Source organism: Oncorhynchus clarkii, chromosome 12 (assembly GCF_045791955.1).
Source record: "Oncorhynchus clarkii lewisi isolate Uvic-CL-2024 chromosome 12, UVic_Ocla_1.0, whole genome shotgun sequence".
Classification (NCBI taxonomy): Eukaryota; Metazoa; Chordata; class Actinopteri; order Salmoniformes; family Salmonidae; genus Oncorhynchus; species Oncorhynchus clarkii.
Genome location: NC_092158.1, coordinates 57,679,033 through 57,800,928, shown reverse-complemented (window position 1 = coordinate 57,800,928; position 121,896 = coordinate 57,679,033). Strand labels below are relative to the sequence as shown.

The following is a 121,896-nucleotide window of genomic DNA, read 5'->3' as shown; positions in this document are numbered from 1 at the left end:
TTTTGTGTGATTTTGTTGTCAGCACATTCAACTATGTAAAGAAAAAAGTGTTCTTCATCCTACCCCCTCCTTTTTCGAACATTCTGTTAAAAATCGCGCAACATTTCAGCGTCCTGCTACTCATGCCAGGAATATAGTATATGCATATGATTAGTATGTGTGGATAGAAAACACTCTGAAGTTTCTAAAACTGGTTAAATCACGGCTGTGACTATAACAGAGCGTGTGTTTCATCGAAAAGCGCAAGAAAAACTGGTCACTGAAAGCTGAAAAAAGTATCCATGCGCCCCTTTCATGGATTGTTTAAAGGAAACCAAATTCAATATCGACACGGATACAATTCCTACAGCTTCCACACGATGTCGCCAAAAACGTCATTTTCATTGACAAAATTCATTTGAGACATTACCAATAGATCCGTCATTCCATCCAGCCTACCTCAATCGATTTTGGAAGATTGAAAAATGGACATTGTTTTCTTGAGTAGCTGCTATTGAATACAGATCGCCCAGTGATCAATTTGATCGCTTATTAACGTTTACAAATACCTAAAGTTGGGTTACAAAAGTAGGTTGAAGTGTTTTGTCAAAGAATATAGGGAACTTATATCATTTTTAAAAATGACGTTGCGTGTTGGAAGAGAGCTTTTTTCCTGAAGCAGACAGGCTATACAAATGGATATTTTGGGCATTCATGGACGGATTTAATCGGGAAAAAGACCAATTTTTGATGTTTATGGGACATATAGGAGTGCCAACAAAGAATATCATCAAAGGTAATGAATGTTTTATATTTTATTTCTGCGTTTTTGTGTAGCGCCGGCTACGCTAATTATTTTGTTTACGTCGCCTTCAGGCATTTTGGGGTGTTGCATGCTATCAGATAATATCTTCTCATGCTTTCGCCGAAAAGCATTTTAAAAATCTGACTTGTTGGCTAGATTCACAACGAGTGTAGCTTTAATTCAATACCCTGCATGTGTATTTTAATGAACGTTTGAGTTTTAACGAGTACATTTAGCATTTAGCGTAGTGCATTTGCATTTCCAGGTGCCTACTTGAGACGTCTGCGTCTCAAGTAGGATCAAGAATTAATAAGAATATTTCATTCATTCAGATCTAGGATGTGTTGTTTTAGTGTTCCCTTTATTTTTTTGGAGCAGTGTACTTTGTTTTGACGCTATAAACTGATGGATCTATTGACTGATTTGGCAGTCTGGAGTGTAGGTAACTGTTTTAAAAGCATTATGAAATGTGATAGTGTGTTATCCCCTATCTCCAGTGACGTGAACCATGTAGTTATAATGCGTTCCATAGCCGTTTTTTCATTGTCTTTCGTATCGGCGGATTCTGACCTGCTATAGTTGTGATGTTGAGGTACCCGGAAGAGGAGTTTGTGCGTCTCTCGAGATACCTGTCCCCATCCACCTCAGCCCACAAGGCTACATGAAGTATTCATGCACCTGAGGAAGATGAGCTGCAAGTCCTTACGCACCTCTCTCATCTAAGGTACGGCTACAAATCCTGCTCCAGGGCTCCTCATCAGCTGGGAGTTTCTGAGCGACAACGAGGAGCTGCTCTATGAGCGGGAGTCCAGAAGGATGTACTCTAGAACCCTCCCAGCCTGAGTCACCATTGCGGCAGCACCTGTACCACCGCTACTCTACTAAGCACCACTGCAATTACTCCCCGAGTCAGCTACTTTACTCCCCCGAGTGACACTACTCCAAGCCCCTCCCGCCTGAGCTTTCACCACCGCCACGGGACAGTTGGGACCTCTACTACACGTCAAGGCAGCCCTGCCACTCCCCTAATCGTTGCCTTCAACCATGAAGTTTCCAGCGGTGGAGCCACAGCCTGCAGCCTCTGCGAATGTCCAGTGCAGCCAGAATGTTGGGGCCTCTCCAGCCCCACCTGGTACCATGGTAGAATCAGAGTTCCCGTCCTTCCTGGTAGGGTCAGAGTTCCCTTCCTTCCTGGTAGGGTCAGAGTTCCCTTCCTTCCTGGTAGGGTCAGAGTTCCCTTCCTTCCTTCCTGAGGGTCAGAATTCCCTTTCTTCCTGTTATGGTAAGAGTTCCATTCCTTCCCGGTAGGGTCAGAGTTTCCATGTCCTGCCCACCTGTAAGGTGTAGTGTCCAGGCTTTGAGTGTCCTGCCCCTCAAGTAGGTCTAGTGTATCCTGCCCCTGTGGTAGGTATAGACTGCCCTGCCTTCCTGGTAAGTCCTGTCTATCCTGCCCCCCACCCTCTCCCACCAGGAGGCTCTCAGTTTCCGTCAATACCCGGCCTTCAGTCTCTGGCACTAGTTGCAGGTTGACTTAGGTTCCTTTCCTAGAATCCTGACTTAGTAGTAGGCCCCCAGTCCTCTGCCATTCTAGGTCCACTGTTCTCTGCACTAGTAGTCCTAGGTTTGATGCTCTGCCAGGCCCCAAGTATCCTACCCAGCTAGGATCCACATTTGCTTTACTGGCAGGTCTGCAGTCTCCTGCCCTGCTCGGATTGCAGCCCCTGGCTTTTTGGGTATGCAGCTCCCTATCCTGCCAGGCTCAGAACCCCATGCAATGCTAAGCCCTAAGTTAGCTGCCCTTCTTCCAGGTCTGCAGTTTCCTGCCGTGCACAGATCCAAGGCAGAGGGCTGAGTTGGTAGGCACTAAGCTCACTGTCCAGACAATCAGCCCACAGCTCCCTAGCCCACCAGGCCTTCAGCCTCCTACCCCACAAGTTACCTGTGCTAGGTTCTCAGTACTGAGCCCTCAGTCTCTAGCACTAGGTCCTGGGTCTGCTGTCTCTAGCCCTAGTCTGCCCTCTATACCTAGCCACAGTGGGTCATCAGCCAGTCTCCCCAGGAGGCCCAGAGCTTTCAGGCACAGAGTCAGTTTCTCAATCAGGCCCAGAGTAAGTATTCCTGTCCGGCCCAGAGTCAGAGTCAACCTCTCCCTGACCCCGTTTTTTAATACCTACATCTTTCAAGCAGACCACCATAGTCCCTGTGCACAAGAACACCAAGGTAACGTGTCTAAATGACTATCGCCCTGTAGCATTAACATCTGTAGCCATGAAATGCTTTGACAGGCCGGTCATGGTTCACATCAACATCCCAGACACCTTGGACACACACCAAATTGCATACAGCCCCCAAAAGTTACAAATATGATGTTGAATAGAAGATCTTACAACATATTTTGCACTTGTAAAGACTAGATGCACTTTCAGTTGAAGTGTGTGTGAATAAAAATAGCAATGCAATACCTTGCTCTTCAGTGAAGCAGTTCAGCCCTACATGTACTGTACGCACTGTCGTCTCTCGTTCTTTGTAGAAACAATTTTAGATTTGTTTTACTTTGCTATTGTTGAGCTGTCTGTAGTTTAAGGGCAAAAAAAATCTAATTAAAATAAATTGCCTGAACCTTCTCATTTAACTGAGAATTGACAGGGTAGAAACTATGTTCAAATTAGTTCAAATTGGCAGAGTTGTGAAGGGTGATTGACAGGTGTTTGGTGTGAGAGGGAAACTAGCGTCACGTTAGGTTGAGGGTTGGGCCTTTTTAACAATGGTTGACAAAATCCAAAATGTTTCTGAAGTTATACAGTGTATGCCACTGGGATGATCAAATTAACGTAATTAATTGATCTTTGTTTTAGTTGCTGTCATGTCTTGTCATGTTATGTCTTGTTCCTGTTCTTTCTCTTCACTCTGTCTCCCTCTGCTGGTCGTATTAGGTTACCTTCTCTTTCTCTCCTCCTCCAGCTGTTCCTCATCTCCTCTAACTACCTCGTTCACCCTCTTCCCACCTGTTCCCTTTTTCCCTCTGATTAGGTCTCTATTTCTCTCTCTGTTCCTGCTTCTTTCTTTGTCAGATTCTCGTTTGAGTTTCTCATGCCAGAAACAAACTATCGTCTCGTTTGCTTCACCCTTGTCCTGTCCCGTCCTGTCGGAATCCGCCTGGCAAGTGCATCCTGTACTCAGCTAACTGTCTTGTCGTTTGTACTGTGTCCAGTTCATCTGATGCTACGTGAGATCAGGTACCACCTGTCGCCGCTAACCCAGCTATTCTCCTCTGCTGCTAAGAAGGGGGCTCTTTTGTAATTATCAGAAGGACTTTTTGTTTCATTTGTCGCCCTCTCTGCGGGTTGTCTATTTTTCCATTATCTACATCTGAAGAGGATCTATGTCTTCCCTGTGTTTACATTAAAGGACTCTATTTTTGTTAAACCGCTTTTGGGTCCTCACTCACCTGCACGACAGTTGCAGTTTGGGCCAAGTGTTTGGAGACAGTGTTGTGTTGGGAGGTCCAAGCATCTGAGTGAAACCAGCCTCCATCCAGTTGTGTATTTACGTTGTTGCTTTATCTGAACCCACAACCTTGGTGTTGCTAATGCCACACTCTTACCAACTGATCCATACAAGACCCGTATCATTTTTCTAAAATGTCAAATAGTAAGACCATCACCTGTCATTAATGTTATGGGTTTTATAAATGTAAATTGTCATAATTGTCGTGTGTCTTTGTAGGTTTCTGACATTTCTTAATACTGTTTGTAAATTGTTCAGTCTAATATTGTTGATATAGTACAATTTTTGCCTAATATATATAGATAGATCTCCATTTGTCTAGCAGAGAGAATGTTGTCGGCCCCAATCAAACTCTCTATCCTCGAGGAGGATCTAACCTTCCCCATCTGCCATGACATCTTCAGGGACTCTGTTGTGCTCTACTGCAGATCCTGCCTGGAGGAGACCTGGAGGCCAGGAGGGTCCTGGGGTTACCCCATCTGCAGACAGAGGTCCTCCTGGGCCCAGCCCCCTGCCAACCTGGCTCTGAGGAATGCAGCTGAGACAATGCTGAGGGAGAGTGCAGTATGAGTGCAGCTGTTGTACCCCTGGAAGGGGAGTTATCACATTCAGATAAATGATTGCCATATTGCTTGCTGATACACATGATGCTGTACTATTGTATTTCTTCATGATACTAAGGCACATTTAATTGTATCACACAGGGAGACCCACGGGCCAGTAGAGGGCACCAGAGAGCAGCAGACTACAGAGGGGCCGGGCTCTTGATGCACCAACGCACTGATGCCGGTTCCATGGCTCCAAGGCCACATGGTCAGGGTGTGTAGCCTCCACTCTCAGAGTATGGGGAACTTCTGCCTGGAGGCCCAGACTATACCTTCTGCTCTCTGGCAAAAGTTGCAGGTTAGAGGAGAAAGGAGCTCATAGGAACCTCACTAGAGGAGCTACGAAATCAGATGGTGTCCTTCAACAGAGGCAAAATGAGCTGTGAATGTGAACCAACACTGACTTACCAGGGCACCGGCCCAGACAACAGGGGGACAGGTCAGAGGTGTTTGAGGAGCTGTACCGTTTCCTCCGAGAGGAGGCCAGGCTGGTTGTAGGAAGAAAGGGAGAAGATGACAAGGATGGAGGAGAGCGTGATGGAGATGAGTGAAGTGGTTATATGTCAGACCAGATCAGAGAGTTGGAGGAGAAGCTAGCAGTGGTGATGATTTGGCGTTTGTACAGGACTGCGAAGGAGAACCCCAAACTTACCTCCCTTACTGGATTCAGAGCTGACCTTGGGACCAGGAGCACTGATCGATGTGGCCAAACACATGAGCAACAGTTCAATGTTTTGGAAGAAGGTGCTAAAATGACCTGTGATTCTGGACCCAAACACCACTGCTCCCACTTCATCGGTCTCAGGACCTGACGTGTCAAGTTGATCAACAGCAGAACCTCCCCTACAACCTACAGGTTTGGTAAATACCATGCTGTCCTGGGTCCACTGGGTTTCTACTCAGGGAATCACTACTGGGAGGTGGAGGTGGGAAAAGTGAGGACTGGAGGGTAAGGGTGGCCAAAGAATCTTTGCCCAGAAAATGAGAGAAATTAGAAACTGTGGTTTGATGGTCCACAGACAGTCAAGCCAAAATTCAAGCAAGTGGACCATAGACAGTCGAGCCAAAACCCAAGCTAGTGGACCACAGACAGTCAAGCCAAAACCCAAGCGAGTGGACCACATACAGTCGAGCCAAAACCCAAGCGAGTTAGGGTGCTGTCCTTCTTCAATCATATCCCAGGCGCTTTCCACCATATCCGCACCTTTTGATCACATCACGTTTACAGAGAAGTTGTATCCATTTTTCTCTTGGTCCAAGCCTCAACCACTGCAGATCCTACCAAGACTGTTTTTTGTTCAAGTGGTGTGATCAATGGGTTAATTCATAAAGTTACAGTTGATGCCGACTTTAGCACAGGCTATTCAACAAGTGCGACAGTCTGAGGATGTTGCTATGCAGATTAGCTTGCAGACAGGGGAACCGCAGCACAAACTAATACAGTATGTAGCTAGCCGCAGCTCCTCTAAGACCAGTGACCTACTGGGAGAAAAAGGGTGAGAGTCAAGGTAATGGTGGCGCTAAAACAAGCCACATTGCAAGGACAAGTGTAAGTTCGAACAATGCCAGCTTCGCTTCCTGGGGCACATCATTGCCGGAAACGGTGTCAGGCCAGACCCTGAAAAATTAACTGGGATAAGCAACTCCCCCAGCTCCAGAATGTCAGCGAGCTAAAGTGTTTTCTCAGGATGGTACAGTATCTGGGGAAATACATTCCGGAGCTCTCCACTGTGGGGCAGCCGCTCCACAAGCTCCTCAAAACAAAAGGTAGAGTGGGTCTAGGGACACACACAGGATGCAGCATTTCAGAGACTTAAACATTCACTAACCACTGCTCCAGTGTTAACGTATTATAATTCCAGGAAGCCTACAACAGTGTCAGCTGATGCCAGCAGCTACGGAGTAGGATGCGTCCTACTTCAACAGCATGGTAAGGACTGGAAACCAGTCTCCTACTTCACCAGGCATCCGAGTGATGCAGAGACAAGGTATGCTCAGATTGAAAAAGAGTGTTTAGCGAGTGTGTGGACTTGTGAATGCTTTGAGAAGTACCTCTACGGATTAGACAGCTTTGGGCTGGTCACCGACCACAAACCCCTTGTGCCCCTCATTAACAGCAAGGACTTGGACAATGTTCCTATCAGGTGTCAAAGACTGTTGAGATTGATGCGTTACAGTGGAGTTGCAGAGTAAGTACCAGGAAAGACATTCTCCATAGCTGAGCTCTGTCCAGAGATCCACTGAGAAACCACAAGGGTGCAACAGACTCCCACAGCGACGTGACCTCGTATGTCGCATCAGTTGTAAGTAATCTACCTGCTTCCCCACAGAGCATGGAGGACATCAGACTGAACACAGAATCCGACCCACAGCTGTAGTCTGTGCTGTGGTTCATCAGAAATGGGTGGCCTGAGTACTTAGAGAAAATCCCTGAATCGATAAGAGACTTTTATCAGATGAAAGGGGAACTATCAGAGACACATGGACTACTGATCAGGGGAAACCGCATAGTCATTCCCACATGCATGAGGAAAGAAATCTTACATAGGATTCATGATGGACACCAAGGTCAGATTAAGTGCAGGGAGAGCGCTAACTAGTCAGTGTGGTAGCTTACATCTCCCAGGAGATAATCACAGAGGTGCAAATGTGTACATTTTGCTGTGAAACCAGGAGCACACAGAGAAAAGAGCCATTCATGTCTAGTGAGCTTCCCTCCAGACAATGGCAGAAAATAGCAATAGATCTGTGTGAGTACAAAAAGCAAAACTATCTAGTAGTGTCAGAGATTCCTAGAAATCCTCCACCTTCCAAACACAATCAGTAGCCAGGTCATAGCTAAGCACAAATCAACCTTTACTAGGTTTGGAGTCCCTGAGATCCTGGTTAGCGATAATGTACCCCAGTTGGTAAGTACAGAGCTAAAAGAACTCAGTAAGAGTATGACTTCATACATGTGACAAGCAGCCCCCACTTCCCACAGAGTAATGGACATGTGGAGAGGGCTGTACAGACAGCAAAGTGGATACTCAAGCAGACAGACCCTCTGTTAACTCTGATGACGTACAGAACCACTCCCTCAACATCCGCAGGTTTCAGCCCGGCTGAGCTACTGATGGGGAGAAGGTTCAGGACAACCCTTCCTTCCTTAGAAGAGAATCTGAAACCAAACTGGACCGACCAGGAGAAGGTCAGACAGGTAGACGCTGCTGCAACACTGAAGCAGGCGTTTTACTACAACCACAGTGTCATGTCTTGGAGAGTCATGACAACAGGAATGGAGTCAGAAACACTGGACGACACCAGCTGTTGTTCAAAACCCCAGCTCCACCCCACGGTCATACCGGGTCGAAACTGCCCAAGGGGGGCAAAAGGAACAGGCATCATCTACATCTAGTGCCAAGCACAATAACACCAGACCAGGGGCCTCATTTATAAACTTTGCAGAGGCACAAAAGAAGACGGCACTTTCTAAGAAAACTTTGGGATTTTTTTTCTAAAACGTGACATGAGAATGTGCGGTCCTCCATGGACACTTTGACCCATATGTACACACACAAACTGAAAAATGAAAAACTGCGACTCCGATGGCAGAAGGTTGAAACCTGAGAAACGCTTTGAAATTGATACCATTTGTATTTGTATTGGTTTTTATTATGGATCCCAATTAGCTGCTGCCAAAGCAGCATCTACTTTTCCTGGGGTCCAGCAAAAATTAAGGCAGTTTATACAATTTTAAAACATCACAATACATTCCCAGATTTCACAACACACTGTGTGCCCTCAGGCCCCTACTCTACCACTACCACATATCTACAGTACTAAATCCATGTGTCTGTGCCAATGTTTGTGTTGCTTCACAGTCCCGCTGTTCCATAAGGTGTTTTTTTAATCTGTTTTTTAAATCTAATTGTACTGCTTGTGTCAGTTACTTGATGTGGAATAGAGTTCGCTGTAGTCATGGCTCTATGTAGTACAATTTTGCAGATTAACACTGGAGTGATAAATGATCAGATGGTCATGTACAGGTAGAGATACTGGTGTGCAAAAGAGCAGAAAAATAAATAAATATAAACAGTATGGGGATGAGGTAGGTAAAATTGGGTGGGCTATTTACCGATAGACTATGTACAGCTGCAGCGATCGGTTAGCTGCTCAGATAGCAGATGTTTAAAGTTGGTGAGGGAGATAAAAGTCTCCAACTTCAGCGATTTTTGCAATTCATTCCAGTCACAGGCAGCAGAGAACTGGAACGAAAGGCGGCCAAATGAGGTGTTGGCTTTAGGGATGATCAGTGAGATACACCTGCTGGAGCGCGTGCTACGGGTGGGTGTTGCCATCGTGACCAGTGAACTGAGATAAGGCGGAGCTAGCATGGACTTGTAGATGACCTGGAGCCAGTGGGTCTGGCGACGAATATGTAGCGAGGGCCAGCCGACTAGAGCATACAGGTAGCAGTGGTGGGTGGTATAAGGTGCTTTAGAAACAAAACAGATGGCACTGTGATAAACTGCATCCAGTTTGCTGAGTAGAATATTGGAAGCTATTTTGTAGATGACATCGCCGAAGTCGAGGATCGGTAGGATAGTCAGTTTTACTAGGGTAAGTTTGGCGGCGTGAGTGAAGGAGGCTTTGTTGCGGAATACAAAGCCGACTCTAGATTTGATTTTAGATTAGAGATGTTTGATATGAGTCTGGAAGGAGAGTTTACAGTCTAGCCAGACACCTAGGTACAGTACTTATAGATGTCCACATATTCTAGGTCGGACCCATCCAGGGTGGTGATGCTAGTCGGGCGTGCGGGTGCAGGCAGTGAACGGTTGAAAAGCATGCATTTGGTTTTACTAGCGTTTAAGAGCAGTTGGAGGCCCCGGAAGGAGTGTTGTATGGCATTGAAGCTTGTTTGGAGGTTAGATAGCACAGTGTCCAAGGAAGGGCCGGAAGTATACAGAATGGTGTCGTCTGCGTAGAGGTGGATCAGGGAATCGCCCGCAGCAAGAGCAACATCATTGATATATACAGAGAAAAGAGTCGGCCCGAGAATTGAACCCTGTGGCACCCCCATAGAGACTGCCAGAGGACCGGACAACATGCCCTCCGATTTGACACACTGAACTCTGTCTGCAAAGTAGTTGGTGAACCAGGCAAGGCAGTCATTAGAAAAACCGAGGCTACTGAGTCTGCCGATAAGAATATGGTGATTGACAGAGTCGAAAGCCTTGGCCAGGTCGATGAAGACGGCTGCACAGTACTGTCTTTTATCGATGGCGGTTATGATATCGTTTAGTGGCTGAGGTGCACCCGTGACCGGCTCGGAAACCAGATTGCACAGCGGAGAAGGTACGATGGGATTCGAGATGGTCAGTGACCTGTTTGTTGACTTGGCTTTCGAAGACCTTAGATAGGCAGGGCAGGATGGATATGGACAATTTTTTTCCAGAAGTTTACTAAGAGTTGGTCGGCTATTTGAGCCAGTAACGGGGGATTTACTATTCTTGGGTAGGGGAAGGACTTTAGCTTCCCTCCAGGCGTGAGTGCACACGCTCTCTAGTAGGCTTAAATTGAAGATGTGGCAAATAGGAGTGGCAATATCATCTGCTATTATCCTCAGTAAATTTGGCTTTCAATTCAGCAGCGATAAATTCATGAACTTCTTTAAGGAAAAGATCATGATCATTAAAAAGCAAATTACGGACTCTTTAAATCTGCCTATTCCTCCAAAGCTCAGTTGTCCCGAGTCTGCACAACTCTGCCAAGACCTAGGATCAAGGGAGAGACTCAAGTTTTTTAATACTGTATCTCTTGACACATTGATGTAAATAATCATGGCCTCTAAACCTTCAAGCTGCATACTGGACCCTATTCCAACTAAACTTCTGAAAGAGCTGGTTCCTGAGCTTGGCCCTCCTATGTGTAACATAATAAACAGCATTCTTTCCACCGGATGTGTACCAAACTCACTAAAAGTGGCAGTAATAAAGCCTTTCTTGAAAAAGCCAAACCTTGAACAAGAAAATATACATTTTTAAATGAATCGGCCTATATCGAGTCACCCATTCCTCTCAAAAATATTAGAAAAAGCTGTTGCGCAGCACCTCACTGCCTTCCTGAAGACAGACAATGTATACGAAACGCTTCAGTCTGGTTTTAGACCCAATCATAACACTGAGACTGCACTTGTGAAGGTGTTAAATTACCTTTTAATGGCGTCAGGCCGAGGCTCTGCATCTGTCCTCGTGCTCCTAGACTTTAGTGCTGCTTTTGATACCATCGATCACCACATTCTTTTGGAGAGATTGGAAACCAAATTGGTCCACACGTACAAGTTCTGGCCTGGTTTAGATCTTATCTGTCGGAAAGATATCAGTTTGCGTCTGTTGATGGTTTGTCCTCTGACAAATCAACTGTAAATTTTGGTGCTCCGTTTTAGGACCACTATATATTTTACCTCTTGGTGATGTCATTTGGAAACATGTTAACTTTCACTGCTATGCGGATGACACACAGCTGTACATTTCGAGGTAACATGGTGAAGCCCCAAAATTGTCCTCCCTGAAAGCCTGTGGATGGAAGACAAAACAGAGATGCTAGTTCTAGGTCCCAAGAAACAAAAATATCTTCTGTGGAATCTGACAATTAATCTTGATGGATGGACAGTCGTCTCATATAAAACTGAAGGATCTGGTTACTCTGGACCCTGATCTCTCTTTTGACGAACATATCAAGAATGTTTCAAGGACAGCTTTTTTACGTAACAAAAATCAGAAACTTTCTGTCAAAAAAATGTATCCATGCTTTTGTCACTTCTAGGTTAGACTACTGCAATGCTCTACTTTTCGGGTACCCGGATAAAGCACTAAATAAACTTCAGTTAGTGCTAAACACGGCTTCTAGAATCTTGACTAGAACCAAAAAATTTGGTCATATTACTCCAGTGCTAGCCTCTCTACACTGGCTTACTGTTAAGGCAAGGGCTGATTTCAAGGTTTTACTGCTAACCTACAAAGCATTACATGGGCTTGCTCCTACCTACAGTGCCTTGCGAAAGTATTCGGCCCCCTTGAACTTTGCGACCTTTTGCCACATTTCAGGCTTCAAACATAAAGATATAAAACTGTATTTTTTTGTGAAGAATCAACAACAAGTGGGACACAATCATGAAGTGGAACGACATTTATTGGATTTCAAACTTTTTTAACAAATCAAAAACTGAAAAATTGGGCGTGCAAAATTATTCAGCCCCCTTAAGTTAATACTTTGTAGCGTCCCCTTTTGCTGCGATTACAGCTGTAAGTCGCTTGGGGTATGTCTCTATCAGTTTTGCACATCGAGAGACTGACATTTTTTCCCCATTCCTCCTTGCAAAACAGCTCGAGCACAGTGAGGTTGGATGGAGAGCATTTGTGAACAGCAGTTTTCAGTTCTTTCCACAGATTCTCGATTGGATTCAGGTCTGGACTTTGACTTGGCCATTCTAACACCTGGATATGTTTATTTTTGAACCATTCCATTGTAGATTTTGCTTTTTGTTTTGGATCATTGTCTTGTTGGAAGACAAATCTCCGTCCCAGTCTCAGGTCTTTTGCAGACTCCATCAGGTTCTCTTCCAGAATGGTCCTGTATTTGGCTCCATCCATCTTCCCATCAATTTTAACCATCTTCCCTGTCCCTGCTGAAGAAAAGCAGGCCCAAACCATGATGCTGCCACCACCATGTTTGACAGTGGGGATGGTGTGTTCAGCTGTGTTGCTTTTACGCCAAACATAACGTTTTGCATTGTTGCCAAAAAGTTCAATTTTGGTTTCATCTGACCAGAGCACCTTCTTCCACATGTTTGGTGTGTCTCCCAGGTGGCTTGTGGCAAACTTTAAACGACACTTTTTATGGATATCTTTAAGAAATGTCTTTCTTCTTGCCACTCTTCCATAAAGGCCAGATTTGTGCAATATACAACTGATTGTTGTCCTATGGACAGTCTCCCACCTCAGCTGTAGATCTCTGCAGTTCATCCAGAGTGATCATGGGCCCCTTGGCTGCATCTCTGATCAGTCTTCTCCTTGTATGAGCTGAAAGTTTAGAGGGACGGCCAGGACTTGGTAGATTTGCAGTGGTGTGATACTCCTTCCATTTCAATATTATCGCTTGCACAGTATTCCTTGGGATGTTTAAAGCTTGGGAAATCTTTTTGTATCCAAATCCGGCTTTAAACTTCTTCACAACAGTATCTCGGACCTGCCTGGTGTGTTCCTTGTTCTTCATGATGCGCTCTGCGCTTTTGACGGACCTCTGAGACTATCACAGTGCAGGTGCATTTATACGGAGACTTGATTACACACAGGTGGATTGTATTTATCATCATTAGTCATTTAGGTCAACATTGGATCATTCAGAGATCCTCACTGAACTTCTGGAGAGAGTTTGCTGCACTGAAAGTAAAGGGGCTGAATAATTTTGCACGCCCAATTTTTCAGTTTTTGATTTGTTAAAAAAGTTTGAAATATCCAATAAATGTCGTTCCACTTCATGATTGTGTCCCACTTGTTGTTGATTCTTCACAAAAAAATACAGTTTTATATCTTTATGTTTGAAGCCTGAAATGTGGCAAAAGGTCGCAAAGTTCAAGGGGGCCGAATACTTTCGCAAGGCACTGTATCTTTCCGATATGGTCCTGCTGTACATACCTACACATACACTACGGTCACCAGACGCAGGCCTCCTTACTGTCCCTAGAATTTCTAAGCAAACAGCTGGAGACAGGGCTTTCTCCTATAGAGCGCCAATTTTATGGAATGGTCTGCCTATCCATGTCAGAGACGCAGACTCGGTCTCAACATTTAAGTCTTTACTGAAGACTCATCTCTTCAGTAGGTCCTATGATTGAGTGTAGTCTGGCCCAGGAGCATGAAGGTGAACGGAAAGGCACTGGAGCAACGAACCACTCTTGCTGTCTCTGCCTGGCCGGATCGCCTCTCTCCACTGGGATTCTCTGCCTCAAACCCTATTACATGGGCGGAGTCACTGGCTTACTGGTGCTATTCCATGCGATCCATAGGAGGGGTGCATCACTTGAGTCACTGACGTGATCTTCCTGTCAGGCTTTACGCCCCCCCTTGGGTTCGTGCCGTGGGGGAGATCTTTGTGGGCTATACTCGGCCTTGTCTCAGGATGGTAAGTTGGTGGTTGAAGATATCCCTCTAGTGGTGTGGGGGCTGTGCTTTGGCAAAGTGGGTGGGGTTGTATCCTGCCTGTTTGGCCCTGTCCGGGGGTATCGCTGGACAGGGCCACAGTGTCTCCCGACCCCTCCTGTCTCAGCCTCCAGTATTTATGCTGCAATAGTTTGTGTCCGGGGGCTAGGGTCAGTCTGTTATATCTGGAGTATTTTTCCTGTCTTATCCGGTGTCCTGTGTGAATTTAGGTATGCTCTCTCTAATTCTCTCTCTCTCCCCCTCTCTCTCTGAGGACCTGAGCCCTAGGACCATGCCTCAGGACTACCTGGCCTGATGACTCATTTGCCAGTTCTTGCTGTGAGATGTTACCACACTCTTCCACCAAGGCAACTACAAGTTCCCGGGCATTTCTGGGGGGGAATGGCCCTAGCCCTCACCCTCGATCCAACAGGTCCCAGACGTGCTCAATGGGACTGAGATCTGGGCTCTTCACTGGCCATTGTTCACGCACAGAACAAGCAGTATGGCTGGTGGCATTGTCATGCTGGAGGGTCATGTCAGGATGAGCCTGTAGGAAGGGTACCACATGAGGGAGGAGGATGTCTTCACTGTAACGCACAGTGTTGAGATTGCCTGCAATGACAAGCTCAGTCCGATGGTGCTGTGACACACCGCCCCAGACCTTGACGGACCCTCCACCTCTAAATCGATCCCGCTCCAGAGTACAGGCGTAACGCTCATTCCTTCGACGATAAATGCGATTCCGACCATCACCCATGGTGAGACAAAACCACGACTCATCAGTGAAGAGCACTTTTTGCCAGTCCTGTCTGGTCCAGCGATGGTGGGTTTGTGCCCATAGGCAACATTGTTGCCAGTGACGTCTGGCGAGGACGTGCCTTACAACCGGCCTACAAGCCCTCAGTCCAGCCTCTCTCAGCCTATTTCGGGCTGTCTGAGCACTGATGGAGGGATTGTAAGTCCTGGTGTAACTCGGGCAGTTGTTGCCATCTTGTACCTGTCCCGCAGGTGTGATGTTCGGACGTACCGATCCTGTGCAGGTGTTACACGGGATCTGCCACTGCGAGGACGATCAGCTGTACATCCTGTCTCCCTGTAGAGCTGTCTTAGGTGTCTCACAGTACAGACATTGCAATTTAATGCCCTGGCCACATCTGCAGTCCTCATGCCTCCTTGCAGCATGCCTAAGGCATGTTCACACAGATGAGCAGAGACCCTGGGCATCTTTCTTTTGGTGTTTTTCAGAGTCAGTAGAAAGGTCTCTTTAGTGTGCTAAGTTTTCATAACTGTAACCTTAATTGCCTACCATCTGTAAGCTGTTAGTGTCTTAACAACCGTTCCACAGGTGCATGTTCATTAATGGTTTATGGTTCATTGAACAAGCATGGGCAACAGTGCTTAAACCCTTTACAATTAAGCTCTGAAGTTATTTGGATTTTTAAGAATTATCTTTGAAAGACAGGATCCTGAAAAAGGGATGTTTCTTTTTTTGCTGTTTATATAAAGAGTTCCCTGGAGTGCACAAAAAAAACATGATTTAGGATAATAAATAAAAACTTTTTTCAAAAGAATCCCTCAAATATGTTGTACAGTTTAATCGGGAATCATATTTAATTGGATCTGTAATTATTAAACAATACTTGCACAATATGAAATGTATTCTCATAAATAATAATGTAAACAGTAGGACAAATTATGTTTAAACTGATGCCGTTTTCAATGCCTCAGCCGGGCAGATACGAGTGCACAGTTTCATATATCGTTATCACGTTCGTTGCGCAGCATTACTTGGACTCGACTCAGACTCAAGTCACAAATATGATGACTTGCAACTCGTCTTTAACACCAATGACTCGTGACTTAACTTGGACTTGAGCCCTTTGACTCGAACTGACTTGATACCCTCCCTATGCCCAAATATGAAACGTTATGCTATTAAAAAAATGTGCAGCGCATCAACTCTTCATTTAACAGATTATTGTTTGAATCGGACAGCAGCCAATCAAATTGTGCCAGCTGAGGAAAAAGTCGCACGTGGCTAGGCAGAGACATGTCGGTGGGTGAATTCAGTCGTAGCCCTCGGAAAGATGATACCCCAAATGATTATTTTCGGATATGAAGACTACGCTGTAGTCAACAAAAAACGGATTGCAACTTGCAAAACATGCGGGATGAATATTACACGGAGGCGCAACAACTTCCAACTTGGTTCGACATTTGAAGCTGCACAAAGAACTGCATGTCGTGGTTAATATAGCCGACAGCTATATATAACTTTGCTTGTGTAACCTGTGCTGTACTGCACCGCTGTAACTCTGTTGTGTGTGGTTGATTGAGACTATAGACGTGGACTTTGGCGATCAGGTTGTTTTAATTAAGAAGAATTCACTCTGCATCCAAAAGAAAATAGAACATTTGTATAGTACATATGTTCTGCGACTCGTCGCCTCTTTCTCTCATAGTGCTTCAAAATGATTTTAGAATACAAAAATTAGTACAGCCTCTCCTTATTTATGCATCAACACAACATATTTTACATAGATAAAACCACATACCTACATACAAAAAGAAAATAAAACATTTGTAGAGCACATATGTTCTGCGAATCATCACCTCTTTCTACAACAGATGCACAATACAAGGGACTGGGATCATTCGAGGAGCTAGCCATCGTTCACACATACAATAGCCTGCTAATACCTTAGCTAGCTATTAACCACATTGTCACGCCCTGACCTTAGAGATTCTTTATTCTCTATTTTGGTTAGGTCGGGGTGTGACTAGGGTGGGCATTCTAGTTTCTTTATTTCTAGGTTGGCCTGGTATGGTTCCCAATCAGAGGCAGCTGTCTATCGTTGTCTCTGATTGGGGATCATACTTAGGCAGCCTTTCCCCACCTGTTTGTTGTGGGATCTTGTTTGTGTATAGTTGCCTTGAGCACGGCATAGCTTCACGTTCGTTTGGTTCTTTATTGTTTTTTGCCAGTTCACGTAATAAAGATGAACCCAAACAACGCTGCATTTTGGTCCAATTCTTACAACAACATTCGTGACACACGTTGAATTCAGAATGTTAATATCATCCTAAAAAGTAGTTACAAGTGCATCTTAACACCATCCACTTATGAGTAACCTCTAAATATACATTTTTTTATTTATTTAATTTGACCCCTTTTGGTATCCAATTGTTTTTATTAGCTACTATCTTGTCTCATCGCTACAACTCCCGTACGGGCTCGGGAGAGACGAAGGTTGAAAGTCATGCGTCCTCCAATACACAACCCAACCAAGCCGCACTTCTTCTTCACACAGCGCGCATCCAACCCGGAAGCCAGCCGCACCAATGTGTCGGAGGAAACACTGTGCACCTGGCAACCTTGGTTAGCGCGCACTGCGCCCGCCCCGCCACAGGAGTCGCTGGGCGCGAACCCAGTCTCTCTGATGGCACAGCTGGCACTGCAGTACAGCACCCTTAACCACTGCACCACCCGGATGGGTCTGAGCACGCATCCTTGTGGGGCCCCTGTGTTGAGGAGCAGCGTAGTTGAGGTGTTGTTTCCTACCTTCACCACCTGTGGGTGGCACATCAGGAAGTCCAGGACGCAGTTGCAAAGGGTGGGGTTCAGACCCAGCTCCCTCAAGCTTAATGATGAGCTTCGAGGGTACTATGGTGGAGGAGGCTTAACTATAGTCAATGAACAGAATTCTTACATAGGTATTCCTCTTGTCCAGATGGGATAGGGCAGTGTGCAGTGCGATGGCATCATCTGTGGATCTATTGGGGTGGTATGCAAATTGAAGTTCCCATTATATGGCATGTTTTTGAGTCCATCTGTGTCAATGAGTCACACACAGGCTTAATTCCACACACTTCAGTCGTGCTCACTGTAGGATAGGTGTGTTGCTACCATCTAATCTGGGGCTCAGGTAGTGACTCATCAACTTTATCCTCCATGTAACCCAATGGAGAAGGTCAGAGGGGAGGGACCTCTGGCTTTCTCACCCAATGGCTTTTGAGGAGAGGACACAAGGAGTATTCAATTTAGATTTTCCCTCAGTCAGCATTATAACCACCTGATATCTGACAGTATCCTGTCATCATTAGCTATTATAATGATTATTTTGTTTTTGTGTAGCCTACTGATGTTTTGGCCTGGCCATCGAAGGTAAATTGATAATGGTAGTCAGTCTTCAGATGGGAAAAATCATACAATATCGCCCTCTGCTGGTAGGCTTCAATTTAGGCACATACAAACATAATAGCCTAAACTTCTACCCTCCAAGATATTGTATTAATAAATAATGATATACTATTAAGTAGATGCTTTTGTCCAAAGCGACTTAGACATGTGTGCAAACAGTTATGTCAAAGGTGGCCCCAGCAGTAATCGACCCCATATCGCTTGGCATTGCAAGCACGATGCTCTACTGATTTGAGAAAGTGTACAGATCTTGTTTGTCCTTCCATCAAATTTAACAAGCAAACCCAACTCATCTGATCCAACATAATTTAAAAAATGAAAGAAAGCAAACCTCTGAATAAATAACAAGATAAATATTTATTTCCATGTCTTTGTCATATATAAAATTGTGTCCACAATTAATATTAACAATGCAATAACGAGAATCCTTTATTTCTGTGTTGCGAGATTCAGGCTCCAGCAACCTGTGAATGTTTACTATTGGTTGACAGGGAGAAAGGTCCAACAGGAGCAGAGCCACCTCTAGATTGGTGACTACCTCACTGATAATACACACATGGGTGCTTATGTTTCTACAGCACACGATGCCAAACATTAGCCTGACAGAAACAGATCTGGGACTGCGGTTTGCCAACTCCTATGGCCGTGGTCAATTGGCAAGACGGCACAAACAGATCTGGGACCAGGCTATCCAAGCGTACCATGGTTAGGACCACCTTCCTAATGGTCTGACCCAAATGGCTAACATGCGGTCTCTGGAGCCTGCAGTCACACCAAGCCCTTCAATGTACACACAACTTCATTATCCAGGATTCATCACTGTTCATCGCACTGTCTAAACCAAACAATTAATTTTGAAATTCTCAACAATAATTCTCAAAACCATATTACCATTAGTGAAATAAATTATTTCATCATTATCATAATTATTTTTCTCATCATAACCATGATTCTTGTTTATTTTACACATTGTAATTTCTTTCCCTAAAGTATGACACAAAACCCCAGCAACCGTGAAAACAAACAGTAACGATGAATAAACAACCTTTTTCTAGTCTACAAAAAAATGTAGATCATTAGATGCCAAAATGTGCTCAAAGAAAATATGTAATGGTTTCTCGCAGTTGGTTCTCTTGCTGTTAAGTAGGTTTCATTGATGCCATGTAAGTTATCAAAAGGTCTAATATACTGTATAGAATATTAATTACAGTAACAAGGTATCCATGCAATCTTTTTTCTTTTTTCCTTTACAGAGTTCAAGGATTCAGTAGTAAATAACAAGGTACTGTACAAACCCACATCACTGCTGGACAGCCTGAGTGCCAGCATGCTATAGGTCGCCATCATGATCTGAGGCTGAGGACCAGCTAGGAAGCACACCGGGGGTCCTGAAGCCTTCTGCCACTGTTAGGCTATAGAACAGGTAGAGAGCTACTGTATTGGCCTGGTAGTAATCTCAGAATCAAAAGTTGTGCTGGTTAGCTAACAAGAGTACCATGGTAGATATTCATTAAAGAGCAATAGAAAGACCAAGATCTCTCCTTTTTGTCAAGGTGTTAGGTCAGTGGTTCGAGATAGCTGGTCGTCCAACGTTTACCTTAAGTGCCAGTCACAACTGTTTGCATATCACAACTACAGTATATGCAGTTCCTTGATGAAAATCAAAGTGGACTTTGGTCATACTGCTTTGGTGCTCTCACCCAAGCAGACTTGGCAGAAGTGGCAGAAGGCTTAACAATCACATAACACTACTAGACCCAATCCCAAAGTCGGCCCCTATGCTCTACACATTTGTGGAGATCTGACTGGATGACAGGTGTAAGCAATATGGTAATAGCTCCACCTTGCCCTCTGATAGGCTAGGTGGAAGTTTCCCCACATTGCTTATATCAATCCAATCCCTCAGATCTGTGCTTAGGGGTCAATTTGTGATTGAGCCCTAGTGTTTCTGCTTCCCTCCAGCTAATCCACTGGCCCCAGCCCGCAGAGCACAATGGCTCCACAGCAAACCCCAAAACAAGAGCTAAAGCAACAATCCAAAATTCATTCATTCAGTCAAATACATTATTATTACTTGTTTTAAAAACAATAGCCAATAGTTAACCTGTAATGCAAAGAGCACTGGCGGTAGCGTGGAGAGCCCAGGGAGCAGCACAACAATAAGGGGAAAGCGCTTGTATTAAGCTTGTCTAACTGGACATGCACTATTGATAGTGATGGTGTGTTATTATTATTATTCAATAAGATCAAAACTAAGTAACAAGGGATGAAATGATCTTACTGCACAGAACTAAAAGGGCTAGAGAGGGTTCACGTGGTAAACCAGGGTTCGTGGGAGTGGCCTGGGAGTAGAGTGGGAAGGTATGGGAAATAGGCTGGCACAAAAATACATTCATTATTTGACCCTACTAGGTCCAAGTCGACATACAGCATGTTGGGAGTGTTAACATCTTGATTTGATTGATATGTGCGCATGTTCTTATGTGTGGGAGAGACAAAATGTCTCCGACTGATGAAGTCTGGCCAATTTAGCTGCCTTGCTTGCTAATTTTCCTCCTCACCCTCCTAAGCATCCTTTCCAAAGTATAAGTATATTTTGTGCATCTACTCTGTGGTAGTAGTACTCCGCAACTACAGTTGTGATTTAGGAACAGAGTTCTTGTGGAATGGAGATGGGTGGAGGGGAGGGATGCCCAACACTGAAGGTTGATTGTGAGGCTGGATGGGTTTATCAGAATAGTCTGGGCAAAGTGGGTGTAGTCATCATTTCACATTTAATCTTGGTTGCCATGTCTCTGGACTGACTCCGGCTCCCCAGTAAGAACTAAAGAAAGCGGCCAAGCAGCAAAAAGCTATTCACACATTCAGGACAGAGGCGCACACGCCTCCGCACACCACACTGCACTGCCCAAGCCCGGATGAGTCAGAACCCAGGGCCAACGCTGCCTACCTGCTTCCTAAACAAAGAATGAAAGAGCGAGAGAGCAAGAAGAGAAAGGTCGATGGGAGAGAGGAGAGCTAAAGAGCAGAAATCAGCTCAATATACAGCAAACAGAGGTCCATGTGGAGAGAAAGGGAAGGAGAGGAACGTGGTGGTATACTGTAGCCAGAGGCGCATGTAGTTGTGATGTGATGGTCTGATGGCCACTACCATGAGCCTGACAGTGGTCCAGACAACTTCCCCAACATTGTGGATCTGGATGACAGAAGCCTTGGCAAGACAGAGGGGTTCCTAGGGGGTGGGATGGACACATGGGTACTGGGAAGCACCTCAGGCCAAGCAATGTGGTTCCTCTAGCTGCCTGTTGCTAGTATCTTCACCTCCAGTTAGCATGCCAGGCTCTTTGTCTGTTGTTGGTACCATCAAGACTATGTAGTCTCTGCCAGGGTATGCCCCTCTCTCTCTATGCTGCACCAGCTCCCTCTCCCTGCAGAAACACAACAATCCCCCAGCTGATTGACCCCTCTCCTCCTAAACCTCTCCCTCTCTCCCCCCACGGTCCACCTATTGCATGCTACTGTACAGAGTCAAAAGCGATGAGCTGAAAGTTTTAAAAAGCAACAGGAGTCCTGGATGTGTTTTGCAGTTTGTCGTCACGCTTTCCTGGGCCTACGTGAACATGGGCATGCATTCGTTCATTGTTTCATATACAAACACACTAACTAGTTCATTCACTCTCACACATGTACACCATCGCATACAAACACATGCGCACACACTCGCACAGATGTACTCTCGGTCTCATGCATGCCCTGCTCATTTTCTAGTGGAGGTTGAGCATGCAGGACTGGGGGGAATGAGGGAATGGAGGAGAGGGGCATTTCTTTAAAAAGGAAAGGTGTGTGTGTGGGGTGGGGTCTTAATATTTCAGCTGCCTCTTCCTGTACTTCTTGTCCTCGTTGTCTATTGGGGAGAAAAACAAAACGTTTTAACATTAAAGTCTACATGCATAGAGCTTAACCATGAGGCATAAAAAGTCATTAATGAGAAGGGTAAACTGAAAAGTCAAAATCTAGCACGTTTTAGCTACAATATGCAGGTTTCAAAGAGGTGCAAGGAGGAGGCAGAGGAGAGATGGGAGAAAAGGAATGAAACAATGAGAAAAACCCAAATTATAAAGTACCTTTTACAGAAGGCGAGAGGAGACAAAGTTTAGGCTGAATAAGGAATGCAGAAAAAGAGAGGAACGTCACTTTTGGGGGGTTTCCAAAGCAAGCTCTAGAAGAAATGCTATCCCTAACCCATTTTCTTACCAAAGTCAATCAGAAATCTCTAGGGAAAACCAAACAGACTCACATGTAGCGCATTCAGAAAGAATTCAGACCCCTTGACTTTTTCCACATTTTGATACGTTACAGGCTTATTCTAAAATGTATTAAAATCGTTTTTTTTTCTCCTCATCAATTTACACACAATACCCCATCGTGACAAAGAAAGAACCAGTATTTATACATTTTAGCAAATTTAAACAAAATACAAAAAACTGAAATATCACATAAGTATTCAGACCCTTTACTCAGAACTTTGTTTGAAGCACCTTTGGCAGCGATTACAGCCTTGAGTCTTCTTGGGTATAACGCTTGGCACACCTGTATTTGGGGAGTTTCTCCCATTCTTCTCTGCAGATCCTCTCAAGCGCTGTTAGGTTGGGTGGGGAGCATCACTGCACAGCTATTTTCAGGTCTCTCCAGAGATGTTTGATCGGGTTCAAGTCCAGGCTCTGGCTGGGCCACTCAAGGACATTCAGTGACTTGTCCCGAAGCCACTCCTGCGTTGCCTTGGCTATGTGCGTAGGGTCATTGTCCTGTTAGAAGGTGAAGCTTCGCCCCAGTCTGAGGTTCTGAACGCTCTGGAGCAGGTTTTTTCATCAAGGATCTCTGTACTTTGCTCCGTTCCGCTTTCCCTTGATCCTGACCAGTCTCCCAGTCCCTGCCACTGAAAAACATCCCCACAACAGGATGCTGCCACCACCATGCTTCACCGTAGGGATGGTGCCAGGTTTCCTCCAGACGTGACACTTGGCATTAAGGCCAAAGAGTTCAATATTGGTTTCATCTGACCAGAGAATCTTGTTTTTTCATGGTTTGAGAGTCTTTAAGTGCCTTTTGGCAAACTCCAAGCGTACTGTCAGGTGCCTTTTACTGAGGAGTGGCTTCCATCTGGCCACAATACCATAAAAGGCCTGATTGGTGGAGTGCCGCAGAGATGGGAGAACCTTCCGGAAGGACAATCATCTCCACAGAAGAACTCTGTCGGAGTGACCATCGGGTTCTTGGTCACCTCCCTGACCAAGGCTCTTCTCCCTCGATTGCTCAGCTTGGCCGGGCGGCCAGCTCTAGGAAATGTCTTGGTGGTTCCAAACTTCTTCCATTTAAGAGTGATGGAGGCCACTGTGTTCTTGGACCTTCAACACTGCAAATAAATGTTGGTACCTTTCGCCAGATCTGTGCCTCGACACAATCCCATCTCAGGCTTCTATGGACAATTCCTTCGACCTCATTGCTTGATTTTTGCTCTGACATGCACTTGTAACGGATGTGAAACGGCTAGCTTAGTTAGCGTGGGCGCTAAATAGCGTTTCAATCAGTGACGTCACTTGCTCTGAGACCTTGAAGTAGTAGTTCCCCTTGCTCTGCAAGGGCCGCGGCTTTTGTGGAGCGATGGGTAACGATGCTTCGTGGGTGACTGTTGTTGATGTGTGCAGAAGGTCCCTGGTTCGCGCCCGGGTATGGGCGAGGGGACGGTCTAAATTTATACTGTTACACACTGTCAACTGTGGAAGCTTATATAGACAGGTGTGTGCCTTTCTAAATCAAGTCCAATCAATTTACCACAGGTGGACTCCAATCAAGTTGTAGAAACATCTCAAGGATTATAAATGGAAACAGGATGCATCTGAGCTCAATTTCAAGTCTCGTTGCAAAGGGTCTGAATATTTTTGTAAATAATGTTTTTTATTTTTTATTTGCTAAAATTTATAAAAACCTGTTTTCGCTTTATCATTATAGGGTAATGTGTGTAGATTGAGGAATTTATTTGATCCATTTTAGAATAAGGCTGTAACGTAACAATGTGGAAAAAGTAAAGGGATCGGAAAACTTTCCGAATGCACTGTATTTCCTGTTTTTGAACAGGAAGCTACTTTTAGAAACTGAGTCATACCGTCTAAGTGATTACGGGAGATGTACTTGAGGGCCTCATCCAATAGGATGACGGGGATGGAGATCTTTAGGACCACAATCCACTGGCACCAGGACAGAGGGGTCACTTGGAAGATCAGCTGGAGAGCAGAGAAAAGAGGTGGACCAGGTCAGAGAGAGGGATACACTAGAAAGCAAACTATTGCTGACGGACAGACAGAACCTATGTATATGCTGTACTCACAGGCAGGGGCTCAACGTAGAGGATGAGGAAGTGGAGGGACAGGGAGAGGACTATGGCCCCCAGCAGCCAGAAGTTCACCCAGGGAGGCATCCTGATCAGGGACTGGTTCTCAGACAGACTAGAGGCAGGAGGAGAAGCCACATTAGAAAAAAATATTCATAGACAAGACAACTACTGGACCCAAAACATGGTCTACAGGGCAATTATTATGGTGCAGATGTACAGTATGAGGCCTGGGCCCGTATCCACAAAGCATCTCAGAGTAGGTGTGCTGATTTAGGATATATTATCGTATTCATTATGATCTGAAAGGTAAAACTGATCGTAGATCAACACTCCAACTCAGAGTCTTTGTGGGTAAAGTCCCTGATTTACAGTAGTCTATACTCAAATGACTGGCCTAATAAAACTAATACAACTCTCAGAATCAGGGTGACATAGCAGAAGGCCAAAACATGAATGGAAAGTATTCAGACCACTGGACTTAATCCAACATTTTGTTACGTTACAGCCTTATTCTAAGTTGTATTTTTTCTCTCAAATCTACACACAATACCCAATAATGACAAAGCGAAAACAGGTTTTTAGAATGTTTTGCACAAAAATAACCTGACTTACATAAGTACTCAGAGACCCTTTGCTATGAGACTCCAAATTGAGCTCAGGTGCATTATGTTTCCATTGACTATCCTTGAGATGTTTCTACAACGTGATAGGAGTCCACCTGTGGTAAATTCAAATGATTGGACATGATTTGGAAAGGCACACACACCTGTCAACACAAGGTCCCACAGTTGACAGTGCATGTCAGAGAAAGAAATCAAGTCATGAAGTTGAAGGAATTGTCCGTAGCGCTACGAGACAGGATTGTGTCCAGGGCACAGATCTGGGGAAGGGTACCAAAATATTTCTGCAGCATTGAAGGTCCAAGAACACAGTGGCCTCAATCACTCTTAAATGGAAGTTTGGAACCACCAAGACATTTCCTAGAGCTGGCCGCCCGGCCAAACTGAGCAATCGAGGGAGAAGGGCCTTGGTCAGGGAAGTGACCAAGAATCCGATGTTCACTCTGACAGAGCTCTGGAGTTCCTGTGTGGAGATGGGAGAAACTTCCAGAAGGACAATCATCTCCGCAGCACTCCACCAATCAGGCCTTTATGGTAGAGTGGCCAGACGGTAGTCACTCCTCAGTAAAAGGCACATGACAGCGTGCTTGGAGTTTGCCAAAAGGTACCTAAAGGACTCTCAGACCATGGGAAACAAGATTCTCTGGTCTGACTGCCAAGCGTCACGTCTGGAGGAAACCTGCCACCATCCCTACGGTGAAGCATGGTGGTGGCAGCATCATGCTGTGGAGATGTTTTTCAGCGGCAGGGACTGGGAGACTAGTCAGGATCGAGGGAAAGATGAACGGACTAAAGTACAGAGAGATCCTTGATGAAAACCTGCTCCAGAGCGCTCAGGACCTCAGACTGGCGTGAAGGTTCACCTTCCAACAGGACGACGACCCTAAGCACACAGCCAAAACAACGCAGGAATGGCTTCGGGACAAGTCTCTGAACATCCTTGTGTGGCCCAGCCAGAGCTCGGACTTGAACCCGATCAAACGTCTCTGCAGAGACCTGAAAATAGCTGTGCAGCGACACTCCCCATCCAACCTGACACAGATGAGAGGATCTACAGAGATAAATGGGAGAAGCTCCCCAAATAGAGGTGTGGCAAGCTTGTAGCGTCATACCCAAGAAGTCTCGAGGCTGTAATCGCTGCCAAAGGTACTAAAACAAAATACTGAGTAAAAGGTCTGAATACTTTCTGAAAATCCCCAAACATGTGTTTTTGCTTTGTCATTATGGGGTATGGTGTATAGATTGATGAGGGGGATTTTTTTTTAATCCATTTTAGAATAAGGCTGTAACGTAACAAAACGTGACATTTTCTAGATTGACTGACATTCATGTCTTAAAGTAATGATGGACTGTCATTTCTCTTTGCTTATTTGAGCTGTTCTTGCCATAATATGGACTCTTTTACCAAATAGGGCTATCTTCTGTATACCACCCTTACCCTAACACAACTGATTGGCTCCAATGCATTAAGGAAAGCAATTCCACAAATTAACTTTTAACAAGGCACAACAGTTAATTGAAATGCATTCCAGGTGACTACCTCATGAAGCTGGTTGAGAGAATGCCAATAGTGTGCAAAGCGGTCATCAAGGCAAAGGGTGAGTACTTTGAAGAATCTCAAATATAACATATATTTAGATTTTTTAAATACTTTTTTGGTTACTACATGATTCCATATGTGTTATTTCATAGTTTTGATGTCTTCACTATTACTCTACAATGTAGAAAATAGTAAAAATAAAGAAAAACCCTTGAATTAGCAAGTGTCCAACCTTTAACTAGTACTAGTAAGAGGACGATATGCTTCTTTTGAGCCTAAAATTTAGAAAATCTGCCCAACATTTTAGGCGTAGACCCTATACCCCCTATATATATATTTATTGTGTATGTGTATATACATACATACATACATACATATCATTTAGCAGATGCTTTTATCCAAAGAGACTTACTGTCATGCGTACATACATTTAACGTACGTGTAGCCCCGGGAATTGAACCAACTATCCTGGCGCTGCAAGTGCCATGCTCTAACAACTGTGCTACAGAGGACCACCAGATATGGACCAAAATATATTCATGTATAATCATATAGTTCTGTTGCCCTCCCAAGTACAACATGCTGCTGACTGACCTGTTGAGGGAGTTGAACATCTCTATGGTGACCAGCACAGAGAGGGCCATGGTGGTAGGGTAGCGGGACTCAAACACCTCGCAGTTGATGCCCTGGAACATGGGGTTGTCCTCCGAGCACTGCATAAAGTGTCTCTGTGAAGAGAGGACAGAAGTTAGGTAAAGCAGGCTTCACAGCATATAACCAACATGGGGTTGACCTGCATACACTGATTGGGTCTCTGTGTAGAGGAGAGTGGTGAGGTAGGCTTTACAACAGACAAAATAGCACCATGGAATGGGCTTTGTGTTGCACTATTCAACTTAAGTATCTTCCATTCCATTTAGATACAGTCATTGCACATTGGAGTATTATTCCAAAGTTTCTTACACGGCATTAGATGAACAAGACTGACTTCAAGCAAGTCAACGACCAGAACACTCGAAGCACTGTGCGCACTTGTGCACAGGAAGTGACCTAACCTTGCGACCTGCTGTGTTGGGTCCCAGATTTGATCTGATACTGCAGCAGCTGCAGGAAACCCTTGACTCAGCTCCTCCTCTGTTCCCCCTTTCCTTCTCTGACATTTTCCCTTCTGGGGACCCTTGGACTCAGTTCACTCTTCCCTCCCTCCTCTGTTCCCGCTCTTTCTCTAACATTCCTATTTCCCTCAGACCACATGTGTCTTATTCTCCACCAGTGAACTCTATATTTTCTCTGAATTCTATTTCTGTCTCTATGTATGACCCCAGAGATTGTTGTCATGGCAAATAGCTGATGGGGGTAACGGGGGTTAACCATAAGAACAACCAAATATAGCCCAGAACTGTACTAAGTGATTAAGCACCATCCTCTGGGGATGGATGCTATTGAAAACACATATAAACAAGAGGTGTTTGAAAAGTTACTGGTTTTCCTGAGAAGAATATCAATTTCTAGAGGCAGCAGAGAAAAGGGGTTGACCTAGGTCCTATTTATTAGGACACACTGTAGCAAAAATGGTTTTTAACTAGCTGGACATATTCAAGCAGTCCCTCCTTGTTTCAGTCGGTTTTCTTCCACCCGGTGGCTAATGAATAGGACCCTAATGAAGTCATTGTAATGGTGTGTTTGTTTCCACTCACCAGCTGGTAGAAGGTCACATTTGGGCCTTCCTCATCAAACAGGTACCACCAGGTGGCAGCACCCACCGTGCCCAGACCAACATACCCTGCAGGAACACACAGAGACAGTCAGGCAGAAGTCAGAATCCAAGCAACCGTGAGAGCCAGGTCGATCACGCTTTAACCCCCCATGTTAGGAATGAAAGTCACATTAGGGTAGTCTCCAACTAGCTAGCATGACACTTTGATTATGACTTGCGAGACTACATGAGAGATAAAAAGAATGAATGAGCAACTCTTGTTGTATTATAACCAGTGTCCAGTAGACCAGACAGTGTCTCACCTCCAATGGCCAGGTATCTGAAGAACAGCCATCCAGAGATGAGGGGCTCCTTGGGGTTGCGGGGTGGTTTGTCCATGATGTCCAGGTCTGGGGGGTTGAAACCCAGGGCAGTCGCAGGGAGACCATCTGTCACCAAGTTGACCCACAGCAACTGTACCGGGATCAGAGCCTCAGGCAGACCCAAGATGGCCGTCAGGAAGATGCTTCAGACAGAGAGAGTAAACACACATCAGAAATACAAAGAAAACAACGACAGTCAGCATTCTTGACATAGGAAAATGTGTGATTTTGTGTGCAGTGCATGCATCACTGCTTACCAGACGACCTCGCCGACGTTTGAGGAGATGAGGTATCGTATGAACTGTTTCATGTTGTTGTAGATGGCCCTGCCCTCCTCCACAGCCGCCACGATGGTAGAGAAGTTATCATCAGACAGAACCATCTCAGAGGCTGACTTAGCCACAGCCGTGCCCGAGCCCATGGCAATGCCAATCTCTGCCTTCTTCAGGGCTGGCGCATCGTTCACCCCATCACCAGTCTGTGGAGGAAAGCAAAAGTATTTCATTATTTAAAAGGGTGTTATACAGACATGCGATGATGGGAAAACTTGATAGTTCACAGAACTCTTCATTGTCAAGCCAAGTCAGAATAGATTGGCCCATAAGTGAGTTATTCAAAGAATTAGATCTAACATTTGATCTATGTATTCATTGATTTATTTGTACACAAATGAAGTAAAGTCAACATCAATCAAGATCTAGTCAAAATTATACTGAAATGAGGCACTGAGCTCCCAGGCAGTTGAATGAGACAAATGGGTGGAGCTGTGCATTAACCCTCTCCTCACCATGGCAGTGATCTCATCAAACGACTGCAGGAAGCCCACGATCTTAGACTTGTGGGCTGGCTCCACACGGGCAAAGCACCGTGCCCGCTTTACAGCTTCTCTCTGGGACTCTATGGGTAGGTCGTCAAACTCCCTGCCGGTGTAGGCCTTGCCCACCACATCCTCATCCTCGCTGAAGATACCGATGCGTCGGCAGATGGCCACAGCCGTGCCCTTGTTGTCCCCGGTGATCATGATGACACGGATGCCCGCCTCGGCGCAGAGCTGGATGGCGCCAATCACCTCCTTCCTGGGCGGGTCCAGCATGCCCACGCAGCCAATGAACGTTAGGCCCGTCTGGAGAGAGCGAGGAGAGGATGCAGAGAAAAGAGGAGAAGAGGGGTAGGAGGCAGGTAGAGGAAGAGGATGAGGGAATGTCGAGGACAGAATGTGAGCACCAGATAGATGAGCAGCACCCAGTCAGGCATCAGAATACAACCTGGATGTAGCTCAAGCTAAAGGATAAAGGGTGTCAGAGTAGGGGGAGCGCACCACATAAATACAATGATAATAATTTGTAAGGTGGATGATCTCTCCTTACATAGGACATGTCTATAAAAACAAAACAAATAACCTCTCCCTGCCCAGTTCTGTCCATGCCCTGTCTCTGACATAGCACACAGAAACCTACAAACACTAAGGTTTTCCATCTCTCTCTTGTACCTCATACTCAGCGAACTTAGTGGCATTCTCCAGATCCATGTCTTCCCGTTTTGGTGGTAAATCCCGTGTGGCCATTCCCAGGCATCTCAGTGTGTCCCTGCCGGTGCCCCAGTCCCTGATCAGGGAGGTCAGCTGCTCTCTCAGGGGCATGGTCAGCGCCACCTTCCCTGTGCCAACACGCAGGTACTGGCAACGCTCCATCACGCTCTCTGGGGCACCCTGTGAGATTGAAGTGGAGAGGTGTGTGTGTGTGTGTGTGTAGGGAGAGGGTAGGGGGGGGGGGGGGGGGGTACAGGGGTCAAAAGGACACACAAGGTTAAAAAAAATGACAGCAAAACAACTTGGACATCCAAGCTCCTAATCACTCTGGCTTACAGAGAAAATGTATTATTAAAGCATGTGAGAGATCTGTTGACTGAGGGGTGTTTGTGTGTGTACCTTGATGAACATCTTGCTCCCAGAGCCTGGTTTGCTAGTGGGGGTACAGTACACAGACATGGACTTGCGGTCGCGAGAGAACTCCAGAGTAAACTCTTTCTTCATCAGCTGCCTGATGACCTGGTGAGAGAGAGAGAGAGAGAGACACCCCAAGAGAGAGAGAGAAGAGAGCAAAAGAGAAAGAGAATGAGAGAGACTGGGTGTTTATTCCAGACAGGCGTGTTTGTGGGCAGCGGTCATCCTCTCAGTACCAGGTGGGGGACCGGGAGGCTTGACTCTGCCTTGGCTGTTGTTGTTGTTGTTTTGATGGAGGGGGCTCTAATGGGCCAGGTGTGGGACTGAGACTGGAAGGCTTCTCTTTGGCTGTGATGCTAACATGATGGATGAGACACTCCAGCATCCTATCTACTCTGGACTGGGACTGGGAGGCTGTGTTGTGTTTGTGATGGAAGGGGCTTTATCAGACTAAGGCCCGTATCCACACAGCCTTTCAGAGTAGACCCGCTGATCTATGATCAGTTTAGCCTTTTAGATCATAATGAATAAGATTATATGGACAGATCCTAGATTTTTGTATTTAACCTTTATTTAGATCAGCACTCCTGATTTGTGGATCTGGGCCCAGATGGGTGACAGAGGTTTGGCTGTGTTTTTGACACTGGATGGATGGTACTCTAACATCCTGTTTGGGCTCAGAGTCAGCCAAAGGCACCAGACACAACTGAGCAAGTCTGTATATGAAGGGCCAGGATCAATCAGGGACAGACAGGACCCTCTGTCTATGTGAGTTCTAGTGCCAAACAGGTGGTCCATGTTGATTTTACAAGGGACACAGACCATTTAGTGGGTGCAACTCAACTTGGCCTTAAGGCATAAACTTGTAATGAAGTGTAAGGTTAACATAGAACGTATACAGCCCTGCGTTCACATCCTTAAAAATCAGCAAAATGTCTGACTAACATGCATCATACTGATCAAGCTGTAAATAATCAGAAATGGTTGGTTAGATTTGCATTGTCATTCATTTGTGGATACTGAGAGACCCATTTCCCTCGCTTTCCATTTCCTAGTGTCTAGTTACGAAGTACCACTAGGAGTCACCCTCGTTCCAGTTCCCATGAGCTTTCCCCCTCTCTCCCCCTCCCAGCTCAGACATCTCTGACGTGGAGACATGATGCCAGGGGCCTCCATAGACACTTCACAGATGTCCTCACAGACAGAGAGCCGCTGAGCCAAAAGACCCCTCTTCCCATCATTAAGCCACTGAGACACTGAGCCCATATTAAGCCAAAATCCCTCTCTTCCTCCCGTCGTAAAACAAAAGACGAGGAACGTGAGCCGAGTCGGTCTAGTGACGGCAGAGGAGGAAGCTAAACATCGTCTTACACACTTCACCGACAACTAGTGCATTAGTAGGAAACGACATCCTATTTATTTTCTGTTCAAAGCCCTAACAGAGGGCTGGAAAGTTTAGCTAACCTCTTCATAAACTCCCTGGCTTGTCTAAATATTATCATCTCTAGCCTCTGAGGACGACTTGTGTCAGTGACAGGGTTTTTTCTTGTCGTGGGACCGTTGGGAATTTTAAAATGGAACTTTATCTGGGGTTCAGTGGAAAAACTTGGAACCGCTGGTCATTGACAAGAGCACAGGGAGTTAGACTCTCTCTCACGCCTACCTGTCACTGGTCATTCACAAAGACAGAGAGAAGAGTCAGATGAGGAAAGGCGTCATTCGCACAGATGGAAGCTCAGAGCCCATCACTGGGAATTCACCACAGGGCAGTTAGGTCAGTTCGTAGCACTTTACAATAACTCCACATAATAAAGAATTTATAGTGGATTAGTTCATTTATTAATAATTCATAAGACGTTTAATACAATTTACTAATCATTAGTTAAGACTGCATCATCTCAAGTGTGGGCTATTTATACTTGTTACTTATACATGTTTTAAGTGACCACTATTTTCTGTGTGCGTGCGCATCTTTGTTATCATTCATGCATTCGGGACATAATGTAAAACCTAGTTTGTATACCTAGCTAAGTCTAAGAAGAAATTTGCAAGCCTGTCTTAATCACACAGCTAAATTTAAATCACGCAACCTTTTAGTTATGGGTTAACCAAGATAATAAACTGGGTGGTTTGAGCCCTGAATGCTGATTGGCTGAATGCCGTGGTATATGACAAAACGTTTATTTTTACTGTTCAAATTACATTTGTAACCAGTTTATAATAGCAATAAGGCACCTCAGCGGTTTGTGGTATATGGCCAATATACCACAGTAAGTGCTGTGTCCAGGCACTCAGTTGTGGTGTGTATAAGAACAGCCCATACCACACCCCCTCGTGCCTTATTGCTTAATTAGACTGTCCTAAGGAGTGACTGCAATCCACACTGGTTTTTGCAGGAAATTCCCTGCCAAGAAATGCTTGTGTTCACAATATTTTCATATACATCCTCTGTAGTGTGTGCTTATTGTTTAACCATTGAAATGTTCTAGGGGCCATTTTGAGACCTTAAGGAACATCAGGTACTGCTGGAATGTCTACTAATGGCACGTCCATCTTTTTGTGAGAAATCACACTGTTCGCTCAAAACATTTATAAAGTATAAATAAAGTATAAATATCCCACACTTTAGAAGAGACCACGCAAAAATACTCAACTAACGATTAGTAAATGGTTTTAAATAACCTATATTAAACATCTTATTAATGATTTTATGAAATCATAATTCAATACGTTAAAAGTGATTGATAAATGTGTGAATAACTAGGTTACTAAATGTACAAATGTGGGAGTAATTATTAATTTATGAATATGCTATTCACTTAGCCATTATAAATGCTTTTTTACTTATTATAAAGTGCTACCCGAGAATCTGTATTCTCACACATTCTCTCTCAGGGTTTACAAACACCTTTAGTGCGGGCCAGCCAGTTACCAATGCAATTCGGACTACAAATGGAGCAATCACTGGTTTCATTAAATAATCAATTTTATGCGAGAAACCCATTTAAGTGCTAAACTAGGAGCTGAGGTGATCTTAGAGATCATTGTCCCATGCGTTGAAAGCCAATAGGTACCTGCTCCCATTACCATACTTTGTTCAAACTTGTTGTCCAAGTTCAGTTGTTTAATCACTGTGTTCATGACAATGTTAGATACATAATTAAATATGTATATGAATATGCGAGCAGTATGAAGACTGCCTAATACACACAACATGCATGGATAGATGTGTTGTACATATTCCATCCACAATCCCTCCCCACTTCCCCCAGTGTTTTCCCTAGCTGCTTACTGCGTTGCACGCTCCGGCGCGCTCCACCTTGCTGAGGCCTGACATGTCAGTCTTGAACACATTCATCTTCTCCACCAGGGTAGTGAGGGCAGTCTCTGTCGCCTCACCCACCTTCTCATACACTCCTTTGGCCTAGGAGGGGAGAGGGGAAAGGATTGGTTAGTCAAAAGCACGGAGAAACACTGTCCGTGTTCGAATACCCTCATTTGCGTTCTAAATTGTAGGCATTTCGGGTATGCGAAAATAGAGAATTGAGTATGCTTTAAATGCCAGGATAAACTAATTTGGGATTTTCATCTAGTAGAATTGGCTGCACCCTATTAAGGAGGAGAATCTTTGAGACCCACATGTGTCTGACAACAGCTGATAAAATCACAAGGCGATGTGCCATACAAAAATGAATGAATGGCTGGAATCAACACAATTGTGCATTAAATGACACATTCTCAGTATGGATGAGTCTAGTATGTTGATATTTGTTGCTTATTGCATTAGGTGTGACTACTCTGTGCGTACTAAATAGTATACTGTATGTGGTACAATTAGTACAAAGTATGTAAGACATCTAGGCAAGACAGATTTCGGACACAGCCACTTGTCACATGTGCCGAATACAACGTGTAGACCTTACAGTGAAATGCTTCAAGAAAGAGTTAATAAAATATTTAGTAAATAAACAAAAGTTTTTAAAAATCGAATCAAATCACAAAGTAACAAGAACTGTACATAACAATAAACGGTGGTATATACAGGGGGTACCGGTACCGAGTCAATGTATGGGAGTACAGGTTAATTGAGGTAATTTGTAAAGTGACTACGCATAGACAATAAACAGCGAGTAGCAGCAGTGTAAAAACAAAAAGCGGGGGTTCGTAAATAGTCCGGGTCGTCATTTGATTAGTTTAGTTGTTCAGCAGTCTTATTATGGCTTGAGGGTAGAAGCTGTTAAGGAGTTTTATGGTCCTATACTTGGTGCTCCGGTACCGCTTGCCATGCGGCAGCAGAGGTAACAATCTATGACTAGGGTGACTGGAGTCGGACAATTTTTGGGGCCTTCCTCTGACACTCCTGGATGTCAGGAAGCTAGGCCCCAGTGAAGTACTGAGCCGTACGCACTACCCTCTGTAGCGCCTTCCAGTCAGATGCTGAGTAGTTGCCATACCAGGCTGTAATGCAACCAGGATGCTCTCGATGGTGTATAACTTTTTGAGGATCTGGGGACCCATATCAAATCTTTTCAGCCTCCTGAGGGGGGAAAGATGTTGTCTTGATGTGTTTGGACCATGATAGTTTGTTGGTGATGTGGACACGAAGGAACTTGAAGCTCTCGACCCGCTCCACTTCAGTCCCGTCGATGTTAATGGGGGCCTGTTCGTCCCTCCTTTTCCTATAGTCCACAATCATCTCCTTTGTCTTGCTCACATTGTTGTCCTGGCACCACACTGCCAGGTCTCTGACCTCCTCCCTATAGGCTGTCTTATCGTTGTCGGTGATCAGGCCTACCACTGTTGGGTCATCAGCAAACCCTCCCCAAGCCCAAATATAAAAAATGATGCTATAAAATTTTTTTTTGAAAAGTGTGCAGCGCATCAACTCTTCATTTAACGGATTACAGTTTGAATCGGTCTTCCATGGAAATATAACGTTTATTTTGAAAGTAATAAATATAGATATTTTTAAAAGCATTCATGATTTGCGTAAATGTAATATACTAACTATTACTCTTGTTTAAAATATGAAATGGTATTACACTTGGTGAAGAGCACATTATGACTTGTTTAGGACTCGAAACCTAAAGTTTAGGACTTGAGACTTGACGGTCTTGACTTGGGACTTGAGTGCTAAGACTTGACTTACTTGTGACTTACTTGTGACTTACTTGTGACTTACTTGTGACTTACTTGTGACTTGTAAAATAATGACTTGGTCCCACCTCTGATAAGCACTGATGTGACGTCTAAAAGTCTGACTAACCAAGGTGTGTGTGTGTGTGTGTGTGTGTGTGTGTGTGTGCGCACGTCAATTAGTGAGTGCATTCTCTCAGTAATTCACATCAACCTTCTCTAGTCCTCATTAGATTACTTGAGTCATAGTGAGTGAGTGGTGTGGTTTCATAGCTGGCTGACCTGACCTGCCAGGTAATGTCCTCTGTAGCTCAGTTGGTAGAGCATGGCGCTTGCAATGCCAAGATAGTCGGTTTGATTCCTTTGACCAACCATACGTAAAATGTATGCAATAGCTTTCATTATTATGACGTGAGTAGGTGGAGCCCACCGTGTTTTAATAGGACACAGCCCTGCCCACACTGTACCTGTCTGCCCCACTGAACACCACATGGTCAATAAACCCCCACTGCCCTCCACCGCCATCAGGGTCCACTAATCTCAAACCACTCTGTCCACACAGGTGCTCTACCTTTATCGTCCCTTCCCTCCTCCCTCCATCCATTATCTCTAGTTGGGAAAGACACACTTCTACAAAATAGCATGCTAAATCAGTTCTACAACGAGTCTTTTTGGGAAACAATCACAATTTCCTCTGTTTGAATAGCTTGTAATTAAACTGCTGTGTCCTTGGCTTCATTTACACACAGCATGGTTACCATGACACCGTGGTGATGACAGAGGTGAGAAAAGCAATCAGAGAACTAGAGAAACAGAATCACACATCAGAGTAAAATTAGATCAGCTACTGTAGGAGGCTTGGATATGTGTGTGTGTGTGTGTGTGTCTTCGTTATCATTCATGCATTTGGCATAATGTAATACCTAATCTGTATACTTAGCTAAGTCTATGAAGAAATTTGCAAGCCTGTCTTATTTTCACAAAACCTCTCTTAGAGTGGAGTCTGCTTTGCATGGCAAACACACTCATTTGTGTATCACGGAGGTTAGTCCAACTCAACATTAATAATGACATCAGTCAAACCTAGGAGAAGGCAGCAACAGATGTGCAGCCATGTCTACGGCTCAGTGTGTGTGCCACAGCTGCTCAGAGCGAAGGCTTCTTACCACTGAGGAAAACAGGGTGAAAGGACAGGAACAGAGAGGGTCAGGCTGCAGAAGAGTGTCTTAATGACTCACAAAAACAGTGTGTGTGTGTCAGCACTGACCTCATTGTAGTCCAGTGAGGAGTCGTTGCACATGGAACACACAGTGGCCAGCTCCAGTAGTCCATCATAGTCTCCGCACTGGACCACCTTGTCCCCTTTCAACCTGGAAAAGAACGCACACATATATTTTTTTTTCTATCCTTGTGGGACCAGACAATTTATTCCCATTCAAAATTATATTTACCTTAACCTTTAACCATTAAACTAACCTTAACCCTAAACCCTAAAATAGCCTTTTTCCTTGTGGGAACTGGCAAAAAAAGTCACAATCATATCATTATTTGTTTTTTTAACTATCCTTCTGAGGGACTTCTAGTCCCCACAAGGATAGTAACCCCCCCCCGACATTTGTTAGATACTAGCACACCTTAATTCACTCTCATAACTAATAATTGAGTACATGTACAATGTGATTTCTGTACACACAAGCTGTATCTAACCCATTCAGTTGTGTAACTGCCAGTGTCTTAAGATCAAGATTTCAAATACACTGAGTGTACAAAACATTAGAAACACCTTCCCAATATTGAGTTGCACCTCTCAGAACAGGCTCAATTTGTCAGGGCATAGACTGTACGAAGTGTGGAAAGCGTTCCACAGGGATGCTGGCCCATGTTGACTCCAATGCTTCCCATAGGTGTGTCAAGTTGGCGGGATGTCCCTTGGGTGGTGGAGCACTATTGATACACATGGGGAAACTGTTGAGCGTGAAAAACCCAGGAGAATTGCAGTTCTTGACACACAAACCGGTGCGCCTGGCACCCACTACCATACCCTGTTCAAAAAGGTGCATACATTTGTCTTGCCCATTCATTCTTTGAATGTCACACATACACAATCCATGTCCACGTCTATCTCCCCTTCATCTACACTGATTGAAGTGGATATGGTGACCACATTTAAAAACACCCAAATGTGGGGCATGATGATTTTGCAGGATATTAACGGGGCAGTGTAGCCTACATTACTTATTTTTTGTTGTTTTTGTGGGGGGTGGCTGGGCTATTGAATCTCATTATAGAATATGCATTAAATGCATCCTCCAATTGCAACATCTACCTATGCCCACATATTGTCTCAATAATATTTTCTATGTTTAATACCCTCAAATACCAAGGTGGGCATTCCTAATTTCAAAATAGGCCACCATCACTGTCAATCGTGAATTATACATCTGTATCACGTTTTACCGGTGAAACGTCCAAACTAACTGCATCTACATGCCAGCCATTTGATCTCAATCAGTTTCATAGGAATATGCATTTAGAGCTTGAATTACTGTTCCATGAACAAATTAGAACAGGTGGTGTTATAACTATAGCCTAGCCTTGCTGTATTTTGTTTCAATCCCAGCACATTCTGCCTAGTGGCACGCAAGGTTGAGTTTGGGCCACAGGAAAAAAAGTGTGACTTCAGTTAACCATCCTAAAATGGAATGAGAAATTAGGTGGTGTTTTTCGATGCAACAGTGACATTACTATATTTCTTACTGTTATGTAGAATACTAATTAATCATTATGTGGTCTTTAAGAAATTGATTCAGCTGCTTTGATCTAACTTCACTAAACAAGCACCATTGTGAGAAGTGGTTGAGCGACACTCCGGTGCACGCCAGCAGCACTAAGCCCCTGCTCCCGCTGCACCAAACGAGCTAATTGAAGCACACCTAGCCTACTCTTTTGCCAAATGCAAAATTTGGTGATGCAGAAACGAGACTGTTTTATGAAAATCTGAGAATATTTGACCAAGGAAACATTTTTGGCTGGTCTAAAACAGTTACGAAGGGAGAGTTAAAACAGGATCGAGTGAAGTAGCAGCAAATATGTTGAATGAGCAACTAATGAGCATGGAGAGCCTCAAGTTTGACGAAATTACCGTAGTTCTTTCAGTCTAATACGGCTATTTATTTTGGCCTACTTCTGTAGCGCATCAGAAGCATGCTTTTTGTAAATAGTTAGGACTAACTGTCCTCTCCTATTTTTTGCTGTAATTTAACCAGAAAGGATTTGAGAAATCTGATTGGTTGACGATAAGGCTTATGAAATTGGCCTACCTCGCGTCTTGCATTGAGCAGAATATCACCAGTGCCACATCGTTATGATATACATCTTGTCATAAGTGCAACATGACCCCAAGAGATAGGTTGGAATGTCTGACTCTTTTTCTAAATTAGTGGTATTTGAATTTGTTGATCAAATACAGTACATGATTGTTTGATTGCGGAACAAATGGCCAAAATGAGGGAATGCCCACAATCTGAGACAGGTAGTCATCCTATTAACAGGTGACATCAATAAGGGATCATTGCATTCACCTGGTCAGTCTTTGTCAAGGAAAGAGCAGGTGTTCTTAATGTTTTGTATACTCAGTGTACGTCGGCAACGACAGTAATATAAATGACACCCATAACATAGAGCTCCTAGTCAGTTTTAGAATGGGTAACTAGCAATAGGCTGGTGCTAATGCTTTACCATGGACGAAGTGTGCAAAGTGTTGAAGGTACCAAACTGTCTGTTCAAGCAGTTGGCACACAATTCGGACACTCATCGGCATAGCACAAGACATGCAACCAGAGGTCTCTTCACAGTTCCCTGGTCAAGAACAGAGGCTGGGAAGCACACAGTATTAAATAGAACCATGACTAAATGTAACTGCCACCCCAGGTAACTCAAGCTAGCAATAAAACCAGAAACAAAAACAAGATTAATAAAAATAAATGGAAACACCTTACGACAAAACGGGGACTGTGGAGAGACATTTTTATATATTTTGTACTGTATCATTTCTTGTATTTCGTAGGTGGGTGGCCTTGTACGGGCAGGAGCTCTCTCGTTTATGAAGAGTGAGTCAGAAGCAGGAAATTATGTAGTAGTGTAGTGTTTTGTATATTATGTTATTATTTTATTTATGTTTTTTTGTTTCCTGTTCGGACCCCAGGAAGAGTGCAACGGCTAATTGAGATCATAATAAATAGTGCGAAATACTACAACACACTTAATTTTCATCATGAGACAAATCTTTTGGTTTTCTACACAAAGTTTCAAAGGAAATGCTGTGATCTATTCAATAAACAAAATAGACTAGAAAAAATGGATAAGAGTGTGGCAGTATAGCAGGAACAGTGGCATTTAGTGGGCAAAACCTAGAGAATATTGCTATTCTCTGAAAAGTGGGAGGGAAAAAACATCACCAGGTTCACAGGGAATACAATACATAGTATGGAGAAGCAATACTCCAAGCCACAGCTTCATTCTACTTGTCAAACATTGAGAACTGATACTGTATACTGGTTGTTGGGGTGGGATTGGCATTGGGTGTGGAGGGTACGTAGGTGGCTTTTGACAATTTGTCGTACTCATTGGTAGGAAGAAGTTTGGTCCAAATCAAATGTTGGGTACTATATTTATTGAATATTATGCTATAAATAAAATTAACAAAATAATGTTTTAGGAATGCCAATCCTGTTTCAGATCAATCTGTAATGACATGGAACAACTCGTGTTAATGTGAGTGTGTTTGTGCGTTGGGAGCAGCAGCAGTTGCTGGTTGGTTGCATGACCACATGGCCCACAGCCCACTAGAGGCAGCAACAGTTGCTAGTAGAGCAACAGCCCACACAACAACCCACGCTGTATGGCACTGTACCGCAAGGCATGCCAGCCTGAGATTTCATAACATCTCAGTAGAGAACAAGTTTCACACCCACAAACCAACCAGAACAGTGATTAGGACACCTTTCTAAAACACAGTATCATCATGTTGCATTATATTGGATATAATCATGAGGTTTTAATCAACTTCAGTAGAGAAATTGTAATGAGTGAACAGTCTGAAGGGGAACATTTGGCATGGCAAGACAAAATGTAAATGTTTGAACCAGAAGAACTACAAAAAGCATATGCATAACAATGGTAGCAATTGAAAGAGAACACTTTGGAGATTATGGGGAAATTATCAGACCAAAGGTGAGGAAACCAGTTCCCCTAACAAGACTGAATCTAAACATTACACGGTTGATTTTCTATTTACTGTACTTCTCAGAGCATTTGTCAATAATGACATCTGAAAACACTCTGGATACTGTACATTCAGTAACATAAGACTATTCACTGAAATGTGCACAATACGAAAAAACTATTACAAGGGTTTGAGTGAGAGGTCTAACTGGTGTCTCAGTGGCCACACACCTCTCCAAACTGTGCGCAGTTCAAGTAATTTCAATACACTTTTATGACTCAAGGAAAGAGCTGTCAACTATAAAGGTGCTTTTATACTCTCTCCTAGCTTTGCCATTGAGGAACATAAGTAAGCACACTAGATTTTAGTTTGGAGCACAGCCCTGAGTCCCCAGCATCACACAATAACTGTTGTTGTTTACGCAATCCAAAAACGTTCCATTATAAATCGCAATCGTTGCCAGGTGGGCATCATTTGAAAGCTTATTCTATTGCCAACATGGCTGACTAAGACACTTCAGACAAACAATTGGAATTTTAGTGAATGGAGTCATGGGTGCATTCAAGTGCGTATTCCGCAGCTAATTTCCTTCACAATACAACTAACATAAGCTCATTTTGTTCAGGGTCGACCCAGGATATAACGCACATCCTCTTTGTAACTGTGGATCAAACATGGCGATCATAAACGTTGATACTGTAAATGACATGAGTTTTCAAATATGGAAATGTGAGGTACACATTTGGACTTCCGGGTATGTGGTTTGCTTGTAAGACATCAAAACTGTATTTATTATAACTCAAGCTCATCTTTCAGAACACAAACCGTTCCCGATGTACAGCATTTCCCTCACACAAACCCTTCCCGATGTACAGCATTTCCCTCACCGAGACTTCAACAAATGTGCAAAAGAATCCCAATTAGTGGGAGGGATGGGGGCATCTTGTCGCGTGAGCTGCGAAGTGGAGAACCTGAGCTCTGACATGTATAGCATGTTACCGTACAGCCACTGTGTTCCAATTTAGGTGCTTATCAATGACAAAACTGCCATTTTCAAACCGTATACAGGATGACAGGGGCTGTGAGTGGAAAGTGTTACCAATAAATACCTCAGCATTTCAAAATCATAACAGAGGTTGATATTGAAGTCGTTATTGTAAAAGAGAATGTGCTCTCAACTTATGACTTATGAGGTATTTCATTTTCTAATGAAAAGCAGAAGGGATGAACACTGAAGAAGATCTAGTTCTGGGCCTTTGCAGGTAGTCATTTGGGGAATTAGACTAGAGTGGGCACTCCAGATAGCGAGAGAGGAGGTCGTCAATCGGGCTATACTGACATTATACAGGAAGGGAAGGACTGAGATCAAGTCTGGAACACTATGACTTTGGCCCAGCTACACCCCAATCTCGCTAGTCAGAGCTATTTGTCATCTATTCCTCTAGGTTTTCTCCACAGTGAGACTATTTTAGTAGTTGTCACAGGTCGGTGTCCTTTCCTCTCTGCGCTATCTGTTCCATCATGGAAAAAGTTCACATGCTTCAGGAAAACATCATTTGCATTCTCCCTAAACTTCCCCAGAGCTGTTAACCATTTGCGACAGAGGAAAACAGAGGAAACCTATGGGGGGCTGGGGGTGGGAATGGGAGTTGGTATGGGGAAGGAAGGAGACTTCAAAAGAAACCCCTTTACATCAAATGGAAAAAAGGAGGTTAGGGGGCTTTTAACAGCAGGCCGGCCAGATGAAAGTGGTCGTGGTGGGACCAAGGCTTTTCCACTACCGCCTGTAAAAATAGGTGTCTGTCTGTCCAAGGACAGGGAAGGTTAACAATGGCCAGCCTTAACTTTCCTCTGGGGCTCAGTGCTTTGACTCTGGACCACACTCAACACACAATTTGCTGGGAAGTGTAGGAGATAAACCTCATAGTGTGTGTATGTTTGTTAGTTTGTGTACGCGTTTCCCACTTTGATGCCACAGTCACCACGAGTTGTAACCTGAAATCACACTTACAGTCATTTGCACTCTGTACACTAATACAAAGAAAGGTAGGAGGGGACACTCACACTTGCCCTTCAGGGGCATAGGTGGAGCCAGTTATAGAGAACTCATGGACAGCACAGCTGGAATCCTCCACCTTGTCCACCACAAACATCTGGAGAGAGAAGAGAGTTGGGATAGATAAAGCAGGTTAATGTAGGCTAGGATATCGTCAAAGAGTATACAGAAACTCTGTGCCAGGGATTCCCAGAGTTCTGTACAGGGCCATGGGAGAGGTGAAGGACATTCCCGCCCCGGGCCGCTGACGCGGAGGGAAACACACTCACGCACGCTCCCACACTCCCATTCAGTTGTAGCGCCACTCAACTAAGGGCTTTCCCACCACATAATGTCACACAGCAGTTTTTGTTTTTTCCTTCTCTATTTTTCCCAGCAGGCATTGGTTCCTGTGCTTACTGACCTTGGGACCAAACTATACCCTAAGTCTGTAATCCTGGCATACATAGCATGGATCACTAACCACACTGTTAGTGGAAGGCTAAGACTTGGGGGGGGGGCAGCGAGCGAGAATGAGAGAGCAAGTTGTTTCCCAGGTCAAATTTTGTTTTGATGTCTTGTCCGTCCTTCCCTGTGATCAGACTACTGTGTTGCCCAGAGTTCTGCTTTGTCTGCACTCATATATTGATTTCCTGTGTAGAGAGCCCAGCCCAGAACAATTAGGGTTTGGCTATGCTGACAGGTCTTTTAGGCTGGCAGCCCAGTGGTGAGGGTGGGGGTTCTACTGTAGCCTTGGATCTGCCCCTTCTCTCCTGTGTGTGTGTTACATGCATGCATTCGATCTGGCCCTCTCCTTTCTCTCTTGTTCTGGCTGCAGCGGTGATAACAGGTGGAATGGATCTGATGAGGTTCATTTATGGGAGTGCATCGATTGGCTTGTCACAGGGGTCTGTTGTTCCATTCACACTGGCTGGGACCACTGAGGAGGTTACAAAACAGACACACAGCCTTTGACTTTCCTCACATCAATATTCTCTCTCTGTAATCACAGACTTGCCATCTGGACCAGACACAACCATAGTAACCATGGAGAGAAGGGAGGAGATTGGCTAGGGCGGTCAGGTCGTGCACACACAATAAGGAAAATACTCCCTCCTGTCCGGGTTTTACTCGACTTTAAAGTCAATTAAATCTGGACGATTAAAGAATGAATGAAGAAAAAAAACGTATTTTCCCTTCACTACATCCGCTGCTACTGCTTCTAGAGGGTGTGTGTCTTCTGTTTATACCGAGAGTAGTTTACAAAACATGTGTGAAATCTACTCCAGCTGAGAAGGTCTTTAACATTACACAGATCAGAGTCATCATGTCTGGAACTGCTCATTTAGACAATGGGAAGTCGTACTCAGGGCGTTTCAAATGAACAGTGACTATCTAATAACACTGGCTATCTATCAATTTAAAGACACTGCAAACAATGTGACCATTAGTCAGTCTAGGGTCTAACCTGACTATGATGGCTAGTTCTATGCGACGCTGGATGCTCAGGTGACATACAGGTTCTCTAGGATAGATCGAGCATCAAGAACAACAACCCTCCTCTGCCACAGAAGCTTTATCTACTGACAATCTACCTACCGTGGGCCTCCTCAGTCCTCATCAAACAGTAACTGAGTAACAAACTGAATAATGTGAATGAGAAAAATGATTAGACTGACAAATAACCGCTGTGATTGGTGCCCCAGTGTGTCTGTGGCCCAGATCATACACTGTTCTTTAGGAGATGAGATAGGAGCTGGATTCTGTGTCTTAAATCTTTTTTTCACTGATCCTGGATATGTCACCTTGGAGCCCAGGAGTTGACTGCAGTAATTATTGGAAAGGGGATACCTAGCCAGTTGCACAACTAAATGCATACCCACTCAAAATGTGTCTTCCACATTTAACCCAACCCCCTCTGAATCTTAGAGGTGCAGGGGGCTGTCTTAATCGACGTCCACGTCATTGGTGCCCAGGGAGCAGTTGTTGTTGGGGTGTAACTTCCTTGCTCAAGGTCATAACGGCAGATTTTTTCCACTTTGCCGGCTCAGCGATTCGATCCAGCAACCTTTCGTTTACTGGCCCAACGCTCTTCACCGCTAGGCTACCTGCTGCCCCTTATTGTGCATAGTCCCTGATAAGTAAGCTAACAACATAAAATACATGTCAAATCAAACTGTGTCATATGCGCCGAAGACCACAAGTGTAGACCTTACCATGAAATGCTTACTTTACAAGCCTTTAACCAACAGTGCAGTTCAAGAAGAAAATAGTCAATGTGCTGGGGTACAGGTTACTGATACAATGTTTTACCACATGGCCTATCAGGACTGCTATTAGCATATTTGTAATAACTGCTATTTCAGTGTTTTGGTCATGTTTGTCACTGCATATTTCTCTCACTATCAGAGATGTGGTTTCCATGGAAACAAGGCACTACACGATTCATATGAACTAATGGTGCCTGTCTGTAGAAGTTGAAACTCTCCTCAATACAATTTGACTTGCCCTTTATTGTGTGTATTGTGCTGTGTTGGCAGCAGTACCAAAGTGAGAGTGTCCCTGATCTGTGTACTGGAAATGAAATGGTATGTCATCATAGAGGGTATTCACTCCTGTGTGTGACCGTGCCCTGGGATATCCCCTCGGCTGGGAAAGCAGGATATGACAGGGCTACGGGACACAGACGTTCTTATCAGAACCATATGGCACAGCTAGACCCAGCTTAAGGTCAAGGACACGCTTGCACACACACAGACAGACAGGCAAGCACGCAGGCAAGCATGCAGGCAGACACACGCACGCAGGCAGACACGCACGCAGGCAGAGGCAAGCCCGCAAACACACGCACGCACACAGGCATAGACACACACGCACGCACACAGGCAGGCATAGGCACGCACACAGACACACGCACGCAGGATAAAGGCACGCAAGCAGACGCACGAAGACAGGCAGACGCACGCAGGCAGGCTCACGCGCACGCAGGCAGACACTCGCACGGACACGCAGGCAGATGCAGCCAGACGCACGCTTGCAGACGCACGCAGAAGCACGCTCGCACGGACACGCAGGCAGACGCACGCTGGCAGACGCACGCTCTCTCGCAGGCAGGGAGACGCACGCAGGCAGACACGCACGCAGACGCAGGCAGGCAGACACGCACGCACGCAGACAGGCAGTTAGATGCACGCAGGAGCACGCTCGCACGGACACGCAGGCAGACGCACGCTCTCTCGCAGGCAGGGAGACGCACGCAGGCAGACACGCACGCACGCAGACAGGCAGTCAGATGCACGCAGGAGCACGCTCGCACGGGCACGCAGGCAGGCTCACGCGCACGCACGCAGGCAGGCAGACGCGCACGCTTGCAGACGCACGCAGGAGCACGCTCGCACGGACACGCAGTCAGACGCGCGCGCTCAGGCACGCGCGCGCGCAGGCACACACGCAGGCACACACGCAGGCACACACACGCAGGCACACACACGCAGGCACACACACGCAGGCACACACACGCAGGCACACACACGCAGGCACACACACGCAGGCACACACACACAGGCACACACACACAGGCACACACACACAGGCACACACACACAGGCACACACACACAGGCACACACACACGCAGGCACACACACACGCAGGCACACACACACGCAGGCACACACACACGCAGGCACACACACACACACGCAGGCACAGATAACTCACAAGCGAGGAAAATGTAGAGTAGGATTTAAAAAATAATAATTTTAAGTCAAGTATATTGCAAATTAAAGCTTTACAAATCCATATCTGATCCTTGCTCCTGGACTGGCATCCTGGAAACCCTGAAATGCCCTTAAGGTTCCATCATCACTCCAAAACAAAATGGAAAAACACCACTGACCCAATGTTAGGACTGAGGAGAGAGTTGCTTTCATTTATTTTTGTTAACCTTGATTTATAGAGGTTAGTCTCAGAGACAAAATCTATAATACAAGAGAGACCTGGGTTCAAAATGACAGCAGTAAGTCAGGGACCATTTCCGCTGCCGTTTCCTATCAGGTAAATTCTATCACTCAAAACTGATGGAAAAACAACGCTGCACCACGGTGAAGACTGAGGAGGGAGAGCAGGTCTGTGTTTCCCTTAATCTCTCAACTGCATTAAGCTAATATACCCTGGGCCCGGAGGGTAAATATTTACCAGAGAGAGCAGAGCAGTTGAGTCCCAAATGGCACCCTTTTCCCTTTATAGAGCACTACTTTTGACCAGAGACCATAGGTTTGGGAGTCAACCCAGGTCTCTTTTCAGCAGCCAGGTTCCTAGGTAGGCAAAGAGTGACCAGGGATAGCGGTTAGCTCAGCTCAGGGAGATTACCCAGTTCTGTTATACTTCCACAGGACAGTAGGGAACTCCCGCTCTCCCTCTCTCTCGAATGCTGCCGATGGTTGGAACAATGTATACACATTTACTGACTGGGGCAAGCGGTCAGTTTCTACTAGCCACATCATCGCAGAGAGGGTAAGGGAGAGAGAGCAAGAGATACAGAGAGAAAGAGCGCAAGAGAGAGCAGCATCCTCTCAAGCAGGAAACAACAGTTGTGCAACCCTCTAGAGCTTCTTATACACACAGATGCACTGCATGCTGAAACAAAACATACAGGAAAGGCAGCAGAGCAGCACGGAAGAGATAGCTCAAACCTCCTGAGAATATCATACAAACACAGTGAAACAGCAGGGACAAACAAATATAAAATGCAATCACAAACACAGAAAAGTTTGGGGTCACTTAGAAATGTCCTTGTTTTTTTGGAAAGAAAAGCACATTTTGTTCCATTTTAAAATAGCATAAAAAATTGATCAGAAATACAGTGTAGACATTGTTAATGTTGTAAATGACTATTGTAGCTTGAAAACAGACATTTTGAGCCTGTAATCGAACCCACAAATGCTGACGCTCCAGATACTCAACTAGTCTAACGAAGGGCAGTTGTATTGCTTCTTTAAATCAGAACAGTTTTCAGCTGTGCTAGCATAATTGCAAAAGGGTTTTCTAATGATCAATTAGCCTTTTAAAATGATCAACTTGGATTAGCTAACACAACGTGCCATGGGAACACAGGAGTGATGGTTGCTGATAATGGGCCTCTGTACGCCTATGTAGATACTCATATATCAGCCGTTTCCAGCTACAATAGTCATTTATAAACATTAACAATGTCTACACTGTATTTTGGACAAAAAATGAGCTTTTCTTTAAAAAAAACAAGGACATTTCTATGTGACCCCAAACCTTTGAACGGTAGTCTATGTGTGAAGGGCTACATCTCAGTCATCAAATTATATATATATACATACACACACACAATGCCCTTTGCACCCTCAGGTCTACACATAAAACACCAACTGGTGACCTGGGTTGAGCTCTTAGTTTTCACATCAATAAGCGAATGACAAGACAAGACAAGACAAGACAAGACCACACACGACAAGACAAGACCACACACGACAAGACAAGACCACACACGACAAGACCACACACACACACGACAAGACCACACACACACACACGACAAGACCACACACACGACAAGACCACACACACACGACAAGACACACACACACACACGACAAGACCACACACACACACACGACAAGACCACACACACACACACGACAAGACCACACACACACACACGACAAGACCACACACACACACACGACAAGACCACACACACGACAAGACCACACACACACACACGACAAGACCACACACACGACAAGACCACACACACACACACACACACACACACACACACACACACACACACACACACACACACACACACACACACACACACACACACACACACACACACACACACACACACACACACACACACACACACACACACACACACACACACACACACACACACACACACACACACACACACACACACACACACACGAGAGAGAGAGAGAGAGCGAGAGAGAGAGAGAGAGAGAGAGCGCGAGCGAGCGAGGGTAGAGAGAGCGAGAGAGCCCAGGAAGCAACACGTCAAGTCCAGATACAACTACACTGCAGTTAAAACAAACACACCACAGACTTTTTTTTATAGACCATGTTCTGGATGGCCTGTATGTAAAAGCACTGCCTGGCACACTGGCTGTACAGTACTGTAACTGAACAAACAGTGCGGCAAACACCCTTTAAGGCAGGTACAGGTGGATGCTAGTTCTCCACTATCGTTTAGTCTTAATGTGCTCAGCTGGTAATACACTTGTGTCCTCCGGCAACCTCTTCCAACATAAATCATCATCCATTCAGGTTGCAAAGGCATCGGTTCCTCCTTAACTAGCTTTAATGGCGTGCCGCCCCCCGCCCAAAAAACGGAAAATATGCTATGCATGCTGTCTTAAAATACCACCATTTTTGAATTTTATGACAACTTCAGGATGTTGCACACCGCATTTAGCCAATCAGGTTGCAACAGTGTTGTTTACCCCTGGCTGAACGCGGGGCACAACATCAGGAAGTAGCATCTAGCATGGCGGTGGGAAATTGTTTTATTATGACAGTTTGCATCTTTTCCCTGTGTTTTCTGCAGCGGCTAGTTAACCCTATCAGTCCCAAGACTCCAGCAAAAATCAGCTTTCCATGTGTCGGACTTTCCTTTATCTGCATGTCCAGCCCTTATATTTAGCCTCGCAATGAAGTATTTTACCATTTCCCTTTCAGGACAACCAGGGCTACAAGTACAACACAAAACAACTTGACAAATAGTTGCATTCGTGAATTATTGACAAATGGCAATAAAATAAAAAAATGGTCCACCAAAGCAAAAACCTGATAAAAATGATTTTATACGAATGATAACCGTTGTTTGCTCAGTGGGAAATGAATATCCAACTAGTCCGTGACAACTGTGTGGAGTGTGTGTCAGCAACTGTGTGAGCTTATCACAGTATTAGACACTATGTCCTGGGATATCCTATGATCTTCTAACGACTCTTGTAGCTTGTGAGCGTCATAGAGCAAAAGAGGTGCATGTTCGTTATCCATGATAAGTCTCAGCTTTTCATGGATAGCTTTTAAATCGTTTGTAGTTCAAAACATTCGGACTCAGTTTTTTTTGTAAAAGACGCGGCCCCGGGCCCCTTCGGGATCCGCCCTTGTCTCACAAACACCGCTCGAGCTCAGCCCCCGTTAATCATGTTTTATGTATGAACCAATCACTGCGGGATACGAGTGTATTACCAGCTGAGCATATTAAGCCTTGAAGATCGTGGAGCTCTAGCACCCACTAGCAGCTGCCTAGGTTACCTTAATGGGAACAGGCTTCATCTCAGTCATCAAATTTGATACAAATATTGACTTAAAGGCAACTTTCATATTCCAAATTGGCAAATAACGACCACTGGCCAGCATGTACAATTTAGAGGTACAACAAATTTGAAATGCAGTTTGATCTTTCTCATATGTGAAAGGTCAGGTGAGGGTAAGAGGAGTTAACTGTGGTTAGGCGGTGTGTGTGTGTGTGTGTGTGTGTGTGTGCACGCTGGGTGGGGTGTGAGCCAGATCCTGCTCCAGAGGCTAAATGGAAGCCAAGACAAACAGTGGCCCTGGCATTTCCTCTGTGGTAGAGCAGAGCAGGCACACACCCACCCACCCAACCAAGGTGTGGAGAGGAATGGGATGGGCTGTGGGATTCCACAAGAGTGACAATATGGGTGTGTGTCTCTGACTCCTGTGCTTGCACTGTGCATGTAGCCTATTTTTCTGTACATGAAGGTCTCTAATGGTTATTTAGCAGCTGCAGGTTTGACATTTGAAAACATATCTGTGCTCTGAGCTTCCTGCCTGTTGGCTGTCTGTGCCAGCCTCTCTCAGGGTCAGTGAGAGGGCCATGTAGTACTGTGGCCTACAGTACAGTGTGCCGTTTGGTCCTGCCAGCCTGCATGCCAGCCCTGTCTAGGCTCGCTACACCAGCTCTCAAATGGCTGGCTGACGGTAAACATTACAACATCGCAAGGATTTTCCATCACTACTAACCTCACCTGTCCCCCATCCAAAACCTGTGTGTGTGTGTGTGCGCACACACGCGCCTGCGTGTCCAAACCCAACACTAACAGTATTTCACTGGAAAGAACACAGATGTGCTTTGAGATTAGGTTGTTTATGAGTTTGGCTAATCTTAACACAGAATATAATCTGATTGACTGAAGGCTTCTCAGCATGAAGGAAGTGTCAATCATTTATAAAGATGAAAGTGGATTACAATGCTTTGGTTTTTCTCTGAACTCGATGAAACTAAATATCCTGGGCCGGTACAATGACAAAACATCCTCTACAACTGCAGGTAGCCTAGTGGTTAGATAAGTGGGCCTGCAACCAAAAGGTTGTTGGGTAGTATCCCAAGACCAAAAAAAGCACTTAACACTTTAAAAACGTGTTTTTCTTCACGTCAAAGCGTTATCACAGCGCATGTGAACAGCTGTCAATCGCACTAATATTACAGTCGCACATCAAACCATTCACACTAATATCACTTGAAAGTGTTCCCAGACTCACCCTGCAGACAGACATCTGGTTAGTGGTGAGGGTGCCAGTCTTGTCAGAGCAGATGACAGAGGTGCAGCCCAGGGTCTCCACAGAGGGCAGGCTGCGGACGATGGCGTTCTTTTTGGCCATGCGTCGGGTCCCCAGCGCCAGGCAGGTGGTGATAACAGCAGGTAGACCTGAGGGGGTAAGAGAGGCAGGATTGGATAGAGTGGAATGGACCGATACAGTACAGTAACATGGACAGTAGTGGTGCACGGGTCAGCTTTTTGTTCACCAGCAGTCGCCCGCAATTGCTAATTACCTCCCAACTATGTGACATAGTACAAATCTGAGACCCGCACCCGACTAACCTGCAAATATAGAAATTGCACTATAGGCTAGTCAGAGATGGTGATTTGTTTGACAGGAGGTTCAGGGTTTTTTGGTGCCTAATTTAGATTTGTTTCTGCTTATCATTTCTGACATTTTGGTAGGATATTAGTTATTCAACTTAATAATTAGATAGGGGAAGCTTCTCTTCTGCCATTTTATGTTGCCCTAGAAGACTAAATAAACCCTTGCTCACCAGAATAATAGCATAAATGATCGAATGAATGCTCCAATCTAGACATCATCTCTGCTTCTGTTTAGGGACCTGGGAGAAAATTCTATAAAATGTCCAAAACGACATCAATTTGACCGGTAGTAAAGGAAATAGAAAGCTGTGAAAACGACCCAACGTGTTTCTGATAATATTTCAGTTTAACCTGGATGCATATTTTATGTGCTTGAAAAGATAGTCTGTAGAGGTCCTAACTGTGCATTCGCATTCTCCCAAGACGCTGAAAGAAATCATTGTTTCTCCACTCCTGTTCCTGAATCAAAATGTACATTCGGTGTATAATTTTACTGCAAGAAATGCTTAATTCTACAGGAGTTATTATTAAGGCAATCTCAGAGGTTATAGACCTGCAGTCAGTGTCCATATTTCAGTTTCAATTTAAACCTAACAGTAGGCTACAGTTCCCTTGACATGCCATAGGCCTATTTGAAGTCACCGTCTTGTGACTGTCGAATTTGTATAGCACCTGACATTCCCACATAACATAGACACTGCAATCATCCTCTGAGCACTTCAAATCTTTCCCAAACATTACTTTTTTGGCCCTCCCTTCTCTCTTTTTTTCTCCCCAACTCTCCATTTCGCAGTTTTTTTACTGAATTAAACTTCAACATTGTCCTTTTTGCCTCCGTCGATCTACACTACATTACCAAAAGTATGGGGAAATCCGCTCTAACATCTTATTCCAAAATCATGGGCATTAATATGGAGTTGGTCCCCCCTTTGCTGATATAATAGCCTCCACTCTACTGGGAAGGTGTTCCACTAGATGTGGAAACATTGCTGCGGGGACTTCAGTTCCATTCAGCCACAAAAGCATTATTAGTGAGGCCTGGCTCGCAGTCGGCGTTCCAATTCATCCTAAAGGTCTTCGATGGGGTTGAGGTCAGGGCTCTGTGCAGGCCAGTCAAGTTCTTTCACACCGATCTTGACAAACCATTTCTGTGTGGTCCTCGCTTTGTGCACGGGGGAATTGTAATGCTGAAACAAGAAAGGGCTTTCCCCAAACTGTTGCCACAAAGTTGGAAGCACAGAATCATCTAGAATGAAAATTTGCGCTGTAGCGTTAACATTTCCCTTCACTGGAACTAAGGGGCCTAGCCCGGACCAACAGCCCCAGACCACTATTGATTTTAGGATTGTGTACGGCTACTCGGCCATATTAATCCATTTCGTGAAGCTCCCAATAAAACAGTTATTGCGCTGACATTGCTTCCAGAGGGAGTTTGGAACTTGGTAGTGAGTTTTCCAACCGAGGACAGATGATTGTTACACACTTCAGCACTCCGCGGTCCCGTTCTGTGAGCTTGTGTGGCCTACCACTTCGAGGCTGAGCTCTAGCAGGGCAGACATTTGACAAACTCTCTTGCTGGAAAGGTGGCATCCTATGACGGTGTCACATTTAAAGTTACTGAGCTCTTCAGTAAGGCCATTCTACAGACAATGTTTGTCTCTGGAGGTTGTGTGCTTAATTTTATACACCTATCAGCAAGGGGTGGGGGTGTCCACATACTTTTGCATATACAGTGCTTTTGGAAAGTTTTCAGGCCTTTACTTTTTCCACATTGTTAGGTTACAGCATTATTCTAAAATGGATTAGTTTTTTTTCCCCCTCATCAATCTACACACACACACACGCACACTACCCCATAACGACAAAGCAAAAATAGTTTACATTTTTGAATATGTATTAAAAAAAATTATACATTTACATTCAGGACCTTTACTCAGTACTTTGTTGAAGCACCTTTGGCAGCGATTACAGCCTCCGGACTTCTTTGGTATGACGCTACCAGCTTGTATTTGGGGAGTTCCTCCCATTCTTGTCTGCAGATCCTCTCAAGCTCTGTCGGGTTGGATGTGGAGAGTCGCTGCACAGCTATTTTCAGGTCTCTCCAGAGATGTATGAGCGGGTGGTCGTGGCTAGGTGCTTAGGGTCATTGTCCTGTTGGAAGGTGAACCCTCGCCCCAGTCCGAGGTCCTGAGCAGGTTTTCATCAAGGAGCTCTGTACTTTGCGCCGGTCATTTTTGCCTCGATCCCCACAGCATGATGCTGCCACCAGCATGCGTCACCGTAGGGATGGTGCCAGGTTTCCTCCAGACGTGACACTTGGCATTCAGGCCAAATTTATCCTTCATCAGACCAGAAACAAATGTTTCTCATGGTCTGAGAATCTTTAGGTGCCTTTTGGCAAACCGAAAGCGGGCTGTCATGTGCCTTTAACGGAGGAGTGGCTTCCATCTGGCCACTCTACCATAAAGGACTGATTGGTGGAGTACTGCAGAGGTGGTTGTCCATAAGAACTCTCGAGCTCTGTCAGAATGACCATCGGGTTCTTGGTCACCTCCCTGACCAACTCCCTTCTCCACCGATTGCTCAGTTTTGCCGGGCGGTCAGCTCTAGAAAGAGTCTTGGTGGTTCCAAACATCTTCCATTTAAGAATGATGAAGGTCCCTGTGTTCTTGGGGACCTTCAATGCTGCAGATATGTTTTGGTACCGTTCCCCAGATCTGTGCCTCAACACAATCCTGTCTCTGAGCTCTACGGACAATTCCTTCGACCTCATGGCTTGGTTTTTGCTCTGACATGCATGGTCAACGGTGGGACCTTATATAGACAGGACCCCCCATGAATTGGGTGTGTGCCTTTCCAAATCATGTCCAATCAATTGAATGTACCACATGTGGACTCCTATCACGTTGTGGAAACATCAAGGATGATCAATGGAAACAGGATGCACCGGAGCTCAATTTCAAGTCTCATAGCAAAGGGCCTTACAGTACCAGTCAAAAGTTTGGACACAACTACTCATTCAAGGGTTTTTATTTTTTTAAATTTCTACACTGTAGAATAATAGCGAAGACATCAAAACCAAGAAATAACACATATGGAATCACGTAGTAACCAAAAACGGTTAAATATATTTGAGATTTGCGATTCTTCAAAGTAGCCACCCATTGACTTGATGACAGCTTTGCACACACTTGCCATTCTCTCAACCAACTTCACCTGGAATTATTTTCCAACAGTCTTGAAGGAGTTCCCACATATGCTGTGAGCACTTGTTTGCTGCTTTTCCTTCACTCTGCAGTTCAACTCATCCCAAACCATCTCAATTGGGTTGAGGTCGGGTGATTGTGGAGGCTAGGTCATCTGATGCAGCACTCCACCACTCTCCTTGAACAAATAGCCCTTAGACAGTCTGGAGTTGTGTTGGGTCATTGTCCTGTTGAAAATCAAAATTATAGTCCCACTAAACCCAAACCAGATGGGATGACGTATCGCTGCAGAATGCTGTGGTAGCAGAGCTGGTTAAGTGTGCCTTGAATTCTAAATCACTGTGTCACCAGCAAAGCACCCCCACACCTTCTCCATGCTACACGGTGGGAACCACACATGCGGAGATCATGCGTTCACCTACTCTGCGTCTCACAAAGACACAGCGGGTGGAACCAATAATCTCAAATTTGGACTCATCAGACCAAAAGGACAGATTTCCACCGGTCTAATGTTCATTGCTCGTGTTTCTCGGCCCAACCAAGTCTCTTCTTATTATTGGTGCCCTTTAGTAGTGGTTTCTTTCCAACAATTCAATCGAAGGCCTGATTCACGCAGTCTCCTTTGAACAGTTGATGTTGAGATGCGTCTGTTACTTGACAACTGTGAAGCATTTATTTGGGCTGCAATTTCTGAGCCTGGTAACTAATGAGCTTATCCTCTGCAGCAGAGGTAACTCTGGGTCTTCCTTTCCTGTGGCGGTCCTCATGAGAGCCAGTTTCATCATAGAGCTTGATGGTTTTTGCAACTGCACTTGAAGAAACTTCCAAAGTTCTTGAAATTTTCCGCATTGACTGACCTTCATGTCTTAAAGTAATGGACTGTCGTTTCGCTTTGCTTATTTGAGCTGAGCTCTTCAGTAAGGCCTGAGTAAAAAAATTTTTTTTAAATTTGTTATTTTGGGGAATTGTGTGTAGATTGCTGAGGAATTGTATTTATTTCATCCATTTTCAAATAAGGCTATAATGTAACAAATAAGGCTATAATGTAACAAAATGTAACATAACTTTTTCTGCCCGTTACCAAAAAGCGTTTGGTGATTGGTGTGTTGGAAATTTGGAGCATGTAAAGTTGGGCACTAAAGCTTACTCTATTCTATTCTATTATATTGACATAACCTAAAAATAATGAAAGAATAATCTTAATGTAGCCTATAAATATAAATTGTACAAGAATTATACCTTTATAGATTTTTTTGAATGTATTGTTCTCCTTATTCAACTCACGCATCACTAATGGACAGCATAGGATAATTCATTTTTTACATGGTATTTGGAAAGTGAGAGGGGAAAAAAGTGAAAAAGAGAGGAGGGGGGGGTCGAGAGAGAGGCAGAAGGAAGGAAATAAGCTGTAATAAGCTCACATACCCTCAGGGATGGCGGCCACAGCCAGGGCCACAGCGATCTTAAAGTAGTAGATTGCCCCCCGCATCCAGGAACCCCCATGAACCGGGTCCCCAAAATGCCCGATGTTAATGACCCAGACAGCCACGCAGATCAGGGAGATGACCTTCAAGTTCAAAATATTGTCTGTATTTTGGTGAAAATTGACATTTGTCTTGGGATTTCAAGTCACATGGCTCATACACATCACAGCAAACACAGACCGAAAACGTATAGATATGATAATATCTATATAATAAATAAACTAATACAACAATCATAGTAAAACCCACCTTGGAGAGCTGCTCTCCAAACTCATCCAGTTTCTGCTGCAGAGGAGTTTTCTCCTGCTCCGTGGCAGCCATCTGGTTCCGGATTTTACCGATCTCCGTGGACACGCCGGTGGAGACCACGATGCCGATGGCTCGCCCCGCAGCAATGTTAGTGCCCTGAGCAGGAAGAGGAGGTTAGCACAGAGTTAATATGGTGATAGAGTACACACTGATATCAAACCATGCATACTGCATCCATATGGGAGCACTACTTGCAACTAACTCCTTCAGGTACGCAGATTATCTGAGAATTCCTGATATGGCTGATGAATGCAGCAGAGAGAGATAGTGTGCCTGTGTGTGTGTGTGTGTGTGTGTGTGTGTGAGACATTGATTGTGTGTGTGAAAAAGAGAGGGAGTAGAGTTGGCTCCAAACAGGAAGTGTAGCTCTTACGGAAAACAGCATATTCTTCTTGTCTTGATTGACAGCTCTGGGGTCAGGGACGGGGTCGGTGTGTTTAATAACAGACACAGACTCGCCTGCAGAGACAGATAAATACACACTGTTACACATGATCCTACAAGCCATTACCAGTAAGATGTTACACAGGTTTTAGAACATTGTATTTAATCGTAAGAGGAACACCTAGGCCAGAGGTTTAATCTTATTCTGTATTTGTTTGACAATGTTCTCGACTGTTTTAAAAAAAGTATATTCTACTCGGCCCATCACATTTGTAGCATGCTTTGGAATCTCACAAGATGCAGCAAGTCAGTCAGCCAGCCAACCACCCAGTCAGTCATTCAGTTTGTTTGGTTAATATGGATCCCCATTAGCTTTTGCCAAAGCAGCAGCTGTTATTCCTGGGGTCCACACAAAAAAACAAACCGGACAAGTAACAAAATGCTGACAGTCAGTCAGTCAGCCAGCCAGCCAGCCAGAATGTAGCCTACCTGTGAGAATAGACTGGTCCACTCGAAGGGTGGTAGACTTGATGGAGGTGATCCTGATGTCAGCAGGGACCTTGTCACCAACTAGACAACACAACAATACAGGCTGGGTTTAGAAGAGAAGACAGATAGTCAAACAAAGTCATTGAATGAAAGCATTAGGTTAACATTCTACAGAGGGAGAAAGCAGAAGCGAGGGGGAGGAAGAGAGACACAAGTTGAGTGAAGAGGGGGAGGAAGAAAGAGAAAGAAAGTAAAAAGGTGTGTTTGATTTTAAATGACTATATCTTTGCGCTCTGTAGTGACCTGGGAAAGTGTGAGTCTGGCGGGCCAGGAAATGTAATGACAAAGAAAACGAGAAGACAGTGGCCTAGCTGTCCCCAGGTGACCACTCATTTTCAACCTATCGAATCGCAGCATTGACACAAAGCCATAAGGAAAAAAACGAGAGCCCCGGCTTAACCAACAGCAGGCACCAACACAGATCGAGTCACAACGCAATCCCAACAAATTGATTCCACGCTCGCGCTCGGCATCAGAGAAATCTTTTAGTTCCCATTGCACAGCGCGATAAAGCCAGATACAAGCAGCTTGGATTAATGCATGTAATGTCTTTAATCTGTTTTCTCCTCTTTGGCTGTTGTATATGAAAGTCATATTTCAGGACAGGGTGTTTGGGTGTCATGGGCCTGTGGCACCTAACGTCTTTTGAGCCATGCACATTGCTTCCACTGCACACTTGTCACAGCTTCACAAACAATGTTGGGGCGTTTTCTGGGTTATCGTGAGTTCAGACGCTCGAATATACAGTCTTAATTGCGATAGACACTTAGCAGTATCAGTATCAGATGGTGAATTAGATATATTTGACAAAGTAATCTAATTAGCCTTTTCTGTAAGCTACTATAGGAACGCCAAATCAGCATAGCTATTGCCTACATTCATTCGCATCAGATCGTTTCCTCATTGTGCTATAATAACCTATTAATGCATATGGGACTTTGTATGGTACACCTCGAGTCATGATGAACCCCATTAACCTCCTTGATCGTATTCCATAAAGGCTCGGCTTGCAAGCGGGTGAGGTGGAGCCTACCCACAGAGTGATTACGCCCTCCTCTGGCAAGGAGCCAGTGTAGACTATCATTAGTAGGCTACACTTACATGTAGCCAGCCACGTTTAACAGGCTTTATGACATTAGAAATCATCCACTTCGTCACATGCGTTTTGAATTCGAGCAAAGGACCTGCAGTGAAAAGTTTTCCCCAACAAAAGAAAAAGCTTGATGCGGGGGGGGCTCGAACCCATGATAAAAGTGCACTATCGATTTCAAGTCAACCACTTTAGCAGTGTTCCACCTAGAAGTGATGGTGATAATGTTACATGACTGCTATTTGATGAATCCACAAGGCTCTTCGTTGTTGTAAGGACTTCATTTCTCTTTTTTTTTTAAGCACATTGATGTGTGAGAAACAGATAAGACAACATTCACATTTTTGTTTAGTAGTAGCCTAGGCAAGGACACATCAATGCAATATTGGCACACAACATTCTGTTACAGACCAACGAAACAAAAGATAACATTGAAGGTTTAAAATATCCCACTAGTGGCCAGTTGACCTATTTTAAGAAAAATGCCATTGGTTGGTGGATATAAAGTCAAAGATCTTTGATAGGCTGATGAAGAATTTGTTCCAGGATATAAATCACGTAGTGAAGTTAGTATGGGGCTAATTAATGTTTGCCATGTTATCCGATGGGACCAGCTACAATTTAGTGTTGTCACGTAAATCAACGATTTCAATTGGCTGATACACATGGAGTTTGATAAACAGTTTACATTGAAATGATTGCTTATCTTCGTAATTATGGCCCAATCTTCTTCTATAATACAAATATATCTTCAAAGTAAGAGGTTTACAACAAGTCAGAAGGAGCCCGAAATCTTCATAACTAGCGCTGTTGCAACTGATGTTGAGCACACAATCAATATGCCATTCTGTAATGGTAAACATCTCAACACAGCCTTTTGTACAAGATGTTCTCCAGAAAGGGCCAATCCTGTCCTCAGACAGCCTAATTAATTGCTGTTCAGTAAAACACTAAAACAAGGCCAATAACAGAATGCACCAAGTACGCTTTTCAAGGTGATTCCTTTGGAAAAGGCTCCATCTTGTCTTTTCCCCTTGTCTGGTAGTGCAGGATGATCATTATTTGGCAAGGCAACCTGACTGTGATTAGTGATGTTCCATGACCTACAGGGTGTGGGAACGATATTTGGCCTCCCATCTATCTCCATCAGGAAGTGAAGCACTGACCAAACCCAAGGTATTGATTAAGAACATTTCAGTACTTCATAATCACATACATGTGTGCATAATGAGTAGGACTATGGCAAACCTCTAGTTTGATGATTTCAGAAAACATCCTGTGTTTTTATAATTAATCAGATTCCCCTATAATCATGCCATTTCCATGTGTTTTGTGCTTGGGAGTTCTCATCATACATTATGACAAGTTCCCAATCTCTTACATTATATCAACACTCCATTTCACTCTTCCTCAACAACCAGAAAGAGAGATGGAAAGATAAAGAAAAAGATAGATTGAGAGAGGGAGGTGTGTGTGTGGGAGCAGTAGCTCCACAGGAGGCAGGCAAGGCAGAGGGCAGCAGCAAGAGGCTTTTGAAACTCCCACTCCCAGCATCCTCCTCACTTACTGTATGTAGTCCTATCGCCTCCAACTCACCCCTCGCTCTTCTCCATTCGCCTCCCACAGACGTTCTCTCCCTCCCTCACTCATCTTTCTCCCTCTCTCTATTAAGATTTGCCCAGACGCAATCTAAATGCTAATACTAGGAGCATTAGAACATATTCTATTTCAGACGAAGAATACATACTATACCATAATGCAGCCTACACCATTACTGTATGAGGCCCAACACCAGGCATCAACATCAAATGGGTCTGGATGGAGCCTTGCGATTCATCTAGTAAAGTGGGCTAAAAGGGATAGTTCACCCAAATTATAAAACAATATATTGGTTTTCTTACCCTGTTAGCAGTCTATGGAGAAGGTATGACAGCAATCCATGCTTTGGTTTTGTTTACCTGGCGTACCAAAATGTAATTGTGTTATTTGGGTGAACTATCCCTTTAAAGTCAGAATACGCAGTTGAAACAATAATAAAGCAGAGACCCCCCACCTCCGTTTTGCTAAAAAGCAGAGGGATGAGCCTGGAGAAATGTAAGCACTCTCAAATGCATAGAAAGAGCTATGGATGCAATGACTGACCATCCATGAAATCAAAATTACTTTTAACCATGTTAAGTGTTTGCTTACATTTACATCGTTTACAAACATTGGAGAAAAACAAACATATTTTGGGCTCTCGTGGAGTGTGACAGTTGAACTACGCTCATCATTATAAGTTATATTCTTCAAGAACCAATGGGTATATCATTAAATTTATAAGTCCAAAAATGGATATAGCAACTAAGGGTTCTAGCTTTAACTTCACTTTTATTCCTGTAACTAAGTATCGATCAGACCAAACCCTGGTTGATCTGATGGTCTTATTTGATTTAAGTATCTTGAAAGTTCCTATGTCCCTGCCTGTCGAGTATACAGACTATTTCCATCTGTAATAAAAAAGCTGGGAAAGAAAAGCTGGGAAAGTTCCACAATCATAACCGTGGCACTTCAGATAATGTGAAACCAGCCAGGCAAGCAGGGTGGAAACTAGTGTAAATATATAGATTTTATCTCCTCTCTCCTCAAATGCACTGTGGTTGAAAATGTCCTTTTTCTGATCCCTCCAGATCGCTTGTTCTACCCTTCGCCTTGAGTTCCCATGGAGCCACCACTGTAACGGACACTTGCTAATCCAACATCCAAGAAAGGAAAGACAGATGAACAACATGCACATCAAGACAAGAAATGTAACTGCAAGTCATTTTTTCTCTCAAATTCTGAACATGTTTTTAGCCAGGATCATAGTCGCTTCAAGATACTGACACTTTTTGAGAGAGAAAATACATAACCCTGAGTGTTTACTCATGTCTAATAGCACTTAATAACCAGAGAAAAGGGATGGGTAGATATCCCTCTGATCTTCATCTGCTCAGGCAATACATGCAGAACACTATACGAAGCTGAAAGCCTCTATCCTGTATGGTAGGAAATTAGCTTTAACTTATGTCTTCTCACAGCCCACTAACATATTTCATGTGAGTGCGTGCGTGCGTTCGCATGAACAATATGAGGGCCCTGCCCTCTACTCAGCAGCCAGTCAGCAGGGACTGGGTGGGCAAGTCTAACTGAACGTCATCATTCATCTACTGTATATAGAGCTGCTGAGAGAGAGGAGTGATACTCTGACTAGCCATCCACAGAGGAGACCCTGGGGCCAGGGACAGACGGGGGTCACACTCCATTTCAACAGAAAATAGTTCCCTCTCCACTCCAGCTTAAAGATGCCAGATTGCCATGGAGATAATAAACAGGAACAGAGTAGCTAGATCTCAGAGCCTGGAAATATCCCAATTATGTTCCGTGTGTGTGTGTGTACTCTGCCGGTGGTGGAACAACAAACTGAACCTTCATATCCATTCATAACTGACTGACCAAATTATGAAGACAAGCATTGTAATTTAGTATTCTATAGCGTGAGTGTGGAAGAGACTGATTGGTTGTCTATCAATAATGGCAAACCACCTGGTACTGACAACTTTGATGGACAATTACAAAGGATGGTTACGGACCATTGACCCCAACATACATTCTGAGCTATATACATTTTTTAAAAGAGATTCAAAGCTTCAAAACAATGTACAACTTGTGTATCAATTCTCCAAATTGTTAAAGCTAATTTCCTAGAGCTTGTTATAACAGAGGTATGTATCCCTGATCAGCTGTTCAGAGAAAATCACCCCTGAAATGTCTGTTTTCAGGGCAGGGATGTTAGCATTCTGCACATCCCAACGCAGTGCTACTGTAACATACATCATTTCTGTTATTTGGCATAACTCGAAGCTTGCTAGCTAGCTGATTAATATGTCTAAAAACAAGTTTGTGGGGGTCCTAGCAAGCTAAACAGCTAGTTAGCTAGCTTGTCAGTTGACTTTTAGCTAGCCAAGGACTCATTCTGAAAGTTGGATTTTTGTATCACCTGAGGCTTTAAAAGAGTGCTTACACTTTGATTTCGACATTCAAACTAATTTGGTTGGTTAGAAAACATGTTCTAGTGCAGTGGTCGCCAACCGGTCGATCTTCAAGGCATGTGTCGACCACCAAACATTTCTGTAGAAAAGCCAACCATAAAAGGCTGAAAGGCTTTTTTTTGTGCTGTTGGTGGTAGGTGCACTTGATTCAGAAGCCCTGCACACCAGGTAAGCAAAGTGTTCACATTTTGAACCATTTAAATATGTCTGAAAAGACTAAATGCCACCTACTTGGTGAACCTGGAGACCAGTGGCTAAAATGGAGCTCGCCTGCTGCGCTGGCCAATCGGATAGCTCAAATCATCGCGCCTACAGAGATTCCATGACCCCGGCCATAGCCAAGTTTAATACTAGCCTAAGTAAGATTTCATAACTTTGAAAATCATGACGAGAGAGACTGTCAAATAACACAGCAAAGAGCGGCTTTTTGTTTATTCAACACTATTACAAAACATAAAATGCACTTCTCCCTACTTCTGCTTGCGCTGCAGCTGCAAGGAATGAGTAGCCAATTGTGCGCCGCCCTATGGGACTCCCAATTACGGCCGGTGGTGATACAGCCTGGAATCGAACCCGGCTCTGTAGTGATGCCTCTAGCACTGAGATGCTATGCCACTCGTGAGTCCAGTATCGATAGCCCTGTGTTTTTATTATTATTAGCAGCACGTTGTGTCTATTTTAATATCAAGGAATATTTCACTTTCTCTGGTCATAGGAACAACATGTATTTGTGCATGAGGCAGATGCGGTGCGACTCGAGTTTCGCCATCAGGTGGAAGACAGTCACCTTTCCCTCTCACCAGGGGGAAAGGAAGGAAAGAGCAGGGACCATGATTTTACTTTTTTTTTTTTCTGCGTTCCCAGTTATCTTGAAAGCACCATGACCATCAGATGTAGGTAACATTAGTCCAGTAAAATAAATAAAGCTAAGTATTTGCAAAATATTTCAATTTGTGCTTAGCTGTGCCTCAAATACTACACAGACTGATCTATTTTGTAATCAAAGCTCATTTGACATTACCGATCAGTCTGCTGGTGAAAAAACATGTTATGGCTTTACATCCTCTGCCATATCATGGATCGAGAGTTACCCAGAACAAAGAGGGTATTCTTTAATAGAAGCCTCTAACATAAACCAGGTAGTTTGGCATACCTCAAGGTAGCAGTCATGGCCCCTTGCTTTTAAAATATGTTTCACTACTGGCCTACCATTAGTATTGAGTAAAGCCTGTGGGTATGTTGATGATTCAACATTATACACATCAGCTTGCATAGCGAGTGAAACCACTGCAGCACTTAGAGCTGCAGTCCATTCTAAAATAGGTGGAAAGTAATAAGCTAGTCCTAAATATATAAAAAACTAAAAGCATTGTATTTAGGACAAATCATTTTCTAAAACCTAAACCTCATCTAAATATTGTAATAAATCATGTAAATAATGTGGCAATTGAGCAAGTTGAGGAGACTAAACTGCTTAGTATAACCCTTGATTGTAAACTGACATTGTCAAAACATATTGATGCAACGGTAGCTAAGATGGAGAGAGGTCTGTGAAATCTGAGCAGTGCATTATCACAGACAATCAACAAAAGAGTTCTACAAGGACAGGTTTATCACACCTGGACTACTGCTCAGTTATATGGTCAAGTGCCACAAAAGAAGAACATGGTCAACTGTAATTTGCCTAACAGAGCAGCACAGCTGGCATTTCTAAATGTACATGGAGGGCCAATAACATGCATGCCAATCTCTCCTGGCTCAAAGTAGAGGAGAGAATGACTGCATCACTACTCGTCTTTGTGAGAGGCATTGATGTGTTGAACGCACTAAACTGGCAATTCAAAACAGCTAAACACAAAGCTCGGACACCCATAATTACCCTACAAGACATGTCACCAGAGGTCTCCTCACTGTCCCCAAGTCCAGAACAGACTATGTGACACATGCAGTACTACATAGAGCCATGACTACATGGAACTCTTCCACATAAAGTAACTCAAGCGAGCAGTGAAATCACACACGCACTCTACACACACTACTGTGGTATTGTGGATTTTATATTGTACATTTAGGATCCCAGGAAGTGTAATGGGGATCCTAATAAATACTAAATGTGGGCCTGTCACAGCCTGGTTGACAGTCAACACGCATACACAAGCTCAGACACACACACCTGAACAAAGAGTGTTTCCTATGGCACTGGGGCATGTCATTTACACCACCTCTCCTCCTTTCTCTCTCCTCCTCTACCAGAAACATACACAAGATGGCAAAAAGGAAAAAGAAACAGCCTCGCATCTGAAATCCTGGTTGAATTCGTTTCATTCTCAAATCCATGCTACCTGACAATAACACGGTGGCTTCATTCAAGCTAGCACGTTACCCATTCAGAGCACGCAATCCCTTTCCCATGTTGTGAGGTGCGCAGTGCAGTGATTATGAATGAAAACTGATTCCAGTCTCAATCCCTCCATCCTACCCCTTTTTATCCCACCTCCCGAAGACATCACTCTGATGCTGCTTCTGAGAGAGATCATTAAAGTCAAAGGCAAGGGTTACACAAAGAAACACGAATCACTTTGATTATGAGACTATGTCAGCACTGTGTGTGTGTGTGTGTGTGTGTGTGTGTGTGTGTGTGAGATACACAGATGTTCTGGAACCAGACAACAAGACTACTTTTAGACAGAGGGCAGTGTGAGTGAGTGAGTGAGTGAGTGTATAGCTGACAAACAGCCAGCAGCAGTGACCAGGTGGTAAAACTGAGACCATGGAAAAGCCAAGGGAAATTCAAATAGGGCCCTAAATACAGGGACGACCGCAGCCACTTTGCAGTTTAGCGTGCGTGCACACACACAGCTGTGGTCCTGGCTGGCACCTGTGGGCCCAGAGGAAAGGCTGTTATGTAACTTAGTTTGAGCAATGTTTCCAGCACTGGAAATGGGGCCTTACACACAAGAGAGTGTGTGTGTGTGCGCGTGTGTTGGGTAAGGGCAAGCATGCAATGGTGAGGGGGAACAGAGAAAGACTGCCACTGAAAATACCTTTCCCCTAACTTGTGACACCAGGGACAGCCTCTACTCACCGGCAATCTCTACAACATCCCCAGGCACTATTTCCCGGGCCTTGACCCTCTGGACTGCCTTGCGGTTCATGCGGTACACCTTGGCTATCTCTGGCTCGTACTCCTTGAGAGCCTCGATGGCGTTCTCTGCATTCCTCTCCTGGATCACAAAGAGAGCGCATGAGAAGGACAAAGCGAGTGGCATGTTCAATACCAACACAGAGGCCAAAAGGTTGATGCTTTACTGAAGCCCCATTTTATACCATGGTGCAGCGTTTGTATATTCCTGTCAACTTGAAATTAAATCCCAAAATGAACACCTACTAGAAAGGCGATGTCTACAAACTAAATATCCAGACTGATCTTACCCAGTGTGCTCTCGCTCACTCGCTCCCTCCCTCTCAAATTGTTCCTTAAAAACCCTGTTTAAAACCTCTTAACACACATCTTATTCTACCTACCCATCCCTCAAGGGTCAAAGTGCTCTATTCAGGGACCTATTCTGATTAGGCTTTGTTTCAAAGTTCTTCAATTAACACTGAACTATCTGTCTGCAGAACTACAGACTGAAATGAACAAAGACAAGTTTAGATTTTAGTCATTTAGCAGACACTTATCCAGAGCGACTTACAGTTAGTGCATTCATCTTAAGATGCTAGGTGGGACAACCACATACTGTACAGTGCATTCTGAAAGTATTCAGACCCATTCACTTTTCTCATTTTGTTAAATTACAGCCTTATTCTAAAATTGACTAAATTTTATTTTACATCAATCTACACACAATACCACAATACATGAAAAAGCAAAACCAGGTTTAAAAAAAAATTAAATATCACATTTACATAAGTATTCAGACCCTCTACTCAGTACTTTGTTGAAGCACCTTTGGCAGTGATTACAGCATTGTAATGTTCTTGGATATGACACTACAAGCTTGGCACACCGGTACTTTTGGAGTTCCTCCAATTTTTCTTTGCAGATCCTCTCAAGCGCTGTCAGGTTGGACGTGGAGCATCGCTGCACAACTATTTTCAGGTCTTCCCTAGATCCGGCTGCCACCATGCGTCACTGTAGGGATGGTGCCTGGCGTCTTCCAGACGTGACGCTTGGCATTCAGACCAAAGAGTGCAATCTTGATTTCATCAGACCACCTTGTTTCTCATGGTCTTTTAGGTGCCTTTTGGCAAACTCCAAGTGGACTGTCATGTGCCTTTTACTGAAGAGTGACCATCGGGTTCTTGGTCACCTCCCTGACCAAGGCCCTTCTCTGCCGATTGCGCAGTTTGGCTGGGCATCCAGCTCTAGGAAGAGTCTTGGTGGTTCCAAACTTCTTCCATTTAAGAATGATGGAGGCCATCGTGTTCTTGGAGACCTTACATGCTGCAGAAGTTCTTTGGCACCCTTCCCCAGATCTGTGACCCGACATAATCCTGTCTTGGAGCTCTACGGAGTAGAGTGGAAGTGTTGGTTGAGGAATTATTAGTATTATTCAATTGAGATGAGGGTGATTATTTAAGATACTCTTTGAAGAGGTAGGGTTTCAGGTGATTTCGGAAGATGACAGGGACTCTGCTGTCCTAGATTCAGGGGGAAGCTGGTTCTACCATTGGGGTACTAGGACAGAAAAGAGCTTGGACAGCTGAGCAGAAGCTGCCCTCTCGTAGGGGTGGTTGCAGACAACATGTCATCATTCACGGACTAAAAGGCCTACAGAAATGGCATTCACGTCATAAATGGCTTGTTTTACTGGCGCCTCTAGAAGCAGATATGTACATTGTCATACGTATACCAGTATCTTTCCATGGCTAAAATTTTAACACAAAGCAGACCAAACTCTTTGGTCCTTTAATTACCTGCTGTATGTCAAATATTGTGTGCTATAACTTGGAAAATAAATAAATGTGACTCTGGATGACATAATGATGTTTGTTTCCAACATTAGGGCTGTTTTCCTAAAGATGTTAAATCTGCCTTGTGTTTTGCTTCATTGCCACGATACTAACAGGTATCACGATACTGTTATTGTCTCAGCACTAATGCATGGCCAACAGGGCTATTTAAAAGCTTTCCAAGAGCTTGGCATTGGCTGTAGTCTTAAACTTGGGTTCCATGGTTTCGATTGATAAGTCTCTCCTGATCTACAATAAAGTACATCAATAAAGCCCTGCTGACACGCATGATGATCGAAAGCCAAACAGAGGTTATGGTTTCCGTATAGGATAAAGAACACTTTATATAATGACCTCCTCACCCTAAGTGACACACCATAATACCTTGTATTTTAGCACCATCTCATCTGTTATCTGCTCCAGGCAAATACCAGCTGGGTAGGAGCAATACTGTACGCACACAGGTGAGCAAAGGATACACAAATATAAATGGTCTGAAAATGCACACACGGTGACATCATACCTCACACATTTTGAGAACAAATACACACCCAATATGAGTCTCTTCAGGTGAACATGCATCCACACACAAACACACTAAGAGAGGGTCTCACCTGCCAGACTCCAATCACAGCGTTAGCGATGAGGATGAGCAGGATGACGATGGGTTCTACGAAGGCTGTGATGGTCTCCTCTCCCTCCTCAAACAGAGCCAGCACCTGGAACACAGACAGAGAGAAATATGAGTCTCCTCTCCAGATAAAACAGACTCAATAGGAGTATCCTGGACACACACAGAGAGACAAAGAGACAGAGAGAGAGTAGCCTCAATATGTCTCCTGGACAGAGAGAGTAGCAGCCTCAACATGAGTCTCCTGGCTCGAGAGAACCATTATCAGTGTACAGCAATTCCGTCGTCACCTTTGACCCTAGTTCTGACCTAATATATTGGTCTGTATTTGTGAACATCACACTTTGTTTATGCAGCTTTAAAGACATTTAACTCTTATAGCTCTATAAAAACAGTTTGAAAAATCACAAATCATCAACAGCAAGAAATTCTTTGTAGAGGGTGTAGTCTCGTTGTGGCTTGGTCCTGTCTCCACCTCTAGTGAGTGGTAGTACGTATAGTATATAGTAACTAAAGCCCCTTCCGACCCAAAATGGCAGCAGGGAAATGGATGACGTGTAAAGGCAGGAAGGGGTAGCATTTCTGCATAAAGGTCAGCAGTGGCCAAAAAACTGAGGGCAACATTCTCCACTAGGTTCGGGGTGCATCCCACATTTGTCATGTCATTTTTTTTTAACTAGGCAAGTCAGTTAAGAACCAATTCTTATTTACAATGACTGCCTACCGGGGAACAGTGGGTTTATCTGCCTTGTTCAGGGGCAGAACGACAGATTTCTACCTTGTCAGCCCGGGGATTCGAGCCGGCAACCTTTCAGTTGCTGGCTTAACTCTAACCACTAGGCTACCTGCCGCCCCAAATGGCACCCTATTCCTGCATAACGCACTACTTTTAACCAAGGCCCATAGGGCTTTCACAGCCATTTGGGACACAGATTAATACCTGTATAACAGTTAGCTATTCCCGGTTGATCTTTTATTTCTGTAGGTTAAATTGTGGACTTTAACAACATTAAAAGCTAGGTCCTTATGTATATGTGGGAGAGAAGGTGCACAAGGTCACCACCGGAATGCTGTGGATTCGAAGAGGAGGAGACAACGAGATGCACCGTTGGTGATAATACAGAGCTTAACCACATCCCAGTAATATCCCCTCCACAGTGAGTATTGAGTAGTGAGGAGGAGCGAGCAGAACGAGGTACGGCAGATCAGTGGCTCAAGCCCCGGTCGATAACTCATCATTCACAGTCATTTGGGGCCCGCAAATATCCCCTTCCCTCCGCTCTGCTGCTCAGTGTAGAGAACATTGATGGAGGGCAACTCCTGCTGATCCGTCCTTTCATTCAGCCTACCTAGCCAGCTGAAACACACACGTTTCCGTTGCAATTCTGACACTTAGCGAATATTTTTAGTTTCAGCAGACAAGAGTTCGAGAGAGAAGCATGATGAGAAGGCTGAGGTTTACACAGGGTTTAATTAAGGTATTAGTGCAGGAGTCCATTTCAACTTATCACAGGGGTTTCTCCACAAACCTAAACGTATGCATTAAGCGATAGACCAACTCCTACACACATTTAAAATCTCCACCTAAGTTTTGACTGAATGTCCAGATTTCCAACATTAAGTGTCAACCAAACACGGAGTCAACAAACTGAAGAGAAAAAAAACTATGCCAAAGACGGTTTACCAAGATGTGTAAGGAGAACAAGAGAAGAATGAGAGCCAAATTTAACCCAATTCAAAAGGCCACTGACTTTTTCCCTCCTTTCCTGTACAACCCAAAACCTTAACCTACACTCCCTTTCTCACATAATGCATTGGAAAAATAAATAAAGGCAAGCTAACCTTTCCTTAGAATCAAATGGAGGAAGTGTACAAATGTTCACGTCGGTTTAATGGGTGAGCCTTTGTGACCTTCAACAAATACAATGAGTGGATAAAACATAAACAACATGCTCTTTCCATGACATAGACTGGCCAGGTGAAAGCTATGATCCCTTATTGAGGTCACTTGTTAAAAATCAGTGTAGATGAAGGGGAGGAGACGGGTTAAAGAAGGATTTTTAAGCCTTGAGACATGGAATGGGGTCCCGTGAGGTTCAGTTGGTAGAGCATGGCGCTTGCAACGCCAGGGTTGTGGGTTCGATTTCCACAGGGGACCAGTATGAAAATGTATGCACTCAGAACAGTAAGTCGCTCATCTGCTAAAACGACAAAAAAGTAAATTATGTACGTGTGACATTGAGGGTGAATAGGCAAGACAAAATATTTAAGTGCCTTTGAATGAGATATGGTAGCAGGTACCAGGCATACCGGTCGAGTGTGTCAAAAACTACGACGCTGTTTTTCAAGCACAAAAGTTTCCCCATGTGTATCAAGAATGTCCCACTCAGCCAAAGGACATCCAGCCAACATGACAACTGTGGGAAGCATTGGCGTCAACATGGGCCAGCATCCCTGTGGAACGCTTTCAACACCTTGTTGAGCCCATGCACAGATTCATTGAGGCTGATCTGACGGCAAAAGGGGGTGCAACTCAATATTAGGAAGGTGTTCCTAAAAAATGTTTACGCTCAGTGTATATTTTTGGGTGTTATAACACTTTATTCAGACAGTAATGAAATGAGGTTGGGTAAACAAGCAAGCGGGAGAAGGGTGGACGCATCGATTGAACCCTGGTCTCCGGTGGGGAGTTTAAGTGAAATGTTCCGGGGAGTGTTAACACTACAACGCAGCTCTGCACAGCTTCTGTTACCTTTGAACCTGTAGTGATTGACTTGGTATGGCCCGGTCTATACTCTCTATCCTTATACATGGATAATAGTGATCAAATTGGCTCAACAACAATATCAGTAGAACAATTAGAGTAAAAAGGTAGCCTTATCAGTATTTAATGTTACAAAACTATCGTAAGCATTGTGTCCAGTCCAATATAACAGCTATTGAGCCGACAATGGTAGACTTGCATTCTCCCTCTTCTGCTACTTCTCTCCATAGTAATGTACAGTATATGATTATATCATATTGGAGCCAGCTTCAAAACAACACAGCAACACTTTCTCCTCTGTTCTGCTCCTGTCACCTGGATACAAGGCTCTTTATTCTCATGTCATGCAAAGATTCAGGGCAGGTCAATATCTCTATTAACATATTCAAATAGGCACACAAATGAGTTCCACATTGAGGTTAGGCCCTTATATAGGTTAGCCTCTCCTTCAGATACTACCGCAGGTCACTTTCTCCACCAGCACTAGCAGGCACTGCACTGGGAGCTCACGTTGCGGTTCTTTTGAGGCCTGGCAAAGTTACTGCCACTGTCCTTTCCAACAACAGTTTTAAATGACTGACTGATATGATTGATCCATAAAGAATCCATCAGCATCAAGTCTCAAAGGATGTATGGGAGTTTCAAACAGGGTGCTCTCAAATTCAGGAGGGAAATTATGGTACTCTCAGGAAACTGAGTAGTGAACCCGGCTCAGCGCTGCTTGGTATATAGTAAAGCTGTGGGAGCTGTAGTGGAACCAACCTACGCAGCTCTGCTTGGTATATAGTAAAGCTGTGGGAGCTGTAGAGAACCCAGCCTAGGCAGCTCTGCTTGGTATATAGTAAAGCTGTGGGAGTAGAGAAACTAGCCGAGGAAGCTCAGAGTCTGCTTGAAGCAAACCTAATCTCCAAAACATAAACTTCAGGAAATTGAAAAAAACGACCATATTTTACCATTAATGAACATAGTTTCGGAACCTTAGAAGCTATTTCGAATACATTTGTGGTCCTAGTCATGAAATGTTAAGGACATTGAGGAAAGCTACTGCTTCAATACATGAAAATATGCAAAAATTGAGCTACAAGGTTCAGACAGCAACGATAGTAAAGCTGTGGGAGCTGTAGTGAAACCAGCCTCGGTGGCTCAAAGTCTGCTTGGTATATAAACTCAGCAAAAAAGGAAACGTCCCTTTTTCAGGACCCTGTCTTTCAAAGATATTTCGTAACAATCCAAATAACTTCAGAGCTTCATTGTAAAGGGTTTAAACACTGTTGCTCATGGTTGTTCAATGAACCATAAACCATTAATGAATATGCACCTGTGGAACACTAACAGCTTACAGATGGTAGGCAATTAAGGTCACAGTTATGAAAACTTAGCACACTAAAGATACCTTTCTACTGACTCAGGGCCCAGGGTCCCTGCGTGAACATGCCTTAGGCATGCTGCAAAGAGGCATGAGGACTGCAGATGTGGCCAGGGCAATAAATTGCAATGTCTGTACTGTGAGACACCTAAGATGGCTCTACAGGGAGACAGGGCAGACAGCTGATCATCCTCACAGTGGCAGACCATGTGTAACACCTGCACAGGATCAGTACATCTGAATATCACACCTGCAGGACAGGTACAGGATGGCAACAACAACTGCCCTAGTTACACCAGGAACGCACAATCCCTCCATCAGTGCTCAGACTGTCTGAAATAGGCTGAGAGAGGCTGGAGTGAGGGCTTGTAGGTCTGTTGTTAAGCAGGTCCTCACCGGCAACAATGTTGCCTATGGGCACAAACCCACCGTCGCTGGACCAGACAGGACTGGCAAAGAGTGCTCTTCACTGACGAGTCGCGGTTGTCTCACCATGGGTGATGGTCGGATTCACGTTTAGTCGAAGGAATGAGCATTACACCGAGGCCTGTACTCTGGAGCGAGATCAATTTGGAGGTGGAGGGTCCGTCATGCGGTGTGTCACAGCAACATCGGACTGAGCTTGTCGTCATTGCAGGCAATCTCAATGCTGTGCGTTACAGTGAAGACATCCTCCTCCTTCATGTGGTACCCTTCCTGCAGGCTCATCCTGACATGACCCTCCAGTATGACAATGCCACCAGCCATACTGCTCATTCTGTGTGTGATTTCCTACAAGACAAGAATGTCAGTGTTCTGCCACGGTTAGCGAAGAGCCCGGATCTCAATTCTATTGAGCACGTCTGGGACCTGTTGGATTGGAGGGTGAGGGCTAGGGCCATTCCCCCCAGAAATGTCCGTGAACTTGCAGGTGCTTTGGTGGAAGAGTGGGGTAACATGTCACAGCAAGAACTGGCAAATCTTGTGCAGTCCATGAGGAGGAGATGCACTGCAGTACATAATGCAGCTGGTGGCCACACCAGATACTGACTGTTACTTTTGACCCCCCCCCCCCCCCCCTTTGCTCAGGGACACATTATTCAATTTCTGTTAGTCACATGTCTGTGGAACTTGCTCTGTTTATGTATCCGTTGTTGAATCTTGTTATATTCCTACAAATATTTACACATGTTAAGTTTGCTGAAAATAAACGCAGATGACAGTGAGAGGACGTTTCTTTTTTTGCTGAGTTTAGTAAAGCTTTGGGAGCTGTAAATCAGTTGAATCGAACAGGGGCTCTGTTCCACTGTAAACAACACATTTACATTTAAAAGTAGTTTTTCCTAACTCTGCAGACACACAGGCAGCCCAATCCACCCCAGGCTTGTCTGGACTCACAGCCTCCCACTTAAAAACACCAGGCATCAGGATGAACACACAGGCAATTAGTGCAGATACTGTATCATATATTTTTTCCTACTTCCCAGAATTGCCCAGTAATTCCATCCTGTGGCACTGGGGCCAGTAACAGTAATAGATGGAAATAAAATAATTATACAGGCAGGTTTCCCTTGGTCGTGACACTCACCCCATCCCTCTCTACCTTACCATCTGGCCCAAAACAGGGTCACTATTTAAAAGTGGAACTGACAGCATTTTAGCAACATGAAATCTTATTAAAATCTGTTCATATACACCCCCAGGAAGAATGACACTTTCCTAAACATGTTCTGATCAGCAAGCACTTAGATATGGTTATTTTCACATTTTCATAAATTCTTAGAATGTTTGGGAATTACATATAGTAAGGCATTTATGGAAAAAATATCTAAAAATATAGAGTGGGAAAGCATTTAGACAATTAATAGACACTGCAGCAAATAAAATATACAAAAAAAACATCTGTCTCGTCCAAGACCAGAGTCTACACAGACCGTTGTGCTGTAGCCAATCAGAGCTACAGCAGGCATTATACAAACAAGCCATTTTCCCACACTGGCCAGCCATCATTCACCTTGAACTGGACTGTGTGTTTACAGGCAGTTGCAACAGCACAACTTTACATCATTAGCTAGAACGCATTCAACAAAAGCCACAAAATACACCTGAATGGATTTGCACAAATATGTTAACACTTCGGGAGTCCTCTTACATTTGGGAACTTTACAGTCCTATTGCTCAAACAACCATGAAAAAGGTAGGCTCGCTCCCTCAGTTATGAACATCAACAACTATTGCTAGCCACAGCAAGATGAACTAAAATCTAACGAAGGAACAGTAGATAAACCCTCAGTTTTTCAGCTAGTTGACCGTAAAAATTGCACTCATAAACGATGGGGAATTGTAGCCTCCTCATCCTTCTGCCAATGCATGCTTGCCCCAACCAAGCACCTAAGCTAACTGGCTAGCTAGCTACTTCCAGACACAGATGAGGGAATTACCTCTCTCTGACCATTTTACTCGCCGTAGCAGAGCTGGCTAGGCTGTTTACGTTATTACTTTTTTTGCCTACGTTTACTGACACCGGTCATATTGAGAGTTCGTAAATTCATCAGGTCTGAGTGTGCCAGAGCTCAGAAAAGAGTGCTCTGAAATCAGAGATAGCATATCTCGTGTTTGCAAATTGTCTGGCTAACTGTATAACAGTCGTTCAAGTTCTTGCTAGCTAACCAAATAACACCTGCATCTCTAGCTGTGTATAGCCACCAAAAAACGATATGAGGGGAAAGTCAGTCACTCACCCACTTCCAATGGCATGAAATGACATTCTCCTAGCAGGTAGCTAGCTATATAGCTAACATTAGGCTGTGTGTTTTTAGCTTGGTACATAAATAGATACGCTAGCCTATTAGCCACGTTATGGTCATTTCCCTTGCTAGTTTCATTGTATTGACATTCCCAGTCTTAGTTACGTTTGTCCGTTTCTATCCAAAATATTGAGCCATTGAAACTGAAACAGTGCATCCCAAATGGAGGCAGCAAACAATGTACTGTACCAGGCCAGCTGTGATTTACAACCTGTTAGCAATATTTTTTGGACTACCAAGAAAAGTATTGGTGAATTATATGACTCATGCATTGAACGGCATCAATCTATTTTGCCAACAATGCCTTACTGTACATCATGGAAAGTTGAGTTAAATATAACCTATTTTTAAAACCTCTTATAAAGTTGGTTTTGTAGCATAAACTGGGAACTCGATATTTTGATTGTCTGTGTTTCATATATTTGCAAAGTAATAAAAATGCTGTCAGTTCCACTTCAAGGAATTGTATGTGTCAGAGTGCAGGTTATCTAGTATTATTCTAAATACTAAAGTGATATTATGCAGTATTTAGTTATTTTATTTCACATTTATTTAAATAGGCCATGGTGGCGAAGTAATTACAATATAGCAATTAAACACTGGAATGGTAGCTGTGCAGAAGAAGAATGTGTAAGTAGAGATACTGGGGTGCAAAGGAGCAAGATAAATAAATACAGTATGGGGATGAGGTATGGGATATTTACAGATGAGCTATGTACAGATGCAGTGATCTGTGAGCTGCTCTGATAGCTGGTGCTTAAAGCTAGTGAGGGATGTATGAGTCTCCAGCTTCAGAGATTTATTTTAAAAAGCAGGCAGAGCTGAGGAAAATCTAGGAATTTCAAATGTCTGAACTTTCCATTGGCATTTCAATATTATTGGAAATACAGAGGTGGTATGCTAAGCACTGCCTGCAGGCAGATAATTATGGCTACATGATGCCCACAGTCAGGCCAGAGCATTATGGCTACATGATGCCTACTGTCAGGCCAGAGCAGACTAGTTGTCACTATCGGCCAAGCTGCAAAGCGAGACGCATCCACTGTGCAAAAGCCCAAAACATTAAACTCTATGTAATATGAATGAGTGGAGCAAACAGAGAGAGACGGTGATGAGCAGCAGTCAGCGATACATCCTGTTGATGGGTATTCTGGTCTACAGTGGTTACTTACAAAGGAGACGCAGGCAGCTAGCAATAGGATCCTGACCAGGAGGTCCTCAAACTGCTCCACCACCAGCTCCCATAGGGACTTGCCTGCAATACACACACAGAGATAGAGTCAGTCGCATGGCTGTCCGGCTATACATCATCGTGTCACACATGCCTAACAACTTAGTCAAGGCCTAAAAGTACTGTACATATGATAATCTGAACTACAGTAAATGTAGCTCCCCATCTGTTGATGATATGGGACTTCTATAGGCATACTTGTGTTCTTCCAGTTCTGGTGCCCTGTTCTACTGACAGTGTGTCTATGTATCTACATGGGTAGTGCTACAACAGTCCGTGTGTACTCTGAGGGTTTTCCCTAACTGTATCGCTCTAGTACAACACAGACGATCCCTAGGCTATAGGGCTAATTGTCAGCTTATGAAGGAGGCTCCAGAATCACACTGGAAAAGGTCAATATTTACCTTCTTCAGCCGGGAGCTCTGTCAGTGTCACATCACCATATCCATGGAGGAATGGAGAGAGAGGAGAAAGAGAGTTGGAATGAGAGATAGGGAAAGAGTAAAACAGAGAGAGGGCAGGGGAACAGAACAAACAAAGACAAGTTAATACCATTTGATTAACTTAGAATAGGCTTTGAAATGCGTTTGACATGTGTATTATGGTTTCCAAAGGTGGTGGAGTGGCAATCTTTACCAAGGAACACCTTCAGTGCTCAGTTGTCGCCACCAAGTCTGTCCCCAAACAATTTGATGTGTTGGTTTTAAGCATTAAGCTTTCTACTAGCTCTTTGTTGACTGTTGCTGGGTGTTATTGTCGTCCATCAGCACCATCCTGTACCCTACCTGCCCTAAGTCTGAATTTGTCCTGCTAGGTGACCTAAACTTGGACATACTTAAACCACCTGACCAAGTCTTAAAACAATAGGACTCCCTAAATATTTCTCAGATTATTACAAATTCCACAAGGTATGACCCCAAACACCCAGAAAAAGGCTTCTCTCCTCGGTGTTATCCTCACAACAGGTATCAGTCTGGTGTTTTTTGTAATGACCTTAGTGATCACTGTATTACAGCCGGTGTTCGTAATGACTGCTCAGTGAAACATCCTGTCCTAATTTGTCAGACGCTTGGTAAAAAACTTGACCCGGTCTCTGTAAATTAGTATAGAATCAGCTTGATCCCCTCTGTCGAAGAAGCTTGGACCTTATTTTTTTTATATCTTCCGTGATATTGTTAACAAACACACCCCAATAAAGAAAATGAGAATTAAAAACATGTTCAGCCCCTGATTCGACCGTGATCTTGCAGAGTTACTCAACCTCTAAAACACCATTAGGCAAAAGGCTTGGCACACAATGTAGAAAATAGTAAAAAAATAAAGAAAAACACTGGAATGAGGTGGTGTCCAAACTTTTGACTGGTACTGTAATTGATGAGGCTGGTACTGTAATTGATGAGACTGGGCATCATGTACTGTGAAATTTGATAAACTGACGACGATTAGAATTTTGAATACTGAAATTACTGTACTTATGTAGTTGTACAATTTGAGTGATGTGTAACAAATGGGTGTGTGTGTGTTGTGTAACACAAGGAGTATGTGCCATGTAACACATGGAGTGTGTATATGTGCTGTGTAACACATGGAGTGTGGGTGTTTACTGTTGTTTAGTCACTTCCCAGGCCTGAGCGTGCGGGTGTGTGTGTGTGTGGCAATGAACGCAAAGCAGGAAGCGTGTGGGAGGGAGACAGGCAGCAGAACACACTGCAGCTGGCCTACAATGAATGGAGATCACAACTATAGCTATGGTACAACACCCACCACAACCACCCCTCTTTACAGCACCAAGCATCCATCAATACTGTGGTCAGCACACCAACACTAACTCACATTGAGTGCTAAACATCTTACTCTAAATTAATACTGGAAATCCTGGCAGTTTAAAAGCACGATGAAAATCCTGTGTTTTGAAACAGTGTTTTGATTCTGCTACAGTAGGACTGCATCGGAGGTTTCACATGGGGATCAAACGTCACACACATGCCACGGAAATAAATAAAAATAATACCATTTCGGGACCATTGGAATTAGAGTTAAATCAGGATCTTTCAAAATCTTCCTACCAACTTTCTGATTGACCAGAAGGAAAGGAAAAAGTAGAAGTATTTTAATAATTTCATGTTAAAATGCCCTTTAATTAAATAGCTTTGTATTGACTGAGTCCGTACAGAACATTGAGAATGTAATGGCTTGTAGCAATACAAAGGGGGGTATTGTGCTTTGAAGAACAGTCTGTCTTTCTATGTTTCCACTTATTATGTTATCCGAGTAGGCAGAGTGGAGGGGTAAGATGAAGCAGAGAGAAAACTGCCATTGAAAACTGCACCATAAATATCAACTAGTGAATACAAAAAAAAAAAAACGCAATTTTGAGTCATAGCCTTACAGCTTGGCATTTCTTCTTAGTTCCTAACCAATTATCTGTCAAATATTTTTTTGCGTCTTTTCATCATCATTTTTGCCTCATTTTCACAGAGTAATCTGTATAGCTACGATGACTCAATGTAAATGAGTACGTATTTCATCATATAGACTCTCAAGGTGAGTTCTCTGAGCTGGATAACCTCTCAGTGCCAGAGGCTCCTGCAAACTAGAGGAAACTGTCCCGCTGTTTTCCTTGTACCGCCAGTCTTAATATGCCCATGTCCCTCTTACTGTGCCTCCCCACTTGTTTAAGGCTGGCTGCAGTTCCTAGAACTGCTGGCCTGGAAAGAGACAAAGGGAGGCTTGCTAGCCAGGAGCAAGGGAGGGAGGGGTTGAATGGGGTTCCCCAGCGCGCAACTGTGCCAAGGATTCCCTCCTTACTGTTGTCATCTGGGTTGTGTCAGCCTCAGCCTGCCCAGGCGCATTCCAACAGACTTCACCACGCCTCCTTTTTTTCCCCTCAGTCCCTCTTGCTGGCTCTCCCTTTCTCTCTCTCACTTGCTCTCCTTTTCTGCCCCCCCTCCCCCCAAGAAACTCTCATGCCCCCCCGCCCCCATGTGCAGAGTGCAGACAGACTGAAAACAAGAGCCAGCCTGTTTTGACACTACCAGTCCAACCAGAGGGGAACCACTTCCTGGTTACAGTAGCCAACAACAGAACAGAGGGATTCATGTCCAAGACCAGGGTTCAACTAGTATTTGAAATAATTTAAAATACTTTAGCGGGGCTTGATCAAGCTTTCCTGTTGCAATGGGCCAAATGGAATCTTTGCAAAAGTGCAAACCCTGCCCACCTGGTACTCCAGACAGGTTAAAGCAAATGTTTAAAGTAATTAAAATATTTCAAATAGTTTTTGAACCCAGATCTGATTATCAGAGATAGTAACAGAGAGCCAGGAGAAGCAACAGGAAATGTACCATCATGACTAGGACATGGGATGTGCTGATACAGAAGCTTTCACTATAGCTTCCTAGTACACTCAGACACACTTACACTTCCTTAATTTCTCCTTTAAAAGCATTATAGCTGTAATCACTAGGCAGACTAATAAACTACACATCATAATAATATGGACAGTACAGCAACAGGGCTAGATTATAGAGGCCCTCAGCCTCAACTGTAAATAAGTGAACGTTTGCCATGGCTAATTTGCTTGTGGACACTACTGGAAAACAGTGTTTCATTGGATAAGTCACCAACGTCTGACCAACAAAAAAACACCCAAAATAACTTATGGAGTGCGTACTGTAGGAACTTGATAAATCTCCACACTACACACTGCCCCAAATGGCAACCTATTCTCAATATAATGCACTGCTTTTGACAAGAGCACTATTTAGGGAATAGGACAAAAGTTGTGCACTATATAGGGAACAGGGTGTCATTTGGGACACACCGTGGCTCTCTGGGTATCTAACAGCGAGCTCACCATCGTAACCCCGTAGACTAGAGCTACAGCTCACCTCATCTCTGAAACAGAGTGAACTTTACTGCTGATGCCTTTATAAAACCCTCTTAGGCCTCACTCAACCGTATCTGAGAACTACTGCAGCCCTCATCCTCCACCCGTTCTGTCAGTCACATTCTGTTAATGTTCCCCAAAGCACACATCCCTGGATCGCTCCTCTTTTCAGTACACGGTAGCTAGCGACTGGAACGAGCTACAGGAAGAAGAAAAAAAACTTAAACTGGACAGTTTCTGGGCGCGAACCCAGAGTCTCTGGTGGCACAGCTGGCGCTGCAGTACAGCGCCCTTAACCACTGCGCCACCCGGGCAGTAGTTTAAGAATGTTCTTAAACTGACTTGCCTAGTTAAATACGGGGCGGCAGGTAGCCTAGCGGTTAGAGCGTTGGGCCAGTAACCGAAAGGTTGGTGGATCGAATCCCCGAGCTGACAAGGTAAAAAATCTGTCGTTCTGCCCCTGAGCAAGGCAGTTATTCGACTGTTCCTAGGCCGTCATTGTAAATAATAATTTGTTCTTAACTGACTTGCCTAGTTAAACAAAAAAAGGGTTAAATAAAATACATTTACGGTGGGATAATAAAACGGTTGACCAGGAGATGCCCTCAGTCAGCCCGTAGAGTTGGTCTAGTGCTGCACTCAGAAAAATAGCCCGTGTTATTCAAATAAATAGCAGAAGGTCATAGAGAGCAGAGCAGTCAGTTATAGCACTCTGTCTGAGAGAGACCCAGCCAGTCTGACACAGTGGCTATGCTGTGGGAATAGAAAATCAGGTCTAGAAATGGTAGAATGGTGAACTCTTGCACCTTCCTGTGTCTGTCTCAAAGGTCTGCATGCATTAACCATATCATGTATTAGATGTGAATGATAAGGGCCATAGACTTTAACACACTATGATAGTGTGACTATGCCATGGATGTCACTCATTCATATTAATAGAAATGGAGGTTGGAGGAGGGTGCACCTTCATTCCCAGGAGAGGCAGGGGTATGTAAGCACGAGTGTGTAAGTGTCTGTGTGACTGCATGATGGGATAGCCCCTATCAGGTTAGTGTGAGGGCAGGGGATGAAGTTCAGTCAGTAGGTCAGTCATTACTACACTACAATATGGAGGTAGAGATGGGGAGTACTCACAGTATCTGTATGGGAGAATCATAATCAGGGTGACTAAACTAATGTAGCAGGCGTAGAAAGACACCTGCGCGGAGGACCCACTTCCGTTTTTCAGGAGAAACGGAAGTTAGGTTGAAAATACTGTTTCCCTGAAAACCAGAAACAAAACACTTTGTAAACACCGCTAAGGGTGGGGTTGCTGAGGAAGATGAATCAGGGCCACCGCTGTGACAGGCCAGATGTTTATCTCTTACTTAATCAAAAGCCCAGAACCGGTTTCACACCAGGCTTATCTACCCAATCGACACGCACCTCCCAGATTAACTCATGGATACCCTTTTCATGTCTCTGCGTGCAATCTGAAGGAAGTTGCTAACTAGCATTTCGAGCAATTGATTAATAGCGTTAGCACAATGACTAGAAGTCCATGTAACTGCTAACATACTAGTAGAAACCATAGACTTCCAGTCATGACGCTAATGCTAGTTACCATTGGCTCGCGAAACTACCTCTACCTTCCTTCATACTAGAGGCAGAGCCATAAAAAGGGAATCCATGAGTTCATCGGACTGAAGTAGATAAAGGGCTTCATTGCCAAAATCCTGAAGCATCCCTTTAAGTAAATAAATAAAACAAAGCCGTATTTTTGGTGATTGTCTCTCAGGAGCAATTGATGGATCACTGTCAATAAAATTAAGTACATTTAAAATGTTGATGTACTGGCCCTTTAAATGGCAGTAGTTTTTACCCATAGAGATGGATAGAGATACAGTATTATCATTATAAAAATCGGTCCCATTATACAGCTGTGAACACACAGGTAGCGCCATTGAGGCAATCTCCATTTTGAAGTAGTCAATTTTCTTATTTTGTGTTTGATAAATGCATACATCTTATTTTGGTGATTTACCGCCACCTGCAGTGTTGGAGTCCTGAACCATTCATTTATTGTGGCCACTAGATGGCACTGTTAAAACCATTTAGAAACCATAGCACCCAATTTGAAAATGAAGACAACGCTGTGATCATTCACTGATTGTTCCCAACTCATAGGAATCCCCACCCTTTAAAATGGTGGAAGCCCTCAATGGCAATGGGCATGCTAAAATGGCTTACATTGAGGTTGGGTCCTCTATCCAGCTCTTATTTTCCACATAAATGACAAACGTTTATGTTTACTTTAAATGTTAAAAAACAAAATGATCAAAATTGTACATCAGCTTTTTAGTACTAATGTGTATTGTGTACTTTGGAAAAAAGCTGCACATTATTTAAGGGAACATTTATATTCTTGTTTTACAGAATATGCAAATGTGCTGTAATTATGCTGTTTAGGTTATATATTTTTACAGACATTATTTACATGTCTAATGATGTTTTCATGATAATTAAGTTGATAATTTGGTATGATTGTTGTTTTTTCCCCCCAATAGTTCCATGGAAATCCATGTCTGTAAAATATGTTGGTAGTAATGAGGGTTAATCAGTTTGACTGAATGGCTGATCAAACACATGTGGGTGCGTGTGCAGCTCAGCTCTGAGCTGCTTCTGCTTAGCTCAGTGACTCAACATATATCTCAAGAAGGTTGCAGGGAGTCTGTGACTGACTGCAGAGGTGGGAGGAGAGAATCAAAAAAGAGGGACAAGTTAGCACAGGATCCCTGATACTCTACAGAGTAATGCATAACAAAACAGAGCCAGACAACACCTCAAGGACTAAAGACATTCTGTTAAACTCGCCTCTCTGTTCGGATCTCCGATAGACAAGTCCAAAATGTTATATAAATCTGGTCTATTTAAAGAGGAAGGAATAATATCATTATTTGCAGTTGCATTGCAATATAATTAAAATAATAAACAGTGATAAGAAGAGTGCAAGTGTGTAAGGGGCAGGGTTAGTTTGACAGGAAGTAGTATGGCAAGAAATGGTAGATAACTGGCAACTCTCCGGCCTGGTCTCAGAGCAAAACGTATTATATGTTACTAGAATCCCTGTAACTCTGTTTGTTACATTATTTGATCCGTTTAGTATGACATTATGTTGGATAAGACAGTAGGTTATTTAGGGCGAAACAGAAAGTAGGGTGGTCGGTTGGGCATAAAATGCAAATGTCTAGCAACCCAAAGGTTGCATGTTCTAATCTCATCACGGGAAACTTTAGCCAACTACTTACGTAGCATGTTAGCTAACCCTTCCACTAACACCTAGCCTAGCTAAAGTTGGCGACCTATCCACCTAGCTAACGTTAACCACAACAAATTGGAATTCTAACAAAGGTATTTCAAATTCATAACATATTGCATGAATTGCAATTTGTACTCTACATCCTAGAATTCGTATTATATTGTACGACCCCTATTACATTGGTAGGCTAATGTAATGAAAAATATCATACTAAATGGTATGGAACAGATTTCAGTAACATATAATATGTTTTGCTCTGAGACTAGGTTGAACTCTCCCATACGGTATACATTCTACAGTGGAAGTCAGGGTTGGACATAAACCAAAGAGCTGCGTCACAGGATATGCATCAACACTATGCTCCTTTTCCAACAAGGAAATAGTAATACATGTGAGTAAGAGTTGTGGTTACACAGTAATATTGAGTAATGTATTGCCCAATGATATATTATCGCTACAGAATTAAAATTAAACAGGATGTTTTAACAGAAGCCAAACCCTAACACCATTTGAGGAACAAACATCAAAACATGAAGAGTTTTGTTACCGTACCAGTCAAAAGTTTGGAAACACCTACTCATTCCAGGGTTTTTCTTTATTTTCTATATTGTATAATAATAGTGAAGACATCAGAACTATGAAGTAACACATATGGAATAATGTAGTAACCAAAAGGTGTTAAACAAATCTAAATATATTTGAGATTTTTCAAAGTAGCCACATTTTGCCTTGACAGCTTTGCACATAATAATGGCTGGAATGGAGTGAATGGAATGGCAAACACAAGGAAACCATGTGTTTGATGTATTTGACACCATTCCGCTCCAGCCATAACCACGAGCCAATCCTCCCCAATTGTGACTCGTTTCAGGAAACTAGGCTTATGTCACTACTTCACAGCATTTGTGTTTTTGGGCAGAAATGCCTTCTGGAACATGTTTATTATTAAGGCACAGGAAAGTGCACGTGTATGCCATCTGTAAATACAATTGTTAAATCGGGAGCCTAGTTGGTTTAGCCACAAAAAAAGCCAGGAACCTTCCCGCTAGCCATGTTTGGCTGAGATAATGTGTGGGCTGAACATGCCAATGGAGGAGTTTGGATTGGTCTGCCATGTAGCACGTTTCTGTCTATAACATGAGCTGGTCAGTATGTGTAGGTAATCCTTTCTAACACAGCTTTTTTTAAAGATATATAGTAGAACTGCAAAAGTGTTGCTCTCCACTTTCTGGAGGACTGAGTTTTGAGCTAAGGAAAGCTGAGAAAATTCTGGTGTTTGATTGCAAATATGCAGAGGGAGTCAAAAAGAGAACTCCCAGAAGGCTGTTGTATAAAACACCCGTCTCCGGATTACATATTCAAACTAAGGGCAACCATGGAATCTGTGACAGAGATGGAGAAAATGTCCATCCATGTATAAGGGTAAAATAGTTTAGCTAGCTACATTTTCAGATTACACATTTCTAATTTAGTCAAAGTAGTTATCACATGTTAAAGCGTACTGTTAGCTAGCTAATATTAGCTGGCTCGCTAACGTTACATGTATGATCTGTGTAGTAATAGTATACGTATCTCAGAGCCATTTGCATTGCTAGTTATAGCCTAATGTTAGCTAACCAACCAGGTTCAATGTTAGCTAGCTAGCTATCTGCAGATTCATGCAGGGTTATAACATTATGAACTTGGATGATGGCTCATTGTTTAGCTATGTCTAAACAAAAGACTCCACTATGCAAGGAACCATTTCAATTGAAATGTTCATGATGTCACTGTGACAACTGTTGATAGACGTAGCTGGTAAATTCGCTCTGGCTATCTATTCCGATTTCAGAGTATTCTCGTAAGTGTGACGCTCTGTCACACTTACAGAATAACTGAGGAATTTACGAACGCTCAATACCCGTTGAATATGGCCGGTGTCAGTAAACGTTGGCAAAAAACGTATTTCAATTGTTGCCAAGCCGGTCGGTCACAAAAGGTGCGATCAAACTCCTGCGGTTTAGGGTTTATGTTTTACACGGTAGGGTTAGGGTCCGTTTTACACACGGTAGGGTTAGGGTCCGTTTTACACACGGTAGGGTTAGGGTCCGTTTTACACACGGTAGGGTTAGGGTCCGTTTTACACACGGTAGGGTTAGGGTCCGTTTTACACACGGTAGGGTTAGGGTCCGTTTTACACACGGTAGGGTTAGGGTTACACACGGTAGGGTTAGGGTCCGTTTTACACACGGTAGGGTTAGGGTCCGTTTTACACACGGTAGGGTTAGGGTCCGTTTTACACACGGTAGGGTTAGTTTTACACACGGTAGGGTTTCCGTTTTACACAGGGTTAGGGTCCGTTTTACACACGGTAGGGTTAGGGTCCGTTTTACACACGGAAGGGTTAGGGTCCGTTTTACACACGGTAGAGTTAGGGTCCGTTTTACACACGGTAGGGTTAGGGTCCGTTTTACACACGGAAGGGTTAGGGTCCGTTTTACACACGGAAGGGTTAGGGTCCGTTTTACACACGGAAGGGTTAGGGTCCGTTTTACACACGGAAGGGTTAGGGTCCGTTTTACACACGGAAGGGTTAGGGTCCGTTTTACACACGGAAGGGTTAGGGTCCGTTTTACACACGGAAGGGTTAGGGTCCGTTTTACACACGGAAGGGTTAGGGTCCGTTTTACACACGGAAGGGTTAGGGTCCGTTTTACACACGGAAGGGTTAGGGTCCGTTTTACACACGGAAGGGTTAGGGTCCGTTTTACACACGGAAGGGTTAGGGTCCGTTTTACACACGGAAGGGTTAGGGTCCGTTTTACACACGGAAGGGTTAGGGTCCGTTTTACAAACATTAAGTAGGTAGCATCAGCTTGCTGGCCCATTTCCCTTACAAACACAGGGGTACAAATGATCATTTTTAGCCACCCTCTATGGGGGTGGGCGTGCATGCTGCACACGCAAGTCACCACTCACTCTGCTGCAAGTTCTCATAGCAACAACATCCTTTCTAGCACATTCACAAGGGCGGACTTAATGATTAATATGGGTTTTATAGTAAAGACATGTAATTTAACTGTAAAAACATATTACCTTTTAATCTGCCATGAACACAACCAGTCATGTTGCCATCTGATTGTCAAAAAATCACTTTTAAAAAAGGTAGATGACCTTCGCACGTTCTTCCAAAATAATTCCAGCATCCAAACAGTACACTGTGAACCCGCCAACTTTCTTTCAATTCGCACTTGGCTGAAACTCTCACTGGAGAAAGTGTGAGAGCGAGTGAAACAGCGCCTCCATCTTACAATATGTAGCCTGTGTGTCTGATGTTGTCTGGCCAAAAAGAATATGACATGCCATACTCTTTTTGGTCAGACAGAATCCAATACATGGGCTACACCATACATGTTCTCTGCCTCGACAAGATTGCAGTATTATCAGCATCTCCTGTCTTTTTACTTAAGAAATGCGTTAACAATTTTTGGGGTTAAAATTACATCTTTATTTTTCCTGCCCCATCCTGAAAGCAGATTCATGTCAATGAAAGCCACGTTCGCAATCATATCGTGTGAAACAATGTACGGGAACGCGAGTGGAGCATTGGGGGGGGGAAGGGGGGCCCTCAAGCAGAGAAAATATTTTGTAAAAATTATTACTAGTATTAACATTTTAAAAATTATGCCCAGCTCACAAGGCCCCTTGATGTGAGGCCGGAGACAATGGTAAGTCCACCACTGCACATTGAGTGGCTTATTTTACTATGCACACACCGAGTTGCAGTCTACACAAGTCACACCAGCAGACAAAAAGTGAGTGTCTGGCTGTGCACATGAATGCTTATGAGAGCGGCTGTGCGCGCAAGTGTGTACGGCTAGATGTGTTGCAACCTCCCACCACCTCCTCCCCCCATGGCTTTGTAGAGAAGGTCACGGAGGCGCTGAGACCCGGCCAACTTTCCAACATCTGGGAGTGGGACCAACACAGCTAGAGCTAACTACAGTACTGTACCTAAAACATGATGCATCTGGAGCTAGGAGTTGATCTCAGCGCACCAGTAGTACACAAAAACAACAAGTACAGTTTGGAGCTGCTGTCAATGCCAAGTCAACACACAAAAACAAGTACAGTTTGATCAATGAAATCACTTTATTTTCAGAAAATGCTGTGAATTTTTTTTTTGAGAAATCACATGCGGATGACATTTGGGAGATCGAGATCAAGGTTGCTTGAAATGCCCTTTTCAAGATAGAAGTGAAGAGACCACATCAGCTAGTGTAGAACATCCTGTTTCACAGTAGACAGTTGTTAGTGCAAATTCATTTCACTAGTTTGGCTGTTCCTCTTAACAGGAAGGAAAGAGAAATACTCTGCTTGTTAGTGTTTGTCACTGTGTGTATATAACAAATAATGAAATCCAACTCATTAACTGACAACCAAGTTTTGACCATATTCAAGTCATCAACCTACCAAAACGTCCCAGTTCTGAGTATGAGATAAAACACATTGTTGAAACTTTTGGTCTAGTCTGACCTCAGACCAGAAAGCCATAACAAAAAGGCTTTTCTACCCCTAACAGTTTCAAAATAAAAGAGGATATGGCCTCCACAATGATAGCACAGGTTTGACTAGGGATGAGGGCCTAAAAAAAAACAGGACTAAAACACAAGTCTGTGTGCTAAGCTCCGATAACAAAAGCCACCAACCACCACTGCCAGGGCATTGGTTACATCTTTAACCTCGGACAGTAATACCAACCGTGACGATCTGGATTAAAATGGGGTCTCCCCTCCATTGCCCATGGTCGTGATAAATAGGTGAATACACGTGGCAAAACATTTTACAACACAAAAAGAGCAAGACCAGATAGACCAGTCCTTTTTAGTTTCCATTAAGTGCCTAATGAACACGACCCCGGTGGTAAGACACTCCATCCAGGGGAGTTCCAGGGCCAGACATAGCGTGAAATAGGCCTCCCGTAGGAATGTTATGCCTGTGTCTACAAAACTGGCACGCCATATATCTCCCACTGGAACGCTGCTAGTACCTACTACAGTGGAGCAGGAAACAAAGTGATCAGAGGGGGTTTCCCTAGTTCATAACCCTTTTTGGTTACTGTACCCCCCAATCTATTATTCAATAGATGCCATACATATGCCCTTATCAGCCTTCCCCTAAGGACAGGCCAATCTGTCCAGGTACCCCCAGAGGTTAGATTACAGGACTTGTTTGTGGCCATGTCTTTGTGTAATGATTATGGCTATATAATAAGTCTAATGCACAGCTCCTGTATGGAAACAACCTGTCCTCATGTCAGAGAGAGAGAAGTAATCATGGAGGATTTGTAACAGAAATGCATGCCGCCCACACAGAACAGTGGCTCCCTCCCTGCAACAAAAACCAAACTCACATCAAGTCATTGCAGTCAACAACAAAAAGGTAGATTGTGGTCGGTTTGTCAGTAGAGGGAATGAGCCATTCAGTATTCTACACACATACTCAGCTGAGACATGTAGCTACTAAAACAGCTAATAACAACAACACAGCTGTTTAATGTGTTGTTGACTGTGTTGAGAAAGACATAGGCCACGTTCAGTAGGCAAACAGTGTGGAATGTTGCAGATAGAAATGTCATGAATAGAACTGACAAGATTGTTTGTTCTACATGTCAGATAGGCATGTTTGTTCTACTCAATATATTTATATCTGAATGTTCCACAATGTTGTGCCTTGGTGAACGTGACCCTGGTTTACAGCCAAGAAAGGAAAGGGTATTCCCTTAAGCCTTTCTCTGCACAAGCAAGAACCCACACACACACACACAGACAGAGAGAGAGGAAGTCGGTTCACACAGCTAAAAGTTTAAGATGCTATCTGCAACAAGACATTTTTCCATGAAGTCATCAAAGCCACAGGGTAGGTCTGTGCAACAAAGGACTGCTGTTTCACTCCTACAACACAGTGGCTCTCCTCTATGGCTTAACGACACAAGCCACCATGCAAATGAATGGCAGGGCCATAGACTCAGAAGGAAAGTAGTAACAGTGTTGACAGGTGCCAAGTTCAATACAACACAAATTAAAGAGCACCAGGTCTACATTCTAGATTAGGGCTTTAACTGGGGGATTAAATCCAATAAACTCATGGAACAAAATAAATTAAGCATTTGGCTGCTGCAGCATCAACACCTTGTAGCCTACAAAAAAAAACTTGTGCACATTGAGCGATGGGCCCTGGAATTGTGTATGCAGATCTCACACAGGTATTGCTTTCTCTCAGAAGTAGAGTAAGAGAGTTTCCTAATTTTATCAAATGTTCTCATTGTCATTATGGCACTAACTATGTGGGTGTGCTGTGTTAAGCATGTCGTTTTGGCCTCCCCTGGCCCTCCAATGGGGGTCTCATAGTGGAATACAGAATTATCACCTGAAATATCACTTAATGCCACGCTCTTCCCCTTGATACAGTAGCCTAACATAGCATAAAACCGAAATTGAAACTGTTACAGTATTACACAATACAATACTACTCTTAATGTGTTGACGTTAATGAACGTGACATAATTATTATACCCCAAAGCCTCCCCATAAATGCACTGCAAAACAGATGTGATATACTTCCTGCCTCAATACAGGCGTTAGATTAATAGCATATCCTATTGATAATCTGGGTCTCGTTTTTACACATAGTCCGTAACCGTGATGAAAAGCGTTCGGGTTCAGTGACTCGATCGTGCGTCCTTCACACACACACACACACACACACACAACTTTGTGCAGAGCGAGAAACGCAATGTAGCTCGGTAAAGTACGACAAAGGACTTCAAAACAGCGTTGAGTAGCCTCACGCATAAGATCTGTCTAAATATGTAGGCTGGAAGGAACAATTGCAGGCTGTAAAAGACTGATATTCGTGTTTTCAACCTGTTTGTTTTACAATAAGGCGCGGGGAAATAGTTTCACCAATTTCCCTAAACTGGGCAATGATATCCATGCCCGTGATCGAATTGCATCCAACACTCACGCAGGTAAACTGAATGACAGTGAAAATACAACATCATAAACAATGTTTGTTACTCACCGTTAGGTCCATATTTTTCTAAATTGGATTTCACTTGTTCAAGGGTGAGTCCAGTGTTTTCATTCACACTAAAGTTTTCAAAAACTTCAGATGAGGATTTAGTGTGCGCGTTATCCATCTCGGAGGGAGAACTGACTAGCTAAACAATGAAATAAAAAGTAATGTAGTTAAATATATAACATATATTACGACAATAAAGGACTAATAAACAACAGTCGTTTTCTAACGATGTGCCTTGCGTTCAGACTGCCAAGCGGAGGTGGATCTGCCTGCGTAGACGGTCACCTGCCTCCTCTTCTGCGAGCCGACGATTTGATTCCGGATTCCTGTTCGCGACGCTGCTATTTCCCAATAAATACAATTGCAGTCCGCGCTTCATCAAAATCAGAAGGTGTGCTGTGTTGGTACTGCCTCTTCCACAAGTGAGCGTGTTTGAGCACTCCCTTGCGTTCCTATTGGTTGTCATTACCTGAGTGGAGAGCGTTGCTCAACTCCCACATCCTCGACAATACATCCTTTTGGTAAGCCAAATAAGGAAGCCATTGTCTTCTTGGTTTATAGATCTTATGCACTGCATATGAAAAGTCACAGGAGGTAATACTATATCATTCTCAAGTTACATATGTTTCATACATGTCATTAGTTAATGCTTTAAACCAAGGTTATGGATCTCTTCCCCTTTGGCACAAGAGTAGGCCTACGTGCATCATCTTCATGCTGGTACTTAAATAATCGCTAACACACTAACATTAAATTAATCTTTACTTTTCTTGTACATCTCGGAATAGTGGTGGCCTACATCTCTCTAAATAGTTTGCCAATTGAGTGTAATCAAATGTTGCCTGATCTAATACTACCAGTACCACGCAACTCCTACACAGCACTTAACGTCACACTATGAGGTAGAAGTAGGTGAGTTTAGTGTTCTTGAAAGGCCTTGCACCTGAGTCATTCTTCAATCATTCTGACCCCTTTTCTCAGTTCTGACCTCACCACTTACTGATGTAGTGAAACTGTTCATTTCAGACGTTGCGGTAGGAGTAACCTATACAAGGAAGGGGAAGGTGTAGGTCCAAGTTGTATCCACTTATGTAAGACTCATCAATGTGACATTACTGCAGTTCGATCTCCTTATCCCTGGCTATGCAGAAGATGAGAAGGCCCCGTACTGTACTGTAGTATAGGTTTCAAGCAGTAGGTAGTGGGCTGGGAGGACTACTTTTGGAGTGAGAGGTATAAAGGGAACAAGGTGCTCTAGTTATGTCCTGTCTCACAGCTGGGCTCCTCTATCTCTCACAGCTCTCAACTTATTTATAACTTAAAGCGCTTACATAACTTTCCGAACTATACGGTATAGATCAACTCTGAGAAACAGGCCTCCCACTAGAGGTGGGGAGCTATGGTGGACAGCCTATACTTTCAATGGGGCTAAGATGACTAAATGAAAAGCAAGTCATACATCCCTCACACTGAATCAGGTCAAAGCCAGGTTTGGGCCCCAGGTCTGACTCCCTCTCTGGGTGATGATGTGCCAATTAGACTTCACCTCACTGCAGCCATGCCTTGTCCTACCCATAGTCAGACACCCATGCAGTGGATGCGACTGATAGATACAGTGATCACAGTTCAAGGCACCTCTCACTCACAGACAGACTCAAACTCTCCTGCAAAAGTTTTCATCTGATTCTGAAGTCAGTAATAGATGCACATGCGCTTGACATACCAGCACATAAACAACCGACATTGTTTGAATTGTATTTGTGATTGTGTCTGTGGTTGTCTTAATGTGCAATATGAAAGCCATGTGTGAAACAAAAGAGAGCACTTCTGGCTCCACACATTTCTAAGGAACCCCTTGGATTCCAAAGTTCTTACGCAAGGGAAATCCTCCCCTTCTCCGTCCTCTCTCTCTCTCTCTCTCTCTCTCTCTCTCTCTCTCTCTCTCCCTCTCTCCACACAATGGCTGCCTATCCTAGCCACCACTCCAGTCACACATTTTCCATACAGCTCTGTCCGTCTGTAAGCCCTCCAGCAGCATTTGCCTTCTTTTTTAGTCACAGCCTGCATTTGCATTATGGAAATAAGCAGTGGCCATCCATGCGTGAAGAGATATTTACCTCCCTCTTGCATCCCTGTGTGGTATGCCACACAACTACCTTGTTCAGAGTGAGTCTCTCTGGAATGGATGTCTGTAAAAGGTCTAGTGCAGGCTGTCTTTGTACTTATATGGGCATCTCTTCTTACAACTTATTTGGATGCCTTCCGTTTTTATATCCACAGTTAAGTTTCGTCTCTGGTGCATGTGAATTTGGAATAGATGTTTGTGTGCTTGAATAGTCACGTCGTGGTAACGTCAAATACAGTAGATGTCCCTTACAGTTTCTTAGAACCTCAGTCCCTCAGTTGTTTTAATCCTGACAGTGTGTTCCCTGACAGATCCACAGTGCTCTGTGTAAGGACTGACGGCTGCTGCTGCCATTGACTTTCAATCAAGGAGACTTGAAGTGAGACTCAACCACAGTCTGCACTCTGCAGCAGCTGCACCTGACAAGCACACTGAGCAGCAAGTTAGCACCCCCGTCCCCACCCGCCTCCCTCCCCTTAATAGGTCTCCCCCTCCTCTCACAAAGCCCCCCCCCCCCCCCCCCCCTTCCTGCACGGAGCTCTCAGGGACTGTTTGTGACGCAGTCTTCAATTCACAGGGTACCACAGAGGAATTCCACTCTGCCTCACAGCCCTATGACTAGGAATGTTTAATCTAGAAGCAGGGGGCCTCATTTCTACTGCATCTTAATACCAGGTTATGTATCATTTACAACTAAACCCCGTATCCCCCCTTCAACCAGCCAATAATGGTTTGGTCCAATAGCATCTCATTGATAGGAGTGTGTGCTCCGATTGGGCAAAAATGACATCATTTTTATTCATAAACAAAGATAAGAAAACTGAGGGGAACACAGAGAGATGTAAAGATGGAGAGAGAAAAGAGGGAGGGAGAGAGATGAGCTATAAATCTAGCTGGGGGAATAACCGATTGCACAAAAACTTTCATTTTCTCTACTCCATTGGTTTTGATTTATCGTGATATACTCTGTATCTCTGTGTGATGGGATCAAATATTGGGCCTTTTGACCGGGCAGTTTTTCTGCACTGCCTTCCTATACTCAATTTCACTTTCAGTTCCCTCTACGTCAACACTTCAAATCAAAACTGACCCAGCACGCACACACACCGTCCTCCTTTCTGCCCAGTCCAAGCACGACTCTATTTGTCACCTAATCATTTTTTGGTGAGGATGAGTCATCACTGCGACGCCTGGCCAATCTCAAACTGTCACTCAGTCATTAATGGAATCAAACATTGTAAAGGAGGCAATTACACCATCCAGATGATGTCTGTTAAATGGCACTGTGTGTGTGCGTGTGTGTGTGTGTGTGTGTGTGTGTGTGTGTGTGTGTGTGTGTGTGTGTGTGTGTGTGTGTGTGTGTGTGTGAGGGCTGTGTGACTTGATGTCCCAGACAAATTGATAGGAGGACCTTGTAAATACAGAAGACAGATGGAGAAAAACTAGCTGAATCATCTCTGGATGATGAACCATAGAGATAGACAGTTTTATCTCCATGGGATGAACAGCCAGGCTCACATCACTCATCATTCACACAGGCTATTATTTAATAAATGTCCCCACATCTCTAGATCACATTGTCTTTAATCTTTCTTTTCCTTCCAAAAGGTATGTCATGTTGTCATCTCTTTTGCAAGCAATCTTGGAAAAAATCCGGTGAGGAATCCCGCTCCTACATTATGTGCCTACTGTTGCCATCTGCATCTGTTTATAGTTCTGAATATATTTCAACGATAACTTTTCTTGTCAAAGTTTGAGACGTTATAAAGTAAAGTTCATTGTTTATTGCCCCTATTAAGAAGCTGCCACCACACACATTAATCAAGGTGGACAGAAACCCTATCATTGCACACAAACACAAACTGCACCAAACCCCTGTGTCCCTCAGTGTCTGATGATAACTCTGTACTATTATCTCCCCACAGGCAAATCAGTGGGCTCCTACACGGCATCCTGCACCATTCTAATGCACCTCACATACACTCATGTTCCCTATTCAATAGAGGTCACATATAAATAACACACACACATGCACGCACACACAAGGAGCCAGAACCACACACACTTTCAATGTCAAAAACCAAGACCATGATGAAGGAAAGCGCTTATTTTCTAACTGAGATCAATGATTTTCAAATGCAGGATCTGTGCTGCTCGACCTGCCTATTGGTCAGATCAGCATGAAGTTTCTCTTTTTTTTTGTCAGCTAGTTCTTTTACAATGTGTGTATGCTCCACAGAGAGCTAATCGAGAAAGAAAAGCATACAGCAAGAACAGAGAGGGACAGAGGAGGACAGAGGAGGACTAAAGAAGACGGATGAAAACAGAGAGGACTAGAAAGAGAGAGCGAGAGAGAGAGAGAGAGAGAGAGAGACTTTAAGGTGATGCCAGTGACAGGCAGACCCCTGGCTGACGGACACCTGGGTGCTGTGATAAAACAGGGCTGGAATAAAGATTGATTCAGAGAAACATCCATTCTTGATTTACAATAGACAGTCAGCAGGCTCAGGCAGCATCACTGTTGTTTTTATTCACAGCACAGCCCTCTCTGAGGAGGATAATACCAGACTGGGTTATTACTGAGCCCATGTGTGTTTGTCTAAGGCTTCACTTCCAACACTGCCCTCAATCCTTCTTCACAGACTGCTTTTTGATGTTCCTCTTCTTTTACCAGAGATTTCTACGAGAATGCAGATCGGCCCAATCGTACAAACAAATCAAGACATAGCTTTCATTACAAACTTGGGTCAAAACTAAATTATGATTGATGAAGAGAATCCTGAGACACAGGTTCCTGTGAACCTCTGGTCCTCTCGCCCCTCACCTCTCCTTTACCCAGTGGCATAGTCCTAGAGCATGGCAGGCTGCAGGTCTTCTCTTCCAGACCAATTACTGTGAGCATGACAAGCTGCCAACATGACGGGCAGCCCAGACCCCAGAATTGACAGATCGACACTGCTGCCTTCTCACAGCATTTACTTGGCTTGCACTGCTGCAGTACCTACCCCCTGCCAAAATAGAGGGGTCTTTTCTGGGATATAACATAACACATAACTTGATGACTGCTGGGTTGGTTTGCAGATTCAAGTATTCAACATTCTGTGTTTCTGTGGAAGATAGTTTGTATAGACATGTCAGTCAGAATATCAGTCTATATCAATAGCCTTTTCCAGAGAAAAAAATAACTTTATTTAATTTGTATTCTAATAGGCCTAAAGATTTCTCGCATGCATATATGAGCTTAATTCAGATGGAAGTCAATGTTTTTCAATGTAAGGTAATCCACCATTTCGGCTGTGGATGGGTAAGGGAAATGTACAGATGATTGCATAGGGGTGAAATGCATGGAACAAAGTAGTAATTTCCTGTCATATTAAAACAAATAAGGAGTTGATCCTGTAAGGCTGTAGGAGCTTAGCAGTGGACCCTCATAACTAATCCACTCATGTTCCAAGCCTGAGGAGTCACATACACATGCATGCACACACATACACACACTGAGGAGGGGATAGACACACATACGTAACACACAATACAGACACACACACAAACAAACAGAACGACAGAGCCATTAAAGATGATCAAATGTTGAGTCTCATTTCCCAGGAGGCTTTGTGCTAATTATCCACTGAAGACGCTGGTTGGCATCAACAACACACACACACACACACACATAAACATCAACACACACACAGAGCGAGGAAAACAGTCATAGGAAAGGAAAGGATTCAGAGCTGTGTGTGTGTGTGCAGGTGCGTTAGACAGCAGACCCTTGAGCAGAGGGACAGACTAGCTGTCTGTGACAGAGCATTAGGCACAAATCTGCCTTCCACATGTGCTGTCACCCTGCTGACTAGACTCGTCTTGTTTTGGTTTTACACATACAGGTAACTGACAAAATAAAGGAAACACTTGAGTAAATGAGGGAAACAAAGTACATTGAAGGTGTGGTTTCTAAGTTAATTAAGCAATTAACGTCCAATCATGCTTAGGGTTATGCATAAAATGCCCAGTTACCCATTATTTTGGCTACAATGGCTAGAAGAGATCTCAGTGACTTAAGAGGGGTATCTCAGGAGCATATTTTGTGTGTCACCAGATCTCAACCCAATTGAACACTTATGGGAGATTCTGGAGCGGTGCCTGAGACAGCGTTTTCCACCACCATCAACAAAACACCAAATGATGGAATTTCTCATGGAAGAATGGTGTCATATCCCTGCAACAGAGTTCCAGACACTTGTAGAATCTACATGCCAAGGCGCACTGAAGCTGTTCAGGTGGCTTGTGGTGGCCCAAGGCCCTCTTAAGACACTTTGTTGGCGGTTCCTTTATTTTGGCAGTTACCTGTACACAAACACGGGGCGGCAGATAGCCTAGTGGTTAGAGCATTGGGCCAGTAACCAAAAGTTTGCTAGATCAAATCCCCGAGCTGACAAGGTAAACATTTTATTCTGCCCCTGATCAAGGCAGTTAACCCACTGTTCCTAGGCCGTCATTGTAAATAAGAATTTGTTCTTAACTGACTTGCCTAGTTAAAGAAAAAAAAAGTGGTAAACAAGAACCTGCATTGCTGTCACTGATTGGTAATTGGAGCTGTCATTCAGTGACCTGAGGAGATGGGTCGTTAATGACAATGCCCATCAAACCTTTTTAGCAAATTGCTTTATTAGAAAAACTAAACTGGATCAATAACCTTTTGATTACATCACTGATTATGTGTCCAGGAACATAATTATGAGGTATTTTTATCCAATGTTGAAATGTTATCGTGACAAGCCCTTATTAGGCAAGGTGATGTTTGTTATTGCCAACTCACTGATACCGATTAATCATTGACACAATTTAGAGAACTAAAATACCTCCTAAAATTTTTGGTTTTCCATGGGGATTGAATGGCAATGACCCATCCTATTACATGGTACTCTGTTTAACAGGTTAGCTAAGTCCTGAAGAAATCCACTCCATCGACCTAGCACACAGCATCATTTACCTTTGGCCAGTCGAATAGTGTGTGCCATTTTCCCCTCTCACTGAATTAAGTGTCTCTGCTCTCTAATGCTCAGAGAAGAGCAGGCAGAGTTCTCTGCTTTTTGTCCTAGCAGGTGACCTGTCAGACTAAAGCTGCGGTTTCAGAAGGACTAACATAATGTAGTGGCGTTTCTTTCTTTCTGGTCCTGTTGGGAGAGGTTCTCTTCTGCACTGTTCAACCAATCCGGTAAATGTGGAGGTGGTAAGATGGAGTGTCGCCTTGTTATCACCCAAAAGCTTTAGTCCGGTCACAGATCTCTTTCAATTTCCCATGAAAACCAGATCTCTCCATACCTAACAACCCCGCTGAGGGTGCAGAAGGACTTGACAGAGCTTGGCAATTGATTGGCTCCCTGGTGAATAAAGAAGGTTGCACCAGATGGAACGGACAGAGGTGGTTAACGGGATTGTAGTACTGCCGGAGCGCAGGGCAGCGGAACACCCTCACTTTTTTCAATTTGAGAATACACCAGGCTGGTAAAACTAATTCTGGAAGATATATTCTAATAAATTCCAAATAAATATTTAGTTACCACTAAAATTCCATGAAAAAACAAATAAATAAATACTGTGTGTGTAGCAGCCTAGCGGTAGGTGGTTTCTTCTCTGGCAGTGTAGGCTACTTGTGTGCACTGCGGAGGCCCATCTGAGGCTTGACCACTTTGGCCAATTAAAAACTTGGCAGTGTCACGCCCTGATCTGTTTCACCTGTCCTTGTGATTGTCTCTACCCCCTCCAGGTGTCGCTTATTTTCCCTGGTGTATTTATCCCTGTGTTTCCTGTCTCTCTGTGCTAGTTTGTCTTGTATGTTCAAGTCAACCAGTGTTGTTTTCCCTGTGCGCCTGCTTTTCTATTCTCTTTTACTAGTCCTCCAGGTTTTGACCTTTGCCTGTTTTTCTGGACTCCATTCCTACCTACCTACCTACCTGCCTGACCTTAAGCCTGCTTGCCATTCTTTACTTCTGGAACGCTGAACTGGTTTTAACCTTTTTCCGGTCCATGACTATTCTCTTGCCTACCCCTTTTAGATTGTAAATAAGCATCTTGGACTCTAACCATCTGCCTCCTGTGTCTGCATCTGGGTCTCGCCTTGTGCCCTTAGGCAAAATGTGAGAGTGGGTTTAGCCACATTAACCTTAACACACCAATGAGATCAAGGATCCATATTCACCGTGTGTCTGCCTTGGTGTTCATAAAACTCCACGGGCCCCCTCTTGCACTGCACAGTGGAACCCAGAACGATATATAACCACTTGGTTACAGCGACACCATTCTACCGAGGACACCCAAACCAGAGTAGTCACTGCAAGGCCCAAGGAGCCTCGGGTAGATTGGCCATATGGCAATTCGGACAAATGCCAGATGGAATGGACCATTGTTTAGTTGGGTGGGCTTTTTCATATAGAAAAATTAAAGGTGACATGGCCGGTGGCCTAGTTTAAAAAATATATATATATATAATATTTTTTAAATTAAATATTTTTGCACAATTTCTCTTATACTAATCTATAATGAGCCTTTGGCTGATAAGTGGGCAACGGCCACTAAGATAGGCCGGCTCGGTTTTCTGATAGGCTGTGGTCACGCAAACTTAGATTCAAAGTCTAACACGGCATCAGCAAAGAGACCTGCTCTGACATCAGTTAGACAGTCAAAATCATGGATTGTAAAAAACAGAAAGGGTTCCTATAAACTTATAAAGACCACATTCTACATTGTCACCTTATTCAAAATGTCCTATTTTGGACAGCTAAACCCCTTATTTGGCAAACAGTAAAGTGCATTATCATTTTATTCCTGTAATGAAAGTGTGCACTATTTCACTGGGCCCTGCTGCTGTAATGAGCGAGCCCCTCTCCCCCATGCGCTTGTGACATGCGCAAGTGAGAACATTATTCTGATTGTATAACATTTCAAAATGTAACTGTGGGAAATACAGCTTTGGAAGCTTTGTTTCTATAACGTTTCAAGTAAGACCCAAGTGCTGACTGTTGAAGTATGTTTATTACAGCAACAGGGGCAGGAAAACGACAGGTCAAGGCAGGCAGGGGTCCATAATCCAGAGTGGTGGGGCAACGGTACAGGACGGCAGGCAGGGTCAGGTCAGGCAGAGTGTTCAGGCAGGGGGGCGCCTACCTTGGGCGCCTACCTGGGCGCATACCTGGTTGAGCGGGGTGTCGGCTTTGGAATTCAGAGATGAGGCCTGGGTCCAGGATGTCCCTAGCGGAGACCCAGCACCTCTCCTCCGGGGCATAACCCTCCCAGTCAACAAAGTACTGGAATGGAAACCCCTTCCCCGAAGTCGAACCTTCAGGAGACGTCTCACCCTGGTTGGCCGTCGATGAGAGGGGTGGGCCTGGAAACAGGAGACATGGCTGTGAGACATTTACATCTAGACACATGAAAAGTAGGAAGTATATGGAGGGTACGGGGCAACAGAGGATGAACAGCAGATGGTCTAATGATCTTGGAGCAGGGAGGAAGGTCTCGTTTTCCGGGGGTGTAGCCACTGGGCTAAGGTGGTGTGCCAGCGCATCCGGCTTAACATTCTTGGGTACCGGTCAGTGTTGTGGAAGCGAAGTGGCCCGGGCCTTACTGACCCGGGAGGGAAAGGCCCTACAGGTTCTGGAATCTCCATTGTAGCGCTCCAGGGGAGGGGGGTGAAACCGGGGTGACGGCGCTGCTACCAGCCGGGTTACTGAGGGGCTGGGATGTTATCGTCGTGGTAGGCTGCCTAGTAGGCAACCCACGGAATTGCTCCCGCAATGCATCCAAAGCTAGGTCATGACGTTCGGCCACGGCCTGGAACCCTTCCATCAGACCGCGAAGCAACTCCTCGTGCCTACCAATGGTGGCTCCTTGGGAGGATATGGCGTTGCGGAGCTGGTCTAAGTCTGGGTCAGTCATGGCCAGTTCCTACTTAACATTTCAAGTAAGACCCAAGTGCAGACTGTGTTGAAGTAACAATGTTTATTACAGCAACAAGGTCAAGGCAGGCAGGGGTCGATAATCCAGAGTGGTGGGGCAAAGGTACAGGACGGCAGGCAGGCTCAGGGTCCGGCAGAGTGGTCAGGCAGGCGGGCTCAGAGTCCGGACAGGTAAGGGTCAAAACCAAGAGGGTGAGAAAAAGAGAGACTGGGGAAAAGCAGGAGCTGAGAAAAACACTGGTTGACTTGACAAACAAGACAAACTGGCAACAGACAAACAAAGAACACAGGTATAAATGCACAGGGGATAATGGGGAAGATGTGCGACACCTGGAAGGGGGGTGGAGACAATCACAAGGACAGTTGAAACAGAGCAGGGCGTGACAGTCTCCTTGTCCTTGTCAATGAGAGGAGGGCCTCAGCTTTCGGTAGGTATAATGTTTTTCTTCTCAACAATTAATATTCAGCTCATTAGCAACTATTCTTCTCAACTCCCAACCGAAATGTGCACCGGCCATTGCAAGGGCATAGGTCTCATGGGTAGTAGCCGACAACTGCAAAGTAATTTTTTGGGACATAACATTTACTGTTTGATGAATACATGGCTACTATCAACGGGTAGTATATTTAGAGTTAGTGTGTTTTGCGTTTGCACTTTCTCAGCTGTTGAACCCCAAATTAATTAGCCTCTGATATTAGTTAGTGCACATAAAGACGTATGCAGTTCATCTCTATTGAACAAAAAAAGGAAATTATGGAGTCCTATTTTGACCATTAGAAAGTAGCAATTAGATGAAACAACTTATTTATTGAATACCTCAGTAGCGGAGAGTGGGGTAAGTTGAGCCAAAGAGTTAATTGAGACACCCTTTGTTTCTAGGAAACCATATACAAAATAAATCATGTGACCAAATATTTAGGAAGAGGTCATCACTTCATGAAGTCTGTGAAGGAAGTGGTAAGCAAATTGGGACCAAAACCATGTCCAGTTAATTTATTGTGTGATAGGTTTTATGATTATTGTATCTAAATCAAAGTAGACCCTTTTTAACATCAATTGGGGTCTCTATAAGCTACAATATGAGGCCCAAAACCTAGCATGAAAGTGCATGCTTGTAGCTGTGTGGGATAATATAGTCAAAACGTTTTTCTTGGGGTAAGTTGAGCTAATGGCCACCATGCCCCCATACAAATGATGATGATTTTTTCAGGTTTAGCGGCGTGTGCAGTGATGTGGGCTGGTGTGGATAACATGCCAGGGACTAATTCTTGTCCCAGGCTGCCCCTGCCCTCTCTGGAGTTGCTGTAGCCCTGTTTGGGATATTTAGCCGATATTGGCTATTGGTTGAAACGCAGGGACCATTCTATTCTTGGTATGTTAGCGTGGGCAATTGGAAATGTGAATTGGGCCAAGTTGGAGGTAATACATTCTACATAGTAATGATTAATGTTCACTACTTGGTCAATTGATTTGATAGCATGTTCAATCTTGCAAATACATTTTGTGAATTGATACTTCACCTGGAAGCTGGTTCCCACATATGCTTAGGAGTTCCCACATATTCTGAGCACTTGTTGGCTGCTTTTCCTTCACTCTGCGGTCCAACTCATCCCAAACCATCTCAATTGGGTTGAGGTTGGGTGATTGTAGAGGCCAGGTCATCTGATGCAGCACTCCATCACTCTTCATCTTGGTCAAATAGCCCTTACACAGTCTTGAGGTGTGTTTGGTCATTGCCCTGTTGAAAAACAAATGATAGTCCCACTAAGCGCAAACCAGATGGGATGGCGTATCGCTTCAGAATGCTGTGGTAGCCATGCTGGTTAGCTGTGTCTTGAATTCTAAATAAATCACTGACTTTGTCTCCAGCAAAGCACCCCCACACTATCAACCCTCCTCCATGCTTCACGGTGGGAACCACACATGCAGAGACCATCCGTTCACCTACTCTGCGTCTCACAAAGACACGCCGGTTGAAATAAAAAATCTGGACTCATCAGACGAAAGAACAGATTTCCACCGGTCTAATGTCCATTGCTTGTGTTTCTTGGCCCAAGTAAGTCTAGTAGTGGTTTCTTTGCAGCAATTTGACCATGAAGGGCTGATTCACGCAGTCTCTGAACAGTTGATGTTGAGATGTGTCTGTTACTTGAAGCATTTATTTGGGCTGCAATTTCTGAGGCTGGTAACTCTAATGAACTTATCCTCTGCAGCAGAGGTAACTCTGGGTCTTCCTTTCCTGTGGCGGTCCTCATGACAGCCAGTTTCATCATAGCGCTTGATGGTTTTTGCGACTGCACCTGAAGAAACCTTCAAAGTTCTTAAGATTTTCCGTATTGACTGACTTTCATGTCTTAAAGTAATGATGGACTGTCGTTTCTCTTTGCCTATTTGAGCTGTTCTTGCCAACTGCATTCCAGTATGTCGTAGCTCTAACAGAGAAGGCCGACTGGACGATTTTACTGTGTCGAAAAGGGACAACGCAATCCCCTCTAGTTACTGCCCTTGTTATCCCGGAGGTGCTTTCCTTTTTGTATGATATGCGGGCTTAGGGGTGGAGGGGCAAGACCATGCAGGATCTTAAAGACAAGGCTTGCATCTACATACTGATTAAAGCTATACAGACTAAATAAATTATGCTTGTAAATTATACGACAATGGTGGTAACTGTTTGGTTTGTTATCAAAAATCTTAAGTGTTTGTTTGTAGAGTGATTCAATTGGTTTCAGAATAGTAGCTCCTTCTTGTGACCAGCATGTGATGCAAAGTCTCAAATGTGATAAGCTCTTAGCATGCATATATAGTTTGTCAGCCTCCAGGGGAAGGAAAGGTCTTTATAAACCTAAAGTTGGATAATCCAAACTTAACCCTGTTAACCACCTTTTTCACATGTTTCTTAAATGTCAAGTTGGAGTCCAAAATGACACCATGATACCTGAAGTTAAACACAACTTTCAGATTCTCCCCATTAACAAGAACAGCTCATTGGGAACAATCAATGGATTTCTTAGAGAAGTACATACAAACAGTCTTGTCGATATTTAAATGCAGGCAAGAATTAGTCATCCATTTAGAAACATGTACCATAGCTTCAGTTAACTTGTTAACAACCAATTGTCTATTTTGTTTGTGTACATACAGAACTGTATAGTCTGCATATGTACATCTGCATGTTAACTTGTGGACAAGCAAGTGGGAGATCCTTTATATAGATGGTAAACAGAAAGGGGGATAATGACCCCAATGTTATAGTAAAGAGATTCCGACCCCAAACGAACCCTTTGACTTCTGTTTGTCAGATAGGAATACATCCAACTAATGACTTCAGTGGACACATTAAGGGAGGATAGCTTGGATAGGAGGACCTCATGATTCCCTGTCACAATCGTGTGTATAGGTGGCAGGGAAGTCAGGCGCAGGAGAATTAAACTTGGTAAAATGGAGTAATTTAATAAAACAACTCCAAAAACCATAAACACAAATTAAACAAATTGGGTACTAGGACCCGTCGCGCACCAAATACAAACAACACGAAACTGAACATAAAACAATCTCTGACAAAGACATGATGGGAAACAGAGGGTTAAATACACAACAGGTAATGGATGGGATTGAAACCAGGTGTGTAGGAAGACAAGACAAAACCAATGGAAAATGAAAAATGGATCAATGAAGGCTAGAAGACCGGTGACGTCGACCGCCGAGCACCACCCGAACAAGGAGAGGCATCGACTTCGGCAGAAGTCATGACATTCACAGTATCAAAGGCCTTTTTAAGATCCAAAAAGACTGTTCTGACGTCACCACCTATGTCCAGTTTAGATTTAATGCACTCCAGAAAATAGCAATTGGCTGTTTCGGTAGAATGGTTAGTTCTGAATCCAAATTGCATTTGATGAATGGAGTTGCCCTGAATGAGGTGATCAGTCAGATGATCAGCCAACCATCTTTCAGCTACTTTTGATAGCACTGGAAGAATGCTTATAGGTCAGTAATTTTCCACCAGTGTTGGGTCATCAGATCTTAAAACAGGTATCATTGCAGCAGACTTCCAAGCATTGAGGAAGAAACCATATTTGATGGACAGATTAACTAGATGTACAATAGGGGCAATCAGAGAATATTTGTGTCTCTTCAGGAATACAGTGTCTAGACCAAGTACATATTTTGATCTAGAGCTCCTGAAGTAGCTAACAATACTGTCCACTGCTGACGCTGAGATTTCAGGAATTCTGAATATTAGTTTATTACTGTGGTCTTGGTTGAAAGTCTTTGAGCCAGTTCCCTGACAGTCAACAAAAACATTGTTAAAGGTGGTGGATATGAAATTGGAGTCTTGAATTAGAATCCCATTAACCTATAATTCATGATGTTTTTGGGGCTTTTCAGCTCCTCTCCCTGTTTAGTTTGTTGAGATTTTCACAAATCATTTTGCTTTGTCATTTCCTTTTGCTTCATTGATCACTTCATTGCTTTTTTTTATGTTCCTAACCACCTTATTATACTAAATTAGCTAGCCCTATTCCCTGCCTCTGAGTTAATTGAACATGGTTGTAGCTAACTCCTACTGTTATGGTGGTTCAGTTACTGTAGGTTTTTATAGCCTAATTGTTTCTGAGTTAGCTAGCTAGCTGGATAGCTAGTCTCAGTCTGGATGCGCACAGTTACTTGGCTCTCCACTTAAACTGTGTGAACTTTGTCCCCCAAAGCCCAGATTCTAGAGGCTGCATGGCCATTAGAGTGCTTCTCCACACCATATTGAAATGAAAGTAGTTTATCAAATGCCATTTTGTCTGTCCTCAACTCAGTCCAGGGTAGCCTAGTGGTTAGAGTGTTGGGCTAGTAACCGAAAGGTTGCAAGTTCAAATCCTTGAGCTGACAAGGTACAAATCTGTCATTTTGCCCTTGAACAGGCAGTTAACCCACTAGGCTGTCATTGAAAATAAGAATTTGTTCTTAACTGACTTGCCTAGTTAAATAAAGGTAAAAAAAAATAACATCCGGCTAACAGCAATGGACTGTATTGCGTGTTCTGAACAATGGGAAAGTCCACAATGTGTGCATGTGTGCACACACACATTGTGTGAGTATGATGAGTGTCTTTATTATTGTTCAACATTTTATAATCATATTCTTTAATCCCCAGGCTGGAACCACTTTGGCTGAATATCTACACTAGGCGAACAAAGAACATCGAACCCTTTGTTCTGAGTCTCGGGGACAATCACTTCTTCTCCCTGGCATTCATGAATGGGCAGGCTCTGGAGCAGAAGATATCATGTTTCGTTGTTGTTTTACATATATTCCTATTGAAAATTGATACCTGGTCGGGGTTGAGGGAGTAGAGGGTAAAGTGTTTACTTTTCTTCAGCCCCTTTCCTCAGCTTTAATTGGTAGGGCTGCTTTGATTTTTACGTTTTGGATTGTGCTTCTAAAGGAGTTGTTTGTTTGTGTGTTCCTTATTTGTTTATCTTTTGTAGCTGAAATTAATATCTGAAATAAACGTTTTGTATTTTATCGACAATTTGTCAAGATTGGCCATACAGTGTGTCAGTGTTTTAAGAATTTCATAGACTATGTAGTAACATTGATTGCTATTGTTAGAAGTATTTGTACCTTTAGAAAATGTATAGATTCTGTAATAGAGTGCCTTGACTTTTCTTTTTACCAAAAGGTCAATTAATATTTCAGAACAGTGTATGGATTCTTTAGACATTTAGAATAGTTGAAAAAAATGCATGCGGAGGAAAAATAGAGCCACTCTACAAATTATTACTAACCCAAACACACTGAGGAGCAATTACTATCTGCAAGTAGTTCAAATGGTGTCAGTTCCTGTTTAAACTTTAGGTCACCGGTTACTTGCTAAACGTGAAATGTTTTTTGCAACGGGAAGCAATAGTTGTACATTTCGATTGGGAAATGCTTAATGGTTGTGTTTTTGTATTTTTATAATTGGGACCTACTGGTTTATTTTGTCAGAGTTTATGGACTATGTATCCTTTAACATCATGCTATGTGTGACTGATGTCTTCCCATCTGCCCTATGCAACGGTGTAGTGGTGCCTGGAGAAGTGGGTATACTATCATTTGGACAAAAAGTTCCCAAAGAGCCCTCCCAGCAAAAGCTACCCTGTGTGAAAAATCATTTTTCAATAGCTGGTTTGCATACACATTGTTGCCTTAGTTAGCATTTACTGGTAGATATCACAAGTTGAAACGTCTTTCCTACCCTACCGGCTACCGATGTCATTCTTCTGTGAGCTGCTCCTTGCCAAAATCAGTTGAGAGCTGCAAACTTGTGCTGCCTGCATTCCGCTGAAACTAGGCTAGTTTGTGTAGGCCACATTGTGCATGATTTCTCGATTGTCCTACATAATTGATAAATCATTTTCCTCCACTACGCTACTTTGATACACATCAGTGGGGATTAAAAAGTACGTAATGCCTACTGAATACGGTTTATATACAGTATTTGGTTTATATATTTGGTTTATATATTTGGCCTGGCGAAGCGATTTTATGCTCTGACTGAATGGAAGCTGATAATTATGAGTTATTTTACACTGCGGGTCTCGGGCCGGTCTTGGGAAGAAATTATGAGTCCTCACTGTCAGAGACTGGGTCAAGACCAAGCACAAATGTATCCAACACAGAGGCAAGACCGAGACACTCAATATGTGGTCTCAAAACCGGACTCGAGACCGGTCTCGAGTACTACAACACTGGGTGTCCGTACTCATTTTGGGTGCTGGTATAGGTGTCAGTACTCATTTTGGGTGCTGGTATAGGTGTCAGTACTCATTTTGGGTGCTGGTATAGGTGTCAGTACTCATTTTGACAGTGGTGGAAAAAGTACTCAATTGTCATACTTCAGTAAAAGTAAAGATACCTTAATAGAAAATGACTCAGTCACCCAGCAAAATACTACTTGGGTAAAAGTCTAAAAGTATTTGGTTTTAAATATATTTAAGTATCAAAAGTAAATGTAATTGCTAAAATATACTTAGGTATCAAAAGTACAAGTATACAGTGAGGGAAAAAAGTATTTGATCCCCTGCTGATTTTGTACGTTTGCCCACTGACAAAGAAATTATCAGTCTATAATTTTAATGGTAGGTTTATTTATTTTATTATAGAGACAGAATAAGAACATCCAGAAAAACGCATGTCAAAAATGTTATAAATTGATTTGCATTTTAAGGTGCTGAATAAGTATTTGACCCCCTCTCAATCAGAAAGATTTCTGGCTCCCAGGTGTCTTTTATACAGGTAACGAGCTGAGATTAGGAGCACACTCTTAAAGGGAGTGCTCCTAATCTCAGTTTGAAGCAATCAATCAATCAGATTCCAAACTCTCCACCATGGCCAAGACCAAAGAGCTCTCCAAGGATGTCAGGGACAAGATTGTAGACCTACACAAGGCTGGAATGGGCTACAAGACCATCGCCAAGCAGCTTGGTGAGAAGGTGACAACAGTTGGTGCGAATATTCGCAAATGGAAGAAATTGTCAATCTCCCTCGGCCTGGGGCTCCATGCAAAACCTCACCTTGTGGAGTTACAAGGATCATGAGAACGGTGAGGAATCAGCCCAGAACTACTATCTTGTCAATGATCTCAAGGCAGCTGGGACCATAGACACCAAGAAAACAATTGGTAACACACTATGCCGTGAAGGACTGAAATCCTGCAGCGCCCGCAAGGTCCCCCTGCTCAAGAAAGCACATATACATGCCCGTCTGAAGTTTGCCAATGAACATCTGAATGATTCAGAGGACAACTGGGTGAAAGTGTGGTGGTCAAATGAGACCAAAATGGAGCTCTTTGGCATCAACTCAACTCGCCGTTTTTGGAGGAGGAGGAATGCTGCCTATGACCCCAAGAACACCATCCCCACCGTCAATAATGGAGGTGGAAACATGCTTTGGGGGTGTTTTTCTGCTAAGGGGACAGGACAACTTCACCGCATCAAAGGGACGATGGACAGGGCCATGTACCCTCAAATCTTGGGTGAGAACCTCCTTCCCTCAGCCAGTGCATTGAAAATGGGTCGTGGATGGGTATTCCAGCATGACAATGACCCAAAACACACAACCAAGGCAACAAAGGAGTGGCTCAAGAAGAAGCACATTAAGGTCCTGGAGTGGCCTAGCCAGTCTCCAGACCTTAATCCCATAGAAAATCTGTGGAGGGAGCTGAAGGTTTGAGTTGCCAAACGTCAGCCTCGAAACCTTAATGACTTGGAGAAGATCTACAAAAAGGAGTGGGACAAAATCCTTCCTGAGATGTGTGCAAACCTGGTGGCCAACTACAAGAAAGTCTGACCTCTGTGATTGCCAACAAGGGTTTTGCCACCAAGTACTAAATCATGTTTTGCAGAGGGGTCAAATATTTATTTCCCTCATTAAAATGCAAATAAATATATAACATTTTTGACATGCGTTTTTCTGGATTTTTTGTTGTTGTTATTCTGTCTCTCACTGTTCAAATAAACCTACCATTAAAATGATAGACTGATAATTTCTTTGTCAGTGGGCAAACGTACAAAATCAGCAGGTGATCAAATACTTTTTTCCCTCACTGTAAATAATTTCACATTCTTTATATTAGGTAAACCAGACGGCACAATTTAGGAATGCAGTGGAGTAAAAGTAAAAGTTGTCAAAAATATAAATAGTAATGTCAAGTACAGATACCCAGAAAAACTAGTATTTTTACTTTTACTCTGTACTTTACACCACTGCATTTTGGGTGCTGGTATAGGTGTCGGTACTCGTCATATTTTGGATCCAACAGTAGGTGCTGTTACTCTGTACTCCAGTGAGCAATAGCCCAACTCAAGCACTGCAGCCTAACTCTACAGTTAGTTACATAGTGTTGTGTTATGATCTTATGAGCAGCGGCGACCAGTCATTCAGGGCAGGTGGGGCAGAATGAATGACATTTTGTCAGTAATACGTGTTTGCAAACATGTAAAAAAAAAAAATTGAGTTAATAAAGCTGCGTACAAACATAGTCTATTTTTTTGCTTTATTGAGTTAGGCAGCTCCAAAATGCAGGTGTTTCAGCCTAGCTCAGTGCTTTCTGTGGTGGAGGGTTAGCCAGTGGAAAATACAGAGCGTAGGGGTTGGTAATCTTCTCTAGTAGCTCTGTGATTGGCTCAGTGTTGTCACTCATGGGGACACTACATCACCGCACAATCTGCAGGGAGAGTGAGAAAGTTCAAGCCCCCTTGCCATAGATTTACATTAGAAGTGCCCATCCAAGAAGGATCAAGGTCATTGGCCACAGATAAAATTACATCAAATCACGTCATGTCTACCGTAGCTTTGATTGTACTGAACATCACACTTACATGATGATGACAAGCAGTCATCATCATGAATCACGTTTACAATCTACTGGTAAATCTGGAGTCTTTGACAAACCACCTGGTATAGAGGTCCTGGATGGCAGGAAGCTTGGCCCCAGTGATGTACTGGGCGGTACGCACTACGCTCTGTAGTGCCTTGCGGTCAGAGTCCGAGCAGTTGCCATATCAGGTAGTGATGCAACCAGTCAGCATGCTCTCGATAGTGCAGCTGTAGAACCATTTGAGGATCTCAGGACCCATGCCAAATCTTTTCAGTTTCCTGAGGGGGAATAGGCTTTGTCGTACCCTCTTCATGACTCTCTTAGTGTGTTTGGACCATGATAGTTTGTTGGCGATTTGGACACCAAGGAACTTGAAGCTCTCAACCTGCACCACTGCAGCCCCGTCGATGAGAATGGGGGCGTGCTCGGTCCTCCCTTTCCTGTAGTCCACAATCATCTCCTTTGTCTTGATTACATTGAGGGAGAGGTTGTCCTTGCACCACTCGGTCAGACCTCCACCTCATTGTTGTCAGTGATCAGGCCTACCAATGTTGTGTCATAGGCAAACTTTATGATGGTGTTGGAGTCGTGCCTGGCCATGCATGAGGGGACTGAGCACAGATCCCCTGACGGGCCCCGTGTTGAGGATCAGTGTCGCGGATGTGTTGTTACCTACCCTTACCACCTGGGGGCGGCCCGTCAGGAAGTCCAGGATCTAGTTGCAGAGGGAGTTGTTTAGTTCCAGGGTCCTTAGCTTAGTAATGAGCTTTGAGGGCCCAATGGGGTTGAATGCTGAGCTGTAGTCATTGAATAGCATTCTCACATAGGTGTTCCTTTTGTCCAGGTGGGAAAGGGCAGTGTTGAGTGCAATAGAGATTGCATCATCTGTGGATCTGTTGGGGTGGTATGCAAATTGGAGTGGGTGTAGGGTTTCTGGGATAATGGTGTTTATGTGAGCCATCATCAGCCTTTCAAAGCACTTCATGGCTACAGACATGAGTGCTACTCATCGGTAGTCATTTAGGCAGGTTACCTTAGTGTTCTTGGGCACAGGTACTATGGTGGTCTGCTTGAAACTATTACAGACTCAGTCAGGGACCAGTTGAAAATGTCAGTGAAGACACTTGCAAGTTTGTCAGCGCATGGACAGAGTACACATTTTGGTAGTCCATCTGGCCCTCCAGCCTTGTGAATGTTGACCTGTTTAAAGGTCTTACTCCCATCGGCTACAGAGAGCGTGACTACACAGTCGTCTGGAACAGCTGATGTTCTCATGCATCTTTCAGTGTTACTTGCCTTGAAGCGAGCATTGAAGTAATACAGCTCGTCTGGTAGGCTCGTGTCACTGGGCAGCTCACGGCAGTACTTCCCGTTGTAGTCTGTAATAGTTCTAAGCCCTGCCACATCCGACGAGCGTCAGCGCTGGTGTAGTACAATTCAATCTTGATCCTGTATTGACACTTTACATCGCAGGATTTCTTATAAGCTTCCGTGTTAGAGTCCCACTCCTTGAATGCGGCAGCTCTACCCTTAAGCTCAGTGCGGATGCTGCCTGTAACCCATGGCTTCTGGTTGGTGTATGTACCTATGGTCACTGTGGGGGGGGGTGGGGGGGGGGGGGGGGGGGGGGGTGCACTTATTGAGGAAGCCAGTGACTGATGTGGTTTACTCCTCAATGCTATTGGAAGAATCCCGGAACATATTCCAGTCTGTGCTAACAAAACAGTCCTGTAACTTAGCATCTGCTTCATCTGACCACTTTTTTATTGACAGAGTCACTGGTTCTTCCCGCTTTAGTTTTTGTTTGTAAGCAGGAATCAGGAGGATAGAATTATGGTCAGATTTACCAAACGGAGGGCGAGGGAGAGCTTTGTACGAGTCTCTGTGTGTTGAGTAAGGTGGTCTTGAGTTTTTTTCCCCCACTGGTTGCACATTTAACCTTCTGGTAGAAATGAGGTAAAACGATGTGTGTTTTCCTGTTTGCTTATGGCCGTATACAGCTCATTGAGTGTGGTCTTAGTGCCAGCATCAGTTTGTGGTGGTAAATAGACAGCTACAAAGAATATAGATGAAAACTCTCTTGGTAAATTGTGTAATCTACAGTTTATCATGAGATACTCTACCTCAGGCGAGCAAAACCTTGCGACTTCCTTAGATTTCATGCACCAGCTGTTGTTTATAATTATACATAGACCCCTTGTCTTACCAGAGGCCGCTGTTCCATCCTGCCGAAAAAGTGTAAAATCCGCCAGCTGTATGTTATTCATGTCGTCATTCAGCCACGACTTGGTGAAACATAAGATATTACAGTTTTTAATGTCCCGTCGGTAGGATACACGTACGTGGTCGTAGTTTGTCTATTTTATTATCCATTGATTGTATGTAGGCTAATAGTACAGATGGTAAAGGGAGATTACCCACTCGCTGTCGGGTTATTGCAAGGCACCCAGTCCTTTGTCCCTGATATCTCTGTCTCTTCCTCCTGCGAATGACAGGGATGTGGGCCTTGTCGGGCGTCTGAAGTAAATCCTTCCTGTCCGACTCGTTAAATAAAAAGTATTTCTCCAGTACGGGCTGAGTAATCGCTGTCCTGATATCTAGAAGCTCTTTTCGGCCATAAGACACGATGGCAGAAACATTATGCACAAAAAAAGTTACAAATAACGTGAAAAAACACACTATCACAATTGGTTAGGGGATCGTAAAACGGCAGCCATCTCCTCCAGCACCATAAAGCAATCACTAATGCCAGACTTTGATGACAAAGTCTCATGACAAAATTTGCCCACAAGAAGAACCGCCGTGCCACCTCCCTGTTCAAGAGAGCACAGCGCAACGGTGAGTCCAAAAATGTCTCGTATGCTGCTGCATAAATGATGTAATATGCCAGGGAGATAGGATTACTTTCATAGCTACAGTGTATGTTGTGTAGTAAGCTGTTAGTAGTCCATGTGCCTCACTCTAATACTTTGTTGCCTTCCCCCCTCATAACTTAGCCTACTGTTCTGACTTGGTGGTGCACATGTTGCCTATAACCTGTTTTAGAGAAATGTCATCATTGAATATTGTAAGAGCTTTCATTGTCTGCTTATAGGAACCTTTTATTTATCCTGTGGTGTATAGGGAGAACCCGTAAGAACGGTCCATCTTCTGAATACTGTCACTGTACATTTCAAAAGTGCTGAACAAATAGTTATTTTGACTACATATGTCTTAGCTCGCTCATTAATGTCTTAATCGAAATTACGGATGGCCTCTTATCCGCTCATCGTTCCCTTATGCCATAGTTTGTGCATCTCAATTGTCAGTAGAAACCACATTTGTTTAATAAAGTCAGCCATATCAGCTATGTTTTTTCAAAAGGCAGCAAATGAGGCTGTATGAACTGTTTCGCTGCCAGACAAGGCTCCGCTGATAGCCAGGTATAGCAGTGGTAAGGATTCACTCAATGGTGCTGAAAAGATAACTCTGCTGTTGCGACAGCTTTATGTACAGTAGGCCCTAAACGTTTGTGGGCACTGTTTGTCAGCGTTATGGTGCAATAAATGTATTGTTTAGTGTTGTGGCTTTGCTGGCATGCATAAAAATAAAAATAAAGTTTGCCCCACCAAGATGTACATGCTAAAATTGCCACTGTCTGTGAGGCCATTAATGCCTCACACAGCAGCACATGAGGAGGCGGATGGGTAAACTAATATTTTTGAATACCTTTGTTTTTGTGTATGGAGCACTTCCTCTTTTTGAACCAATAGAGACAGACTTCCCCTTTGTCTAAAGGAAATGTTGCTTATCAACAGCACTGCAGAGAATCATACTGTACTCCTGTGTTGTACACTTTAAGGAGTATTTATTCACATTCACCTAGCCAATTGCAGTACACTGCCAAACTGCTCTCCCAGAGGACATATATAGCAGGTCTATTTTTTGTGTGATTGGATCTGTTCAAGCACCCCAGAGTTGTTTGTTATAACACAGCTATGGGAGTGCTGGGTACTGTCACTCTAAGTTGTACAGGCAGTCGACCGTAGCGGCAACAACGGAAAGAGGAGGAGACTCACTCATACTCATCTTGGGATGTGTGAGTTTCAATCAGAGAGTGAAATAGCTGAATAGGTAAGGTAAGTAGGTAAGGTCAGAGACATACACTGAGTATACAACTGATGTGCTCTTTCAATGACAGGCTGACCAGGTGAATCCAGGTGAAAGCTATGATCCCCTTCATGTTCACTTGACGGTCTTTAAACAGCAGTGTTACCTTGCAGCAAGTGTCAATAGCGACAGTAGATAGCAGGGTAGGGGTGGAGGGGTTCCGCTTGAGAGATGCACAATAAACATAGCCTGTGTTTTTTTTCACCCAGCTGTCATTTCTGTCTTCAGATTGGGGAAATTGCACCATTGCACCTGGTACAACAGAAAGTTAACAAACCCAACAATAAAAAAAACACATCAGTGATTCTTTCTTTTCTATTATATTCTCACAGCGTGAGGATCGTCCTAGGGAATAGAGTATCATTTGGGACGCAACCATGATGTCTGGGGGATCAAGAGGGAAATAACAGCCTCTGGCCAGACCTCTCAGGGAGGGAGGGATGTTTTGAAGAAACAGAAATGAACACAGGCTGCAAAAGGACAACCTGTAATGTGGGAGCGATAGGAAGACCCTTTCTGGTGCCTGAGTCTGTCTGAACACAGCAGAGCAGCAGAGCACACCCACTCAGACCTGAAGTCAACATCATCTCTGCATGGTTATGTCTGGGGCAAAACACCCCAAAGAAAGACCTGAATGCAAGAGTTATGTCTGAAAACCAGGCAACTGCCCTTTCTGTCTCTGCCTTTCTCTACATCTTGTAGCTGAGAGAAAGTATTTTGAAAGGAAATTCAAGAGGTAATTTCTATTCTGAAATCCAGCCTATTCTGTCTCTGAGATTGATGGTTCTGCTGCTGCCTTATCGTGCTGTAGTGTTTTACTGTCTGATTTCTTATGTCCTGCTTGTGATGGTTTCTCTGCACTCTGATTTGATTTATTAGGATCCCCAATAGCCAACATGTAACAAAGAATACATTACAGACAAAATACTTTACAATTTACATACACTTTGGACAGATGCCATACACCACACAGAGCCAGAGAGTGAACAGAGAGAGAGAGAGAGAGAGAGAGAGAGAGAGAGAGAGAGAGAGAGAGAGCACTATTTACTCTGACAATGTGACATAGGACTAATAATAAGTCATAGTGATCATATACAGTACCAGTCAAAAGTTTGGACACACCTACTCATTCAAGGGCTTTTCTTTATTTTTACTATTTTCTACACAAGGCCTGATTCACGCAGTCTCCTTCTGAATACCAATCCTACCTTGTCACAACACAACTGATTGGCTAAAACGCATTAAGAAGGAAAGAAATTCCATTAATTAAGCATTCCAGGTGACTACCTCGTGAAGCTGGTTGAGAGAATGCCAAGAGTGTGCAAAGCTGTCATCAAGACAAAGGGTGGCTACTTTGAAGAATCTCAAATATAAAATATATTTTGATTTGTTTAAAACTTTTTTGGTTACTACATGATTCCATATGTGTTATTTCATAGTTTTGATGTATTCACTATTATTCTACAGTGTAGAAAATAGTAAAAATAAAGAAAAACCCTTGAATGAGTAGGTGTGTCCAAACGTTTGACTGGTACTGTATATGTTGGTTGCCTGACGACAAGGGTAATTAGGCAAGTTTTACTGTAATCAAAGTAAAGTAGAATTAGTCCTCATTTGTGGAGATACAGAGCCTTTAAAACAATCTCGCAAGCTTTTATACATCTGATGCTTCACCTCTTTCCTGCTAAAGTTCATATAATGTAACCTGTGAATATACTGGATGAAGGAACCGGGGATTGTGTCATGAGAGAGGGAAAATAAATACTGATTAAGGTCAGAGATGAGATCAGCAGATGTGGATTCTTAAGAGAGTGTTCAGTTGTCTTCTGGAATGTTGTGACACACTGTTTCTAGTCCTTAGGTCTGTTTTTAGTTCCACGGCTGCTTTGGGCTGGATTCAATCCGTATCGCAAAAGTATCGCAGAAGATCCGCGTAAAAATGTTAAAGTAATTTCCTATTGAGCCGACATATGCAGTGTTCACCATGGATGCCTGTTTGTACCTGGTCCCAGATCTGTTTGTGCTGTCTTGCCAACTCATATATATTAAAAGATTATAGTATAAGAGTTGGCAAAACAGTACAAACAGATCTGGGAGCAGGTTATGTCCGGACCGGTGCCCCCTTCATCCTTGTGTCATAAACACCTATGGATCTCCATCTAGACTAAAGAGATCAGTGTTAAGGAGTGTAGTACAGTCTGACGTTAATTCATGTTTGTGTCAGAAAGCAGGCAGGGTTCTGAATCATTGCTCTCTCAGTGGTTGACATAGTGTGTATGTTAGGGAGAGGACAAGTAAAATAAACACATCTGTACCCGACCGATGCACCAACCCTCTGTCATACAGTACCATTAGTGCACTCTGTTCCCCTGCCAGACAACAGCTTACTGGTGTAAGAAATAAACAGTCTTTATTGCACTGTACTTGAGAGGGCAATTGTTGAAACCCTTGAGAGATTGTATACAAGAAGAACAGTGGAATGGTCGTTGGTTATGTAAGGATTGTCTTTTCAAAAAATGAAAATGAATGTCTTTTTACAAAATATTGTACATCTAAAAAACGGGCAAACTTGAGGGCATTGAAACAGTCATCTAGTCTACACTCATGAATACAAATAGGACACACACAAAAAGTCACACATCTAACACACACACACAACTACACAAAAACATCCCCCAGAGCACAGTCCACCACACACACTACAGATGTAGGATCTTTATTTGAGCCAGTTTGCTACAGCAGGAAAAAAATCCTGCCACGAGAGGAAATGTGAATTATTATGTGGACAATAATGAATGGAAATTTCAAAGTGGGAATTACAAACTTCGGAAGCCTTTTAAAATCTCAAATACACTACAAGTTCTCCTGCAACAGGGTGATCAAATTAAGATCCTACGTCTGTACAGGAACAGCCCACATCTTGCTTGTGGGTGGGTCCAGATGAGTGAGCAGAGCTGAGATGTGTTTAGGTTTGGCTCACGGCTCTCTGGTAGCACTGTTCGATGGAACAGCTAGACAGGTGACTCCTTCCTCTTTTCTCGTTGTTTCTCATCTCTTTCTTTTCCATTTTCTTCTCCCAGCTCTAATACAGCTCACACTTACCTCCAGAGTTATGCAGAATGAGCTCTGTGTGAGAGAGAGGGAATAGAATAAAGAGAAACAGTAATGCCGTCTTTTTGTAGGCACTAACTCCGCAATGGTTCATTGGACAAACCCTATGGGGAAATGAATAGCATTAACTGACTGATATCTCATAGAACAAAATGTATACGATCTCCTAAGCTCCTTATTTTAGTATTTTATCCCAAAAACTTCCGGGTTTTTAGGACTACAAACTGGTGAGCTCTATAACCCTGCGTTGTTTCCTTTATCTCAGCTACACAGAGATCATCAGAAAGTAACTGTCATGAGAGAGTCTGAATTACATTTATAGACACAGTTGAGGGCCTGCATACCAACACGCAGCAGCCCTCAAAGATAAAGGCTTTATAATACTCCAGCTATCTTGTGTCTCTTAATGACATTATGCGTGCCATTCTTCTTCTGGTTCATTGTGCTTTATTTACGGCACAGTTTGTGGCAGAGCATTGCATTGAACTGTGTATTTATGGAATCGACAGTGCCTTCGGAAAGTATTCAGACCCCTTCCCTTTTTCCACATTTTGTTACGTCACAGCCTTATTCTCAATCTACAAACAATACCCCATAATGACGAAGTGAAAACAGGTTTTCAGAAAATTTTGCAAATATATAAAAAAATTAAAAACAGAAATACCTTATTTACATAATTGTTCAAGCCCATTTGCTATAACAGGTGCATCCTGTTTCCATTGATCATCGTTGAGATGTTTCTACAACTTGGAGTCCACCTGTGGTAAATTCAATTGATTGGACATGATTTGGAAAGGCACACACCTGTCTATTTAAGCTCCCACATTTGACAGTGCATGTCAGAGCAAAACCCAAGCCATGAAGCCGAAGGAATTGTCCATAGAGCTCAAGAACAGAGCGGCCTCCATCATTCTTACATGGAGGAAGTTTCAGGGGAGAAGGGCTGGAAGAAGAACCCGATGGTCACTCTGATAGAGCTCTGGAGTTCCTCTGTGGAGATGGGAGAACCTTCCAGAAGGTCTTTATGGTAGAGTGGCCAGACTGAAACCACTCCTCAGTAAAGGAAAAAGGCACCTAAAGGACTCTCAGACTATAAGAAACAAGATTCTCTGGTCTGATAACACCTAGATTTAACTCTTTGGCCTGAATGCCAAACGGCATGTCTGGAGGAAACCTGGCACCATCCCTATGGTGAATGCTATGGGGATGTTTTTCAGCGGCAGGGACTGGGAGACTAGTCAGGACCGAGGGAAAGATGAACGGAGCAAGGTACAGAGAGATCCTTGATGAAAACCTGCTCCAGTGCGCTCAGGACCTCATGCTGGGGCGAAGGTTCACCTTCCATCAGGACAACGACCCTACGCACACAGCCAAGACAACGCAGGAGTGGCTTCGGGACAAGTCTCTGAATGTTCTCGAGTTGCCCAGCCAGAGCTCAGACTTGAAGCCAATTGAGCATCTCTGGAGAGACCTGAAAATAGCTGTGCAGCGACGCTCCCCATCCAACCTGACCGATCTTGAGAGGTTCTGCAGAGAGGAATGGGAGTAATTGCTGCCAAAGGTGCTTCAACAAAGTACTGAGTACAGTGGCTTGTGACAGTATTTACCCCTTTGGCATTTTTCCCATTTGGTTGCATTACAACCTGGAATGAAAATATATTTTTGGGGGGGTTTGTATCATTTCATTTACACAACACTTTGAAGATGCAAAATATTTTTTCTTGTGAAACAAACACAAAATATGACAAAAAAACAGAAAACTTGAGCGTGCATAACTACTCACCCCCCTCCCCCAAAGTCAATTATTTGTAGAGCCACCTTTTGCATCAATTACAGCTGCAAGTCTCTTGACGTATTTCTCTATAAGCTTGGCACATCTAGCCACTGAGATTTTTGCCCATTCTTCAAGGCAAAACTGCTCCAGCTCCTTCAAGATGGATGGGTTCCGCTGATGTACAGCGGATCCTCAATTGGTTTGAGGTCTGGGCTTTGACTAGGCCATTCCAAAACATGTAAATGTTTCCCCTTAAACCACTTGAGTGTTGCTTTAGCAGTATGCTTAGGGTCATTGTCCTGCTGGAAGGTGAACCTCCGTTCCAGTCTCAAATCTCTGGAAGACTGAAACAGGTTGCCCTCAAGAATTTCCCTGTATTTCGCTCCATCCATCATTCCTTCAATTCTGAGTTTCAAATCCCTGTGGGAATGGTGTTCTCAGGGTGATGAGAGGTGTTTGGTTTGAGCCAGACATGGCATTCTCCTTGATGGCCAAAAAGCTCAATTTTAGTCTCATCTGACCAGAGTAACTTCTTCCATATGTTTCGGGAGCCTCCCACATGCCTTTTGGCGAACACCAAACGTGTTTGCTTACTTTTTTCTTTAACCTCTCTGAACCACCCATACCGGATCCAGGATAACTGTCATCAGCAACGCTGAATAGCATAGCGCCACAGTCAAATAATATTACTAGAAAATATTCATATTCATGAAATCACAAGTGCAATATTGCAAAACACATCTTAGCCTTTTGTTAATCCACCTGTCGTCTCAGATTTTGAAATGATGCTTTACAGCGAAAGCAGTACAAGCGTTTGTGTAAGTTTATCGATCGCTCGACAAAACAATAAGTACACTTAGCATCAGGCAACTTGGTCACGAAAATCAGAAAAGCAATCAAATCGTTTACCTTTGATGATCTTCGGATGTTTTCACTCACGAGACTCCCAGTTAGACAACAAATGTTCCTTTTGTTCCATAAAGATATTTTTTATATCCAAATACCTCCGTTAATTTGGTGCGTTATGCCCAGGAATCCACCGGAAAGAGCGGTCACGACAACGCAGACAAAAATTCTAAATTACATCCATAATGTCAACAGAAACATGTCAGATATTTTTTATAATCAATCCTCAGGGTGTTTTTCAAATATCTATTAGATAATATATCAACCGGGACAGTTGGCTTTTCACTAGGACCGGGAGTAACAATGGCCGCCTTTCTCTTTTGCGCACAATTCACTCTGAGAGCCCCCACCTATCCAGTTATGCAATGTGGTCGTTCACGCTCATTCTTCAAAATAAAATCCTGAAACTATGTCTGAAGACTGCTGACACCTTGAGGAAGCGATAGATAACGGAATCTGGTTGATATCCCTTTAAATGGAGCAATGGGGGGCTATGGAACATGGAGTTTTCAAAATAGAAGCCACTTCCAGACAATATTTTGACAGTTTTGGAAACTTTAGAGTGATTTCTATCCTAATCTGTCAATTATATGCTTATTCTAGCATCTGGTCCTGAGAAATAGGCTGTTTACTTTGGGAACGTTATTTTTCCAAACATAAAAATAGTGCCCCCTAGCTTCAAGAGGTTTAAGCAATGTCTTTTTTCTGGCCACTCTTCCGTAAAGCCCAGCTCTGTGAAGTGTACGGCTTAAAGTGGTCCTATGGACAGATACTCCAATCTCCGCTGTGGAGCTTTGCAGCTCCTTCAGGGTTATCTTTGGTCTCTTTGTTGCCTCTCTGATTAATGCCCTCCTTGCCTGGTCCATGTGTTTTGCTGGGTGGCCCTCTCTTGGCAGGTTTGTTGTGGTGCCATATTCTTTTAATAATGGATTTAATGGTGCTCCGTGGGATGTTCAAAGTTTACGATATTTTTTTATAATCCAACCCTAATCTGTACTTCTCCACAACTTTGTCCCTGACCTGTTTGGTGAGCTCCATGGTCTTCATGGTGCTGCTTGCTTGGTGGTGCCCCTTGCTTAGTGGTGTTGCAGACTCTTTCAGAACAAGTGTATATATACTGAGATCATGTGAAAGATCATGTGACACTTAGATTGCACACAGGTGGACTTTATTTAACTAATTATGTGACTTCTGAAGGTAATTGGTTGCACCAGATCTTATTTAGGGGCTTCATAGC

At 43.7% G+C, this 121,896-nt stretch overlaps 1 protein-coding gene across 1 annotated transcript; it reads right to left on the bottom strand.

The window, feature by feature from the left end:
* Window positions 1-18,623: 18,623 nt before the first annotated feature.
* Window positions 18,624-91,575, bottom strand: LOC139420861 (sarcoplasmic/endoplasmic reticulum calcium ATPase 1-like). Its single transcript, XM_071171222.1, has 24 exons — window positions 91,508-91,575; window positions 91,281-91,415; window positions 77,436-77,453; window positions 76,973-77,055; window positions 68,868-68,972; window positions 66,383-66,521; window positions 58,078-58,158; window positions 57,578-57,663; window positions 57,145-57,300; window positions 56,837-56,978; window positions 51,820-51,986; window positions 43,282-43,370; window positions 37,261-37,363; window positions 34,150-34,281; window positions 30,843-30,962; window positions 30,405-30,623; window positions 29,703-30,038; window positions 29,173-29,393; window positions 28,856-29,058; window positions 28,534-28,619; window positions 27,431-27,564; window positions 24,671-24,788; window positions 24,449-24,566; window positions 18,624-22,189 (listed from the first exon to the last, which is right to left on the bottom strand). The coding sequence occupies exons 2-24, from the start codon at window positions 91,396-91,398 to the stop codon at window positions 22,146-22,148; spliced, it is 3,018 nt and encodes a 1,005-aa protein (XP_071027323.1). The 5' UTR covers window positions 91,399-91,415; window positions 91,508-91,575; the 3' UTR covers window positions 18,624-22,145.
* Window positions 91,576-121,896: the final 30,321 nt, after the last annotated feature.

Bases quoted from the DNA above. Each gene is read 5' to 3' on its own strand.
- LOC139420861 (XM_071171222.1), bottom strand. From the start codon at position 91,398: ATGGATAACGCGCACACTAAATCCTCATCTGAAGTTTTTGAAAACTTT. The intron at 37,364-43,281 runs GTGAGTGTCCCC...GTTCTTTTCCAG, and splicing joins TATGCCCCTGAAGGGCAAGT to GTTGAAAGGGGACAAGGTGG. The intron at 30,039-30,404 runs GTACAAGAGAGA...CGCTCTCTCCAG, and splicing joins CTAAGTTCGCTGAGTATGAG to ACGGGCCTAACGTTCATTGG.